The sequence below is a fragment of the Paramisgurnus dabryanus genome, chromosome 19 (genome assembly GCF_030506205.2).
Source record: "Paramisgurnus dabryanus chromosome 19, PD_genome_1.1, whole genome shotgun sequence".
Lineage (NCBI taxonomy): Eukaryota > Metazoa > Chordata > Actinopteri > Cypriniformes > Cobitidae > Paramisgurnus > Paramisgurnus dabryanus.
The window spans coordinates 35,142,666-35,286,844 of record NC_133355.1 but is presented as its reverse complement, the minus strand read 5'-3'; the positions used below and the strand labels follow the sequence as shown (position 1 = coordinate 35,286,844).

The window sequence follows — 144,179 nt, the reverse complement described above, 5'->3', positions numbered from 1 at the left end:
CCTTCTTGTCCTTTGTTTAATCTAGTCTTGTGGCAGAATCATGACAGACCCATGTTTTGTGTGGGTTCACGTGGTCTCAGTATTGGTTTACTAGACCACGTGTTCCCTGTGTCTCGTCTCTTTTACCCCGCTCCCTTGTGATCCTCGTTTGTGTTTATTGTTTTCACCTGTTGTCCTCATCATTTGCTCCCCTATTTAAGTCCTTGTGCCCATTGTCCTGTCTACGTGCGTACTGTTTGTCCCTGCTGTGTTACTGTCTGATTCAAACCAGTTAAGCCAAGTTTATTTGTACTGTTTAACTAGTCCAGTTTAGTGTCTTGTTGTACATAGTGTAGTCTTATCCTGTCAGTGTTTTGTAACTTAGTATCTTGTATATCCTGTTTGTTTTGCCCCCTCGTGGGTTTTCTTTTCCCTTTTGTTAATAAATTCCTGTATTGTGTGTACTCTCGTCTGCGCTTGGGTTCATCTGTCCCCAAACCCTCACACAAGCATTCCAACGAGCCGTGTAATAAAGTGATATAAAGGTCATGAAGCAATAAGATGTAAAAAGCTTTATGCTGCTGGGTGTTGTTTAGAGTGGAGAGCCTAACAGTGTCATAAAATCATTGTAATTCAACTGCAATATGATAATCACCCATGTTTCATACTCTTAATACATTTATTGACAGCCATTTTGGGGGAAACTGTGATGTGTTCTGTGTTATAGCCAAATTGTTGCTACAGTATGTAGTCATTTAGACATTGTGTTGTTGAAATGGTGTTTCTACTGTAGCTGGTTTTCTGATTTGCTTACTGCCAAACTGCTCACTGAAGAAAAAATAAGAAAATAAGAAAAAATACTGCTAAACAAATATAAGAAAATATTTTTATTATAATATGAGCCTGTAAGCTGTTTATTTCATCAACATAAATTTTTTTGGGTGTATAAGTGGTGTGTGTTTATTGGCTTGAAATGTTGCTTCAAATCAGAATTTAAGCAGGAACTTGTTTTCTTTTATAATAAAGGTTATGACAATATAGCGTTATCTATTGGTTAAAAGAGTAAAGATTTTAATCTTCCAGAATCTTTACAAATAAATTGTTTTATTTAGTTCTGTGTGTTTGAATTAGATGTAACAATTACATTTACAAAGATGCATATGGCAGACATGTTTATTCAAAGTGACATACAGTGCATAGAGGGTTTTCACGACGCGTCATCAGAGCGGTAGTCGCCATATTGGAGGCACTCCGCATCACAACAGAGTACAGGCACTGATGTATATCCCGAACGTCGTCAAGGAAAATGGTTTATTATTGCCGTGTTTAAGGTTGTACCATCTGGAAAGTTTGAGAAAAACATTTGGAATATTATCGACTTCCAAAAGTTATTAAAAACAAGGGAAATGAATGCAAGAAATAATCAGAGGAGGCGCTTGTGGTTGGCAAAGCTCAAGAAAAAGATTAGTATTGTGTTAGAAATATGATTGAAGTAAATAAAGTACAACCCCAAATCAGAAAAAGTTGGGACACTGTAGAAATTGTGAGTAAAAAAGGAATGGAATAATTTACAAATCTCATAAACTTATATTTTATTTACAATAGAATATAAGATAACATATCAAGTGTAGAAAGTGAGACATTTTGAAATGTCATGCCAAATATTGGCTCATTTTGGATTTCATGAGAGCTACACATTCCAAAAAAAGTTGGGACAGGTAGCAATAAGAGGCCAGAAAAGTTAAATGTACATATAAGGAACAGCTGGAGGAGGACCAATGTTTAGGAATAGGAATGTTGTCCTTTTCTTGTCTAAAACAGGCTTCTAGTTGCTCAACTGTCTTAGGTCTTCTTTGTCGCATCTTCCTCTTTATGATGCACCAAATGTTTTCTATGGGTGACAGATCTGGACTGCAGGCTGGTCATTTCAGTACTCAGATCCTTATTCTACGCAGCCATGATGTTGTAATTGATGCAGTATGTGGTCTGGCATTGTCATGTTGGAAAATGAAAGGTCTTCCCTGAAAGAGATGACGTCTGAATGGGATCATATGTATCTAGAACTTGGATAAACCTTTCAGCATTGATGGTGCCTTTCCAGATGTGTAAGCTGCCCGTGCCACACGCACTCATGCAACCCCAAACCATCAGAGATGCAGGTTTCTGAAGTGAGCGCTAATAACAACTTGGGTTGTCATTGTCCTCTTTAGTCCGGATGAAATGGCGTCCCAGTTTTTCAAAAAGAACTTGAAATTTTGATTCGTCTGACCACAGAACAGTTTTCCACTTTGTCAAAGTCCATTTTAAATGAGCCTTGGCCCAGAGAAACGCCTGCGCTTCTGTTTAGATATGGCTTCTTTTTTGACCTATAGAGTTTTAGCTGGCAACGGCGAATGACACTTTGTGTTCACTGACAATGTTTTCTGGAAGTATTGCAAAGCCCATGTTATGATCTCCATTACAGTAGCATTCCTGTATGTGATGCAGTGCTGTCTAAGGGCCCGAAGATCACTGGCATCAAGTATGGTTTTCCAGCCTTGACCCTTACGCACAAAGATTGTTCCAGATTCTCTGAATCTTTGAATGATATTATGCACTGTAGATGATGATAACTTCAAACTCTTTGCAATTTTTCTCTGAGAAACTCAGAAAACTATTTTTCGCTGCAGCATTGGGGGAATTGGTGATTCTCTGCCCATCTTGACCTCTGAGAGACACTGCCACTCTGACAGGCTTTTTTATACCCAGTCATGTTGCCAATTGACCTAATGAGTTGCAAATTGGTCTTTCAACTGTTCCTTATATGTACATTTAAATTTTCTGGCCTCTTATTGCTACCTGTCCCAACTTTTTGTGGAATGTGTAGCTCTCGTGAAATCCAAAATGAGCCAATATTTGGCATGACATTTCAAAATTTCTTACTTTCAACATTTGATATGTTATCTATATTCTATTGTGAATAAAATATAAGTTTAGGAGATTTGTAAATTATTCCATTCCTTTTTTACTCACAATTTCTATAGTGTCCCAACTTTTTCTGATTTGGGGTTGTATAAAACAAGTATGCTTCTACTTTAAAATGTACTTTTTAAAAGAATCTGTCACACCCCGAGGGCGGACCCAACTATGCTAAGGGTCACACCCCTCTCAACTCTTCCACCTCGAGGAGTTTCCCAAGACCACCCCAATGACCAGACAGACGAGTATACTATAATTAAAATAAACTTTATTAAATATTTAAAAGGAAAGGGGGGAAAGGGGGAAGGGCAATTTAAAACTAATGTGTCTCTTCTTCGCCTCCAGGGCCACTTGAGGGAAAGACTGGGGACAGGGGCTCCGTAGGGGCTCTGGCCCAACAATCCGTGGCGCGCTCCGCTTCTCCTGGAGGCAGAATCAAACAAAAGTCAAACAAGGTAAAGTACTTCGATGTCAAACGCTGTTCGTCCACCCGGGACCTTCGGCAGAACAGGTAAGTAAGGGTTTATACACAGGTCAAGTTTACTCCACAGGTTACGTTATTCACAGCACTGGGGATCTTCGTACACACACAGAGCTTCACTTGTACAGGTAGGTATTGGCTATAAGCACAGAACAGGTTTACTTTACAGGTCACGTTACTCACAGCACTGGGGATCTTCGTACACACACAGAGCTTCACTTGTACAGGTAGGTATTTGCTATAAGCACAGAACAGGTTTACTTTACAGGTCACGTTACTCACAGCACTGGGGATCTTCGTTCACACACAGAGCTTCACTTGTACAGGTAGGTATTTGCTATAAACACAGAACAGGTTTACTTCACCGGTCACGTTACTCACAGCACTGGGGATCTTCGTACACACACAGAGCTTCACTTGTACAGGCAGGTATTTGCTATAAGCACAGAACAGGTTTACTTCACAGGTCACGTTACTCACAGTACTGGGGATCTTCGTACACAGAGCTTCCCTTACAAACAGTGGGCTTTCGCTACAGTGCTGGTACACCGTATTCCTTCGCCCATCCACTCAAACTGTCCGGGCGTCGTAGGGACTAGTGGGGCTGATGACACGGAGCCGAACGCTTCCCGAACTCCCCCTCCTTCTTCACCAACCGGGGTCACGAGTTGGGGCGAACTTTCGTCGGGGCTCCGCTCACCACGAGCTTCTGGTGGAAAGGTCAGTACATACACTGCTACAACCCACAGTCCGCACAGTACACTCTTGGTAATACTCACTGGGCTTCACCACTGTCTGCTCTAGGGATAAACGAAGCTCTCGTGGACACACCCCGGGCACAGGGCTAAATATTCTCGCTCTCCTTAGGACCCAGGCCACAACGGATGTCGTCGTCTCGCGACTCGTCTGAGGCTAGGCAGTTTGAACGCTACAAGCACAGCATACACACAGCAAGTAAAGCGTAAACACCATCAATCAGTGAAACTCACCCACAGCACTCTTATAAACTTCACGTGGTTTTTAAATCGCCCTTGCCACCTGGCTACGACGACCTCGAGAGGATGGTTGGGCAGTAACTGGACCGCCAATGAGAGTAAGATGTGTGTATTCACAGGCCCGGCGTGTTGATTTCTCTCCCCTGGCTCACCTGTGTTTCTGTTTCCCCACAGGGCCACTGCTCTACTAGCGAACGGTGCTTCCCATCAGGTCCTTCGTCCGTACTTCCGGTCAACCCGCGGCTCACCCACGCTGTCCTCTCCAGTGGGGCCAGGGACCTCAAAAACACAAAGGAACACACCAAAACAACTCTTCGTACAAGTATGGCTCAGATAAGTACCGCATCGGTTACTCACGCGTAGTTGTCCACAACTGTTATTCGCTACACTCTTGATGGCTCTGTGTTCACTCCTTCTCTGATGAAACTCCTCAATATTCCTTCGTCAACTGACTGTCCCTTTTCTTCTCTCTTCCCCAATAGCACGATCCAACCAGCCTGGTCCGTCTGCAAAGCAGCAACACAGCGTAGACAAGTACACCACAAGCACCCGGTGTGGTGTCCCTTTAATTTCATCACAGCCCCGTCCTTTTCGCCTCTTCTGGCGGCCGCACTCTTTCCTTCCACCATAGGTGACTCACGGATCAACGGCGCCCTTTGGCTCCTCCAGGGACGGGGCATGTGGTTCGGTTTGCCCAAGGCATAAAGGGACTCACGCCCGAAAACAGCTCTCCTGCCTTTGTGCTTCTTGGACCTTTTTATATCTTGTCTTTACTCTCTCCTCCAATCATGTGCTGCTTCACTGAGTCGCCACACCTGTTGCTCGTTTCCTCATCATTTTTGTCGTCAGGGAGACCAGGAAGTAAACTGGTGCAGTCAAAAATCGGGCCCGGGCGGAAACCATCTTCGCGGAACCTTTCTCCGCCACTTTTGGTTCCCGCCCTCCCATAGTCACCTGGTGACATATACTTTAAGTTTATGCACAAAATTTATTTAAACACAACTAAAATTTGCGCTGCAATGCCTTAATGCCAGTGTGCTTGATTGCTCATAACAAATTTTCTATTGTAATGATAATAATATTTTTAATAGTAAATGGTTAAAACAATTATTGCTTTTATTGTTTAACTGTGTGTGTCACGGCTAGACCGTGTCGTGTTTTGTGTTTGTCTCTGATTATGTCACCTGGACTATTCACGGACTGATTGCTCATCTCACCTGTTCCTTGTTTAGTCTTTGTGTATTTATACTGCTGTCTGTGTCGCCGGAAGATTGTCATTACAACCCTGTCTGTTCTCTGTGTCACATATGGGATGTTCCTGTGTTTGCTCACCTGTTACTCCTTGTGTTTTGATTTCCAGTTTTATCTTTAAATGCTATTTATTTTTCTCTGCGTTTGTGTCTTCACTCCACTCCCGTGTCATAACAGAATCTTCCGGCCCTCATTGGACGCAGCGAGTTCGGGGAGGGCTGCTTCCCCAAATATTTCGTTGAGGGGGAGTAGTGACTTCGGGGCGTGCACGCTGCCAGCCCCGATGTCTCTTGGGGATCAGCTGGAGAGATCGCTCGCTCCTGCAGGAAGGGGATCGGCCCAGGCGGTCTTCGCACGGTTGAGTCGCCGTCTCTGGTCCCTCGGAGATACACCGCCGTGCCCGACTTGGGAGCCCGGAACGGAGACCACGCCCAATCATTTTCCCGGGATGGTCGCCACCGTGAGGGAGCCCGTTTCCCACGTTGGTGGGATGCGACTTCCGGGGGCATCGGATCCCCGGCGATTCCCAGATGGAGGTAATTTGTCTGCCTCGGTTCTAATGAGGGTCGCTCCGGTTCGGCCGGCTCACCGCCCATTGGCTTCGTCCCGACGGCGGCCGTTTTCGTCAGGGTCTCCAAGCCCTCCATCCCTCCCCTGGACCCACCCTACCAGACTTAGATTTTTTTATGTGTAATGAGTGTCTGGTAGCTACTCCTAGAGGGAGGGGTAATGTCACGGCTAGTTTGTGTCGTGTTTTGTGTTTGTCTCCGATTACGTCACCTGGACCATTCACAGACTGATTGCTCATCTCACCTGTTCCTTGTTTAGTCTTTGTGTATTTATACTGCTGTCTGTGTCACACTTGTCGCCGGAAGATTGTCATTACAACCCTGTCTGTTCTCTGTTTCACATATTGGATGTTCCTGTGTTTGCTTACCTTTTACTCCTCGTGTTTTGATTTCCAGATTTATCATTAAATGTTATTTATTTTTCCGAACTCTGCGTTTGTGTCCTCACTCCACCCCAGTGTCATGACAGTGTTGTTATTTTACTGTAAAGCACTTTGGTAGGACACTGGCTATTTTAAATTTGCTATATAAATAAAGCTGACATTGACATATGTGCTCAGTATGAAAACCAGGTAGTTGACTATATCGGGATATGCAACTGAAGAAAGAATCGCCGGGTTGTCACGGATCCAATGAAGAGGGAGCTAACTCGTAGGCATCTGCACCGCCTATAAATTGTAATTTCTCGAAATATCGTGCCTTTTCTTGTGATCCAAGTCCTTCCCTATATGCCTTTGTATCTTGGATGTGGTTTCTGTTGTTTAGACATGTCTACATTCACTTAAAGCATCCAAAGCGCACAATAATCCATTGTACTCCGTTCAGTCCTTTACACCGAGTGCCTCCTCAATGGCCGCGCATTCGGGTTAACACTTACAACGTGATGTCGGTGAAAACCCTCTATTAAATCTGAAAGTTGGAAGCAAAGAAAATGTAGTTGGGTTTAAAATATTTACTGGAGTAGATGCCATTTTCCTTGTATTCTAGTGCATTTTAATAAAAGTTGAATGTAAAACTGTATTTCTCTAGGCATAGATAAATATTAAGAGTTCTGACATATCATGAGCCTTAAACACGATTGTTTCCTCATTCTTATGTAAACTTTGTGCATGCAAAAGACCTCTGGAAGACAGATCAATCTCAACATAGCACCAACTGTGACATTACAGTCGACATGTACTCCCCAATATTAAATTACACATTAAATTAATTACAGTGTTGTTACAATGTTAAAAACAAAGTGTGACTGCTAAGTTTACTAGTTAATGCTCTATGCTAACAGTTAGGCTGAAGCTCTACTATTGACATTACAGTTACGTTTTGCAGGTCCATACTGAAAAAAACACAAACTTACCACTCAGAAATGTCTATTAACATCTTCAAACAATTGATTATTCCTTAAAATCTGTATTTTCGTCTGATACAGACTTAAACATAAGCTTTGTTTACACACACAGAGCTACTGAAATGAGCAGCTCTAAGAAACAGCCAATCAGAGCAGAGCTCAACAGCATTATTCATGACCCTGTGACACCGTCACATTAATTTAAGAGTTACTTTAAAAAACAAGGTTAAAAGGGTTTTTGTTGCACAGAAAATTACATTATTATATACATGGTTGATGTATAATAAATTTTGTAAGCCTGTGTAATATATTTAAGTTCCACTGTGTTTGGGTGAAATTGGGGTTGGTTCCTTTAAGGCATCTGTTGCCCTCCTCTCCTATCACCACGCATCCAAGTTTATTTAGACAGGTGCGCTGGGTGGGTTAAAAAAAGAGAGGGAGATTTGGCAGGCGGTGTTTGGGTTGCATACGTGGCGCCAGTATTGTTTGCTGCAGCTACAATTATTAAGTATCTGTTATTTAGTCTCCTTATTGATTACTGTTCAAAAAACAATAGTGTCGGCTTTGATGGGGGAGACCAGATCGCAAAAGTATTAAAAAGGAAACCCCATACACTGTTTGCTGGAGCGTGCGTCTCCCGCAAGAGGACGTACGGGTCTCAAACTTTCCGACTTTGTGGATTACGTGAACTCCAAAGGCTACGGATCCGGTGAGATCTATTTCGTTTTTTTGTATTTTTCGTCGTGGTATACCACAGTATTTGGCGATCGCCGGTTTTTCCGTTTATCCTTTTTTTCGGGCTGTTCGTGGAATTATATTTTTTGCTGGTATTCCGGACTGTGGATTATTCGCGTTATTTTGCTTTCCGATTTGGAAGGTAAAAATAACTGTATTTCTATCCTGGAAAGGACTTGGAGGTTTCTTTAGTTTGGACTTTTAGGTCAATTATTCGGACTGGGGACACAAGGGAAAAATTAAGGGAAATGAAATGTCTGTGTGTATTTGGTGTTGTCAAAGTAATTGTGTGTTGCATTTATAAAACAAGACGCTAAATGCGTCAGCCTACTGACACCTACGCTAGTTATTTTTTTTTGTTTGTTTTTTTGTTTTTTTTGGGCGCAGCGCTGTCTGCATATTTGAATGGTGTTCTGTTGTTTTACTCTGTTTTCCCTGCAACTAGGCATAAAAGGTAGTTGATCCATGACTTATTATTGATGATCAGTGTTTTTTTTTACCTCTGCTACTTATCTCCTTCTTCAAAAGAACCCCTTGTGCGTTTTACGTAACGCAGCTGGGCAAAAGTTGTTATAAAAAGCTGTTTGTTACAGATGGTGGCCCGTACGGGGAGTAAAGCAAAGGTTAATTTTTTTTTTATTACGTGCCTTATTGTTGTCATCATCAGTAATATTTTTTGCTGTGGTCTCTCATAGTTATTGTCCTTCTGAAAACATTTAATACTATAACGGTATTTACATTGTATTGGTTGCATTTAAAAAGGGTTTATTACATGCAAGGGAAATATGGAGGAAATAAGTGTTCCAGCACTAATTGAACTTGAGGCATTTCAGGACGAAATATCTGAGCCAGGTACCAGGGCTTCTACGCCTGCAACAGGGCATGATCATAACGAACAGTGCCAAGAACCAAGTAGAGGTGCATGGGTGACTAGAAGAAATCCTGTAGGGGAAATCACTTCTCTGATAAGTTACCTTTACATATCAGACTCAGAAGAAAATGAACAAAGTAATGGAGATGAGGAAAACACCTCTTACCTCCCACTTCCTGCTCTAACGGCCATTACCACCGATTTGGATTCAGTTATGGACAGATTGAATACACTTGAGACTGACTTCAAAGATTCTGTTAATAGTGCATTGAACAGAGAAGCAGGTATAAGGAGTTATGTGGACAGGACCGTTGAGGGGCTTGAGCAATGCATGATAACTACACTGAAGCAGTTTGAGGAAAAATTAGTTGAGTGCCTACAGCGGCGTGATGAAAAATGGAAAGCAGAAATTGAACGGCTGAAGCGCGCCAGCTTTGCTGCTCTCCCAAGGCCTTTGATACCCACAGGAGCTACTATACGTCCACCTCATAGCCGCTCCACCCCTGCACAAGTTTCATATGGGGCTCCATTGGCACCTGCGTCCACCAGGGCTTTCACACAAAACCAGCCTTCTATTAGCACAGATGTGCACGTTATGAGTCCGTCTATCAGTAGCATCACTCCTTCTCTGCCCCTCAATATGTCCGCAACTGACATGCCAGCCAGTTCTGTCAGGGTTCTTCAGACAGCAATGTCCCAGGGCCAGGCGCTCATTCCAACCCAACCATCTACTAATGTGGGAGGAGCCCGTCATCAGACAACACTCACTGGAGGACTTTCTCAGCCACCTACACAACCGTTTACCCCAATCACTGATTTTTCATCTTCTCTGAATGTTCCAAGTAACCCTCACACTGCCAGACCCCCGGTGGTTTATTCCAGGCCAGCTATACAGATGGAGTTTCCTTCTTTTAGTGGGTCCAGGGAAGTGGCTGATGTTCTTAACTTTGTGGATTGCTGCGAAACTTTTTTTGCAGTGCGGCCATTATCCGATGCAGAGCTAATAGGTGCCCTGTCCAATACACTTAAAGGGCCCGCGCATAGCTGGTGGATGGTGGCGAAAAACAAGGTGCATAACTGGCCTGAGTTTAAGGATGCTTTTCGAGATGCCTTTCTCCCTCCTGATTACCTCGCAGAGGTAGAAGAAAAGCTACGTGACATGGTGCAGTTGCCAGATCAGTGTCTGAGGGATTTTGCTTATGATTACCGTGCTCTTTGTCTGAGGTGGAAGCCGGACATCACGGAGGCTGAGTTGGTGCGCAAGATCCTAAATAATTGCAACCCACGAATCGCTGGATGTCTCCGAGGCACTGTCACCTGCGTGGACCAGCTGGTGCAGACCGGTACTCTGGTGGAGAAGGACTGCACCTCATCTAAAGAATATTGGGGCAAAGTAGACCAGCAGAAAGCCAAAGAGAAGGGCTTGAAGAAAACCCAGGATAGAGGGTTTACTAAGGAGACCAAGAAGCCTGCGGATGTGGTGACAGTAGTGCAGCTAGGACAGAAGCCTCCAGTGGTGCTCCTCCATGTCCCCATCAATGTGAGGGGAAAGCAGTGCCATGCTGTGTTCGACACTGGATGCACCTACTCACTTATGCAGCAGAGCCTGTGGCTGGAAATAGCTCGCGACGGTGAGCGGCTGAAAACGAGTGACAACCAGAGCTTTGCCCTGGCTGATGGGAAAACCTACAGTGCTGTGGGGAAGACACAGATTATCTACACTTGGCATGAGGTGGTATGGTCTCTGGAGACATTTATCATGGCGGACAAACACCTGGCTTTCCCTATCATCCTTGGTTTGGATTTCCTTAGTAAAACCTCTACCATTATCAATATGGGAGACCAGACCTATGGGGTGAAGCGGCCTAATGGATATACTTTCTATCCCTTTGTGTCACGACCATTGGATGGAACATTGATGCACGGACCCGGAGCGTATTCCAATGCCAGCCTGTATGTTGCTGTTCCGTGGTCAGGATATATGGGTCAAAGTTCATCATTGGGAGTGGTTCCTTCTGATTTATTGGATCACCCCCCCGAGGTCAGAACACTGTTCCAAACCTGGCCAATGGTGTGCTCTGGGACATTGGGCAAGACCGCAGTTGAAGAACATCGGATTTTCACCACTGATGAGGTACCTGTCCGTTGCCGGGCCTACCGGGTGTCGCCCTTCAAACGGCAAATTATTGGTGAACATGTGGAGCAGATGCTTAAGGAGGGAATTATTGAACCATCACAATCGGCTTGGGGTGCTCCAGTGGTTTTAGTCAAGAAGGCTGATGGCTCCATTCGATTTTGTGTGGATTTTCGACGTCTCAATGCTAAAACTCATCCAGACGCTTACCCCATGCCTCTGATCCATGAGTTACTGGAATCTATGCATGGTGCAGCGGTTTTCAGCACCCTTGACCTGAAAAGCGGATATTGGCAAGTCGCCATGGCCACGGACAGTAAAGCCAAGACCGCCGTGATAACACCCATGGGACTCTATCAGTTCAGGTGTATGTCATTTGGGCTCAGGAATGCCGGAGCCACGTTTCAGCGGCTGATGGAGAAGGTTCTGGGAAAGCTTAGAGGGAAGATCTGCTGTGTGTACATCGATGATGTCATAGTCTTTTCGCCCACGCCCGAACGACACCTCCAGGATCTGCATGACGTTCTAGGGAAGCTTCATAAGGCTGGGCTGACACTTAATCTCAAGAAGTGCGCCTTCTTTAAGAGGGAGCTGAAATTCTTGGGCCATATAGTCTCAGACAAAGGCGTGCAGGTGGATCCAGAAAAGACTCTCGCAGTGACTACGTATCCACCGCCCACTAACATCAAGACCCTCCAGCGTTTCTTAGGACTGGTGGGATGGTACCACAAATTCATTGATCACTTTGCAGACCTGGCTGCTCCTTTGAATCGTCTGAAAAGAAAGGATGTAGAGTGGGTCTGGACAGAGGAGTGTCAGCAGAGTTTTGATCATCTGAAGATGGCACTGGGGAACGCACCTATCCTCATGCAGCCTGACATCTCTCTGCCATTTGAAGTCCACACGGATGCCAGTGATGTGGGATTGGGGGCTGTATTGGTGCAGAGAAGAGAAGAAGGAGAGAAAGTAATCGCTTATGCATCCAGGGGACTGAGGGGTGCAGAGTGCAATTACTCCACCTCCGAAAAGGAATGTCTTGCAGTTGTCTGGGCTGTTGAGAAGTGGAGGCACTACCTTGAGGGGGCAGATTTCACCATATACACAGATCATGCTGCTCTGACATGGGCCTTCAATTGTCCGAAAACCTCCTCTCGCCTGACTCGCTGGATCCTGCGACTCCAACAGTTTCAGTTCAAGGTCCAGTACAGGAAAGGTCTCCATAACATTGTGCCAGATGCTCTGTCCCGAGCGGTTACCTCTTCTTTATCAGCCGCAGTCTGTGTTGCAGCAAGTGCATCAGATTCTTCGGATTTGCCCACTTCCCTCACCGAAATAGGGAAGGCACAGGAAGAAGATCCAGAGGTCATGAACTTGGCCAAAGAGGCGGACCCCCTTAGCAGGCCGGGGAGGATTGGCTTCACAAAGCTGCAAGGGCTCCTGTACAGATGGTCCCCGGTGAAGGAAGGGGGAGATAAATATCAGCTGGTTGTCCCCAAGGCCCTGGTACATGTCTTTCTGGACTACTTTCACAATCATCCTTTGAGTGGGCATCTAGGTAGGCTGAAAACACTCCTGAGGATCCTTGAGGTAGCCTGGTGGCCATCCATTCGTAAAGACGTTTGGAGTCATGTCAAGGTTTGTTCCATCTGTCAAGTTTACAAGGCTGAAAATAAGAAACCGGCTGGTCTCATGCAACCCACTCCAGTGGAGGAACCTTGGGAAAAGTTGGGGATGGACCTCATGGGGCCTTTTCCCCGCAGCAAAAAGGGTAACACCTTCCTTCTCGTCCTGGTGGATTATTTCACGAAATGGGTGGAGATGTTTCCTTTAAAAGATGGCAAGGCACACCGCATGGTGTCCATCTTGAGAGATGAAATCTTCACCCGATTTGGTGTCCCACGGGAGTTGGTCTCGGACCGAGGGCCGCAGTTTACAGGCCATGAAATGGCCAGCTTTTGCAAGTCCTGGGGTGTGACGCAGAAATTTACCACCAGTTATCACCCTCAGGCCAACCTGACTGAGCGGTCCAACAGGACCATCAAGACAATGATTGCGTCGTATGTAGGAAACCAACATAAGAACTGGGACCAGTGGATCAGGGAGTTTCGCTTCGCCATCAATGCGGCCTATCAGGAAACCACAGGCCGAACACCTGCAGAGCTGGCGCTCGGAAGAATCCTGAAGGGCCCACTGGAGAGACTAATTAGTCCGCCTCCTACACCGCAACAGTCCCCGTACACCCTACTGGAAAGACAGAAACAAATGATTGATCAAGTCAAAAAGAGAGTGGAGGTGTGTCAGTCCAGACAAGCCAGGTATTGTAATATCCACAGGAGAGGTGCACAACTCCTGCCGGGAGACCTGGTCTGGGTCCGTACTCACCCGATCTCTAAAGCATCCGAAAACTTCTCATCGAAGCTTGCGCCCAAGTGGTCAGGTCCAGCCACTGTGATGAGAAAATTAGGCCCCATCAATTACCGTATACAGTGGAATGACCAAGGGAAAAAAAATAGAAACAGTTAATGTGGTCAACCTGAAGCCCTACTTCGGGATTCAGCCCCTGGTACCTCCGGCTGGGGGGGGGATCTGTGACACCGTCACATTAATTTAAGAGTTACTTTAAAAAACAAGGTTAAAAGGGTTTTTGTTGCACAGAAAATTACATTATTATATACATAATAAATTGATGTATAATAAATTTTGTAAGCCTGTGTAATATATTTAAGTTCCACTGTGTTTGGGTGAAATTGGGGTTGGTTCCTTTAAGGCATCTGTTGCCCTCCTCTCCTATCACCACGCATCCAAGTTTATTTAGACAGGTGCGCTGGGTGGGTTAAAAAAAGAGAGGGAGATTTGGCAGGCGGTGTTTGGGTTGCATACGTGGCGCCAGTATTGTTTGCTGCAGCTACAATTATTAAGTATCTGTTATTTAGTCTCCTTATTGATTACTGTTCAAAAAACAATAGTGTCGGCTTTGATGGGGGAGACCAGATCGCAAAAGTATTAAAAAGGAAACCCCATACACTGTTTGCTGGAGCGTGCGTCTCCCGCAAGAGGACGTACGGGTCTCAAACTTTCCGACTTTGTGGATTACGTGAACTCCAAAGGCTACGGATCCGGTGAGATCTATTTCGTTTTTTTGTATTTTTCGTCGTGGTATACCACAGTATTTGGCGATCGCCGTTTTTTCCGTTTATCCTTTTTTTCGGGCTGTTCGTGGAATTATATTTTTTGCTGGTATTCCGGACTGTGGATTATTCGCGTTATTTTGCTTTCCGATTTGGAAGGTAAAAATAACTGTATTTCTATCCTGGAAAGGACTTGGAGGTTTCTTTAGTTTGGACTTTTAGGTCAATTATTCGGACTGGGGACACAAGGGAAAAATTAAGGGAAATGAAATGTCTGTGTGTATTTGGTGTTGTCAGAGTAATTGTGTGTTGCATTTATAAAACAAGACGCTAAATGTGTCAGCCTACTGACACCTACGCTAGTTATTTTTTTTGTTTGTTTTTTTGTTTTTTTTGGGCGCAGCGCTGTCTGCATATTTGAATGGTGTTCTGTTGTTTTACTCTGTTTTCCCTGCAACTAGGCATAAAAGGTAGTTGATCCATGACTTATTATTGATGATCAGTGTTTTTTTTTTACCTCTGCTACTTATCTCCTTCTTCAAAAGAACCCCTTGTGCGTTTTACGTAACGCAGCTGGGCAAAAGTTGTTATAAAAAGCTGTTTGTTACAACCCTTTCAAATAAGGTAATAATAGACCATTTCATTCTAAAGGCAAATCCAAGGGTTGTAAATGGACATGTAAAAAAACGTTTCTGGATAAGTTTTGCACTTAATAAAGCCATATACCTTCTATGTAAGTATTGGAACAATCTGCATTTTTGGCACCTTAAAACAATTGGTCCTAAAAAGTGGATGGGTCTTGTACCACTCACATATAATGGTTTTGACACCCATGATTAAATCTATCAATTCTGTTTAATCTGTTCCTTAGGATCGAACCTATGACCTTTGTGTTACTAATATAACTAAAATACTATCTACAATATAAATAATATTACAATATTGTGCTGTATGTGGGTGCACAGCTAATATTTTTTAATACAGCTACAGGAATTGTGCCATTACTAAACCTCAACTATAAGACATCATAACATTTTCATAGACTGAAACCCTGGAGAATAATTATGGACTTCCTTTTTAACAATGCATAGTAAGCACTTAAAAGCTCTAAAAAGAAAAGCTCGATAAAAGTATCTGTATATCTTTATATTTATATTTTAAGTTATTTAGGGCTTTAGGTTTAAGATCTCATTTGCATACAGGTTTAAATAACAAAGCAAAAGCGCTGTGCGAGGTTTGGTTTCATTGATGGGAAAAAGTGTGTCACAAAGATTTGTGTTATTAGATTGTGTTAGTCATTCTTGTCTTCCTTCAAGACTCAGCTGAAAACGTATCTCTTTAACTTGCATTTTGGACAATCTTTGTAATATTTATATTATTCGAGCTGTATGAGATGTATTTTCACCTTGGAAATGGTTAATTTTGATATATTGCTATGTAAAGTGACTTTGAGCTATGGAAAGGCACTATATAAATAAAACTTCTTTGTCTGTCGTCTTCTATTATATAAAATATTTTGCCTGCAGATTCTTCATAAATTTACCTTTTGTGCTGCATAGAAAGTTTTTGGAACAGACAAATAAAAATACTGAAGTTTTGTGTTAAAGCTCAGTAACCTACCTCATATTTTTTTCTTTTATTTTTGTAGTCTGAAGAGTTATACCTATAAATAATTCAATATTCATATTTTATAATATAAGTGACTAAATATTTAGCAGCTTTGGGTGCCAACTTATACTGTGCTCTAAGCCGTGCTAAACAAGATCCTCTATGTCTTGATATTACAAAACGCACCAATTTCACTCATGGATTTATGAGAAAGCACCTGGACTCATGTATTTGCCAGCGTGTGTGTTGTCACAGAGATGTAGAGCAGTACACTGAGCTCTTGAATGGACCTGTCAACAAACCATGAGTAGCTTATTACTGGCTGTTGAATTGCCCCTGTCGTCTGGTAGGACCCAGGAGCCAAATGAGGCCCCAAAACAGCATAAATCATACCGCACCCATAACATTTAGTTATGCATTCATTTTAAAGAAGGACGGTCATAAAAGAAAGTTACAGCATCTATTTCCATCAAGAATAGAATAATTGTAAAGGAAATACATTTTAAAAACCTGAAAAATGAAAATCTCTGAAAAATGACAACTCTCTACATTTATTGATTTCATTTTAGTTTTCAGACACAATTAAGAAAAAACAGCATCTGTTCAAATAGAGATGTCTGGAGGTTTATGATTTATCTCTCTGTCTAAAACTAAAGAGCATTTCTATATTTATCTCTTAAAGAAAACAATGGATTTCAGAAGGTTGTTTTGTTTTGATAAATGTTTCTATTGATGTACAGTTACGTCATACACAAAAGTCTCTTTAATGATATTAATAGTTTACTTTATTTATTAATTTATTAATAGTTTACTTTATCATTTACTTAATTCTCAAACAGTTTCATGGTCCTATGAACGTCTTCAGATACTGTTTCTAGGCAAAGAATCCATTTTCTTACAAAAGTGACATTAGAAAACTCTTTCAGTTTTTAAAATTGTTTTAGGTTAGGGCCACGGCAATTTTTTTAATCTTATCAGATTTTCAAAATTTGAGAGACCCAGTGGCGTAGCGTCTGGGCATGCAGGGTATGCACGTGCAAATGGGCCCGGGCCAATAGAGGGCCCAGCCCTGGGCCCGCCCCAGCTTTTAATAAAAAAAAGTTTTTCAATTAAAGGGGACATATTATGAGATTTTTTTTAAGATGTAAACTAAGTCTTTATCTAGGTCTGAGCAAAAGTGTGCCGTTTTGGGTGTGTCATTTAAAATGCGAATGAGCGGCTGAAGTGCAAACACTGATCACAATCATGGTGGTTTGTTGTAATTGAAACTCAATTGTGCTGTCAAGTCCTTCTTTTCTCTCTCTCTTTCTCTGAACTAAATGGCAGTGCTGTGTTTGGATAGTGCACATAAAGGGGGCGGTATTACCTTATTCTGACATCACAATAGGAGCCAAATTACAATGACCTATTTTTTCACATGCTTGCAGAGAATGGTTTACCAAAACTAAGTTACTGGGTTGATCTTTTTCACATTTTCTAGGTTGATAGAAGCACTGGGGACACAATTATAGCAGTTAAACATGGAAAAAGTCAGATTTTCATAATATGTCCCCTTTAAATTTTTATTTGTGACCGCAATAAATATATTTTGTATGCATATTATGTGTAGTGATTTCTTATTTCTCCATAATGTCTAATTTCTTAATCATTTCTTGTTTGCTTTTATTAAAGCAATAAACCCCAAGAAGCAGTGGGTTACCAGTGCATTTTATAACAGCTAAGGGGCGTTGTTAGGCACGACGCGAAGCGGAGTGCCTAAAACCCCCTTAGCTCTTATAAAATGCACTGGTAACCCAACGCTTCAAGGGGTTTATTGCGTTTATAAAACGGTTACTTCATATGCATAACGTTAGCGGGATTTTATAAAATAAAACACAAATAAGTTGTAATTATATTAGTACAAATATTACTCTTCCGCCAAACAAAGTAGTTCCTCAGAATCAAGTGTGACTGAAACAGAGCGCAGTTCACAATCAACAGAGATGCAGCAAAGACACAATGAAAATATGATTTAAGACTGTGGTGTTTATTTTATAAATCACCATTTATCTAATTTATACATTAACATTGATATTGTGCAACTGTTGAAGTGATGATCAAATATGCTTGGAAGCATGCTGAACTCTTTCCCCGTCAGCGTTTTTTTTTTTAAGTTGCCACCCAGTTTTAGTTTAATGCCTTGCAGAAAAATGATCTTCTTTAAATAAACATAAAATATCAAATGAAAGAACAGACCATCCGCTTTCAAACAAAAAAAAAAACAAACAAAAAAAACGTTTCATTCATCCTACCTTCATTATCACCTCTCAAATTTTTTAGCTAAAAGCGTAGATAATTCCATATTTGTGAAGAACTTATGTAAGAGATCAGATTGAGCCATCAAAACTTACACGCTGTGTTTTAAGTGTTGAGTGAATGCATCAGTGTTTAAATTGGGTAAGATCGCCACCCAGTGGATAATAGCGGACATATGAACTTGAGTTATAAACTCTTCAGACAACGTTTTCTCTTTATCGACGAGATGACTCAACAATATTTATTGACATTTATCTGGATATCGCCATTAATTGTGCAATTGTAGACAAATTAAAAATATGATTAAAGACTGTGGTGTTTATTTTCATAAATCAGTACGCAGCAACAGTGGCGCAGTGATACTTATGTAATGTGGTCTGAACCGTGAGGTTACCGGTGTATTTTATCACGGCTTAGAACGCGTTTCAACCAATCAGAATGAAGAACCAGAACTGCCCGTTTTATAATATTTTTTTTGCACTCCATGGCTGCCGTAAACTACTACGCCATCATTTTTTACGCATCGCCGCGCCAAAAAAAACAAAAAAAAAACAGTGTGAAGGTTACTATAGCGGCTATCTACATGAACATTAAGGATGGACAAATATAAACATAAAAGTGGGGCCTTAAAGAGAAAAGAGAAGGGGGAGAAGTTAGTCACGAGTCAAAAACTACCCAAAACATTTAATTTTTCTTTATTTAAATCTACCCTTTAAAGTAAAAAAGTAAAGTAAAAATATTTGACAACCTTATTAAAAGTATATGTTGTTTACAGACCTGCGCGCCACAGTTAACAGTGCCAACGGGCAAGGTTGGGGGGGAATTTGGCTTAAGGGGGCCCGTAATTTTTTTTGCATATGGGCCCAGGACTGACTTGCTACGTGACTGGAGAGACCACAAACATGATGCAAAAAGTCAATGATTAAACACGTTTGTTTGTCATGACAGCACCAAGCATCATCAGATTAACTTCACAAACAACGCGAGTCTTAGCTGAGAACACAGGAAATCTTGCGGAGATATTGCAATGTTTCTCGTAGCCAAACGTGACTTCACAGTAAACAAACATGGCAAACAACAGGTATAAAGAAATGGCATTAATACAATAGACTGTTTTTTTACATCTCTGGTGTTCATCTCACTTTGGACTGTGCATGCTGCTCCATGCAGTTGTTGTGGTTTCATCAGCTCGCTTTCTAATTGGGTATTGTTTCATTTCATGTGACAATCTACACCGTGTATGTGCTTTTGTCCTCAGGGTTTACCCCCCCCCCCCCACAACAAGATTTCTGATCATAAATATTCAAGATGCTCCATAGGAGCAGCCCGATGTGCTTCCGGGCAGATTCAGATGCTTTTAACACACCACAGGAAAATCTGATAAGGTAATCGGTGTAACCACAAAGACGATCGGGACTTTACATAGGATTGTCGTAAGGGGGATATCGGCCCAAATTCAGCCCGATTATCTTGTGGTGTGTACCTGGCTTTAGATAAACAATCTGTGAAAGTCAGACAAACTTTGGCTATTGTTACGAAATACCAGTTTAATGAATCCAACATACGCTGTGTTTACATTACCTGTAATACACCCAATGGAAACAACTTTTTTTTTTTTGATGTGTTTTTTTAGGCAAATTGAATGTTTACAAATGTGTAATGCTGTAAAAAATTTTTATTTTGTTCTATTCATGGACACTGCATGGACAATCATTCTTTAAAATGGTGCAGTATGTTTGGTTGAAGGACAATAGAGAAGAGATGTGTTCAATTTCATGTGGGGTCACAAGTAAAGCGCATGACATATCAGTTGACTGCTCTGTATTCTTTCTAGTCACTTTTGCTGTATTTTATATACCATACATCACAGTCACGTCTTCAGCGCCAGCTCAAGTCGGACAAAATTTCAGCCATCGATCGGTCTGTGCAGCGCTCCATGAAGTCAAACACACTTATAATAAAAAGTTGCGTTCGAGTTGAACTATACTAGCCTGCCATCGACTGGGGAAATCTGCTGTTTGCAGGTGGGAGAGGAGTAAAAACACAGCTGTCAAGTCAAACATGTGCTGCTTGCTGTGTTGGCTTTTTATCACAGTTTTACTGGATAAGATGTAATATTTGTAAGATATGCAAACGTTTTAGCACCAAAAACACTTTGTAGTACTGAATCTTTTGTGTGCTGGTTTATGTTGTATAAAAAAATGAAAATTAATAATTTATAGATAATTATTAAATACCAATAAATTAAGGACTATATATATTTTTATAAATGTCACTATATAACATATTAAAGTTATATGAATAGATTTTTTACTGTTATAGAAACATGAATTAATGAGCATTAATGAAACTAAAGTGAGTCACCATGAAGCCTTTTGCAGCCGATATGAAGGCAACTGCAGCGGCAGACCGAGGCGACTGGTCTCATCAGGCGGCTGCAGCGCCGAGGAAACTCTGACAAATTGTCTAACCAAAATTCATTGCATTGTTCTCTATACAATAGATATATTTATATACAATAAATTTAAAGATGCTGTGGAAAAAAATTCACCAAGTGCACAATTGGAAAACAGTCAAGTGTCTATAAGGGATCTTTATGGGATGTGTGTGAACGCACAAACAGATTCCTATAAAGCAATAGCAATGTAAATGAACCAAAATCAAACAATCCCCAGACAGATCCCAGAGGTATTTTTCGTAATCCATTAAGGGTGTATGTAATACACATGGGCCACTGTAAAAAATGTCTGTAGAAACTACAGTATTACTGGGTATAACTCGCAACTAGCTGCCAGTAACTTACTGTAGATTTTACATGTATATAATTTACTAGCAACAGTTTGTTCAAAGTTACATGAAACATTTTCAGTTACTGGCAACCAGCTGCATAATTACAGCAAATTGTTTACAATGTACCGTCACCTTATAGAATGAATCTAACTGTAGCACACATTGTTTTTTTAATGTTTAGCCTAATGATCCTCATCTGATGTGCATGTGGTAATATTGTTTAACTAATTATATATTTGAATAATTTGTGCAGTGTGAAATAACCTTTTCCACATTTGATCCTTTGAATGAATTGAAAATAATGCACACCCAAGGTTTTATAAAAACAGAGTCAATTATTCTGCTTATACCAAGGTTACCACAGACATTGGTGGTAAGACATTGCTCTAGTGGTTATTTAAAAAAGTAAGCATTCAATAGCCCATGGTATAATGTATATTATTAGTTTAGGTTATTATTTTTATTACATATTGTTCTATGTACAAAATCTACTTGCTTTACCAACACTATATACTTTTTTATCCTGTACATATTTGCTCATCATGAACCTTACAATCAGAAAATAAATTAAGGGAAGAGCCTATCAAAATATTCAGTTTCAAGTATTGCCTTCGTAATTTAATGGAATAGATGAAAGACACTGGGTAAACATTACAGCCTGAAAACCTTTAATGACAAGATTTCTTAATCATGACAGTTTAGTTGTTCCTGAAATGTAGCAGCAGCACTCATAGAGCTACAACTACTTTCAATAAACACTTAAGTTATGATGGTTATGGGAACACCCTTAAGTTTAAGATTATTCGTATGATAATTTTAACAGTCTACTTAGGCTTGCATTGCGTTTAAAAATGCAGCCCTAGACTATAAGATGATCAGAGTTTCGTCCTTCACCCTGATCTTCCTGGAAGTAATGTCAAGAGCCATTTGTGTGGTTGAGAGGATTGGTTTGGGGGCATGCTCTGACTATACAAGCAGATACTCAAAAGAGATTGCACTGTTCTCTTTTTTGCACTTCCTCATCATGGCCCAGTACTGACAGTGACTTAATTTGACAGCGATTGCAAGTTTGACAGTTTACTGCATAGTTTGCTCTCCTTTAGTTCAGGAATCTGTCCTACTTACTCATTATTACCTTATAGTACTAGATGCCAAGATCTTGAGAACTGAAAGGCGCTGCTGATGTGTAAATGTGCAAAGTAATTTCGATATATTGTACCGAAAACCAACTTTCATAGTTTTCAAAACATTATCATCACTATAATGCCTTTAACCATCCATTTTAATGGCACATTGTTTTGGTTAATTTCAGTGGGAGAAATAAAGATTGTACAATTTTACATTTAATTTCAGTTTAACTGTTGGTTGTTTGCATGGAGACATATAGCATATATTCCAAAATTAAACAAAATATCCAACGAGACTAAAAAGCAGGATTCAATTTCATTTTTTATTTTCCTTTCTCAATGGATTGGGTCATAAAAATGTCCGTTACACAGCATAAGAGGTCTACATCTCAGTTTGCAAAGGATTGTGGACAATTACCCCACCCCCTCCTGAAACAGTTATGTTACATGTTTGGGGGAAAGCTTATCTCAATGCAAATGAAGTCAGTGTAGAATAATGAAACACCCCAACTGTTTGGTAGAAATAAACACAAAATATTGGTTGTTGTTATTAACTGCCCCTAGGGACTGCAAAATACTAAAATGTTGCTGTCTAGGTGTGCCCATTAAAGGGTTAAAGAGGCTCAGGCTGTCTTAAGGTAAAAATGAGACCCAAAAACACTAGCAAACATTAGAAAAAAAGTGTATGGCCATCTTATATGTCACCTTCCAGCCTATGGGAACACAAAATAAACAAAAGATACATTATTTTTATTCCACTCAAGAATCATTTGATATCACAGATGGGCAGTTCCACATATGGCGAACCAGCTGCTGTTAATATATAATAATGATTTTGCCAAGTACACTCATGAATATGAATTTTTAAAGCATGTGCTAGCCTGACAGGCCACTTCATGGCTCACACTTAAAGTTACATTCCCTCGAATTACATTATTAAATCTGTCCAGTTGACGTCACTCGTACGGGGCAACACATTGATAAAATTTAACCCAAAAAAAGAGTATTAAAAATGCTTTTATAAATTTTTTATATAAACAAATGTGAACCCAGACAGGTCAACTTATATTTATGTACCCCCCTTTCTCAGAGGTTGAAGGCAGGGCCCTCTCTTCGTAAGCAAAACTTTGACAACTCTTAGCGATAATCGATGATTCGAATGCACATCGTGGTTCCTTCTGGGATCATGCCTGTCCAATGGTCCCTTTCCCTTCGATCGGGCCCGCACCTCCTCCCGCGAGAGAGGTTTGCGGGTCCTGTAAGGCTCACAACTTATAACTTTATCATTTGTCCAAACAAGTTTTATTGAAACCAAGCTGCCAAAATGCTTCATGTCAGATTTTGACTCAGTATGATGTCATAGTGTGCTGAAAATCCACCTCTGGAGAAGATCAGCGCCTACTTTATTGTGTCTATAGGTCCACCCTTGATTCATGTCAACACAGTGATGCAAACAAATAGAAAAGTTAGTGATGTCTCTGAGAATTACAAGACAGTGGGACTTACTTTGGTTGCATTAACCTCTTTGTTTACAGTTTGCAGCTTTATATTTATATGAGACTCGAACCGGCAAATCTCGGGTTATATGCCCGACTCTCTAACAACTAGGTCACAACTGCCCCCAATTGGTAACACACACAAAAAATATATAGTTGATCCAACTTTTTACAAAGTACAGTATGTTGTGATTTTACATTGCAATGTCATAGCCCTCTAGTGTGTCACCCACCATATGCTTCTGCTTCAGATCCCATATATTCCTATATTCCATGCATATATGACCTCACACATAATTCATTGCCAGTGGGCATCATGGAGGGCAAGTAAATGAGCTTCAGCTGGTTCAAAACAAAGCAGCTGGAGTGATGATAGATCAAAGAAATATGATCAGTTGTACTGTCACTGCACTGGCTGCCTAGCAAGTATCGTATTCATTTAATAATTTGCTAATATCCTCTTAAGCGTCGTCCTATCCTTTAGAGTGGGGGGGGGTGAAAAATTGAAGTGCATCTTCAAATGAATATAACTCTGGCATTTTGGCAAGCCTAATCTTTATCTTGTTTTAAAGAAGACAATTCAAGGTTTTTGACTGAAGTGTAAGCAGGTGAAAATATTTAACAGAAAAACTGTTATAGCAGTTTAAATTTATTTTAATAAATAAAAATAATCCAATAAAATATTAATTTTATAAAAAAAATATAAAAAGGTAAATTTCTCAAAAAAGTAATAATGTAAACATGAAGCCATATGTCTCAAGCAGTTGTGATCCAAAAGTTAAAATCACAAAAAATGAGGTTTGTGTCACAGTTTTAGTTGTTTTACCAACAACGCCCAGTAGGTGTCAACGGTTTGCTGCATACTCTTGTCACAAATTAATAAATTACTGTCACTGCATTATTATTACTGCTAAAACATTTTGAAATATGAAAACTACATTCTAAGAGCTCTCCAATGATATATAGTTTTTCAACATTTTTGAGGATTTATACTAGGATATAGTGTTATGAATATAGAAAATTAATATGCATTCCTATGGGGGGTAGCATGTAAAAAAAAACTGTCACTAAATTATTTCTATCATCACATGACTTTGACATATGAAAACTAAATTCTGAGAGCTTTCCAGTGATATATAGTTTATCAAGATTTTTGGGGTTTAGGGTGGGGGTTTAGTGTTAGAAAAATGTAAAAACATATTGGGCCTACATGTGGGCCCGTGACCTTTTTGAAACTGACTCTCACTACGTCATTTTTTTTTCTCAAAATGGTAAAGATATATGATAACTACACTCTTAGAGCTTTCCAATGATATATAGTTTGTCAAAATTGTTTAGGTTTGGAATAGGGTATTAGTGCTATACATATGTAAAAACAAACTAGGTTCACCTTTGGCCCGGTGACATTTTGGAAACTGACTCTCACTCTCTCATAATTTCTCCAAAATGGTGATAAAATATGAAAACTACACTCTCAGAGATTTCCAATGATATATAGTTCGTCAGGAAATTTTAGGTTTAGATAGGGTATTCGTGTTACCAATATACAACAACATGGGCCCACCTGTGGACCTGTGGCATTTTAGAAAATGGCTCTCACTATGTAATTTCTTTCCCAAAATTCTGATGATAAATCGAAACTACACCCTTAGAGCTTTCAAATGATATATAGTTTGTCAGGATTGGATAAGAATTCACATGGAAAACACTGAAGTAAACGTAGGCGCCCCGCTGGCGAGACAGTGACATAAATGCAGGATATAAATGTTTTGAGGCGCACTCTCTTCATAAATGAATCAATTACTCTCCCTACATAATTTATTTTATAAAACACTGTTAAAATGTCTATTGTAGAGGCTTAGACCTTTCCAAAAATATATAGTTTGTAGTGATAGATTTACATTTTTCCTGAACAATATTGAAGTAAACTTAGGTGTCCCGTATACGGGACGGTGACGCTTAACAGAATATATTAATGTATTCAATGTACCATGGGCAAAACAGCAAACTTCATGACATACAATAACTTTAAAACAAAAAGCTTAACATGTCCCATATCTTTGAAAAGATGAGATTTTTGTTGATTCGAATAATGCAAACCCTTTAAAGATACAATCAACACAACAAGTACAATAAGTGTCCTTTTCAGGTGTCTATTTGATTAAAGCTAAACTAAAGACTTACAGTATTTCTTTACCAAAGCCCTCACGTAATTAATCGCCTTTACATGTTCATGCAATATTTAGCTTGTTGGACCAGAACCAAAAACACATACATGTATCTTACTGTATATATTTAACATTACATGAAAGCAGCCTCTTGCTAATATTAGCTTATTTTGTATCCATGTCTCATCCTCAGGATCCTGAGGACAACTGCGTCTGACAGACCCAGCTTCAATTCTGCCTGATGTTCATCTCAGCTCCGGAATAAGAAACGCTCATCCTAATGCCAGCTAATGATGACTAAAACAATAGCCTTGTGTCACGTAAGTGAAGGGATAATATGAAATGGACTTCTTTAATAATCTTTTCATTATTTATCTGCCCGCTTGTCTGCTAAGTTGCCTGTTTTCTGTATAATCTCGCAGCTCAGTTAGCTTCTATAAGCTGTATTCATCCTCTGTCAAGTTGCAGCAGCGTTATGTTAATGTGTCAGAGGAGATCATGCACTCCCGGTTGAGTCTGGTTTCTTCCAAGGCTTTTTCTCCTCTTGTAAACCATTGTGGTTTTGGTTCCTTTCCATTGTCACTTTTGACTTGCTCACTGGGAGACTGTTGACATTAGGTTTAGGGACTTGCCAATACGCCTTTTAATATTTAAAAGAAATGCGTTTTATGACACTTTTATAATATCTAATGTTTTGGTCCAGTGGTTGCTTTCAATAGTAGCTGCTAATTTGCATAAAGTTAAACCTTTCTCAAGTTTTTCCATCTTAGTCATCTTAGGTGGCATGTTATTTTCGATGGACTGACAGAACAACAACCAAATATTTAGATCTGTATATTCAGCCTGATCTTAAAAAAAATATGTGAAATAGTCACGCATTATTTTGCTCAGTTTTGCGTGACATTGTCATGTATTTCCACTATTTTATGTGTCCCTTCCATGACTTTCTTTCCGTGACAGTTTCACGTTTTTCAGGTTACTCAACTGTTTTTCCTATTTTCTTACAATTGCTTCGGTTTGGGGTTAGAACAACTTTCTGTTAATAAAATGTCATCCTTAACCAAACCCAACTCTAACCCTAACGTCAGGCGACAATGGTTTAAAAAGCATACGAAAAAATTGTATAAACCAATACTTAAAGTGACATCCTAACACAAACAGCAAATCTAACCCCAAACCGAAGCGACAATTGTTTAAAAATAGGTAATCAGTAACAGTTGAGTAACCAATATGTGAAACTGTCAATAATGGGTGACTATTTCACAGAAATTTGTGAGATCAGGTTGCTATATTTGTTTCTGGCCTTTAGACTGAAAGACTGCAATGAAGTGATTGTGGAAAAAAAACAAAGTTAGATTTCTTTTTACCATCTCTTACATTTCAGCTATAAATTCAACATAATATTTAGCCTGAGATATTGCCTGTCACCAACCACTAACTGACCTGATTAACTGCTGGGGGCCCGTTGAAGCATTTAATCCATCCTGCACTTACGTTCATGAGTAATACAGCCTCAGATCCTATTGGCTGGTTACATGGATCATGCTACACTGGTTGTGGCTCAGCCCTTGTCTTGACCTTTAGTTAGATGCTAATTGGCGGTCTGAGATTAAACATTCAGAGTATTCGGAGTATTCACATAAATAACTGCTCCAGGAAAAAAAATGAATTTCCTGGATTATTCTGACTGCGGCTCACTAGTCATGATACATGGTGGAGTCTTTCCGAAGGTGTTAAATAATCCTCCCTGATCCCTTCTGAAAAACTGAAGAGAAATTTACCATAGCACTCAAATTGACAGGATCAGAACAGATCATGTGTGCTCTGCATACATTAACAGCATACACTTAAAGAATTTAAAAGTATAATAAAGAATAAAAATCGGATTTTTTTCACACTTAAATTGTTCCCTCAGGGTTATTTATATAGTTTGACTGCTTAAGCATACTGTAGACTAATTATTAGTTCAATAACATAAATCTGGCAAATAATGTTATTAATTGCATCCTTGCATTGACAAATGTAGCTCATGTTAGACACACAACCTGACCATCTGTAGAAATGGCAGCACGTAAATCCAAAACGTTCCCAGATTGATTGCACTGCTTGAATGACATTTTAATTATTAATCTATTCAGTGCGCAGAAAACTTATTAAATCTTTCTGTATTAAATGAAATGAGTCATAAACTGCATTTCCTAGCAATTTCCATAATATTCCTAGCAAGCATCATGAAATAGAAGTCCTAGTCGATGGAAGGCTGTTTTCTATCCTGTTCTTGATCCTCTCTTTGGAACAATGGGTATGTTAACATGCAATTGCATGTTGAGTCAATTGGGTAGCTGTTTTGTGTATTTACATGATTTCAAGTTCACCAAACACCAGTAACACTTTAGTCTGTGTTGTAACGAATCATTTTACATTACGCATTTTTGCAGACACTTTTTTTCTAAAGCATTACAAGGTACAGTATACATTTTCTTTTATTCCCTGGGTTTGAACCCATGACCTTTTGCGCTGCTAACACAATGCTCTATCACTGAGCTAAGGATACTTCTAATCATCTATGTATTTTGTTGGTATTTGCCAGACAGTTCAGTACATTATATAAGTGTTTATATTACATGCAACAGAAAGATGTATGCCTATTACTTTACATAATGAAAATATAAGACAATGACCTCATATATGTCCAAAGATCAAGGAAATAGATCTTTCAATTCATAACCCCTTTAACACTTTACGTCATCTTAACCCTAACAATATTATTATTGTTATTAAAGTGTAACAAATTTTAAACGTATAAAAATGAAGTTAAAATTGATTGGTATGCTAATCAATGCAGAGTGGTTAAAATGAGAAATCTCACACTGGCATTTCTCTTAAGTCTCTGAGACTACAAAGCACAGGAATTTGTCATGAGGGAAATGCTGAGGCAATTTATGATTGGTTGTCTGTTGTTAAACCATTGGCTGTTTTACATACTAACACTGCAACTTTTCACCCAGCATCCCTGGGTACAAAATTACAATCCTGTATAATATGCAAAATGATATAGTAAGTAATATGTCAGAAATCCATGTCCCATATATTAGGTGTGTTCAACCACTGTGTGCTTGGATAAGATCAAATGTGCTTTTTTTGCACATCTTGTCATGACTGCTGGGTGATCGATGGCTGTGTGATCTGTTTGTGTGTGTGTTGTTTACCTGTGGTGCCGGTTCCTCGTGTATTCACCAACTCCGCCCCCTTGTTTCGGTAATTGTTCACCGGTGGTGTCTCGTTTACCTTTCCCTTTATATTGCACGTAGTCCTGTCCTTCGTTGCGCGCTCATTGTTTTATCACAGTCCTGCTGCCCTGCCTTGTCTTGTCAGTCGTTCTCTGTTTTCTCCTCTATTACCCCAGGTTTGGTTTCGGCGTTCGGAGACGCGTCTTCACCCGGACCGCTCGCTTGTGGAGTACTGGATTTAGTGACTTTGTTTGTCTCTCGCTACAGCTGGTTCGCTTCGTCTTTAGGCGGTATACCAGCTGTCTCCCTTTCTCTCCGGTTTGCATCATCACCCGTGAGTGAGTTCACCTCATTACCATTGTGGATTATTGACTCTACGACTGTTGTTTCTCGGAACCACTGGTTCGCTTCGTTTTTAGGCGGTGACCAGTGGTTTTCGAGTGGCCCTACTACATCAGGATTTCACAGTGGATTACCCGTCTGAGAACTTGGAGTGTCCATCTTCCTTCTCCGCTCGTCATCCACCTGCAGGAGGGCGTGTATCATCCTTCTGTTGTGTGTGGTGATTGTGCTGGCGTTCTCGACGGAGTGCGTGGGTGGCTCTCTCTCTCCCTTCGGATCTGTACTGGACTATTGTGTGCCGTGTGTGGATCTACCAGTGACTTTGCTCTCCAGTTCTATATATATACCTTTTTCTAAATAAATCATTAACTTGCACTTGACTCCTGAGTTCATTTCCTGACAGATGAGCGCGCCAAAGATGGAGTCAGCAAGTTTTGAAAGCCTGGAGGTGCAGACCGCCCTTCACCAGCAGGGGGAGGCCATCGACCAACATTCGTCGTTATTGTCTGCTGCTGCCAGAGATTTCAGCATCCTGTCTGAGCAACTGAAAGAGCTCAGCAATCGTTTGGATAAAGTGACTCCTCACCATGAAGCCCCAACCTCATCCGGGGAAGCCGCTTAATTTGAACGGGAGCCACACACGGCAACACCCTCCACCTACGATGGTGATCCTAACACCTGCAGATCTTTTCTTCAGCAGTGCTCTCTCGTTTTTGCTCTCCAACCCCGTCGATTTTCTTCATCCACTTCCAGAGTGGCCTATGTCCTGACGTTACTCACTGGAAGGGCGAGAGACTGGGGTATGGCCGCCTGGGGGGCTAAAGCTCCTTTTACATTTTCGTTCGAGGCTCTGGAGGAAGAAATGCTAAAGTTGTTTGACCGCTCACTCAAGGGAGACATGGCAGCGGCTGAGTTGGTGAGATTACGGCAACGTAATGACTCTGTTACTGATTTTGCTATACGTTTTAAGACGCTCGCTATTTGCTGCAACTGGAACGACGCGGCATTAAGAGCACAATTCCTCGAGGGTCTCACGCCAGGTATTCAAGACGAGATTGCACTGAGGGAGCCACCCACGTCACTGGAGGCTGCCATCGATCTGGCTCTGAGGGTCGAGTCTCGCCATCGGCAGAGAGATCTGCGTCGCTCATTCCGCCAGCTGACGTCAGAACCAGGGGAGATCGCTTCAGAGACGCCCTCCGAGGAGCCTATGCAGCTGGGCAAGTTCCGAATTTCTGCTGGAGAGAGAAGTCGTCGGCTGTCTAATGGCCTCTGTTTATATTGTGGCAAGCCGGGGCATCTGGCGGCCACCTGTCCGGTAAAAGCTCACGCCCGCCGATGAACCTGGGAGTCTCGGTGGGCGCATCGTCATTTAAATCTCCCGTAAGCAGCACCACACTACCTGTCATGATTAACTCTTTCTCGTCACAGGCGTTGCTGGATTCCGGTGCGGAGGCGTGTCTTTTGGATGCTGGGTTGGCCAAGTCCTGGGGTATTCCATTCATCCCTCTCTACTCTCCTTTGTCTGCCTGGACATTGAAGGGCCAGCATATGGCTGTGATCACGCACCGTACACCCCCTGTGAGTTTGTTTGTTTCTGGCAATCATCGTGAGGAGATTGAATTTTACATCTTAGAGGATTCACAATCGCCAGTCATTTTAGGTCATGACTGGTTATCCAAACATAATCCTCACGTTGATTGGCAGAACAATGTTGTGTTATCTTGGAAGTCTTCGTGTTATGTTTCTTGTCTTGGTCCTGCTCCCTCTCTTGTCTCTTGTTCTGTCTCGCAGGTTCCGGCTATCGATCTCTCAGGGGTCCCGGCGGAGTACTCGGATCTGTATCAGGTTTTCAGTAAGTCCCGGGCTACTTCTCTGCCTCCTCATCGGTCGTATGATTGCGAGATCAAACTACTTCCCAACACTTCTCCGCCTAAGGGTCGTATATTTTCCCTAGCTAAACCAGAAAGAGAGGCTATGGATAAATACATTAATGACGCTCTTAAAGCCGGTCTCATTCGCCGCTCCTCGTTTCCAGCTGGTGCTGGATTTTTCTTTGTAAAAAAGAAAGACGGGTCTCTTCGTCCGTGCATTGACTATCGAGGGCTGAATGACATTACTGTTAAGAATAAGTACCCCTTGCCATTAATGTCATCAGCATTCGAGTTATTACAGGGAGCGCGCGTATTTACCAAGTTAGATCTGCGCAACGCTTATCACTTGGTACGTATTAGAGAGGGCGATGAGTGGAAGACAGCCTTTAATACACCTTCTGGACACTGGGAATATTCCGTTCTGCCGTTCGGTCTTTGTAACGCTCCAGCTGTCTTCCAGACCATGGTCAATGAAGTGCTGGGTGACATGATTAACAGATTTGTCTTTGTGTATCTCGATGACATTCTCATCTTTTCTCCCTCCATGCAGATACACACTCAGCACGTTCGCATGGTTTTACAACGGCTATTAGAGAATCAGCTATTCGTTAAGGCGGAGAAGTGCGAGTTCCACAAGAAGTCGGTTTCGTTTCTGGGTTTTGTCATTGCCGAGGGAGAAATTCGTCCCGATCCCGCTAAGGTAAAGACGGTTGCCGATTGGCCAGTACCCGACACTCGGAAGGAGCTTCAGCGATTTCTGGGGTTCGCCAATTTTTATCGGCGTTTCATCAGAAATTTTGGTCAGATCGCTAAGCCTCTCACCGCTCTCACTTCACCTAATGTATGTTTCCGTTGGAGTAGAGAGGCTCAGGAGGCCTTTGATGTGTTAAAGTCCCGGTTCATCTCTGCGCCTGTCCTCTCTATTCCCGATCCGGCTAAACAATTTATAGTGGAAGTGGATGCATCTGATGTCGGGGTAGGCGCCGTTTTATCACAGCGATCGTCTATTGATGGGAAAGTACATCCGTGTGCTTTTTTCTCTCACCGGTTAAACCCAGCAGAACGTAATTACGACATAGGGAATCGGGAGCTGTTGGCGGTTAGACTCGCTTTGGGTGAATGGCGTCACTGGTTGGAGGGAACCTCGGAGCCCTTTCTGGTCTGGACGGATCATAAGAATCTTGAATATATCCGTTCGGCCAGAAGACTAACATCTAGGCAGGCTCGTTGGGCACTCTTCTTTGATCGTTTCAACTTCACCCTCTCGTACCGGCCTGGCTCGAAAAATACCAAACCTGATGCTCTCTCCCGTCTGTTCGAAAAGTCCGATTCGGAGAGGACGGAGACCATTCTCCCGGAGGGGAGGGTGGTCGGCGCCCTCGTATGGGGAATCGAACAGCGGGTGAGAGAGGCCGGCCGGGAGGGGGAAGTTCCGGAGGGGTGTCCAGCGGGTCGCCTATGGGTTCCTGAGCGGTTACGTTCCGATGTCATCCGGTGGGGTCACGAGTCCAAATTTGTCGGCCATCCAGGTATTCGGAGAACGTTGGCTGCCGTCCGTCAGCGTTTTTGGTGGCCTTCTATGTCCACTGACGTCAGACAGTTTGTATTAGCCTGTTCGGTTTGTGCTCGTAATAAAGCATCTAATTTACCACCCGCTGGTCTGCTTAAGTCTTTGCCCGTGCCCTCCCGCCCCTGGTCTCATATAGCCCTTGATTTTGTCACCGGTTTACCGGCATCTAATGGTAACACTGTTGTTCTAACTGTGGTGGATAGTTTTTCGAAGGCGGTTCATTTCATTCCCCTGCCCAAGCTACCTTCTGCAAAAGAGATGGCTCAGGTTTTGATTAATCAAGTTTTTCGGTTACATGGTATTCCGACTGACGTAGTGTCAGATAGGGGTCCTCAGTTCATCTCTCGTTTTTGGCAGGAGTTTTGTAGACAAATTGGCGCCACGGCCAGTCTGTCTTCTGGTTATCACCCGCAGACCAATGGGCAATGCGAACGGGCTAATCAGGATCTCGGTAGAACGCTCCGCTGTCTGTCGTCACAATATCCGAATTCCTGGTGCGATCAGCTCCCGTGGGTTGAGTATTCTCATAATTCTCTTCCCGTTACGTCTACCAATTTGTCCCCGTTTGAACTTTCCATCGGTTATCAACCCCCCCTGTTTCCATCACAGGAGCCCGAGGCAGCGGTTCCGTCTGTGTTAGCTTTCGTACGCAGGTGCAGACGCACCTGGAGGAGAGCTAAGACCCTGTTATTATCTAATTCCAGACGAACCAAAGCTGCAGCTGATCGTCATCGGCGACCTCCACCCCGTTACGTTTGTGGTCAAAAGGTATGGCTTTCTACCAAGGATCTGTCTCTCCGTGAGCCTTCTCGTAAGCTGGCTCCGAGATTCATTGGGCCATACAGTATTTCTAAGGTCATTAATCCGGTGACGATAAAGCTTAAGTTACCTCTTTCTCTTGGTCGGGTTCACCCTGTTTTTCATGTATCCAAGGTTAAACCTGTGATGTTTGCTCGCTATAATCCTCCTGTCTCTGCCCCTAATCCCCCCGCCCCTCGTCTAGTGGATGGTGCCCCTGTCTATACTGTTAAGAGGTTACTAGACTCCCGCCGCAGGGGCAGAGGATTTCAGTATTTAGTGGATTGGGAAGGATACGGTCCTGATGAGAGGAGCTGGGTTCCGGGTCGGGATTTGCTGGATCCTGGGCTGATCGAGGACCTCCGTCGGCGACAGGGTGAGTCTCCCGGTCCATCTGGTGCCGGTCGTGGAGGGGGGGCTACTGTCATGACTGCTGGGTGATCGATGGCTGTGTGATCTGTTTGTGTGTGTGTTGTTTACCTGTGGTGCCGGTTCCTCGTGTATTCACCAACTCCGCCCCCTTGTTTCGGTAATTGTTCACCGGTGGTGTCTCGTTTACCTTTCCCTTTATATTGCACGTAGTCCTGTCCTTCGTTGCGCGCTCATTGTTTTATCACAGTCCTGCTGCCCTGCCTTGTCTTGTCAGTCGTTCTCTGTTTTCTCCTCTATTACCCCAGGTTTGGTTTCGGCGTTCGGAGACACGTCTTCACCCGGACCGCTCGCTTGTGGAGTACTGGATTTAGTGACTTTGTTTGTCTCTCGCTACAGCTGGTTCGCTTCGTCTTTAGGCGGTATACCAGCTGTCTCCCTTTCTCTCCGGTTTGCATCATCACCCGTGAGTGAGTTCACCTCATTACCATTGTGGATTATTGACTCTACGACTGTTGTTTCTCGGAACCACTGGTTCGCTTCGTTTTTAGGCGGTGACCAGTGGTTTTCGAGTGGCCCTACTACATCAGGATTTCACAGTGGATTACCCGTCTGAGAACTTGGAGTGTCCATCTTCCTTCTCCGCTCGTCATCCACCTGCAGGAGGGCGTGTATCATCCTTCTGTTGTGTGTGGTGATTGTGCTGGCGTTCTCGACGGAGTGCGTGGGTGGCTCTCTCTCTCCCTTCGGATCTGTACTGGACTATTGTGTGCCGTGTGTGGATCTACCAGTGACTTTGCTCTCCAGTTCTATATATATACCTTTTTCTAAATAAATCATTAACTTGCACTTGACTCCTGAGTTCATTTCCTGACACATCTGTGTTGTTGAATTGTATTTATATTTAAAACAACTGTCTGTAATTCTCATGACCCATTCCTAAATATCTAGTTTTACTGAAAATAAAACAAAATACAACTGAATATCTCTCAAACAGAAAATCCATTTCTCATAAGTCTTGTCAAAGTATTTCAAGACTCTGTAGTATTGCTCTGTATCCCCATCTGAGCCAAGCCTGCTGGCAGGGTTATGAGGGAATCCACTGCAATTAAAGTCATTAACTGCAGCCTGCTTTTATTAAGAAATATAACAGCACCTGTGAGAAAAATCCAGTACTTTCAAAGAGATGGAGGCTGTTTCAGACATCTTGTGCACACATTTTGAATGCTGTACCCTCTTAATATGAGTGCCAAAATAAAAACTAAACATGGCAAGCACAAAATTAAACAGGCCTTAAATGCTTAAGAGTTTAAATGTTAAAGTTAAAATGGTCTAAAAAAAGATTGATTTCTTTCATCAAAAATAAAGAAAATTGGATTGCTCAAATGTTGCTCTTTCATAGCTCAGATAATTTCCCACTCAGAAGAGTTCCCGTTGTGTTGCGTTTCATTTAAATCCCAACTTGGACATTTCTTCCTAAAATGTGACCCTGCCTGTGAAAACAATGTGATTCACTGTTTTCTACATATAAGTCAAGAACATTTTGTGAATAACCTTGGTATCTTTAACAATGACTGAGCAAGGTCATGTCAAAGATTGAACGCAACTATTATGCTCCTATCCTTATTAGATTGAGACTTTAGCATGGATTTCACAGGGTGACATAATATTTAAAATGACATGAATGACTACACATTTGTGTGTTTATTAGGAGCTATTGATGAAAAATAAGACAAATGTGCATTTTATGTTGCCTTCAAGGTAAGTAGTTACACAAGATAAGACATAAAGAGCACATACAGAGTGATTGTGTCTATGTTGGAGTTTATTCAGTGCATGATGATATATTTTACATTTGCCTTTTTTATGCTGATGGCAAAGAAAGAGGGATGAAAAGGAAAAAGAACGTTTGAGACTAAATGTACGATTTCCGTCTTCACCTCAAACTAGAATATGAAAGAGCGCCACACAACACTGAACAAACTACATTTCAGTCTCTGTACAGGGTACGATCTGAACTATTATAAAAGTGTAACATTTTAAAATAGACGTTTAAAAACTGGACGTTGGGCAGTATGTTTTACCACAAGAGAACTTGCATCGCAGTCGTTGTTGATGCACAATATAAAATCCACAAAATTGAGATTATTCAGAACTGAAATACCCAACCAGAATCTTCACTCCTGAATTTCATGTAAATGAAAGTGTCTTTAATGACTCTGTGAATGCCTAAATCACACTTTAAGGTGCCGTAAAATCTGTCTGATCGCTTTAAAATCAATGCTCAGCACATTTAATTACTGTAATCGTTAATTAAATCCATTTCAGCCAAATCAATTCCAATTGATCAAAAATCACTTCAGGTTGTATGTAGATAGTTTTCCTTTTTAAAGGCTTTGAAGATCTGCAGTATACCTCATGGGTAAGAACATACTGCCCCCTCTAGTAGAAAAGTAGAAATATACTGAAAATGAACAAAGTTTTCCTGCAGATCCCATTTATAAATTGGCAGGAGCTGGTGTTTGGGATGCTGGATCTAATACAAAACCTCAAAGCTGCATTAAGAGAGCAGGGCATCTAAAATGCAAAGTACACACACAAACAGAAAATAAAAACTGAAGAAAATAAATAAAAATATCATAAAGTGTAGCTTCACTACAACAACCCCACTCCACCTTCACTGGACCCCAATTCATGATGACAAAGGACAACATACAAAAGAAATATGGATGCATACCTTCAAAAAATTAAATGAAATCAGTAACACTTTACAATAAGGTTGTATTTGCTAGTTAATGCATAATGAACATGAACTGTTTTACAGGGTTACCACTACAAGTCAAATGTCACATTCCCTGGCTTTCACTAACTAAAAAGCTGAATTTTCATGCTTTGAGCCTGGATAATGTAGATGTGAATAAACAGTGCCAATAAACAGCTTTTTAAATTGTAGTCAGCGAAGGTTTGGACCCAGAAATGGTATTCTTTACGTCACAAGTTAACAAGCCGATTACATTTTGATAAATGGAAACAAATATTTAAAGCAACAAACAAAAATCCCTGATATTCCATGACTTGGACAAAAAATATAAAATTCCCTGACTTTCAATGTCTGGAAAAGACCTTTTAAAATTACATGATATTCCAGAAATTCCATGACCCGTGGGAACCCTGATTGTATTGACATTAACTAACATTGACAAAGATTATTTAAATGCTGGAAAACTTTATTGCTCATTGTTAGTTTTTGTGATTTTCACAGAAGTTTAATGCCTTCTAGAACATTTTCTTCTATAAATGTATAAACATACAATATATCAAATGAAAGACAGACCCCCTGCTTTCGCACAAACAAACAGAAAAAGTTTCATCCTATGTTCATTTGTTCTTTAAAGATACCAAAGTTTGAGCAAAAAGCTGACATAATTGCAATTTTGTAAAGGTCTTTTGTTAGAGATCAGATTCAGAACGATGATCAAATCATTGGATGCTTCAGTGTTTTATAAGTTGAGTTAAAGTGGCACCTAGTGGATAAAAGCAATAATATGGATTGCCGTAAAAACTCGTCATTGGCAGGAAAGCGTTTGTCTTATTTGACAAGATAACTCGTCAATGGAGGGGACAGAGTTAATTAATCCATTTGTTAACAAGTACAACCATATTGTAAAGTGTTACCATTAAAACACACTCAAAACCCATCTCAAATTGTTCCAGCGTTTTCAATAAAAATAACACTTTAGTTTTACACTCAGAACAAAAGGATAATATCACATTTAGGAGGAACATAAAACAAAGCTTTGCAACAGAATGACACAAATCACCCCAAAAATGAAGGTACATTATTCTCACCCTCATGTTGTTCAGAGCATGTATCTTTCAGTTTACAATTAAGAAACACAGAAAAAGATGTTTTGAAGCTTGAACAGGACAAAGCTATTAAGCATGAGTATTATGACAGTTCTAACTATTACATTTAAGGTGAACTTCACCTTTAACACGTTTTGGATTTTCCTTAACCCTGTAAAAACACACACTTTAAACATAGTTGTCAAATTAACCAACAGCTAAAATTAAGTTAAATTAAATAAACTCACATTGTAGAAACCTGATGTTTAAATTCCCACCACCACCCAGTAAATGTTTGAACCATCGCTTTGGAATCCACCTTATAAATATCCCATGAATTTAAGATACAAACGTAATCTTTTGCCACAGTTTTACAAAACACTTTTAAACTTGGTTTACTCTGAAACAGAATGTCTTGAATGAGGTGGAGCTCAAAAAGGGTTTTACGAAAAGTCCATCTGAGGTGCTAAAGTGAATTTAAATCGGTCTTTGTTGCTTAGACACAGGACAGGAGCAGATAGTTTAGAGGCTCAGTCTGCAGTATCGATTCTTGAGGTCTGACAGACATTTAGGGTTCGGTTGGTGGGTGGGTCATAGATGGCTACAGGAAGTGTCGTGTGGGTGGACATGGATGGCTGGTGGCTTTATTCGCATTCGTAAACCCGACTTGTTCCATTTCTTCACCCTGTTAAAAAGTAAGATCAATCACGTGAAAAAGAACAAACAAGAAAACATTTCTGGTCAGGCAAAGAGTAAACATATCCAGAAACAGGTTGTGGAGACCAAAACAGATCAGAGAGACATGAAAGGAAAATGGTCAATAAGAAAAGTGTAGCTCTTTCTAGCAGAGAGAAAGTCAAGTAAACACTGGTGGGGTAAACGGAGGCAACCGGGTCTCTGCACGCAAAAAAGATGGCACCGTGGGAACGTGCGCATAGGGCAGCCTTACCCAAGAGCCTCTGGGAGTTCTGCGTGTGTATACATACCACCCTGACAGCTGGTTAAACAGCACCAGATGCCCAGTGCCTCACATAAACAGACCAAAAGCCCCACATTTACAGATCTAATGCTGCGCGCTGGGAAGTTTTCTCAGAGGAGGTAAGACGGACACTGACTCATCCAAATACTTCAAAGGAGTAACACAAAATAAATGCTACAAAAATGTTGATGCATTGATTTCTCATAACACTGTCTCCGTTATTGGACACACACAGTTCGGTTCTTCACTATTGAGCTAATTCATGTGATGAATGTTAGATAAAGGAGAAGGGTCCGGGACACGGTTGAGAAGCACTGGTCTAATGTTAATTATCTCATAGTGACAACAGTGGATTATGTTTCTAGGGAGGACTTGAAGCATAGAGTGAACACACGAGGGAAACAGCAGTCAAATACAGGTGAAGGAGTATGTGCTGTAAGAGAAGGCAGAGCCTCAATGTCTGTTGTTTATATTTAGGTTAAATGAAACGTGCACATCTATGGTCCGTATTACACCTGCAGTCTGTATTGAGGAGTTGACTAATGGTCTGAAAAATAGGTGACTATCAATAATAAACTGTTTGACATCTCATTTAAAAAACCACTATTGGCAACTGCATGAGACTTATTTTTGGACTTTCGTGTTGTTCCTTTTAAATTTCATACCATAAATATAGCACAGATTTGCAAAATGTTATCAGAATAAAGAATACAAACACAGATAAGCATCATAAAAACAGTATTGCTGCAAATGGACTGGTTGCAGAACAGAGCGTTTTACGAAGGCATAGTTGAATTTCTCTGATGTTAATGGTTACTCTAAATCATGCAGTTTATTACGGTGTTTAAAGAGTTCTCACTGTCCTCTATATAAGCTCCTCTATAAATACTTTTTGTATTCATAAAGACATCTTGGATTATTTATTAGTGATGAGCCTTATTTTTGTGGGCAAAGAATATAGGAGTTCACTCTCTTTACATCTGAATCTGAATTCAAGTGGTCAAACACACATCACAAGAATATTATACTGGAATTTAAATTGGAAATGGCATTAATGCAAAACATGTTCGTAACATGTTTAAAATTTATGAATAACTATGCATTTTTTGACCATATACATATATTTTTGATAGATTAGACATCTGGGTCAGTGTCTTGACGTGCATATATTTGTGTCGTGGGCATTATTTACTTAAAAATAAATTGATAGATTTATGATATGTGTCACTATAGCCCTTTTCACACAGACATTCCGTAAAATACACGGGACAGGCATCCTGGATTTTTCCGGAATAGTTAAGAGTTTTTGTTCATTCACACTGCCAAGATTACACAGCATCTGATGGTCCCGGAAAGACAAGTGACCTGTTGAAAGTCCCGCCCTCTCTTCTACACAGCGTCTGAAGTTTGCAAAGTATTTATTATTCCTCTCTCCAGAAACAACTCGCGTGCATTTTTGTTTATAATAAGACTACAAAGGAGCGCGTGAACGCACAGTTCTATTCTGGTGAATGATTTCAGCTTCAGAGTGGATATTTGACGAGCTCCCTGATCTCTGCTTTAATACAGTTTCAGACATTTCTCATTGTGATTGTTTATATGCATTTCAAACCCGCATTTTGAGGAGCTGAACCATATATCTTGTTGGGATGACGCACGGGTATTTTCGTTTATTATAGCTCAAATGAGCATGTGACGCGATATTCTTTTATGCTGCTGAATGATCTCTGTTTCAACGCAGTAAGTAACGAGCTATTAACTTACCTGATTCTGCTTCAGTCCAGTTTGCTAACATTTCTCGTCGTGAATGTTGTTAATTCCTTATTTTAAAGAGTTGAACCAACTTCATGTTGCCATGACACGCGCGTCCTCACTACGGCCATGCGTCATTGTTTATGCGTCTAATATATCATTTCCTGATAACTGCTTCAATCTCGTTTGCAACATTTCTCGTGGTGAATGTTTATATGCATGTTATCTCTCGCTGTAAGGAGCTGAACCATAACTTGTGTTACGACACGCCCATTACGGCATTCTTGCGGCTTCTTGTTCACACAGAGGGTTATCCGTGTATCTGACTAGGTCCTCTTTCCGGCAACGATCCCAGAAGATTAACGGGACGAGTTTGTGTTCACACAGACGTTTGTCTGGCAATTTTACGGGTATTTTCTGGGACCAAAGGTCTGCGTGAATGGGGTTTATATAAAACCTATTTAGTTTAAATACATTTTCAGTATTTTTTATAAGAAAACCACATTTGTTTTGTTTTTTAAAACTTGTATAATAGCAGGTGTGGCAGCAGTCCATACAAATTAGCAGTTTAAGGCAACTGTTAAAATTGTGTTTAAATAAAAAATACTTTGATTTTATTTTATGTTAGAAACTTTCCTTAAAACAAATTTCACAAATATCAGTAGTAGGATGTTAGGATAAAAGAAAAACTTTTGTACAACAATTTGGTTGTTCTCAAATGTCAATGTAGTACAACCACAATCATGGGCCCTTTATAAGAAGTATAAACAGTAAACAGGATATCACCTCGGTGAACCCCTGGTGGTCTTTATAGCTGAATTTGTAGGGTTTGTAGATTTCGCTCAAATAATGAAAATGCTTTGGGTAGACTGGTACACTATGTTTTAGTTGGTACTATCAATGTAAAACTAGAAAAAAAATGCCATTTTATCAAACACATTTACTGTAATTGTATTTATCGAATTTGATATCACAGGCAAAAGCTTATACCAACATCCAGTTAGAGGTCTGTTAAATGTAAATTCAATGCAGAGGTCATGAGGTGCAACTAGAAAGTCAAAGAGTGCAGCTGCTATGAATGCCTCTAAGGTAGCGTGCACACCGAAGCTTTTACGGTGACGTATGTTTTCAATTGTTTCCAATGGAAGCACTGTACTTTTTAAAAAAAAACAACAGCAGCTGGCGGGTTTTGTCCGTGCTGAGGGCCGGCTCAGCGTTTTTTAGATAATAGATAACGGTTTTAATAAAAGTAAAAGTTTTAATCTAAGATTTGTTAATATGCTTTTAAATTTAAGTGGTGCAACAACTCGAATTAGAATTAAACTGAGATCAACAAACCCTAGATTAGCTCGAAACTCTGCTTAATTTAATCCTTGTTGGTGCAACCCACCAGTAGTGTACTGTATAAATGTTTTTATTTACATGAAATTATTATCTACCTCCAGTAACAAAAATGCCATTAACACTTTAAGTGGTTTTCTGGACAGGGTTTAGAGTAATCCAGGACTAGACCTTAGTTATATTAGGACATTTAAGTAGTTTTTACAAAAAACCTTAGCAAAAACAATACTGGTTTGTATCTTGAGACAAAACATATGTGACCAGTCACGGAAAGTAGGGACACAAGTCGGATCTGGGGCATTTTGAGTTATTCATAGATTCTGAAAGTGCTAAGCTTTCTAACGATGTGTAACACATGGAAATCTGATAAGATTTGGAGAAGTTGTGGCCATTTGAATGTAACACATTCAAGAAAGAGAAGACTGATAAATTTGAGAAAGAAAAAAGTTAACACTTTCCCTTTTCCCTGGCTGGAGAGACAATAGGGCTCATTTACATCTCATTTAGCTAAGCCATACCCCCTCTAAAGACGTTTTGAGATACAGATGTTCTAGCATCATATGTAGTATTTTATTACAGAAGTCCGAATGAACAACATGCATAAATAAATAGGACTTTTACCCTTGTGGGGATCACAAGTCGGATCCAGTCTGTTTCAGATGTGTGAATCATCCAATGATTTTTGTCCACAAATGCGTATAATCCGTGAAATATAGATATATAGTCTATTGTTTACATCAGATTTCGCATGAACTTCTGGTAATACAATATAATATACAATCTGAGGACAATTTACATCGTAACATGTAAGGGTATATGCTATTACACTCCAGTATTTACGTTCCGTTAAACACATTAACCCGCCTTCAAATTTTGTACTTAACACTCTGGGGTCGGCTGCGGCGCGGGCGCCGCAAACTCTTTAATTTTCAATCACTCCCCAAAGAGACTTAGATAACTCTGCTGATTTTGGACATACAGATATGATTTATACATCATTTAAAACGTTAAATTGTCTAGTTTTTTTCTGTCCACTCCCAATAAAAACAGCATGTTGGTCTTTTCGCAAAATTAAGAAAATAAACATGATGCGCGTTTTGTTCTCTCTCCCTCAGTGAAGTCCTTTCAGAAACACGTCAGAAAAATTAACTGTAACTTAACGAATACTTGTCATATAAACAAAAGATAAATGTCTACATAATGCTTGGAATGTCTGCTTTTGGAAGATGTAAGTGAAATCAAAAACAAATATTGTAATTCGCTGTTAACTGTATTAGAAGAGAGAGATGTACAGTCTTTCTTCTGTTGCTTCATTATCTATAATGAGCCACGCCCCGCTCCATTGAAGAGAAGAGCAGAGATCATCCATATTCATTAGTCAACCCCACAGTCAATGGACATTCCGTCTCTGCAGCCATTCACTGCTGTGTTGAGTTTTAAGCCGAGTGCTGGAAACATGACATCTATTTGTTTACTCGTGACTGTAACTAAAGTTGTCTCCAGACGCGAGTGTGACTCGATCGACGTCCAAACGCACACACAAACACACAATGCCTCATATTTGAAGCGCTTTGTGGCATCTTTATAAAAGATGCGATTGCACACATCACATAACTGTTTACTCGCGCCTAAATCTCCAGACAGACGCGAGTGTATGCTTCGTCAGTGTGATGGGATCGATGTCCAAACTCACACACAAACACACTATGGCTTATATTTGACGCGCTTTGTGGTATTCTTATAAAAGATGCAAGTGTGTGTGCTTCGTCTGTGTGACGCAATGTCCAAATGCACACACAAAGACACGATGCCTCATTTGACACGCTTTTTGGTATTCTTACAAACATCACATCTACTTGGTTACTCTCGCCTAGTAAATAAAAGTTATCTCCATGCGCTTATGTTTTCTTTGTGCTTCCGTCAGACGCGATCAACGGCCAAACGCACACACAAACACAAACACACAATGCCTCATATTTGACCCACTTTGTATTAAGACGCATCTAAACACATCTAAAACCCAGTTTATTCGCGTATATCTCTGCACAGTAAGTTTATTTAACGCAGGATCATGCATGTGAAGGCATTTCTTTTGTGTTGCTTTCACAAACAAACACGTAATAATAATGGCGTCTTCACATTCCTGCCTAAAGGCTCATTATGCAGCTCATTATGCAATTGTTTTGTTCTTTAGCTGTCAATCACAGATTATTCAAGAGCTTCCAGCCTCCTTGCATATTGCCTTCCTAACCAAAAAGTGACTTTAAAAAATTGTAAATCAATATATTGTGTTATGTGAAGGAGTAAGCAGAATGATTTTCACATCATTTTAAAGAAAAAACTCTAGACTAATAGATCCTGTTTTAAAAAGTCTTGGGAAAACATGTTTAGAATGGGTTTTGTGGACTTATATCAGTCACTTAAATTTTTTTCTTTTTCAAAAACCACGCATAAACATTTTTCTCTCAAAAATACAAACATGTACATAGTAGCCCAGTTTGTGCTGAATGCAGTGTTATAGACCATTTCAAAAGATGTAAACAACACTGGTCCAGAAGCACTTCCTGTTTCTGTTTTTTAACACTAGATAAACGTTGGGATAAAATACAACCAACAGAACACATAGAACTGAGTCAAAAAGTTAAACAAACATCTTAAAGATAATGATATATGTGTGAAACAAAAAAAAAAAACAGTAACAAACTGAAACAGGAAGTGCTTCTGGACCAGTGTTGTTTACGTCTTTTGAAATGGTCTATAAGACTTTTGCCATTATTATGTTTTTAAGCAACTGAAAAAAGCACAAATGTCAGGGCAGGTCAAAACTTCTCCAGGGCCCTAAAAACCCCTTAGACCCCAGAGGGTTAAAATAGGGATGTAGTATAATAGAAAATCCAAAAACAGCACCGTCGATAATGGAAGTCCTTAAGGGATGTTACCAATCGCTCGTTCGTTGCTCCATCAGCCAATGACTTCATGCAAAATATTGATAGACAAAACATGTAGCCAAATAAATAATTCAACAATCTCTGTGTAACTTATGAGTTTGACTTCATGCTGCGCTGCAAGACGTTAAAGTACCGCGAGAGCGAGTCGAAATTAAACTACTCTGTAAGATTTCTTGAAGAGGTACTTTGACGTCATCCGACTGCGGCGCCCCATAAAGTCAGTGACGCGGCTGAAGTACGATGCGGCTGACTGTTATTTGTTCCGCCCCAGCTTCTTTTATTTTTCTTTTGTTTTGTGGGCCCGAGCTTCAGTGTCGGCACCACGAGTGGGCCCTAGGGGGCATGGCCCGGCCACTTGAGTCACTGTGCCCCCTTACTTCTCAAAATAATAATGAACTTAATAATAAAAAAAAATGTGCTGCAAATAAATTTGGTTATACAATGGATACTGATTAAAATTAGGAGTATAATTAATAAAAAAAATAATAATTAAAATACTAACCCACAATGCAATGCTAACATAGTCAGCCAGTTACAAACACGCAGCCACTACATTTGAACAACACAAATTCTTAAAGCTATCCCCAGTGTTTTGTCTGCACTGAAAGTTAATGTCACGTTCGGGGTCTCAATCGCCATGCGTGAGAACTCATTCTCTATCTAAATAATGTACACTTGTAGGCTAAGTCTCGGCATTTGAGCAAGACGAAGAAATTTTGAAAGGACCCTCTTAAAAAAATTTTAAAAGTCCTCTCGTCGCCTGCAGCTCTTCTAAAGGTAAAATGCATAGTTAATTCTGGTGTTAGATATGTCAGTGACAGTTTTCTTTAGCTGTTATTTGGTTATGTACTGGTCTTTATGATTTGCGTGAGTTTTTCAGTATTGCACTTTAGCGTCATGATAAGTTATGGTTTTACTATAGTGAGGGATTTTTTGCGACAACAAATTGGCCGGCTGTAATGATCCCGCTTATTTCACATTATATTCAAATATATAGACATAACATTTAGATTTTATTAGCTTATTTTTAAGAAATACAAACCTTCTGGGAACACGTACGTTTCATAATGGGTGAAAGCCAGACGCATTAAAACAAGTTAAAAATCAAAAGACGAACATTCTGTTTAATCAATACAATCTCATATACGTTATTAATTATGAATATTTATTCTGTATAATTTGAAGGTGTTAAACTCCCTGTTTACGTGACTCGCACGCAGCACCTGGGTGAGGCTGTGTTTCAGGTGGTTGTTCAAGGAATAAAATACCTTTGGATGTTGCGACTGGCCAATCAGTACCAAGCATTTTACAGTGCCATGTAGTAATAATAATAATAATAATAATAATAATAATAATAATAAACTACTACTAATAATAAAATAATTAGATGAACGAGGTGCCCCCCAGTCAAACAGGAGGCCCCCTCATTCTGTATTATCTGGCGCCGAACCCTGCCGAGCTTCATTTACAGTCTGGGGAGACGCACGCTACACGCTGTATAAGTTTGAAAAAAAACTAAGCAAACATGTCTGAGGAACAGGGCAGCCGCGTCACTACAGTCACGTGACTTCACGCTCGAGCCGGAAGAGAAGACAATGCTGAATAAAGTCGTAATTCTTGCTATTTTTGGACCATACTGTATTTTCGATTCTTCAACACAATCTTACTGACCCACTGATGTCACATGGTCTACTTTGATGATGTTTTTATTACCTTTCTGGACATGGAAACCGTACATAGATTTTCAATAGAAGGAGAAAGAAAGCTCTCGGATTAAATCTAAAGTTAAAACATCTTAAACTGTTTTCCGAAGATGAACGGAGGTCTTCCGAGTTTAGAATGACACAAGGGTAAGTCATTAATTACATTTTTTCAGTTTTGGGCGAACTATCCTTATTCAGTAGTCACGCTGTTCCCTTTGGGGGCAGAAGCGAAAACACAAGCTTATACAGTATGTAAATATACACACAGACAATGACGCCCCCGCTGCACGCTAGAATCTCCGGAAAAACAAGCCTATTTCAACCGCAAAATGTACGCTTTTAAATATACATAAACTGCTATCTCAAACATGGGGAGGCTTTTTCGTGATCTCAACTAACATATTCTGCAATAAAACGAAAATCAAAAATTTTGAAAAAAAACCCTTTGATTCTCATTTTCTCGAAACTTGTGCTGCCGACTTGTGTCCCTGTTTTCCGTGACGGGTCACATATATTAAAATCTGTCAGAATAAAGTGTTTTTATGTTATGGCAGCTCAAACACGCATTTAAGTCTGGGACTAGAATAAGCCCTGTCCGGGAAACCGCCCCTAAATGTATGTTCACTTTTTTTAAATATAATTTTGTTTTATTATTTTCCTTCCTTTATTCTGAATTCAAAGTTGTGTATTGTTTGGCTTTCCTTGCTCTTTCTGTTTGTTGAATTGTTATGCTTCACCCATGTATTCTTTAAGCATATTCTTCTTTATAATAAACAAATAAATGTGCTGTATAAATGCATGTTTTTTAATATACTTTTTTATAGATGGCACTGCAAACAGGCATCATTTCCTCTGTTACTGGCAATATTTCTATGATGTACGTCTATTGTTAATTCATAATAACATTTATTGTTAAAACTATGCATACATCAGTACTGCCTCACATTGCTTACCTTCAATTTAAATTACAGTCATTTTTTAACTCAGCAAGTGAATTATTTATTTCTGAATGGTCCCTAGATCTGGTAAATAAGCTGCCTTCTGTGATTTTCTTGCAGTTTAAAGACGATCCAACTCTCTGCAGCAATGGGTTTTAGTAATAGGTTTAATGTAGCTTTGGAGATTGCACTGCTCTAAGCAGTGGCTCTCCGGGGAGGATGAGAGTTAGATGTCATTAACTTAAAGAGTAACTAAACCCCTGGTCAAAGCCTGACTCCACACACTGCAATATTTGAAAAATGCAAGAAAAGTGGGCAGATCCCAACGGAGATAGAGGGGACGAACTAAGTGTGTGGTGAGATCGTAACAAGGGCGTGGTGAGCTTGAACCTGCTTACGTCACGAGTTATTTCTTGGACCCAACATCCAATAGGAAAATTCAACTGCAGTAGCCACTGTTCAACCTGAAGAGGGCAGCACTAAGACGTTTTTACACCATATATTGTAGTATTGAAACACTTTATATCCAAATGTCAAAAAACTTACTAAAATCAATGAACAGCACTAATAAAGCATCATTCTTACAGATCATTAACTAAAAAAAGTTGGTTTAGGGTTTAGTTACTCTTTAAGAGTCTCCAATGCTTTAACCTGACACTACTGTAAAAAATATGTTTGAAACAGACGATTTCATTGAACATCAATATATTTGTGCTGCAGTAATGATCGGTATATGAATCATGCATGTAACATTGAAAGGAAAAGATGAAATGAGAAACTCATTGTCAGATCATGCAGTTGGAAACTAACCTGCGTCTCATGTAGATGTTACTCTGGGTTGATCTCAGTTTCCTGATGAACCACCACTTTAGTGACAGACATGTCAGGATGCTGTTCTTTAGCCTCTTTTATAGCCTGAGCAAGAGCCTGAACATCAGACATCACAGCCTTAAAGCAATGACACATCACTGTGCTTTAAAAATTAGCAGTTACTCTAGAGACCCCATAAAATCAAATCAAATTTTAGTTTGCTGGTTGTCCATGTTAGTTTAATATAATTGTACAAGGCCAAAAAATATTTTATTAGCATATAGATAAAAATTCGACAGTGTTTTTCTTGGAGCTGCAGCACAAAGGTCATTGGTTTGATTGTTAGGTAATACACATACTGATAAAAAGTATCTTAAATGCACTGCACGTAGCAAAAAGTAGATAACTGTGTCTGGGAAACTAATTTATCAAATCGGGTTACTGACCAGTCAAAAACAAGTGAAGTAAAGCTTATATACACAGCTCATTTTAAAACTTAAAATATGTGATAAATGTAGCCATGTGGTTCCTCTGGGCTTTGATATAAAACAAAGGCTATGTCACACATATGGATGGGAAATACATAAACACAGGTATGAACATTATATTTATTAGATCATTTTATTCATGCAGCTAGTATGGTGTGTAAATACATTTTACCTTATCATGATCAATCTCAGTGTCTCCAGTAATCACGATTCTCTTCTCAATGCGAGTCTCTGAGATTCCTCCCTTCACCGTCTGAATGAGATACAAGGAGGAAATGCAAACAAGGCAATGAGACCATAAGTGCTCAGAAGCTCATGTAGAGTGACCTAATGTAAGTAAATGACAGATACCTTGGTGATCTGGGTTGTGGTGGTGGTGCTCACGGTCTCGGATGTGATCGTCTGGGCACTCAACAGCATTCCAGATTCCTTCTCACTCATTGCATTTTGCTATTAGAGGACCAAAACACATTGATTAGAACATTACTTCATCACAATTACCATCACGTATGCTTGTTCTCATAACAGAAGTTTGCTTTACAAGGGCAACACAATCATAAATAGTAGAAATATGCTGAAATAAAAAGAATAAAAAGTTTCATAACATGACTATTAGTTAATATGATAGCTGGTTTGATACAATAAACATCTCACATCATATGATAAACTACTGTTACAGAATATCCACAACATGGCATACACAAATGAGAACCGACAAATTACAAGGGCATGCAGTGTTAATAAAGAGTCCAGATAACAGTACAGGGAAAGACAACAATCAATGATGGTGAATGAAGGGGGCTCAAAGGATTATGGGAAATGAAATCCGGTGAGTGAGGGCAGATGATGGGCGATTGTTACAGTGCTACCCCCTCCCAGAAAGGCGCGACCACGTGCCACAGAGGGAGATGAAGCACTGGAGGGGGCTCTGGGGGAGGACTGAAGACCACAGGAGGAAGACCGAAGACTTCCAGGCTGGGGCTTCGAGCAGGGAAAGGACCAAGACCACAGCCAGACTGATGTTCCACGACAAAGTTGATGGAGGGAGTGGCCATGCAGGAGGTGAAAGTGGGGACAACAGGGCGACAACTGACTGAGAGGAAGCCGGTGTGGGAGGAGCCCAGGATGGAGATGAGCAGACGGAGAGCCAGGTAGACACAAAGGACCCGGAGGGCCAAAGTGAAACAGCCCAGGCAACAAAGGTGGTGACTGGGATCTTTAAAAGGGCACCAATGGTCCAATTCACGATTTTACATTTCCTTTGGTGTGTAAGTGTGTATTAGTACATGTTAACGATATGCAAAAGGTACATACCCCAAAGTAAACAATGAAAGAGTTATATAATGTGTTTTTAACCATAAACCATTTAAACACATTGTATTATACCAAATACACAAAATAACGTTGTTTTAGCAATGAAATGTGTGCTCATTAAGGCCGCAGCATAGTAGGAGCGACAAAGGAGCAAGGAGGAAGGGAGGAGCCCAGTGGAGTCAGAGGGATGAGGTGTAGGAGTGAAGTCCAGAAATGTAAACAGAGAAGACTGACCAAGGCGGAGTTGGAGGGACGAGAGAGCCTGGCGAAGCTGGTGGACTGACAAGGCAGTGGAGAAGAGGTAGGTAGGAGACAAGGTGGAGCCGATGGGCCGAAAGGCCAATGTGGACTCCGGGTCTCAGAGGATGGAGACAGAGATGAGGGATACCCAAACCCAGAGGTAGCTGGCAGCTGGAGGTCCCGAAGCTCATTCAACCCACTGCCTATGGTGTGCTGAGGTGTCTTTCGGAAGTCAGCTGACCCAGCACTGATGGACAGACTGGCAGATACTGCAGAGGAGGGAGTGGGAGATTAATAAAGGATAACTGGGAGGAACCAGCGGAGAGGAAGAATAGCTGGGCAGGACTCGCAAAGACAAGTGTGGGCTGCGCAGGACCATTTCAGAGACTGTCAAAGGATTGCTGGCTGAGATTAGGAAGCTGGACGCAACCAACAGAGATCAAGGAGAGCTGGACATAACCAGCAAAGTCGAAGGAGAGCAGGGCGGGACAAGCAGGGACAAAGGGGAGCCTATAAATCCAGTAACCCTATATCCGTTATAAGTCCCTATATAAGTATATAGCCACCCGCTCAATCTCCATGAGGCCCCACACGACAATGCACATAGCTGTCAGCTCACGCACCTGGTCAGACATTATTTGGGGCTTAGGCTCTACGTCTGCAGTGGGCTAAGGCTCTATGCACTGGGGTGATGGCTGGCTGGGTTGGCGATGTCCTCAAGGCAGTGTTGCCAACTTGGCGACTTTGTCCTAAGAGTTAGTGACTTTTCAGACCCCTTTAGAGACTTATTTTCAAAAAAGTGACTAGCGACAAACCTAACAACTTTTTCTGGCGTCATTGGAGACTTTGAGGTGAAAGCACGTTTCATTCACTCTTCTCAATGGGCTCCACCCCCATCCCAAAGCACTCACAGGTGGGCCAGTATGTTGTTTATCTCTCTGCGTCCAGACGGCGTAATTGTGCATGCGGGAATGATATACCAACAAAACAATGTTTCCCATCACTGTGTATAAAATTTTATTTGTGATCGTTTATAGAGAAAGTGAAATGTGAAAAAGCCAATGTAGTAAGAATGCAAATGTGACGTGATGACGTCAATGTTCCACCGACATTTAGCGACTTTCCAAACAAGCTTTAGCTACTTTCCATTGAAAATAGTTGGCAACACTGCTCAAGGGTGAAGGAAACCAGCACCCACTCCACAAATGCGGCAAAGCTCCCTCAAGGACCCTCCCTGGACAGATGGGCTCATGTGACAGGGTTGAGGCCAACACACAGGAAGGTAAAGAGGCAGCTGTCCAGGAAGGTGGTAAAAGGTGTCAAGTGCAAAAAGTCACTAATGTGTTCCTCAAGAGAGCAATCTCCCTGCTCAAGGCAAGAGGCATACAGTAGGACAGTAGAAAGCATGAATACTAAACACTAACAAAGGACGCCGCTCATGTTTAAAGGTTGGTTCTTCTGTCACGTAATATCCACATAAGAGATTAGGAGTGAAATACAAGTTCTTTAATGAATTAAAGCAGTCAGGAAACAGGAACAACACAGAACAATGTGGCACACACAAACCAGAACAAAAAAAATGACAAGGGGAATGCAGTGTTAATAAAGAGTCCAGATTATAGTGCACAGGTGAAAACAACAATCAAAGATGGTGGATGGCAAGGTGCAAAGGATTATGGGAAATGGAGTCCGTCAGTGATTGAAGTGAGTGAAGGCAGTGATAAAGGATTGTGACAATGACGCGACATTACAATATTTTTATCTTCTTTATGATAATAATAGATTTTAAAGACATTCTATAAAAAGATATTAGGTGCACACTTATAGGATTACAATAGATAACATCAGTGTTTTTACTTCTCTACAATAATAGTATAAAAAACTACAAAATCTACACGATCATATCTAACATCAACCAATTGTTTTAAAAATTACTAGTATAAGCCAATGTGGATACTGATACTGTTTGTCCCGAAACAGATCTACGTGCCCATACTAGTACAGATACTGATACACGTACAGTTCTCATACTACAATACAAATACATATTACTTTACAAATATTAAATATCCAATATTGACAAATGTTGATTGTTTAAAAATCACTAACAGCGTCTGAGGTACTGTAGATAACAATGTATATACACTCTAAAAACAAACGGTGCTATATAGCACCAAAAGTGGTTCTTTGCTCGTAATCATAGAAGAACCATTTTTAGTGCCATATAGCACCGGTGAAGCACCAGTGAAGCACCTGTGTAGAACCATATAGTGCTTTGTAGAACCATATGTGGTGCTATAGTGGTGCTATATGGCCCCTATACGGTACTTATATAAGTATTGATACCGATACAATGTGCAATTCTTCCAACATTAGTTCTGTTCATTGCCATTTTCAAAACAAGACCTGGTACAAAAACAGACAACAAACAGCCGACCAAACACCAACCAAAATTCACAACAAAAACACAAATGTGTTTTCAGCGTCACTCAGCAATGTTCACATCTGAAGAAAGGTCAAGACAAAATGCACAAAACAAAGGCCGCATGTCCTAGACTCCCTCTCACCTGTGCAGACTCATAGGTGATGGTCTTGGTCTCTGTGTGCACAATTGGTGTGTCCTTGGTGGCGATTTCGCCGCGAAGGGAGTTGGTGACATCAGAAATGGTGATAGTTTTTGTCTTCATCACAGGAGACTGTGTGAAAGGGGTCGAGATGAAAGTAGGTGAGATTGCTTTTCTCACTTCATTAACTTTAGTTGAACACATCGACAATTACTAAACACCATCTGGAACCTTTGTTCGAGTCTCTGTACCGCAAGGCCGATTTTCTGTGCTGACCACGTCATAAAAAACAGCTACCAAACCGGAAAAAATGCTTAGTTACACGAAAAGCCCTTTGGATGTATTTTATGACTCTCCTTAAAATAGTTTTTGCTCAGCAGAGAGGTAAATCTTTCTGAAAAGTGTTCAAAAGGAATATATAGCACACTGATTTGATTCCTTGAACACAAGTGAACGAAAATGCTACCACAGCTATGCTAAACTATACAACCCACAAGAAGAAAAACATTTCAAATGATATTCGTATACCACAATCCATCAAAGAGTTCCATATACATACATATTCATACAAATGTTCATACATAAAGGGCGTGTACAGTGTTAAATGAAGGGTATGTATTATAAGATGAAGCATATGTATGTTATAAAATAAGGCTGTGTGTCTTATGAAACACTCTGTGAAAGGCCGGGCTGAAGTCTTCAGCATCTTACAAGACTCCAGCATTTCTATTACCCATAATGCACGTCTTAGATATGCAGGTTATGCACTTCATAGCCCTGACAAATTACATAAATTTTTCTTTTTAATCTTTTATCTCCAGGCACTCTGCCAAAAAAGCTTTTGATTTAGAAACATTTTACAAATGGCAAATCAGAAATTATTTTCAGTCAATACGTCAGGTTGACAGACATCATACAGTAGCTGCTGTAAGTCAGATTGGAGCAAAGCAATGTGACGCTTTAAAAAAAACAGCTTGCATTAAAAGATCTGTTTCCTTACACATTGTTACTGGCTAAAAAGGACAAACATGTACGGTGAAATCAAATGCTATACTGTTGAAGAAAACTGCAAAACTTGTTTTCTACGAGAAACAAAGGGGTCTATCTCAAAAGGGCCATAAAAGTCAAATCCTCCTGTGGCCCATATTCAAGTCTTTAAACATGAAAAATCAAATTGTGAATATGACTACGATGGATTTTTCAAACCCATCTTTATTAGTACTGAGAAAAATATGAATAAGCAACACACAACACTGTCAATTAGACATTATATTTAACAGGGGTCTGGATCAGAAAGTTGAATATGCATATTTTTTTCTGATTTAAATGCCATTTAATCTACTTGTTAGATTTCCACTGTTACATAACTGCTGACCTCAAAAAATTTAGACTCATTGTATAAAACCTCAATACACTGTAAAAAAAATTCATTTTATTTTTATAATTTATAGCAACTCCTCACTAGTCAAGAAAGTTAAAATGAATTGCAATTTAAAGTCAACTTAAAAATTTAAGTGCAATCTGTTTTATCTAAAAAGAAAGACAATTTCTGTGTTTGTTTATCTAACTTATATTTTATTGTTGCAATTGATTGTAAAGCAGATAAACTGACAAACAGAAAACTGGTCATGACCTCAAGGTGTTGACTGGGAATTGGCTATTCTTCTAAATGTTTTAAAAATGACTTTACAGCATTGCATCTTGGATTGTCATCATCAGGGAATGGGTCTAAGTCAAAAGTTTATGCAATATTTAAACTGACAAAAATGCAAACAAGTTCATGGGGTGTGAAAATAATTGGTATGGAGGAACAAAAACATGGGTTGTGATCTAAAAGTGCAACATAAAACTGTTTTATACCAGTGTTCTTCAATGTCATTTGCCATTATTTTAAAATGGCATTTAGCCTGATAAAGGTCCTTGGAAGTGCAAAGGTTTTCTCTCAGAGGTGGTTCCTAAACTAAATTCAATTCAAACCTCAAAACTTGCATTGCAATTTCTGCATTATTTGTATGTGGAACAAGAGGTCCTGATTTCATTAATTTAAAGCTAGAGTGACATCTAATTTCCTATCAACATTAGTTTACAAAAATGACCAAAAATACAGTATCCTCAGTCCCAAGGAAGGAAAAACAGGATAAATCATATTCAAGGGGATTGTGAGTAAAGTATAATCCAATTGGCTGATCTAAAAAATATATACATGTAAACTTCCTGTAGCTGTAGACTAAAGTAAGTAATAAAGAAACCATTTTAATTCATTGTTTTAATAACAAGCAGGAAATTTCAGAATGCTCTATACATTATAAAGTCCAGAGAAAAACAACAGCCATAATTCTCCATAGCAACAAAATAAGAAGTTTAAATTACCTAAAAGAAATGCCAGTGCTTGCAAGGCACAAAATAGGGTTAGTTTTAAGTGTAAGTAGTGTAAGTAAGCTTAGGTTATTAGCTTTGCTCAAATGCCTGCCAAGAATCAATATATACTGTGATACAGTAAATGCCACTATAGGAGATGAAAAGATGCAAGAAACGACCAATCACAATTCCATAGGCAGACACTATAAAACATCATCACTGACAGTTAGCATAATGTCTGTAACTGAACAAACACCGAAAAACGCTGATTTAACATATACATTTAAAAAGAAAAATTGAAAAATGTGAACATTGAATCCATTCTGGAAATACAGCGCTCTTGTATCCTGGGGTTTTGTGTCACACGTACATAAATAGTCAATCTAAACTATCAATCGAGCAAGAAATCATCAACAGGTCAATGAGAATCAAAGGCTGTGTCTCAATCAGCTCCCTTGTTCAGCAGTCAGGGCACTAATCAAGGAGTCGGCCATATTAATGGCTGTCTCAATCGCAAAATCCTTCCCATACACAGGAACATTCGTTCCTTAAAAAATTACCAGTGATCATCGATGGTCCCTATGTTCCTTTACTGGAAATCACGTGACATTTTTAAAGCACTCCAACTGAAAAATCACATGAACCAACTCTTCTATAAATACAAAAGTTTGAAATGAACACACATCGCTAGACATAAAGGGACCACTTTTAATTTATTTAAAATTGTAAAATATTTTTTATTTTAATTTAAAATGTTATTATATGCCTCCAATTTTATGCATGGATATGTAAGATAATAATGACAGCGTTTTTTTTTTTTAACAATTTACTGTTTAAAAATGAAGTTAGAGAGATGTTGGTTTTGCCGGTTGTTGGCGAGTAAGAGCTGTGAATTATCACAATACGCTTAAGCAGCAACGTCACAGGAAAATAAGTGAACAGTGTCCCAATGTCAAGTGAGCTAGAGTCCTTACCAGTGCCCGAACCTGCATACACGATATACTAATTCATGACCTCGGGAGCTAGGGAACGAATTGAGACACAAGGAAAGAGTAAATTTAAGGTCCACACTTTCTCTTTTTCCTCCATATAGTCTCAAAATCCACACTCGGATTAGTCTGAAAAGTCTCCCCGATGTCTGTTTCTTCTTAGCTGTCTCTCAAAGGAAGACCAGCCACCACAATATCAGTGCTGCCACCAGCAGGCCACTCAGCAGAACCGAGATATGGGTGTGATGCAGAACCACCAGGTACAGCTGGCAGACTCTGGTGGCACTCCACTTATCTTCTGTGGACACAGCTATTGAGATTTGGTCCCGAGCCTCAATGATTCTGTCTTCGATACTAACATCATCCTCACCCTCCTCCATAAACTGCAGGAGTGTAGGCGCCTCCAACACGGATGCCCACTTGACTCTTACCTGTTCTCTCCTCGGCGTGTCTGTCGCATGCTTCCACCTCTGCGCGGAGCAACGGGACATCAAGAGAGACAGAGAACAATGAACAGGCGAGTGGAGGGGGATTGGGGGGAGGAGAGATGAGAAAAGATTGACTAATAGGGAAAGAGATGCGAATGAGTGGTTGTGTAGAATTCTGGGTAGGTTTGAAGTATTAGGCTCATGATGTGAGCAGAGAGGACACCAAACTGGGTGTGGCAAAGGCCTGTAAATCTTTTATGGTGTTGACGGTATGTTCACCTGACAGCAATCCAAGTACATTAAGGCAGTGTAAATATAGCAGTCACGAACAAAGTAACATTATAAAATGGTTTGGCAACTACTTAGTGCCCTATCAGATAGAAGAGTATGTCATGTTATTCATGGGCTAGATAGATGTGTACCACACCCCAACAGAAACAGAACAGTGTTCCTGTAGCTCAGTTGGTAGAGTACTGAGTTCAAAAGTTTGTAGGTTCCATCCCCGAGAACACAGTAATAAAATGTATAGCTTGAATGCACCTGCAAGTCGCTTTGGGTAAAAGCATCTGCCAGACACGTAAATGTAAAACCCAATGTGCCAAGTAGGACAGGAATTCAACTCATCCTGATTTGTTTCAGAAAGGTTTTTGAAAGATTGAATCGACTACTGAATCTGCTTCGTAAGCAGTGCAGAGAGTACAGTGGAAGTCCTTATATGGGCACTTCACCCAGAACAGCGCACGCACACACAAACCAAGAGCTGACATGAAATTAACGTCATTAAAGAAGTGTGTTGTTGTTAAAGGGGACAGAGAATGAAAAACCATTTTTACCTGGTCTTTGTTGAATAATGGTAGTCTACCCTCATTCACAAACATACAAAAAGTGCTAAACATGTTAAACATCTCAGTCTCATAGAAATTCCTCTTTTAGAAATGTCAGCCAGAAAACCCAATCTGCCCAATCTGAAAAACTGATGCTTATGACATCACAGGCATCTAACTGCCCCTCCACTTTAAAATAATTGGCTACATTTTTTGAGTGGCAGCAAAGTCAGCCAATCAGTAATGAGATTGCAAGTTAAGCCAGTAGGGGGAGCCAAATAGGTGCAAAACCACTTGTTTAAAATCCCACACCCTAATAGAGGTATCTGAGAGAGGTTTTTAGGAAGCTTCTAAGGCATTACAGACCCAAACAAAAACATTTTTGTCTACATGTCACATCACAGAACAAGGATAAATACCCCGTTCAATCATTCTATGTCACCTTTAATGAGAGAAATTTAAGCTTGTTCAGTTTCCCAAATAACCGGGCATTATAGCAACAATAGATATAGTTTGTTTATCCGGGGGATAGAAGCAGAGTTTTGCAAGTGTGTTTATTTTATGCTGTATTTGTTGAAATGGGGTAGTCCCAGTAATAAAACAACCAGATCATAAGTCGCAGGCGGTAAGTAAAACTGCATCAAAGGTCTGTTTTATTGGCAATCGGCACATACGTGTATATAATGTAAACAACATGAACATGTAGTTATAGTAAGTTATCCAGAGATAGTGATATCATGTTTTGTATGTGTTGCCTGCTCGTGGTACACATCCTGGAGCTCGGCTCTTAACGGAAAGTAGCAGTACAGCTGATCTGTCTTTTATAAATCTAATAAAACCAAAGACTCATAACATGAGATTAGCAGAAACAGTGTGTGTTATGTGACCTTTATTTCTAAATAAGGGTAGTTGCCAAATGGTTGCTCACACACCAATTTGTATTTAAAGATACACATTCAACCATGACTGTTAAAATTGTAAGCAGAATTATTAAAATTCTCTTATGTTTAATTCAGTTTAATGTACATACTGTAGTGCATGTGTTTTTGGAAATGATCTATAAAATGCATTGAACTGCTTAAAAAGTGTGTTATCTTCTAGATTTACATAGCGTGAGGCTTTCAGTTAGAGAATGTCAGTAATGTGGTGTTGAAGAGTGTTTAGGTTTGGGACTGATACATGATGTAATAGGCCTCTGCAGAGGAAGGGCGTGGGGCTGGCTGGCGAGTCGCTTTTGGGGCTTTACTGGACACTCCTGCTTGTGGGGAGTAGGACTGGGGTGGAAATATAGATGTGGGGGAAAGAAGTGGAGGAAAGGACTGGGATCCAGGACAAGACTTTGTGGAGAGAGATGGAAGAGAATGACCAAATGGAAAAAAACAGATGGACAATCAGTGAAGGACACAAGGATAAAAATGGGGGGAAAACAATGACATGAGGAGGAAGCGTCAGTTTGTAATCGCTGGCTTTTTCTTTTGTTTGCTTTTTATCTACATTTCTTGTCAGATTCATGCACTTTGGTTATGCAGTGAAATCCAGTCATGCGGTTGGCAGATCAAAGCAGAATAAAGCCGGCGGAAGCCATTCAGCAGCAGCAGTAGAGGGGCAGGCTGTTCAAAGAGGGCGTGGCCAGAGATCTATAAAAGCTGCGGACAGGAAGCATATTTCATAGAGACAGAGGACTTCTCCATAGCCATGACCAAAGCATTCAGCTGCCATTAAAGCTTTCATTGTTGTTTATCTACATAAAGAAGCATGTTTACCTCACAGGCCATCTAAAAAAGATCAAATTAAAGTAATTTTACCTCTGATATACCCCCTACTACTCTGTGTATGGGTAAGAGAGGGGGCGTCTTCACCTACACAACATACACGCAAACAAAAACAGTGTTTGTAAATGCACTGTGATGTAAAATTAGCTTGTATTGATGTCAAGTGTTTCAGTCGTTAGTTCAATTAAAAACTACAATCTACAAACTAGACGCTCAATGCACAGCAAACTTGCAGATGAGAACACGGAAATGCTGAAACCTTCATTAAAACTAGTAATAAATGCTAATGTACTTTTTCAAGCAATGCGCTCACAAGGGATGATTCACATGTTTTGTATTAGATTTTTTATCCTAACCAGTAGCAACTGTAAACAGAGTCACATAATAACACATTGTGATGGTTTAAACTTGGTATAGCTCCAGCAACAATGGAATCTCATTGGTTTAAAAAAAAACTGTATATTAAACATAAAATTTGACTGATTTAATGTGACTATAAAGTTAAATGGAGCTAGATGATTTTTTTCACCTTATGCAGTATTATAAAGTGAGAATTGAAAAATGACTTGATGATTAAATCTTGTTGTATCATGACTTGTTAGTATATCAATTTATGAAGTTTATGCTGGCCAACGTGCATCCACTTAGACAAGTAGAGTCCATCTGATTGATAAATATCTAGATTTGTGTAAATCTGCATTAAAGGGGAGACAAATAAGAAACAAATACCACAGTCAAAGACTGGGACGAAACAGCTGGGCACTGTTAACAAAACAACCATTAAAAATCGTGTACAGACTAGTAATCAAAAGTTTTGTGCAGGGCTATCATTCGATAACAATAATTTCATGCTACAATTTCCATGGTAAAACAATAATGAAAGGACGATAAGTGATCGATAATGTTTACGTACTATGCGTAAGGCATTTCGCACTTCCAGATGTCACACGCGGTCTTGGTTTACAATCAAAGTGTCAGTTAGACTTGGAGGAGTGGATTAAAAAAAATGAGCGACAGTGGCTGGTTTTCCATCCAAACGTAAAGCAAATCTTCAAAATTTCACAAGGTGCGTTTCCATCAAGTTGTCAGAGCGAATAAAAGTGGTATTGGTAACCTAATAAACCAACAGTAAACAAAACAAGGCACGCTTGGAAAATGGACACAGGACAGCATGTAGTCACAATGGGGCAAGTTATTCATTTATTAATAGTGCAGTTTGTAACTGCCAAACTAAATGGTGTGCACAGAAGAATGAATACAGCATTTTGATGCAGGCACTAGCAGCAAGGGCATTAAGAAGACATTGTGATATTGTGAATGTTCTACTTCAATTAATCACTTGTTTGAAAAGTATTTGTCATGTTCTGTAGTTTAAAACCATAATTGACTGTCTGGTTTTTACAACTTTCATTTAAGCATTTAAATTTGACATAAATAAAGAGTAGTCATTTATCGTTAATTATCAACAGTGACTGATACAGAATTTTTTTTTTTTGCCCATATCGCCCAGCCCTATTTTTCAGATAAAAACAATGTTTTGCTTGTGGACATCTAGTTTATTCGGGTTTTATCCCTCAAACAAACCTATGGATTGTGACACAATGTGAAATAATAGATTGTGCTAAGCTTTTCTAAAAGTGGTAGCGCCAGACCCGAAGATTGGCTGAATTTCAAAAAAATCTAATGTTTAACTCTAGGGGAGCTGAAAAATGAGCATATTTTCCAAAAAAGTGGAGTGTCCCTTTAAACCATGAATAATCTTAAAAAGGGCTCACACACTGTAATAACCTGCTGCCTTATAAGTACATCTTTCCCAGCAGACCTATGTATAAATGTGTGTTCACCCCAACTTCTGGAATTTATTGCAGAGTGCTTTTAATTTTTCCGAAAACGTTTTGTGTGTGGACTGGTGAAATGAGTAGTACCAAATGGCATCACTGACAAACATGGATGACCAAAGTCACCTTCCAATCAGCAAACCTTTTTATGTAATTATCTTACACGATTGACGAATGAAGCGTAACCTTTAATATTTGACCAGTACAGAAAGCCCAGCACTCACGTAAGGCTGCATCTGTCCATTGATGCTGGCGGTGCGGAATGGTGAGTTAGTTGACAAACGTTTGTCCCACTCGCTGGGCCGTGGTTCCGGAACCGACTCCATGAAACTCCTCTTGAGCTCACTGATACTGGTGTGATGGCGCATGATCTCCATCTGTGTCTTATCCACATCCTGAGAGAGAAAGATAGAGAGCGAAGGGGAAAAGGAAGACAGGGAGAGACATTCAAGCAGAGAAAATATAACAAATACCAGAAAAGCAAAATTAGGATAAAAGAAGAGATAGAAGAAAAGAAAAAATAGACGAAAAGACAGAAATAGTCAGATTGTGAGATTAGGGAGAAATGAAGTGAAGAGATGTCATTAGCTTGATGATCTAACACATCAATTATCAAAGTTACTCTGGGGCGTCACATCTAGGGTTGGGAATCGCAAAACAGTTGTTTATCTTTTTTATTTTTGAAACAACACTGGAGCCAAATGATCTTAATGACATCTAATTTTTTTAATCATTCTTGATTATTAGAACAATGACACCATGTCTCTTATTAGACTACAGAGCCATCGAATAACACATTTTGCGTTATGTGTAGTGTAAACTGATTCACTGCTCGGGGTGGTTATTATAAGAATCAGTTATTGTTTTAATGGAATCATTAAAGAGTTCAATGAGAATAGTGTCATTATTCTTCACCCTCATGTCGTTCCACACCCGTAAGACCTTTGTTCATCAGAACACAAATGAAGATATTTTGGGTGAAATCCAATAGCATTCTGACCACCCATAGGCAGCAATGCAACTCACAACTTTCAAGGCCCAGAAAGGCAGTAAAGACATCTTTCAAATAATCTTCATTTGTGTTCTGATGAAGGAAGGTGTAGAATGACATAAGGGTTAGGAATTAATAATAGAATTGTGATTCTGGGGTGAATTAACCCTTTAATGAACCAAATTAATCAACATTCCCACGACTCCCAACGCCAGTCATACCAGTTTAAAGACAAACATATATCAGGAGAAACACACAGTCATTGTACAGATGAGCCATGGAAACCTAAGACACAAATCTTTTCATTTTTTAATGTCTTTTAGCTGTATCTGCCCGTCTTTACCCTTGGCCTAATTCATCATCTCTCTACAGTGTAGGGTAATGAGCTCCACTCAGACCCCATGATGCTATGAATATTTATCTCTGGCTGAGTTTGTGATTGGCCAAAACATACAGTTGATGTGTGTACTGACAGGTTGTGATTAATGAAAAACAGCGAAAGGGAGACAGAATCCGCCATCTCAACCAATCTTTTTTTAACATCAGATTAAACCTGGAGCACACTGCAGATGGTTGAGACTTTAGGAGTTAAACAGAGAGAGATGATTTGTGTCTTATAGTGGCCCACAGAACATCTGCAAAGCTTGTAGACCAAATGAAACACTCTCATGAGAAACCATCACCTTCTTTAACTCAGTTCAGAACAGCTGTCTCATAAAATTAAACAGAGCCAAGCTGCTCATCTCTATTAATGCTGAATGAAGTGTAAATCATAGGCAAATTCTGTCAAGCAATATTCAAGCCATATAACCAGCTGCATTATATCACATTTATAGTCAGAGTTCAGTAGAGTGAAAGTGCTAGGTGGCGCATTGATAGCACTTAGCAAATTAAATGAATTGTAGTTTTGTTAAAGTAGAGCTCTGTTTCAAATCCTAGTGAGCTGCCTACCTAGATGCATACTAACACAAAGTCTGTCCGTAATTAGATCTACTGTGACAAAATATTAGAGATGGATATAACGGCCCATCATCGGTATCGACAGGCAATTTTTTTTGCTATAGTTATCGTTAAAGAATATTGTTAGTTATAGTTTTATAAATCTTTTTATTTTAAAGAAAAAAGCAGAGTTCACACCACAACCATAACAATAAAGATACAATGAACAGTATTGTTGCGATCACTATATATATATATGATATGATAAAAAATTAACCAATGACAGCCTATCAAATCTTGAATCTAAACTGCACGCGCATTTGAAATGTCTGCTATGGAGAAGCTGAGGTCCGTTACATAAAATAACTTCAGTAATGTTTTTGTTCTTTTACACTGACTATACCAAAAGTTAAGATATTAGATTACACAAACTAGACTGTTTAGAGCAGTGTGTTAAGGACATCTGCTGGTTGTAACCACTGTAAATGGAACAAGAACAGCATAACTATACATGTAATGACATGTGAACAAGCGTTTTTATTAAAGGAAATATGCTATATTAGTTAATGTCACTGAAGGTTAATGATTTGCGCGAGTACTAGGCCTCGCAAGCAAATTGGCATAAAGTTATTGTCTGGTGGTGTGGATGCTAATATAGTTATCATTAACGTTATAGTTATAATGTGAACGGCCCTTGAGTAATGGAATATTGTTATCGGTGCATCTTTGAAAATAATAAAAACCAAAATTGTAAGTAAATCATGGCAAATATGGGTTATAAGAGTTGCTTATTATTAATGAATGTAAAAAACTGTATTAGTTCTAGTTAAAATGGACTATTTTACCCAATATTTGTGTAATAGCTTTGTTGCTCATAAGATGTAGCTGATGTAGACTCTGACACAGCTCACTAGAGTTTTGAAGCATTATGGATCATGAAAACCTTTCTAAATGGTGATGAATCTGTAATAAGAGCAGGTTAGATGATGGTAGTTATCATGAGTGTTCAACTTAGTATCACGAAATAATGTATCTATAGTCACGTAAATTTGTTAGTCTTTTCTGTGACACTGTCATGTTTTTCCGCCTTTTTACGTGAACGAATCAGGTATTTCTGTTTACGTTTCATTGTCACGTATTTGTTACTTAACTGTTTTGTCTTTTTTTCTAACCACTGTCGCTTCAATTTAGGGTTAGATTTACATAAAGTGACATCCTAACCAAACACCAAATCTAACCCTAAACCAAAGGGACAATGGTTAGAAAATAGGAGAAAACAGTTGAGTAACTAATACGTGACAATGACACGTAAACAGAAATACGTGATACGTTACGTAAAAAGATGGAAAAAACATGTCAGTGTCACAGAAAAGACTCACAAATTTACGTGACTAGAGGTACATAATTTTGTGATACAGGGTTGGAGTGTTTCACCAGGTTTAGAATTAATTGTTTAAGTACTGTTATGCACAGATCTTGGGGTCAGACATGGGTCAAACAAGCGTGTTCTAAATGTATGATCTCTTGGTTTATATCAACCTAACACTTATGAACATTTTGCACAAACAGGTTAATGTGAAATAATGTACTGTAAAGTTATTTGACACATGTCTGTTCATCTAATGATGTAAAAAATTAGCAATGACCAACAGCATGAGTCTTAGGGTGTTTTCAGACCTGTAGATCGATTGCTTTGTTCCGAAACAAAGGTTAATGCAATACAGTGAGTGCGTTTACATGCACAGTCTTACGCCGATTATGCTTAATAAACTGATAACGTGTGGGGTCATGTAAACGCGTAAAACGGTTTTCCTTTATCGGGGAAAGCCCATAAACGGCGTAAGCAAAAACCGATCGGCATAGGTAGTTTTTTGCTCATTACGCCGTTTTCGCGTGGCATGTAAACACCTTAACCGGCTTTCTCACGGTTTTGTCCATGTGCGCAAGTCTCCGCGTATGAAAGATAAACCTCATACGCGGAAGTAAGCACAAAGTAACGCATAAAAGTCTCTGCTGGACTAATGCAGTTGGCAGAGAAACTGTGAAAATAGAAGCTCATGTTACATTTGCAGGTGCTGTAGACACAAGAAGAGATAAAACAGTACAGCTTAAGACAGATATGCCGTTGGCTTTTTGATCGACTATTATGTACTATAGGCGGTGACGTCACTGCCTGCGAGAAAACTGATAATTCTCCAAGTCCCATGTAAATGCAGTTGACTGCATAGCCAGTTTATTGATTTGCATGTAAACGCATGAAAACAGTTTTCTATAATAAGCAGATTTTTGATAGTTATCCGCTTATTCTGTGCATGTAAACGTACTCACTGTTGCAATTTCATGTTGGTTCGGTTCGCATTCACAAGGCAATATTTCCAACTGAACCAGACTTTGTTAATACAAGTCACATACGAGTAAACTCCCCTTTAATTGGTCAGAGTGCATCTGTTTATGTTCCTTGATTCCGCTCAAAGTTGTCTGTCAGGATAGACAGACAGCAACTTTGCTGGATTATTGTGTGGCTTTTTTGGTTATATTACTTCATTATTGTGGCCAGGACTCAAAATTTAGGTGGGACAACCTTCTTACCATGTACCCATTGTGGAGAAGAGCAATTAGAAACATTTTATAAGGAACAGATGCGCTTTGGTTTTGACTGATGTTGACGTGCTCACCAGAACTTGTCACAAAAGAGCTATCAGGTATGTTCATGGCAAAAACAATCAGTAAGATAGCCTGTTTGTTGGTCGTTGGGTTGGATTGCTTCCACACGTATACCAAACTGCTCCAGAGTTCATTTGCAATCGGGCCAAGACCACCTCGTTCAGGCAGTCTCAGATTGGTTTGTATGGTGCCGATCCGAGCCTGATTGCTGTGTTCACATATGCTTAAACAAACCGAAGCAGGGGATTAAACACACCAGTTCCGGAACAAAGGTTCAGGTCTGAAAACACCCTTACTAAACATTTAACATAACAACAATGAATGACATGGACATGCAGTATTATAGATATGCTCGGTTAAATACAGGGGTCATGGGGTTAGAGAAGGTCTAATTGTCATTGCAGGACTTCATATACATATGACCCATAACGATGACCTTATGTGAACAATGGTGACAACATTCTGACTCTTTTGTGACTAAGGAAACATTTGACTAGGACAGACTGTACAATCTGTATGATATGTAAATCTATTACATATGAATATCATAGTAAGCAATAAAGTCATGCATTAGCAACTAAATGAATAGCAAATGAATATATGAGGTTGATTTCAGAATATTCTTAATTTCTAACAGCATACTGTCTACTATAAGTATTATTATCATTAAAAAATTTCATGCAAAGAGGCTTTAAAGTCAACATGAAACCTAAACACACCCTATTTACTCTCTTAAAACCTTTAATTCCAGATAAAATCAAGCCCCGCCCAAAACCGTTATCATTACTTATTACACAGCACTCTAAAATGCTTGATTCTGATTGGCTAGTCACGACATTCAAAGGTATGTTATTCCGAGATAATAACCGCCGGAAACTAATAATGCACGGCTGCAAATCAGTTTGACAGGTACAGTTTAATATTACACAAAAATGAAATATAAATGTGTCTTTTACTTGTGTCTTAACATATATGACATTCTAGCTGTGTCCAAATTCAAGGGCTGCGACCTTCTAAGCATGCGACCTTAAAAGGTGAGCACTCAGTCTTTCAACGTGGCAGCCTTAGAAGTGGGCGAAGAGAAGTGAAATAAGACGGTCTAACCTTCAGAGCACCCATAATTTGCGTCACCTGCTGCACGCTCCCACTGCGCCTGTCAGCAGGACACAGCGAAGATGTTTCTGACTTTTTAAAATAAATGCGGAATCAGAAAAATATTAATTTATTTTAGGAAATATGACACACTGATGTAGATTAAACTATTCAACAGTATATCAAATTAATCAACCTTAGAAATATATGCCTCATATAAAGAATAATATTAACACAAAACATAACTTATAATACTATACAGTGACAAGAACAATGTTTTCTGATAAATAGACACTTTTATTTAATAAAGGTTTTAATTGTTTATTTTAGAATATCCAGCGGTTATATGCAGCCATTGCAGGCTTGCAGTGATTCTTGGGATAGCCTCGGCTGTTAAGGATCCATTCGCTCTATCCTTAACAGCAAGGAGAAATGAGGACGCATTTTGAGGCTTTATTTTAAGCACCCTTTAAATTGTTAACAACCTGCTGCCTATACATTATCCTACATAATGTACAGTATATGCCTACACTATCCCTTACATATCCAGTTTCATTCTGATATAAGTCATAATATGAAAGTATCTCATGTTGACTTCAAGGTATCATTTGCATTATTATTTTTCCAGTTGTTCATGCAAGTGCGTACAGTAAGTTTTTTTGAGAATATAAAAGAAAATTCAATCTTATAAATGAGAAGCCAACAAAACAAATCCCGATAACATAGAGTATTTAACCAAATAGTGCTAAAAAATAACAAAAAAGTACTTGCATTAGAGTTAGTGAGGAAAATAGTACATGCCAAGCCTTTAGGGTAAAGCTTCAAAACAAAACACAGAAAAGACAGAGAGCTTGTGGGAATGAAGAAAGAAGCTACATTAGATGAGCTACAGTTTCTCATGCAGTGACGACATGCAGCAGCAAAAATGAGACATTTCCAGAGTTTCCATACAAACCTCCAACATTAAATTGCTATGTCTGATATAAAGAGTTTCACCCTCAATTTTCTTAGGTCTTTTCTGTAAAGAACAGGGAAAAAATAAAGTTGGCAGTGTTTAAACGTAGAGAAAGTGGTGAAATGATTCTTGGGTCATTTGTACAATTTGATTTCCAGTTGCATTTAGTGTGTGAGGACGTGATGGAATCAAATCAAATATGAATGAACAGGCTGCAGTCAGGCAGAGAGAAGAGGTCAAAGGTCAGTAAAAATTCAATAAAATATAATTAAATGTGAAATATACTGCTCTTTTTTGCCACTATTTGTGAGACACCAGGCATTTAAAGGTGAAGTGTGTGCCTTTGCATATTAATAAATAACATAGAAGAAAGCATTAATACACTGAACAGAGACAACTATTAGCTATTCTTACATTAAGATTCACCCCTAAAAAGCGTAAAAGCTGTGGCTTTGTGTTAAGATCAAAACATTTTCCATTTAAAAATCCAAAACCAATGGCGACAATGGCATTTTTGCTGTTGGAAAACATTTTAGTAAGCCAGTCAATCCCACCTGCACATCAATGAACCATCACCCCATTACAATGCACTGGAAAAACCCACCACATCGCATGGAACGCATGGTATACCTGCTGCTTAAAACAAAACCTAAAACCCAAACTGCTTAGACTTTACTATCATTCTAAAAGTGAAATAATAATAATGACTAACAATGAAGTAGTGTCCAAACATTTGACTGGCAGTTCACACAGCCCATCATTGTGAATTGTCTCTAAGACAAAACTGAACTGAGCTCCACCTCCCTTATTGTAAACGAACGGTCAGGCTTCAATAAAAACTACATCATCAACAGCACCTGAAACATTCTGCAAATTACCACAGAAAACAATTTGTGATTCCTATCATTAGCAGAACAGCTTATCCATATTAAAGATGTGACATCTCTACCTTACAATATAGCTTGCTGTAAAAATAGCAGTAAAACTGCCATAAAGTTCATCTGTTGTCCATGTTTGCTGGATAGCACAATGGACATTGTCCTTGTTCATTAAGCATCATGTGGTATTGACCAACTCTCACCGCCTGAAAGGAGATGCAGCCGACAACCGCAGCGACATCTTGTATAGCCGAACTTATACAAGCGCATTAAAGCAAATGGGCATAGCAGATGATATAAAGAATGAAATGATCTTTTGTGCTGTAAAACATAGTAGCGAGGAGATGATGAGGACAATGACGTCGTCTTCCTCATGCAGTAATAAACTCTGACCTTCCTCATGCGCACCACTTCTGTGCCCGTCCGTGGTGACTGTTCAGATGTCCAAAGGGAAGAAAGAGGGAAGCGTGTGAGTGTCTGTAATAAAGATGACAGTACCACTTCCCAATTCCCATACACAACAACTACTGGAAGACAATCCAATTCTCATTACCAGTCTGACTCCTTTAAATCTCACTAGCTACGTTTACATGCAACCAAATAATCTGTTTGTAATCATATTGATGGCTTGATCGGATTTAAAATCATTTAATGTAAACACGCTAATAAATACAACTGAGGTCAATCGGATGCAAATTTCGATCGTATTAAAAGGTGTGGGGAAATGCGTTTAAATCATCATCAAGTATGCATGTAAACGCGTGAATCATTATCTCAATCAGATGCAAAAATACCTTGTGCACATGTGCAGAAAAATTGTGCTTAAGTTCATGTCTTACTTACGCATCACATGATTCTTATCACAGAAACATGAAAGAGCAAGGCAATGGCAACACACATTAAATAAAGTAATAGGGTCACGCGCTGTGCATTCTGCAGCGTTCATGTCTTATAACATTACATAAAGCAGTAAAATAGCAAAGTGCCTTTTTTTACATTGCCTATATCTGAAAACTTCTTAACTTTCTCCAATTCAGCTTTGACTTTGTACATTTATCCAGAGATAAAGTGTTAACTCGATGAAAGATGCTGTGCACTGCGTTGCCAAGTCCTCTGCTTTTTGGCGGGGTTCAGATTTGATACTTTTAAACTGTGAGTTGATTTTTTTTCTGGAGGTTAAAGATGAAAGGATTTAGTTGATTAGTTATTGGTATTTGGGCTCTTAATATTCTTTTGGAATGCTTTTGGGCTAGTTTTGACTGTCCATTGGGGTGGTCTTTCGTTATAGGAATCCAGCAACCCTAGCGTTTGGTTCGGATTATATAAAATGTACATGAAAACTTAATCAGATTGCAATGTTTAGGGAACATGTAAACTGCAATTGGATTAAGTTCAGTCAGATTGACAAAACTTTGTGCATGTAAACAAAGCCAGTGTGTGGTTCTATGATATTTTCAGCATGCACTATGGAGATAATTATATTAAAGGTTTCAAACTAATATTTTATGTACATTTCTATTTTAGATTTATGCATTTGGCAGACTCTTTGCTCTAACAACTGAGCTAGCTGCCTCGCTCTGCAAATTCTGCTTTTACAATGACATAAAATATTCTTGCATATACAGGAACTGTAAGTTTATACACTTAAGACACACTAAAAATGTCTGAATGTTATTACATTAGAAAACAATATATCAAAAAAAGTGTCAAAAAAGCAGAATCACTCTTTAAAAGTAAAATAAAACATCCCTCCATTCATCCAACCTTCAAACCTCCTTGTCCTCTGCAGGGATTAAAAACAGATTAAAAAGAAAAGTCCTTGGACGTTGTGGAACATGTGGTTACTTTGTTGGGACACATTTGTAAGACTGTTTTGACAACATCTGCTTGAAAAATACACTTGATTTGATATTTTGTTTTCTAATGCACCAACCAGTGTGACTTAAGTGTTTAAATACAGAAAGCACCCATTAGGATTATGGATAAATGATGTGCATGCTGTTGCCTGATTGGCTGAAATCCTGAGCACAAACCTGGCTCTTTCTCTCCCCATTGGTGGCCGTCACCACTGGGGCATCACGGTGGCGCCGCTCTCGCCGAGCTACCTTCTGCAGCGGCACAGAGACAGTATACTATACACAAACTGCCATCTCAAACACACCTCAGCATTGTGACTGTTTGCATGTAAGGTCACAAGAAAGGTTTCTTATAGCGTATTTGTACTCGGAAATGTAGGGTTATGCCTGTATGAAAAGTCATTCTTATCATTAAGAAGGTAAATGACCCCTTCACTAATCCTAACCCTATCCCTAACTGGCTTGGCAACTGGTGCAATATTGTCTCACACACTTTTGCTTCTTTAAGTCCAACAGCTTCCTTAAATCTAAAGTCAAATGACATAATAAAATAATATATACAAACTATGGTGAAACATTGCTGGAGCACTTGAATCCAGAATTGAATCCTAAAATTATCATTGAGAAGTCTATACTGTGCTCTATACTGAAGTCTATACTGACTTAAAGAAGTCTAAAATATTTCATGGCGTATGAAATTTTTTTTTTCTTAAACACTCAATTCAAGAAAAAATGAGGGGAAAATTGCTAATTTTGCTAATAAAAAAGGTATCTTAAATAAAAAAATTGTACACTATAAAAAGTATTTTTGTCGCATTAACATATATTTTATGTTACTTTAACTTAAAGTTTTGGCTTAAAAAGTTTACATAACTTATAAATTTAAGTTGAAATTGTTTCATTTAATTATTTAAGTTATGTAAACTTTTTAACCAAAACTTAAAATAGTAGGTTGAATGGACTTTTACAAAGTTGTTTTAACTTCCTGCTGCATTATTTTTCACAGTGTAATGAATAAAAAAGACAAAAATAGTAATGCAGTAGCAGTAGCTGTGTTTCCATTGCAGATTTGTGCTAAATGTTAACAACAACAAACAAAACAACTATTGCGAAATTACAGCGTTTCCATTGATAGATCATATGCAACTGAAATGTAAATTGTCCTCTCGCGCCAAGTCATTCCAAACATCACGTTGAGAAAAACGAATATCTTATTTCCACCCGTACTACGGGTAATTTTTTTCAACCAAAGGAGACGTAAGAGTATCCAAATATTATTGTCAAGGAAAGCCCCTCATACTTAGGGGCAGCAATGTATAGCTGTTTCCATTGCAGTTTAGCGAAATACACCTTTTCTAAATTGCCTGAAAAACCACCTCATGCGAGCGTAAAAACTTGACGTGTTTCCATTGGGCATATTTTCAATTCGTAATGCGAATTTAAAGGGTAACAGAAATGCAGCTACTGACTGTTATTAGAAATAGGGTTCATCCACCATCTGTGTATCAGGGGTAATAAACTTTCATTTGTTTATCAGCGTCTTCACTCTCTTAAGATTTGCTATGATTTTAAAGGTGGTCAATTTCACATTTTGGATGTGCATTTTATAACTACACAGTACGTAAAGACACCTAATATAAGCTTGAGATGTATATTTTATGTTTTTTGCACATTATCTCCGACAATAATGATTCATAAATACAGTAGGACCCAGTAATGCTGTTTCCAGTAAATCTCTTTACCTTTACTTCAGGTGTGCCCTCCACTTTGGTGCTGTGTGTTTTGGAGCTGTCAGTCACATGAGTCTCCGTCTTCATCTCACTTTTTCTCTCAGTGGACCGTGGACGACCTGTGGGCGTGGACGTCTCTTTGTGGTCTGTGCGGGTTGCTGATGGCACCACGGGACAGGGAGCCGCATCGCCCAGGGAGATGGGAGACATGATGGGAGCGCTGACAGGACGAGCGTTCTTATCCGGGGTCGAAACCATGGCTGTCAGAATGATGGATGAAAAAATATGTTACACTACATGAATGTTCATGAAGCGGAAAGCTGGTAGTCTTCAGGATTGTAAGTCAAATGAGTGCAAAAACTGTCTGCTCAACCATCTGACATTAAAATCAGACAATAAATTGAAAAGCATGTCTCATCCTTGGCTGTTAGGACTCCTACACATTCTCTTGAATTGTGATTGTGTGTAGTTGTGCAGACAGCTTTGCAAAAGATTATTTAACACAGTTTTTCCTCCAAATCAAATGGTCAGATATCTAATTCTTCATACTCTGCCATAAAACAAGTTTATGTTTTGCACTTTAACTCTAATGCTGATAAATGCAGCTAATAAAAAACATCCACGGACTAAAACAACAAGAGACAAAGTACACGAAGCATATAAACAGGTTTAACTTTATCTGTGTCTATAGGATATACTGTATGCTTTTGTATGAAGAACTCCATAGTACATATCTTTCAGTGTTCTTCAAAACAATTGCATCTTTAATGACGTAAGTGTACTTGGGTATGGATCAGAAAATGTGGTGTGAGTGAAGACGAGCGGGAGAGTGGGGACAATCGTACTCGGGTACGGTTCAGTTGGGTTAAGGATGATGTGAGTGCACCCTTAATGTATTCTGAGGTCATAACAGCATGCTGCAAAAATATCAAAAATAACTTTTTAACCTTAAGGGTTTTTTTTCAAGATACACCACAGATTTGAATGAATGTTTTGGCCTAGGGAAGGGGTCTCCAACCCTGCTCCTGGTAAGCTACCGTCCTATAGACTTCAGCTCCTACCCACCTGTCTGTATGTTGGTAAGCAAAACGTTTGTGGACACTGTTTACTTTCATAGTATATTTTTTTCCTACTATGGAAGTGAATGGTCTCCAAGAATGGTTTGGTTACAAACATTTTCAAAATATCTTCCTTTGTGTTCATCAGAACAAAGAAATGTATGTGGGTTCGTAAACACATGAGGGTGAGTAAATTTTGGCAGAATTTAATTTTTGGGTGAACTATCCCTTTAAGGACCACCCCTTTTCTCAAGACAGATGACTTCTGCTGACAGTACAAATAACAACAGATGTTTGCAGTGTTACAAGACAAGTTTCAAAACAAGACTGAACCGCCCCAAGGGAACTACATTATAAACTAGAGAGAGGTCTAAAAAAACTACAGTAGATATGAACTGAGATACATAGCAACACAGACTTTTGAGGTCAAACACACCAGAGGGCAATAGATAGATAGATAGAAACTTATAGGAAAGGGGACACACTCATCTGCTTTTTTGACACTTTGCATTTGTTTATCATGAGGATTAAATCTTATCTTAAACTGTGTTAATAAGTAAGAATGCATGAAATACCGTAACCCCCCCCCCCCCCCCCCCCTTAATAATGAAGACTGAGGCAGCTTTGAAATGACATAGGGGCATGATGAGAGTATTTTGAGTTTCAGGTCATCTATCCTTATTCTTATCCACCACATACATCATTAACATCACACTTTCACACACCTCCATCTAAGCTGCGTGATGCCCGCTTACTGGACGAGCGCTGGAAACGGGGGGCAGGTCTGTCAATCATGGAGCTGGCCTGACGGGTTTGGGCCTGAGTTCGGCCGCTGTAACGGAACTTTGATCCCAGAGCCAAAAACTTCCTGGGAGTGGTGGCTGCCTCTGTAGATGTTAACCTGACCAAATGATCAAGTAAATATTTATCATTACTATTTACACACGCACTTTTACAAACCAGTGCTTATTTGGCAACTTACAGATGAACCACAGTGTTGGTATAGGTATATATTGGATCGTAACAGAAGTCATTTACATATAGCAAAACATTATAACGGAAAAATGCTTAGGGTCAAAAATGAGGTTGTAAAATATCAAGAAATGTTGCAAGAAACTAATTAAAAAATAAAATGTTACAAAATTGTAAATAGGATGGGAACACATTTAAAGAGTTTGATCTTTATGCACACTAGCATATGACATTGTAATAGTGTAGTGTTCATACCTGAAGAATGTGTGATGCTCCACACAAACTTTCCAGAGTTTCTTGGCAGCCTTGTAGTTTGGCAGCTTAAAGCCAATGGCACTTTCATAATGCTCCAACTACAGTTATAAAAAAAATACAACACAAGTATATTGAATGAACTGCATATTTGTGGATGATCTTAATGAAATATAAGTTTATTTCTTATTACCACAATGTGCACAACTAAGAAACACATTACAAAGACAATGTTTATTTTAAAAGGGAAATTATATTGTTGAATTAGAAGAATTTTAAAGCTATTATTAATAATAATAATGTTAACAATCATTTTCTCTTTTTACGTTTCAAAACCAAAGAAACAAAATCATGAACTTAAAATTGTGTGACATGATAATTTTCACAAGAATAGCACACAGTGCACACATACGTCAGACGGGCGTATTTTGATGAAGAAACTGCTCCGTTTGTAGGAGACTTTGAGAACTTTTGGCCATGGGAAACGATTAATCCTCAACTTGTCTTTATACACCATCAGGCCACTGGAGCAGACGCCCAACATGATATCCACTCCATCCAGATCCTAAGTGAAATAACAGAAATGAAAAATGCTGATCACATGAGTCAACTTTTGTAATGAATACTCAAGAGAATTACACTTTGTGCATTCACAATACTCTACCACTAGGAGGCGTTCCAGGCTTCTGTTTTAAAATGAAGAATTTCAAAATGCATTTAAATCCATGGCCTGATGCATCCAGATTGACCTGGTTACAGCTACTAAATCTGAACAGTGACAGAGCATGCAATGCTTTATATCAGGACTCATACAACCACTCACATCATATACAGTGCACCCCACTAAAATTGGCACACTTCATAAGTATAAGTAAAGAAGATTACGCTTTTAATTAATCTTTTATTCCAATTATTAACAGAAACACTTTCATGGATATCAAACAATATTACATTTAAAGACTTGGGCATATACTAGACAGCAATCTGTCATTTGAAAATCATATCGCTCAAAACACCCTTTTCTTTCACCTTAGAAACATCGGCAAGCTGCGGAGGCGTATTATCTGTCTACAACGAGAGGCTTGTTAGAGTTTTTACCCGGTCATGTAAGTTTAACCATATAGTAGATTACCTTAGTTCAAATCATAGCTAAAGTGTATCAATGAGCGACACTGAGCTAACGTTACTGTGTAAATGTGTACTAGATATGTATACAATGTTCACTACAGATCGGCTGTAAAACCTCTCTTCACATAGTGCTGAACTCCCCTCATCTTTAGGAAACCAAAACTTTAGTAATTTTCAACAAGATATTTGTTCCAGAGTTCAGCTGAGCGGCTAGCCGGACCATTAAACAAACCCGAGACCAGAAGTTAAGTTATGTCCAGACGCGTAACCACGACAACGTGCATGTGTCCAATGAAACCTTCTATAACCCCGATTAAAGCATCGTTATTGCTACTCAATTATAAAGCATTAAACGGTTGTGTTCGTGTGAATTTAACAGATTTTCTTTCACACTACAATCCATCGCGCTCTTTAAAATCACAAATCTTTGGACTTATAGTTGTTTCTAGGATAGCAAAATCCAAAAGGAGGTACAGCTTTTTTGCACCTGGCACCTACAGTACACTAATAAAGACGTCAGTAACGTCACAGTGTTACTGTGGTAACATGATGCCAGCACATGCAAGGACTTTGAACAACACCAGCTCTGAATTTATTTTGAATATTTGATTTGTCTGTGTTTTGTGCTTGTTCTACATTGTGTCTTCTGTAAAACATTGTCATCCGTGAAAAGCACAATACAAATAAACTTGAACTGAACCCTTATGAATTCATGCAAGTAAAATATATTTGAAGTATATTTCCATTGATATTTTCATTTTTGACATTACACCTAGGTGAATGTCAACAAAAAATTGTTCAGGGTTGCGGCAGGTTTCACAAGTCAAATTTAAGACTTTTTAAGACCATTATGAGTGAAATACGTAGTTTCCCGTAGTTTGCGGCATTTACGTCAAGTAAGATGTAATCTACATAAAAAGTGAATTATAGTGTTTTGAATGTCCGTGTATGAGCATGAGTGGAACTGAAGAGGCTTACAGCATCTGTTTTTACAAGAATAAAGTTCAACATAAGCATATTATTTAAATACCAATGTAGTGTGGGGTCTACGTTTTTTATCCATTTTATTTTGATGAAGATGACACAATATAACATTGCGACTACATGAAAAGAGCTTTAACTGTTATAAACATACAGATTTGTGAGCATTTGTGGAGCTGAGGGCGTGAAAATACACACGAAACACACGTGATTGTTGTCATGTGGTGAATCCGACCAATCGTGAAACAGCTGTGTCGTCATTACAGCCCGTGCAGATCCTCTTCGCGAACTGCGATGGCTAACTCAGGCGGCTGATCTCGAATCGCTCTCGCGGTACTTAAAAACCATATGACACAGTCACGTGCCTGCAGCGCCAGCTTAAGTCGGACAGTGTTGCTAACCGGAATGCACTGCTTCAAGTCAGCAGCCGATCAGTCTGCGCAGCGCCGCATGAAGTCAAACACACCTAACAACTGAGCTTAATGACGTAGATGTCACGTGAGCAACCTGTCTGACAATCGTAAGTCTTCTAATAGGTGTGCCACGAGAAATCTGATTCACCCACCGAATCTTGCAGAGACGGCGAGTGTGAACAGGAGCAAATTTTGGTATAAGTATTCTGATTAATAATCTCCCTTGACTTTATGCCTCCAGGTCCACCCGATTTCCTCATAGACAGTAAAAGATTGCATCCAAGCTCCTCTTCCTGTCCATACGGTAATTTCTCTACTGTGCGACAGAGAGTCGCAGGTTATGACGCAATCGTTAGCATATTTTTACAAAAACTGCTTCTACTGGGCCATAACGTAAGATACATGGTAATGGAGCCTTTTATACATTTTCGTGTAGATTTAGAAATAACTAATGGATAAATGTCTTTAAACACCTCAGATGTAAAGTTATTCGCTGTCAAAATGACGCCAAAATGAATGGGAGTCAATGGGATGCTAACAGCAGGTGGGGGTTCACTAAGCAATGGCGGCGCCCAGGGAAGCTTCAATAAAATATGAAACCCTGCCCCCCTGCTAGAAACGCTATTCCAGGAAATGTCTATAGGAATATTTATATAGCTGTTCTTCAGATTGTTTCAGGTATTTTCATGATGATAAAGAATATTTGAATGATTTTGTTTAATGAGTGTTGCTTTTTTAAATGCACGTTATAAACGACTCCGACTCATAATGATTTTAGATTGATAAGGACTTCCTACTGACCAAACGCCGTAGTACACACATGAACTGTGCATGAAACACAGAATCGGAGCCTTGCGATTCAGAATTTATTTTAGACAGGACTTTTTAATGGGACACGCAATTAATCGTCACAGCCCTAATAAATATGCACTATACCGCCATCGCATTTATTTGCCTTTCTAATTACACAATAATTAAATGAAAATAAAAATTTACTATTAAAAGGCTGTTTGTGGTTTCTTGTGTGTTGCTAACAAGGCCGTTTCTAAATCCGAAGGCTGTAGCCTCCAGAGGTCGCATTTGTAGGCTGCATATGTCATCAAGATTAGCAGATTAAAGTCAAGGGAGTAAACGTGCATGGAGCAGTGGAGTAAACAAAAGCTTTCTAAGTGAAAACTGTGTAACACTAAAGTTGACTAGTTGTTGGTGGCTCGGGACTTGATCGCCTGACTGTTTAAGTTGATTTTCAATAAAGCAGTGTTGATTTTTTTTTCGCTTCTGGGTCCTCTGTTTCAGAACCTGGCAAATGCTCAGGTAAGCCATGGGCTAGTTGGTAAAATTACCAAGGAAAAGATTTTTGCATATACAAAACTGCATTTAAAGTTTGTTTCTCGCCAAACCTACAGTATACAATCAGATTAAAACACATGAAATATAAATTTTGGCATGAATTGCGTGGATTATATTAGCCTACATTTGGATCCTCTTTAAAAAAGAATGATTAAAAACTGGATTGAAGTGAGATTCAGTGACGCGCGAAGTGCAGAACTTTTCTTTTTAGAGGCCCGCCCATCAAACAGTTTCTTCCTCCGCCACTGATTAGTTCTACAGCATTTTAAATTACAATTTTATTTTTTGCTGACAATGCTTTTTGGGAATAAACGGAGGTAAGAAATTTAAGACTTGCGTTAATTAAATTTAAGACCTACACTCTAAAAACAAACGGTGCTATATAGCACCAAAAGTGGTTCTTTGCTCGTAATCATAGAAGAACCGTTTTTAGTGCCATATAGCACCGGTGAAGCACCAGTGAAGCACCTGTGTAGAACCATATAGTGCTATGTAGAACCATATGTGGTGCTATATGACCCCTATTTGGTTCTACACAGGTGCTTCACTGGTGCTTCACCGATGCTATATGGCACTAAAAACGGTTCTTCTATAATTACGAGCAAAGAACCACTTTTGGTGCTATATAGCACCGTTTGTTTTTAGAGTGTAGGATGAAAATCTGGCAGTTTTTAAGACTTTTTATGGCCTTAAATTTAACTTTCTGAATTTTAGACTTTTTAAGACCCCGCAGGAACCCTGTTGATCAACCATGACCTTCTGTTTCACAGGGGTATAAATGTGAGGTAACATCCTGTATAGGGCAAATTTCCTTAGTCATACTTCATAATGGATAAGACCAAGGAATATAGGGAACATAATCACAAAATAACTAAAATTCCCATTTTACCATAGGGGCAAAAACTGTAACAGTTCTAGACAACTAAAGATGTTACCAGGAAACAGATGTGTCTGTATTGTCTTGAAGCACTATTAGGAGGGTGACCTGAGGGTCTCTAAGGAATCTCCAATGATCATAACAGGAGGTTTGGACAAGTTAGTTGGGTTTGAAGTCAGGAAGTCTCCGAACTACAATCTGAGGTCTACAAGTTGTTTGGAAGGGTTTTAAGAGAAAAGCCTCTACTCTCATCCTAAAAAAGTCAAATGTTTCAGTTTGACAGACAACTTCAACTTCATATGGGATGGGGTTCTCTCTTATCAAATGTCATATAATTTTTAACACCTGACTGCCTCTGCCAGACAGCTTAACATTTCGTCTTCCAGTGAGACAATGATCCAAAACATACGTGTTGACTAACTGACCACAAAATCAAGGTCCTGTCGTGGCCATTTCAGTCCCCTAACTTAAACCCTATAGAAAACTTGCAGTATGATTTTACTGACCAGTTGCTGAAAAAACTATTTGACTTAACATGTTCAAACCACTGTGTCTCCTCCAGATCTACTGTACCTTTGCCTGATGCAGGTCAACCCCATACATTGCAAGTTTTTTGGCGTTCTCCAGGAACATCATATCAGCCTGAGCTGGGCTCATAGACCTACAGAAATAAGAATTAAGGCATTTATAAATAAGATCATACATTTATAAGCAACATTTTAAGAAAGTGCATCTTCTCTACTCCGTCTCTAATACTCACTTTGACATTCTTTTATTTAGGATCGTAACACCTTTAGCACACTCACATGGGAAATGTAACTGGCAGGAAACATTATTTAAGTGTTAATAATTAAAGCAGGAAGAATAATGATTACCTGTATGTGCGGTGCAGCTCCATTACTTTCTCCTCAAGTTCTCTGGTCTGACCTGGAATCAATTGAAGCTCCTTGGCATAGTCAGTGCCGTGGACCTCTGGGTCATACTCGCCCAGCTCAGATTGCAGGGCGTAAGAGCCCAACAAGGCCAGAGTCACAAAAGAGCATGGTAGACACCCACTCTTAATGTCCTTCCGCAACTGCAGACATAGGTAGTACCTGAGCAGCACAAATAACATATATATATTTACTCTGGGTGCTTACCATCATTTATAAAAATCTTTATCAATATCTTTGTTTGTGTTAAACAAAGTAAAGAAACTCATGCGTGCCATGGACAACATGAGGGTTTTAATTTTTGGGTAAGCCATCCCTTTATATAAGAACTGGTTCGACAGAGCAATTGATCCGCAATGGTGATGGACTGATAATAGATGACCGTTACAGACTGTTAAAGGTAAAGGGATGAGAACACAGATGGATGAATATGAATGCCAGGACAGAAAAACAAAAGTAATATTTGCCTGGTGATGTCCTCTGATAGCTGAGCCGGATCAGGTGGGTAGAACTTTACATTAAATGTAAAATCATAGTTGGTGCCTAGACAAAGACAAACACAAGGACTTAAAGTAAGAAAAGCAGGAAAGACAATTAAACGTTACAGTTTATAAAGTGACGTTTACATATTTCACGCAAGTCCCCACTATGATTTTAGGTTGTGTGTGTTTGCCAGAATATTGCTATGTGATTACTAAGTGTTGTTATGGAGTTGCACGGGTAGATGCCAGTTAGTTTTTAGGGTGATCCTGATGATATTAAGTGCATTGCTAGGGAGTTGCTAGAATTGCTGCTAAAGTGTTCCTTATGGATACTATAGCATTTTATAGACTGTTGACAGGATGTTGTAATGTGGTCATTAAAACAGGCTTTGTGGTTGCTAGGGCCTTACTAGATGTTCAAATCAAATGAAACTTGAAATTCTAGTCTATAGCTAAGGTCCCTTTATCAGTTTAAGGCAAATTATACCAATTTAATATCTGTCAGATGAAAACTATGAAATTGGACTGCTTGGAAAATAAAACACTTCATATAGCCAACAAGTCCATAACATATGGTGTGGGAGGAGATAAAGTCTTTGTTCAGTCCTCTAACACTATACACAAGTAATAGTGATATGCCCCGTCCGAAATCGCACACTGTGACAGTAGATACTGAATTAGATAAAGTAACTATTTATCGACTGTTTGAAACAGGTACTATATAGTATGAATATGGATAATATTATCAATGAATTCGGATATACTACATGTTGATACATCACTTGACATACTGTACGTGATCATAACAACAAGTTTGTCGTTAACTGGAATGACGTTAAACAAGCGCAATTTAACCACAAGGGACAGTTGTTTAATATGTTTTTGCATGTGAATAGAGCCCCGTTACCGCTTTTGGGCATATTAAAAAAACAACGCTCCTCCTTCTTCTTCGTTGGATAATTCCTTTCCTGGATGATCACAGGATAGCAAAGTGTCCATCAAATAAACACCTAGGAATCTTGCCAAAAGTAGTAGGTCATCCGGGTACTTCTCCCCTACTGTTTTTCGAATACTATGAAGTCGGACATACTACTCGCCTCGCCTACTGCTTTTCGCCTACTATATAGTAAGGAAGTAGGTGGATTCTAGACGCAGCCCACTGTGATGCTTGACTTGGATGACATCACAAATAAGGCTATGTTTAAATGACAATGTAGTAAAAAAATGAAATGTTTTTACACGTACACAAGACAAAATTGTCAAAACAATCCACATTTACAAGGGCCAGGCTAGTAGTTGGCGATGTTATTTTGTAATAAAACATCAACTTTTACAAGCCGTTTACATGGAAATGATAACACCATCATTTTCGAATATTTGCATCTTGAAAAAGTTTTTCACAAGTCTGCATTTTCAGTTGTTGTGTAAACAAACAGCCAAAACTCAAAAAAAAGTTTCCTGTTTTTGGTTGAAAACACTGACTTGTAAACGGACCCTAACTTTCTACAAGTTACTAGGTATAAACAGCATAAGACTACTTACCTTGTACTTGCCGTCTAATCTCCTTGGCAAAGTCTAGCCATGTCTGAAAGACACAGCAAGTTTAATTAACCGTTTCAATAGTCAATCACAACACCTGACAGTAAAGCAAATATAGATATAAAACTGACAATCCTTCTTGACACAGCTTCTTTTTCTTGGGCTAAGATTAAGTTTTGAAGTTTGTATACCTTAATTACTATTAAAAGAGTGAGAGCAGGAGCTCACCTTTACAGACGGTGTTTCCCATATGGCCAGCCCATAATAGTCCTTTTCCAACAGGTTAAGGTGATCGCACACCTTCGCGAACAGTTCCTGTCCTTTGGCATGTTTCTATAAATACAAATAACCCCAGTTAAACATAGATAATTGAAAGTTTTGAGGACGGTTTCATGGAAAGGGTTTAGATTAGGCCAGCGGCCGGTTGCATAAACTATACTAGTCAACATTTGAAGTGGATCAAAAAAGTTTATTAAAGTTGTCCTAAGACAAGAACGGGTATTAGGGATTGGTTTTATGTAAACTTTTATGAATAGGTTTGATCCACTTCGAATGTTGACTAGTGTATTTAAACTAGTCAAGTTAGTCATACATTTCTGTCTTAAAAACTGATCATATCTAGTTTATGTCAGTTGCATAAAATTGTAGATTTATCTAATTTTTATTTGAAAATTAAAACTGATTAGCCCTAACTTACCTGCTAGTTGGTCAGAGTAGTTCTTAAGACACAGGTTTAACTTACCGGATATGTTTACGCAGCATGCCCCTGGACTAGGCCCTAGTTATATAAGGATAGTTAAGTGTTTTTTAAAAACATGCACATACTGGTGTGCATCTTGAGAATAAACTTTGGCACTGATATATTTAAAGACATGTCAGTGCAAGCTGTTTTTAGTTAAGACTAGGCTTAAGCCCTGTCCAGGAAACTGCCCCTTGAAGTTTAGTATTATGCATTATGCAAGTCTGTTTCTGATTTATGGAATTGCAAATATGTTTAATGGAATGTATGTTCTTGAACATTCTGTGCGGTTTTCATGACATCACATCCTAAGCATACATTCAGTAAATTACAACCCCAAAACAGAAAAAGTTGGGACACTGTAGAAATTGTGAGTAAAAAAGGAATGGAATAATTTACAAATCTCATAAGCTTATATTTTATTCACAGTAGAATATAGATAACATATCAAATGTTGAAAGTAAGATATTTTGAAATGTCATGCCAAATATTGGCACATTTTGGATCTCATGAGAGCTACACATTCCAAAAAAAGTTGGGACAGGTAGCAATAAGAGGCCAGAAAATTTTAATGTACATATAAGGAACAGTTGAAAGACCAATTTGCAACTTATAAGGTCAATTGGCAACATGATTAGGTATAAAAAGAGCCTCTCAGAATGGCAGTGTCTCTCAGAGGTCAAGATGGGCAGAGAATCACCAATTCCCCCAATGCTGCAGCGAAAAATAGTTTTCTGAGCTTCTCAGAGAAAAAATGCAATGAGATTGAAGTTATCATCATCTACAGTGCATAATATCATTCAAAGATTCAGAGAATCTGGAACAATCTCTGTGCGTAAGGGTCAAGACCGGAAAACCATACCGGATGCCTGTGATCTTCAGGCTCTTAGATGGCACTGCATCACATACAGGAATGCTACTGTAATGGAAATCACAACATGGGGTCAGGAATACTTCCAGAACACATTGTCAGTGAACACAATCCACCGTGTCATTCGCTGTTGCCAGCTAAAACTCTGTAGGTCAAAAAAGAAGCCATATCTAAACATGGTCCAGAAGCACAGGCGTTTTCCCTGGGCGAGGCTCATTTAAAATGGACTTTGGCAAAGTGGAAAACTGTTCTGTGGTCCAACGAATCAAAATTTGAAGTTCTTTTTGAAAAACTGGGATGCCATTTCATCCGGACTAAAGAGGACAATGACAACCCAAGTTGTTATTAGCGCTCTTTTCAGAAGCCTGCATCTCTGATGGTTTGGGGTTGCATGAGTGCGTGTGGCATGGTCAGCTTACACATCTGGAAAGGCACCATCAATGCTGAAAGGTTTATCCAAGTTCTAGATACATATGATCCCATTCAGACGTCGTCTCTTTCAGGGAAGACCTTGCATTTTCCAACATGACAATGCCAGACCACATAGTGCATCAATTACAACATCAAGACTGCATAGAAGAAGGATCTGAGTACTGAAATGGCCAGCCTGCAGTCCAGATCTTTCACCCAAAGAAAAGATTTGGTCCATCATAAAGCGAAAGATGCGACAAAGAAGACCTAAGACAGTTGAGCAACTAGAAGTCTGTATTAGACAAGAATAGGACAACATTCCCATTCCTAAACATTGGTCCTCCTCCAGCTGTTCCTTTATATGCACATTTAACTTTTCTGGCCTCTTATTGCTACCTGTCCCAACTTTTTTTGGAATGTGTAGCTCTCATGAAATCCAAAATGAGCCAATATTTGGCATGACATTTCAAAATATCTTACTTTCAACATTTGATATGTTATCTATATTCTACTGTGAATAAAATATAAGTTTATGAGATTTGTAAATTATTCCATTCCTTTTTTACTCACAATTTCTACAGTGTCCCAACTTTTTCTGTTTTGGGGTTGTACAACAACTATGCAGAAACCAATCACATTTATATTGAAACATCTATGTTTATCTATGCAGAAACCCCATTAACACAGCACTATGATCCAGGAAAATTTCTGTAAAATTGACAGAGAGCCTTCTGTGTGAACACAAACATGTCCCGTAAATGTTCTGGGATTGCTCCCATAAAGGAGATCTAGTAACATTGCCGTAACATTTACAGAAAGTTTACCTGTTTGAACAAAACAGAAACAATGCCATAAGGGGCGTGCCAGGGTGAGGATGCGTGTGTCATAGTAACAAGAAGTTATGGTTAGCTCTTTGACACAAAGGTTTGTAACAACATAAGGATGAGTAAATAACAGAGATGCTTACATGTCTCTGAGCTCGAGTCCAAGTCAAGCCTCAAGTCTTGTTGTAATACCCATGTCATACACATTAGTGTCCTCATAAATCATATAAGAACACACACACACAATAACAGCAGGCCCTGACAGGATGAGGACAGAGTAAAGGTATAAAGGACCTAAAATTTTCACATTTTAAAAACTTTTCCCCCCACTTTTGAAAACACCATACAAGGATTAAACAAACACTCATTTATATTTCATAAAGAAGATGATTTTACTAACCTCCCATAACGTTAGCGTGTAGCTAAACCAAGAAGCAAGCTAACGGTAACATTAGATGGTCAGTGCTGCCCTAACGTTAAACATGTTTACTTAGCTGTCAGGATGCGTTTTCAGATGCCTGATAAAATTAGATGTGGTTGAGCCAGAATCTTTTATCTTGAAGTCGTATATTTTGCATTGAGGCTTCTTTTGTTAGTGCCGTCATTTTGGAAGATTTTAAATCCAAAGCTAGGGCTTTGACGGATCACAAAACCCATGGTTCAGATCACATTAAGGTTTTTGAGGCACGGATCATATCATTTTTCGTATCAGCAAAAAAAGGGTGGGAAAACTCTAATAACAAATAAAGAAATTACAAACATTTATGAAAAAGAACAAAGTTGCACATTAATTTAGGTCTAAAATTAACATTAGGTGCAGAAATCAAATTAAATGAATAATAACACTGTCTTTATTGTACAAATTAAATATTATTATTATTTTTTAGAGCAACAGAAGTAATTTTCTCTTTGGGTTGTTTGATAAGCATTAATGACACACCTTGTGTCTTAATTCATTTCCTAGCTCTCAAGGTCGTGATTCAGTATATCGTGTACACAGGTTCGGGCACTGGTAAGGACTCTAGCTCATTTGACATTGGGACACTGTTAACTTATTTTTCTGTCACGCGGCTGCTTAAGCGTGTTGTGATCACTGACAGCTGTTACTCATCAAAACCAACATCTCTCTGACTTAATTTTAAACAGTACATTGTGAAAAATGCTTTCCTTATTTTTAAATAAATATTATTATTTTAAATATCGAGTAGATCAGTGGTTTTCAAACTGGGGGCCGCGAGATGGTGCCAGGGGGGCCCCAGTTTTATGACATTTTATGAAATAAATTAATTTATCATGAATTCTGTGTAATTAAACCTAAAAAAATAAGGCTACTAACCAAAAGCACTACTTTTTTGTATAATTAATGTTTTATTTATTAAAATGTTGAGTTTTAGAACAGTGTTTTGTCACAAATTTTTTTGGGGGGCCGCGAAGGAATGCACCGTACACAAGGGAGGCCACACGCTGAAAAAGTTTGGGAACCACTGGAGTAGATTGGTCCCTTACTGTCTAGCGATGTGTGTCATATTTAAAACTAAAACAAACGTTTGTCTTTATAAAAGTCCTGTCACATTTCATAAAGAAAAAATACAACCTACCTACACAACCTCTGCTGTGCTCCTACAAGTCTCATCTTGAAATGCTTTCTAAGATAAGACGTTCCCAGCTTCCGGCTTTCAACGACAAAACTTTATGCAACTCCTGCAACGCGAGCTCCAACTAGGCTACGAGAAGCATCAACACTGTTGCAGTGGTGTTGACGTGATAGGTCAAATGTCTTATGTTGCGCGTGTAATGATAATTTATACATACAAATATTGCACATATTTTCATTCGCGCTACTACCTGCCAAATGCATCGTCAGAATCCACCCGTTTTAGGGACTTTTATGCGGGTATCCACGGGTTCCCGACACGTTGCAGGACTCTGACATAGGGACCATCGATGCTCACTGGCTTTTGCGTTGCATTCTGGGAATGTTTAGGGAACAAACGTTTCAGTGCACTGGAAGGATTTTGCGATTACGACAGCCCTTAAAATGGCCGACTCCCTGATCAGTGCCCTGACTACTGAACAAGGGATCTGATTGAGACTTAAGTAGGTCAAAATTGAGGTTACTGTCTCGTAGCCTCTTATGGAACAGCTGAAATTCCACAAGGGGGCGCATTTGTTCCTCAGACGTTGCACAATAAACATGACATCCGAATATATTCATTATAAATCATGAATGAAAAGTGAGATTCGAACGAATGTCTGTTAGTGAACTTATTGTATACACTATTTATATCGTAATTCGGTCAGAAACGTCAAGATTGTGAGATGAACAAATAGTTTTGGATTAAAAGGCTTGGATATTCCATTTCCTTGGACTTTTGGGGATTTATGAACAATTTGTTTTGGACAATTTCACCGAAGCGGATAAAGGAAAGATTTTGAAGGTAAGTAAATATCCTAAATCGGCGCCGCCCGGTTCAGGTAACTAACAACTAGATTACAGTTTTATGACTGCTAAAAATCATATTATGCTTTCTGTGTGCGCTTAATGGAATCCCGAAAGTCTAAGCTTTACAACGATGTGCCGCATGACCGTATATTTTGAAGATTTAATGCTTCAAAGTTACAATGTCGTAATGCAGCCTCACGTGCAAGGGAGGGGGTGTGCCGTGTACGGCACAGTGTTCCTTATCAGGTTAAAGAACAAATAAGCACAGACTGGTTTCTGACTCTATAATTCACTTAAGACATAAAATAAAATTTGATTAGAAATACTGTGCGATCATTTTGTGTGTATGTGCCCTGTTAAAGGGACACTTCACCCATTTGCATTAAGCTTTGTATCGTTAGAACTAGGCTTGTTGCAATAGTCTGTGAAACGGTGATTAACGGTGCTTCAGCCTCTCACCGGTTAGATCACTTGCCCACCGCGACACCGTCTTTCACCGTCGTTTTGATATTTTCTTGTAATTAAATAATATAGTTTCGTTAGAGAGAGCAAACACTTACAACTGAATGTGTCTGCAGCCTGAATCCAGCGGAATTGAACGCGGGTCATGTCACAGAGCAGCAGGTGTCAGGTTTCATTTATTCCTGTAAGACTGCGGCGAGCAGACGATGGCAGAAGCCGCGTGCTTACTCGTTTTTGTTATAATATACATATATGATGTTTAATATAAGCGAGATCGTTTTGTTGTTGTGTTTTTCATTAAGAATAATAATGAACCCATCATTCAAGCAGCGCTTTATGGAGGAATAGCCGATTGCTCTGCTTGGGACTGGCGAGTTTCTGTCAGAAGTACCTGCGCACATTGACTCAAGCACGTAAACCAGCTGTTGCACTCGCATTTGCACACAAAATCATATGCGATTTAACGCAGCGTACGCAAGCGCTGGATTTAAACAACAGTTGCATCTAATTCAAAAGTGAAAGTAAAATGTGCACATCTGTATGTGTATTTATAAGCCCCTCCCACCCAGTGAAACCGGTATCACCGGGTTTGTCACGCGCTGATTAACCGGTGGGAAAATTCTGTCACCCTAGTTAGAACCCCAGTCATGTTTTTGAATGGTCATGCATCATTTCCTCAGTTGCCGCTGAGACAGGAGAAATATAGATTTCAGTGTCGCACTTCCTTCTTTCAATGATGTAAAAACAAAGAAGGAAGTCCAATTGTTGAGGGGGTGAGACTACAAACACCCCTTTTCTCGGTCAAATAGGCACCAAATTCTAAATGTATGTTACATTTCAACTACAAATATGACGCACTTTCAATAAAGATGAATGTTTCTACAGGTGAAATGCTCCTTTAAGAACAGAAAGATTTTATGTTGGCTTTCTTTTTGAAACTCATCTCTCCGTATATGCACTACTGAGAGCACTTAAACGTGTTCACAAACACAGGTGAAGGGCGAGTTCCAAACGGCGCTTCAGGAAAAACATGCAGCAGAAACAGTCGCTTCACAAAAAACGTTACGGTGTTTTTCATTGCTCTATTCAGCAAATGTATGTTAATGGACTACAGTATGAGACACAGTAGTGCAACTCTGTACTGGACACATTTAAATCTGCTCACTTTAGCGCATTTTTGTGGTTAAATTGTTTTAAATCACTTCAATGTTAAAATTTGCAAGCCTTAGAAACATGTGCAAATGATAAACTTTCCCTATTTAAATTAGCATATTAATCCGTGAATCGCATGGGAGCCAAACTGCGGGTCAGTCACAGCACTACCCAAAGCTTACGATGAGCAGTGGCCAGTGCAGTGGACATGTATGTTTGCTAATTTGTGGCCACGTCCACGCGTGTTATGTCGTGGAGGGAGGGGAATAACAGTGAGCTCATCAGATGTTTCCTAAAAAAACATTATTCACGAGACCCGCAGCTCGAGTCCGTGTCGAGTCTGAAGTCACTGTGTGTGCGACTTAAGTCGCACTCCAATCCGAGTCTCAAACTTGAGTCTTCATCTCTGGTAAATGATGACAGAATTTGGGTGAACTATCCCTTTAAGATGCCAACAGAGATCAAGAAAGCAATATAGACCAACGTGTACAGTAGATAGCTAAACTAACAAGTCAATCAAAAGTCCTCTAAGGACGCACACTCCCTCGCTTTGCTTTAATGGCATTTATAAGCATGTGGCAAAAACAAACAAATTGTTCTAGCATCCTGACAAAATCAGAGAAAAACATCATATAAGCAAAAAGAGTCTTACAATTGTCTGAGGTGTGTGTGTGTGTGTGCGGGCGTATGTTTGTGTGTGTGTGTGTGCGCCTACTGTTTGTATGTGTTTGCGTGTGAGGGTGCGTGTCACTTACGTCAAGCTCACACTCGAAGAGAGTGTCATCTAGCAGTTTGACTTTGCAGTGCATGATCCTGGGACGGCGAGATGCTTTCTGCTTCTTCTCCTCCTCCTCAGCTGTGTTCTCCTCCTCCTCTTTCTCTCCTTCTTTTTCCTCTTCCTCCTTTCCTTTAGCTTCTGCTGTCCCCGCTTCTTCTGCTTTGGGCTCTTCCTCTGCTTGCTCTTTTACTGTCTCTTGCTCTTCTTTCTCTACCTCTGCTGCTTTGGCCTTTTTCTCATTCTTTTTCTCCTTTCTTTCCTTCTTCTCCTTTTTGTCCTTCTCCTTCTTCTCTGCTTTCTCTTTTTTCTCCTTCTCAGTCTTCTCTTTATCTCCCTTTTCTTTTTTCTCTTTCTTCTCCGTCTTCTCTTTATCTGCCTTCTCCTTTTTCGCTTTCTTCTCCTTCTCTTTCTTGTCTTTCTTCTCCTTCTTCTCCCCCTTCTCCCCCTTTTCACCCTTTCCTGACTCCAGCTCTGCGTCTTCCTTTTGATCTGCTATGATTTGCTGGAAGAAAGCAAAGTTCAATCCGTTATAAAAGCGTTGATCATTAAACATAATCAATAATGTGTAGTGTTTTTGTAGAAGTGAATTTTTTTGAATCTATTACTAAGTGAAAACTGTATTTGTTTCAACAATACTAAGCTGAAACCTATATTTTTAAAACCTCTGTTTTTGTTTCTGTTTTGCACTTTCTGTTTCCTAATCTTTGTAAGTCACTTAAGCGTCTGCTAAATGCCTAAATGTAAATGTAGTCTAGAGCCCTGCATCAATACGATTACAAACTGATTATTTGGTGTTGTTTTAAATCAGTTATAGGAATGCTCAGATCGATCGGCCTTAGATGGCATTTAATGACTTGATCGGTACTCACTAAATTTGCAGATCTCATGAACTGATCTTTCTGTTTACTTTTGTGATCAAAAGGCTTCTGAATGCAGCCACACTTGAAGATGATTTTTACTTGACATAAGCCTTTTTTAAAGGCATATTAAATTGCTCTTGGTAGAAGAAATATTTGTTGTGCTTATTTATTTGATTCTCTATTAAAACAATAATATAGGCTACCTAATTAATACAAGCAATATAACAAAGAACTGGTACAAAGCATACATACTGATTTACAGTGTGTATTATGATAATTAGTGCATATGGCATTACAGAATTCCACCACAGTTGCAAAAAAACAACAATCACTTCACAAAACACATTAAAAAAATAATGAGATATCAAATAATGAATTTTTTAGTTCCCCTACAGTTGTCTCCTAATGTCTCGCAGTTAAAGCAACACTATGTAGTTTCCATGTAAAAATGACTTACAGCTCCCCCATGTGGTTGAAAAGCGCAACAGTGCCTGGTATCAGACACTCTTTTGCAGGCCGGGGGAGGGGGCGGGGCTGTGTTTCCTACCCTCCACCGCCACTTTCAGAGTGTGCTTGTAGCAGCTAGGAGGTTGCTCAGGTTGCAGCAACAGGACAATTTGTCCAGTTAAGAGTTGTTCTATCACTGAAATAATTTTAGAGACATTATTTAAAGGTCGAAAAACTACATAGTGTTGCTTTAAAGCCCAGGTTGTTTGGGTGTGAGCTGAACATGTTTCTCACCTGGTTTTCAGCACTACTGATCGAGTGCTGGTCTAGTGCAACATCACCCTCTAAGCGTAGTTCCGGCTCAGGGTCTGCAATGGGAGCTTTGGGTTCGTTGTGGCCTTCCTTCTCCCAGGTCCTCTCGGTCTCCTCTCCCTCACCCTCCGAGCACTGTGAGCGGCGCTTCAGGAAGGAGGAGAAGAGGCGAGAGAGACCGCGGCCAGCGGATGTGCGCTGCCGAGGCTTCAGCTGCTGTTCTTCCTCTGAGCTTACGCGGGGAAGCGAGGTGCCCGAGGGGCTCTCCTGAACTGTGTCAGTGGGGCCTTGCTCCTGAGCAGCAGGGTCCTCCTCTTCCTGCTGCTGCTCGCACACCTGTTGTTTATGCACGCTCTCAGCCTCGTCTGTCGTCATGGCAGTCACTAAAAGGAAAAAAGAAGAGCAGGTAAAGTTTACGGTAAGAATCATTAACCGTATTTGGGGAGCCAAAAATGGTTCTTCAGTTGTTCAATTGTCAAAACTTTAAAACATTTACACATGAGATTAAGCGAGTATCTGGCAAATGCGAGCGTTTCTTTTATCAAAAACCCTTTAGACGCATCTGCAGCAGGCACTTATTTTGTTTAAGACACGTGATGCACACACAGGATCTCTTGATGCGCAGAACACATATTTTGAAAAAAGGAACCACACACATGGCTACATATGGGCTACATACATGTTGTGACAAACTTCGCATTGAGCGCCCTTGAAAAAACAAGTCACCCGCCGCCACTGGAAGATAGGAAACTTTTTTTTGACTGCAATTCACACCCAGCGGTAATTCAGCAAAAATATTCTCTGAATGCACCACGTAATTTTGATGCGAAAGCAAAGACAGAACTGAAGATGGAGAATGCCCGCGCGGGATGGGGCGCTGTGCTCGTTCTTTCCATCACTCGGACAGTAGCTTTCTTCACACAAAAAACCCAATTACAGATCAGGAAACAAGAAGTCATCAACATTACAGTCCAGAAGGAACCAGACCTGACAAAGGGCACAAGGATCTGGAGGGCTCAAAGGTCTAATTCAAGTAATAGACCGATGAGAAAAACAGTAAGATGAGACAGGAACCAAATTGCACTACAAAAACCAGCAGATTTATATAGATTTCACTGATATGCAACTGCAATGCACCCCCAAAAATATCAAGGATATGTAAGCTTGACATCATTTGTAGCTTGCCATTTTAAATGTAGAGGCAAATACTATGGATTGCAGCTTTAAGTACGTCGCATTAGTTTTAGTACATACACTGTCAGAAATAAAGGTACAAAACTGTACCTTTTCTGTCACTGGGGCTGTACCCTTTCAAAAAATACAGCTTTGCACCTAAGGATTTCATTTTAGTACATCAGAGGTACATACTGGGACCAAAGACAGCTTATTAGTACCTCAAAAATACATATTAGTATCTCAAAGGTACATATTGGTTAGGGATGCACCGATACTGGTATCGGGTATCGGCCTCGATACCACATTTTCTAAAGTACTCGTACTCGTTAAAAGTCACCCCGATACCAGGGATCGATACCACGGTCTGAGAAATGTCTATGTTTGAGTGGCGTGTAAGGGGTTAATGCCTCTTGTGTTGTCCAAAGAGGCAGAGTTTACAACAAACTGGAAAACTAGTCCCTTGTTTTTTTGTTAAATTATATGACTAAAGCTGTTACCTGTAAATTTGAATCATGTTTTTTATTAAGTACTCGGTATCGGTATCGGCAAGTACTGAAATGCAAGTACTCGTACTCGTACTCGTATTCCAAAAAAGTGGTATCGGCGCATCCCTAATATTGGTACTAAATGTTTACATATCTGTACCTAATGGTCCATACAATTACCTTTTTAAAGGGTGCTGCCCAACTGACAGCTAGGGTAATTTTTTTTTACTTTTTTCTAACAATGTACGTCCTAGAAGTACGGTAATCTACCCAAAATTGTATTCTGTTTTGTATTCCTGTAAAGGTACCAAACTGATACTTATGGTGCTTTTCCATTGCTTAGTACCCCACAGTTTAGTTTAGTTTGGGTCGGGTCAGCTCACCTCACTTTGGCGTGGTTAGCTTTTCAATCGAGTTTGGTATCACTTCGCAGTGGGAGGGATTATAGGCGTGTCGTTATATTTACGCTGCATACTGCGTGACATCATACAAGTGAGAGCGTCCTTGTACGTGTAAAATTCATTTATTTATTTATCAGTCTGCCACAAAATTAAAATTGGCCACCACAAATAGATGTTTGCACATCGCGTTTATCACTAAGGTTATCTCTATGGGCCCTATTTTAACGATCTGAAACGCAAGTGCGAAGCGCAAAGCGCATGTGACTTTGTGGGCGGATCTAGGGCGCTGTTTCTATTTTCCCGGCGGGAGAAATAACTCTTGCGCCAGGCGCAAATCAATAAGGGGTTGGTCTGAAGTAGGTTCATTATTCATAGGTGTGGTTTGGGCATAACGTCAAATAAACCAATCAGAACGCTATCCAACATTCCCTTTAAACGCAAGGGCGCAAGTTCCATGGCGGGATTATGACGGATTTGCATCTGCAGCACATTTGTGCATGGTGAAAACATAATAAAATGAATAGGCCTACACAAAATGTGCACTTAAATAATTAACAGATTATGAAAACGAATGAAAAAGTATATGAAGAGTCTTGGTTCTTCTTGTGACACGCTCCATAAACAAGACTGAAACCAAGACAGCAGAAAGCGCATCATGTTTGTTTTCTTTATTGTTCAAAAGCAGGGTATATGTTCAGTGTTTCCCACAGATCTGAAATTTACTTGTGGTGGTAGCTGGTGAAAAGGGCAATCATTATTATCCACCGACAAAAAATGGTCTACTATATATGTAACAAAGAACTAATAATGTGTGACACAACACAATACTTTGATTTATAAAACATTCATATTAATTTCACATTATAGTTCATTAGTCTAACCACCCCAAACTTTTTTTTGCCATAAACAAAGCTGACACTGTTTGTCAAAGCACCACAAAAACACTTTATGTTTTTGCACTGATATATGAAGCAATTTGATGACCCCTTTTATCAAACTCAATTATATACAATACTATGTATACTATAGCCTATATAGACAGTGCAGGTCTATAGATTATAAATGTGACTGATGTTATAATGTTAATAACTTCTATAAGATAGGCACTTTTACTGCTTCTGCTTTCTATTACTCTTTTTCCGATTAAAAAAAGCTTAATCCACTCATTATTTCAGATTTAAAAGTCTACTTGCTGTCCCGATGACAGACTTTACATTGCAGCCAGTTGCTATCGCCATAGAAACAGGAGGCACGCTAAAACAGCACTCGAGCTTTAGCGCGGTAGCGCTCACGGCCGTTCTCCGATCGACTCGGGTTTTACACACAATATTAATCAGACTTGGGACCCGAAGTAATGAACTAGGACCGACCCGGACCCATCTGACCATTTAAAATATAAACCCGGAACCGTACGGGTCCCGCGTCCTCAGTGAAGAAAGACCTCTAATGGTAAAATTCTGCTCAAGTTCAGAAACATGAAAGGATACAATGTGACACTGAGGTTGCTTCGCGTCGCGCCCAATTCATTGAGAAACAGAGAGCACGTGAACGGACACTCAACCGGAGAGACACAACGTGCTTGCACGCAAAATGAAGCCAACTTAGATGCTATAAACACATAAGGACATAAGCATATGCGACCATTTTGGTCGCAGTGTGTTCCCTGGCTGCTCCGTATGTGCTGCTGCAGTTGATCCAGTTTGCCGCGCTGGATGATGAGTTTATGACGCGTGCATCATCTTCACGGTCACCCGACCCCCACCTCTCTCTTTCGCTCTCTCTCTCTCGCGCTCTCTCTCTCGCGCTCTCTCTTTCGCGCTCTCTCTCTCTCTCTCTCTCTCCAAAACACGGGTCATCCAGTCGAGTTCAGAAAATACGGAAATTCGTAAAGTGATTTTTTTTTACCTGGGCGGGTCGCAATTTACCTGGGCGCAGCGCCCAAGTAGAGCCTATGTATGGGAAACACTGATGTTATTATTGTGAGTGTACACAAATAAAAGTACACCCTTTACAGTTTTAGATGATGCCTTACTTTTATCTGTATGACTCACCACATACGCATATATCAGTTCCCTTTCAATACGGTTCACTTCGCATTGCGTCAATTTGCTGACGCTATGGGGGAAACTCCTGTTTACTCCACGATTGAAGCCTATTGGTTAACATCTGTAGAAAATACAGACCAATGACGTTTGAGCCCGCGCACGGCGTGGCACACGTCCTTATATAAGTCCGGGATCAAGCGTCAAGAGCTCATTAATTTTCTCCTTCAGCGCGAACCTCTCGCTGCTCCAAAGAAGAAGAAGCCTTACTCGTCGTCGACACAAGCCCTACAGTCCAGAAGGAACCAGACCTGACAAAGGGCACAAGGACCTAAAGGGTTCAAAGGTCTAATTCAAGTAATAAGACAGATGAGAAAAAACAGGAAGATGAGACAGAAACCAAACTGCACTACAAAAACAAGTTTTTGGTTGCTAAAACTTACAGATCAAACCAGATTTTGGTCAAACACAGGCAAAAGTTAGCCACAAAGTGTTTTGGGCATGAATGTTCAAAATGAAAATGTTTGTGTAAATTTTAAATACTGCCAAATGTCTATTCTCTACTAAATGATGCAATGCACTAATAATCCATCATTTTGGTTTTATTTACCATTTTTTTTTTACAAACAATAAATGTAGTTTTTAGAAAAAGAAATGGAAATGCAATTCTTTGGGTGATTATGAGAGTACTTGTAATCTATTATAAAATTTTAAAACAATTAATGCTTTGGCAAGAGTGCAATATATTTACTGATACACTGTCAGAAATAAAGGTACAAAACTGTTTCTTTTCTGTCACTAGGGCTGTACCCTAATGGCGCTTTTCCATTGCATAGTACCCCACGGTTTGGTTTAGTTTGGGGTCGGGTCATCTTACTTTTGGGAGCATTTCCTTTGAGTGCAGAAATCCAGGCATAGCGTCTTCCCCTGCCGTTTTCCGGCTGAGAACCGAAGATAGCAGAATCCAGGTCTAGCGTCTCCCCCTGCCGCTTTCCGGCTGAGAACCGAAGATAGCCTTCGCTTTCCGTGGTACGAGCCCTGTGCAGCAGACACATGCCTGACAAGGTCTCCCCTGCAGCCACCCAGTAAGATCAATATTTTTAATATAAAGCTATAAGCTAAAAGAGCAGGCGCTGTTGTAATAGCGTCCAGCACAGCGACTCGAGTGAGCCTCTCTGCTATGAATTTCCTCCAAGCGCGTCGCCGGTCTGGGACCTCCCACGCCAAGACCGCTCTCATAAGTTGTTCTATCTATGTTTCGTGCTCCCCCTGCTGTTCCTCTCTTGCTGAGACGAGCAAGCGGTGAGCCGTGAGACTAAGATGGATGCATAGACAAGCACACACGGGCTATACCCCCTTGTGTTCTGTCACAACGCAACCGTTACACTCACAGAGTACCTCGCTCCTCACACAGTCAGCCGCGAGATCTCTGGATCTCCTATGAATTCCCTCCGAGTGCATCGCCGGGTGAAGACCGCTCATACGATGCATGGCTGTTCTATCTGTGTTACATGCTCCCCTCTGCTGTTCCTCTCTTGTTGAGATGAACAAATGGCGGAGCCGTAGAACTAAGATAGATGCATAGGACAAGCAAACACGGGCGGGTCCGGCCCCTGTTCTCTGTCATAACACAGCCACTTGAGTCCCTTGCTCCTCCCTCCGCAGTGGCGAGGTCTCTTAGCGGCTTCTTAGAGTTAGCGCGCGGTCTTACAGCTCCTTGCCTCTAAAGTGCAGCTGTCTAGTGTTCAACGATTACAGAGCTTCATGCCCCTCCCCTCCTGGAACGGCGCGATCTCATTCGTCTGCTCGGTAGGGCGAACACGCTGCTATTGGAGCACTAAGAACACTTATTATAAGAGCCTAACCGGCCTGAGTCTGTCTCATTTCGGTAGAGCTCACTATGTTTGTCTGCCCTGTCATTTCTCTCTGGCTTAGACGGAATCAGAGGCAGAACGAATTTGTTTGATAATATGCTGAGGCCCGAACACCTCCCCTTATTCAGTCCCGCCCTGTATCAGTGCGCTGAATATTGGTACATTTCTTATATATCCCGGTTTTTCTGCCCTTTTAATAAATGGCAAAACCACAGGCCTCACGGCAGACTTCCTCTCTGCGTATGGGTTCAGTCTGACATCAAACCACCTAAACATACTGCTCTGCTGTGAGCCGCCCTGGTCACCGTCACTACAGAGGCTCGTGCACCTGAACGGCCAAGCTCTGGTCTTACTCGCAGCATAGCTGCGTCGACAGAGAACAGACTGTCTGGAAGATGAAGGGTTAAGTCGCGCCTTGGCTGGACTGCCCTGAAATGTTTTTTGTGTGCTCTGTTTATCCAGAAACATTCACATGTAATACTGTCGGTTATGCGACCTCACTGTAGTGGCGAACAGTATTGAATTCCTCTCTAAGAGCAATTTCCGTGTTTACACCCAGCCATATCACCCTGTAGCCCAAGACAGCTTGCCCACTGAAGCTAAGCAGGGCTGAGCCTGGTCAGTACTTGGATGGGAGACAACCTTGGAAAACCAGGTTGCTGCTGGTAGTGGTGTTAGTGAGACCAGCAGGGGGTGCTCACCCTGTGGTCTGTGTGGGTCCTAACACCCCAGTATAGTGATAGGGACACTATACTGTCAAAAAAGCACTGCCCTTCGGATGAGACGTTAAATCAAGGTCCTGACTCTTTGTGGTCATTAAAAATCCCAGGATGTCCTTTGAAAAAGAGTAGGGGTGTGCCCCGGCATCCTGGCCAAACTTGCCCATTGGCCTGCTAATCATCCCCATATCTACTAAACATCTCCTCTCCACTAATAAGCTGGTGTGTGGTGGGCGTTCTGGCGCAATATGGCTGCCGTCGCATCATCCAGGTGGATGCTGCACATTGGTGGTGGTTGAGGAGATTCCCCGTTCATATGTAAAGTGCTTTGAGTACTGAGAAAAGCGCTATATAAATCAGGAATTATTACTATTACTATACTGTGTATTGACACCCCACGGCTGTACGGTGTCTCTAAACACATTTTTGCTTTCCTACAAGTAAGCGAGCACGGTCTTACGGCTGTTATTTTCTCTTCCTAGAGAGAATGCAGCCTCAGACCTTTTAATTGCTCCAAGCGTTTGAATCGCGCCCTCTCTGGACGGCCACTCAAAAGCTTACAGCCAAGCGGTTTATGACGGTTTTTTTTGACGTTATATGGCTGGTTTATATCAGTGGATCTGAAGACGCTCACACCTCCGCTCCGCTCCAATACTCTGAGAAATTAAGGGTAATATCAACCTCAAGTGAGCTTGCTACCCGCCACAATGAGTTTTGTTTATGACGCTCGGAAAGCGAGCTCAACACCAGAGCGCGATCACAGTCAGACACTCTTGACCGTGTTATTGTGATAATGCGGTCGAGCAAACTATGGTGGTTTTCATTATTCACCGAGCCAGGCTGAGATCTCGCCCCCTGTACAAGCTGACGAGTAATCTCCTTTATAAGCTCATTGCATCGCTTTATAAGCTATGTTCAATCAGAGTGATATGCATTTCGTGCTTAAACCACCAAGGGTAGACATATTCCCCCGTTACGATGGGCGTGTGGAGATTGCATCCGTGTGACACGAACTACATGCCTTATGACATGATGACACGAGCTGCTAAGACCCCTTTCGTGAGGCGTCCTTATGCAAAGTCTGATCTATCCTTGTCTGTTGACGGCGAAAAGTCTAAACCCCTGCGAATTGTGGTGTGGAACACTTTTCTCCTCACTACAGAGACTCGTGCACGGCGGATCTCTCCCCCTACACTAATATCTATGTGGCGGCGATAACAGCGAACCACGCTTTTACGACCGACCATTCATTTAATTCACAAGCCTGTCATTTCTCAGATTCGGACGGCGGCGATAACAGTGAACCACGCTTTTACAGCCGGGCATTCATTTAATTTACAAGCCTGTCATTTCTCAGATGCAGACGGTGCCCGAGGCGCAGCGCTCTGGAACTGTCCAAGGTCCTGAATGACAGATGCATCTGACATGCATCAGACGATCAGCTGTTCGTCTGCTTCACAGATCACTCACTAGCGCACCTGTCAACACAGGTTATTTATGGATCGTTGAAGTTATCACCTACTTTAACAAATGATGCTCACTCGTAGTTAAACCTACTCCATGTGTGGATTAGCTTTATCTCGGGCATAGTCTTAGAGGTTTCTCATTTTGACATTTGTGACACAGCTGGCTGGTCCTCGCCGTCCACTTTGTCAATTTTACAGCTTCCACATCCCTGCCTTGCGCGCTACTGGGGTTTGTTGCATTAAAAGGTGCGCCCGTAAGCTCACCTGTATGCACAATATGGTTTTAATTATATGCGTCCACCCTGCGCTTAGAGAAGCTCACCTATGCACGCTATAAGATTTCGGTATACACTAAAGATGCGCTTGGAGAAGCTCACCTGTATACACGGCTGTGTTATCCATTTGTGACACATACACACTGTTGTTGTTCATCTGTGTACGTTCACGGTGCGTTGGGTCCATCAATCATATCTGTACACATTCACGGCGCATTCTGTGCACTGATTTATCTATACGCATTCACGGTGCACTGATGGGTTCACCTGTGTGTGCACAGTTTATTATCAGGACACATGACGGCGTGCTCGAGAATCTTGCCGGCCTGTGCAGTATAACACTCTGATTCATCTATATGCATTCACGATGTACTCAAGTGTTCACCTGTGCCTGTGCAATTTATTGTCAGTACACATTTACAGCATGCTTGGGAAGCTCACTGACCTGTGCACTATAATATTACCTACTGTATATGCATCCCGATGCGCTCAAGGGCTCACCTAGGTTCACACTATTGTGGTATCTGTATAATCCCACGCTACAAACCGTTCTGCCGCATATTATAGTCAGATCATCGGCCGTTCGTGAGCTTCGCAGATCACTGACTAAATATGCTGGTTACTAACAGTGGCTATTTAAAGTGTAACTAAACCCCTGGTCAGAGCCTGACTCCACACCCACTGCAATATTTGAAAAATGCAAGAAAAGTGGGCAGACCCCAACGGAGATAGAGGGGACAAACTAGCTTGTACCAAGTGTGTGGTGAGATCGTAACAAGGGTGTGGTGAGCTTAAACCTGCTTACGTCACGAGTTATTTTTTGGACCCAACATCCAATAGGAAAATTCAACTGCAGTCCCCACCGTTTAACCTGAAGAGGGCAGCACTCAGACGTTTTTACACCATATATTGTAGTATTGAAACACTTTATATCCAAATATCAAAAAACTTACTAAAATCAATGAACAGCACCAATTAAGCATCATTCGTACAGATCATTAACTAAAAAAAGTTTGTTTAGGGTTTAGTTACTCTTTAAATGGATCGTTGAAGCCATCGCACCGGCTCACGATCCCCTCAATGAGCTATGTCCTATATGTTAGAGCCCACTCTGCGCAAAGTTGGCTTCATCATGGGCTTGGTTAACAGGAGTATCTATTCTTGATATCTGCAATGCGGCCGGCTGGTCTTCACCGTCTACGTTTGTCAGATTTTACAGCTTAGACGTCCCTGCCCTAGGAGCGCAGGTTCTCTCGGCTTAACCATGCAAACTCATTTATGCGTTTTATGTGTACACCGCGGTGCGCTCAGCGAGCTCACCAATGTGACTCTGAACTTCCTTAATTCTCGCACACCCGCGGCGAGCTCTGTAATCTCGCCGTCTTGTGCTATGTTATGTGCTTCCCGGTGCGTTTAAAACCCCACCGTATGCGCGTTAACATTTTATATGGTGCTTACACTTTGCTTTAAAGCTGTGAATATGCTGGATATAGGGCCACATACAGTGTCTCTCGGGTAAGGCACTTCAGTCCATTTTGTACGCACGGCGGAATGGGATAACGTTCCCCCATAGCGTCAGCAAACTGACGCAATGCGAAGTGAACCGTATTGAAAGGGAACGCTTAGGTTACTCACGTAACCCCGGTTCCTTGAAATAACGGGAACGAGCAGTGCGTAGCTGGCCGTGCTACAAACGAGTGTTATTCGGCTGCGTGCTTCAGTCGAATAATAATGAGCTCTTGACGCTTGATCCTGGACTTATATAAGGACGTGTGCCACGCCGCACGCGGGCTCAAACGTCATTGATCTGTATTTTCTACATACGTTAACCAATAGGCTTCAATCGCGGAGTAAACAGGAGTTTCCCCCATAGCGTCAGCAAACTGACGCAATGCTCGTTCCCGTTATTTCAGGGAACCGGGGTTACGTGAGTAACCTAAGCGTTCTAGCATTGCTAATTTGACACCGCAGCCTGTTCATCATCAAAATAAAATGCATTCACAAGAACACAAAAGAAGTTACAGTAGTGTGTGATTTTAATAGTATGTTGAATGAATGATAGAAGTGAATTAAAAGTGATGTATTTATAGTAACACATATTTGGAATGTGACCTCTGCATTTAACCAATCCAGTAATGGCGCTTTTCCATTGCATAGTACCCCAGAGTTTGGGTCGGGTCAGTTTACTTTTGGGGGCTTTTCCACTGGGTGCAGTACGTAGTACTCAATACTTTTTTAGTACCACCTCGGTTGGGGTTCCAAGCGACCCGAGCTGATACCAAAAAGTGAAGCGAAAACACTGTAGATCACTGATTGGTCTGAGAGAATCGTCACTAGCGCCATCAGTATAATGCAAAAGATTAGCTTTACCTTTATGCTAGCCTGCGCTGTCTAGAGCAAACAGGTTGCCATCTGTGCCTGCTGTAAGTTCGCAAACTCCCTTTTAGCGATGAAAAACATCCACAGGTTGAGAATTAGGTTTAGCATAAAAAATTTTTTCCAGACTTGCAGTTTGTGGCAGCACATTCGCGAAATGGAACGTCCGCATATATGCTTAAATGCAACTTAAATGAAGTTCTGCGGAGCGCGTTGACTGACACTACAGGGGTTTGTTCAGAACCTGTCATGTGAGACAGAGATAGTGATAAACGTGATGTGTAAACATCTATTTGTGGTGGCCAATTTTAATTCTGTGGTGAACTGAGAAATAACGTTAATGTATGGTGATGTATTCCAACAACGCTCTTACTTGTATGATGTCACAGCAGTAGGCAGCACAAATATAACGGCACGCTTATAATCCCTCCCACTGCCAAGTGTTACTAAACGTGATTGAAAAGCTAACCAAGCCAAAGTGAGCTGTAGTGCTGCCACGAATAGTCGACGTAGTCGACGTAATCGACGATGAAAATTTGTCGACGGCAATTTTTTTAGTCGAGGAGTCGCATATTTATTTTTTTCCGTCTCAAACCGCCCACTGTAATTCTGTCTCATGTCTCAAATGGCTCAATGTAATTCACCTCCACACCAGTCTGTGCGCTGTGCGCGCCCTGCTGGTTAATCTGCTACGCTATCATCTTTCTTCCCTCTCCCCCTGCCTTCACTGCTTTAATTTTGAAAAATTGGCGGTGGCAGGTGAGTCTATGGAATTATGAGTCGGAAAGCTTCCGAAGTATGAAAGTATTTTAAGCCAAGTTGTGATAAAAGAATGGTCTGTTACACCGTGCCAAACGTCGCTGGCTTATCACGGGAGCACAACGACAATGCACGAGCATCTCAAACGAAAACACTCGGGAGTTATTGACGATACACCCACAGAGAATAGGACAACGTAAGTAACTGTTATATGATTATTAATGAAATGGCGAGCTAGTCAGTACTGTTTTATTAACTCTTTTGAGAAGTACAATGACTCTGTCTTTGGATGTTAAAGGCTATGTTTGCTCGTGATTCCGCCACGGAATCAACACTGGACGCAACAAATAGATTTTTCATGATTCCCATTTACATTTTTATTTTACTATTTTAAACAGCTCAATTCATTGTTGCGAGTGTTCAGCGCGTCTCTCTCTCTCTCTCTCTCTCTCTCTCTCTCTCTCTCTCTCTCTCTCTCTCTCTCTCATGTTGCTTGCAGCGCCTCGACCGCGCGCGCCTCTCTCTTACGTGACAGTGAAAAGGTGGCAGTGTTTTTAATGTACTTTCTTTTTTGCGTAAACGTCAACATTCACAGATGTCTCTGACAAAGACGACTGATCAAGTTAACATGACTTGAAGAAAGATTAGCAGTAGTGTGAGTCTGTGTGCGAGCTTTCTCCCTCCCTATGATGCTGTATGCCGTGTTCTGTAGTCTATGTAACAACAACAGTGTATTCTCTTATATTTCTGAATTTGCACCGAATTGTCTGCGCTATATCACTCGCATTTAAAATCAAGAAATGGCTCAAAACACAACAACAATTATAAGAAGAGCAACAGCAGTAAAGCTACAATGTAAATGTATGGTGATTTTTGCATATCTAAATCAGGATTTTAGCAGCAGTTAAAGAAACAGCTGGTTGGATAAAAACGAGGTGATGGGTCATGTTTAGTCACTATTTTATAGGCTACAACAGAACAGATAATATGTAAAATAGCATTCAGTTGTGTTAAAATGCAATATAAGATCAAAGAGTAGAAGTGAAACATTTCATATTTCTGTTAAGCATCTACTTTGCACTGGAAGTTTTTATTATTATTTATATTGTTTACATTGTAATTTTTTATTTGGTAACATTTAAGTTATTCATATTGTTTATGACACCGGTGGGTTCAAAATAAAATGGACACAATGAAATAACAAACACTTGAGTTTTTTTTTAATTAGTCGTTTAGAATAGTCGATTATTCGAAAAATTAGTCGAAAGATTAGTCGTTAGAAAAATAGTCGTTAGTGGCAGCACTAGTGAGCTGACCCGACCTGACCCAAACCAAACCGTGGGGTACTATGCAATGGAAAAGCGCCATAAGTAGTGAACACATGCACACACCTTGGGCTGGTTGCACCAGCTAGACGTAAATAAGTTAGTTGTAAGCACTATGTCCATCTATGTGAAAAAAAAGTTAAAACTAAGTTTCTTGTCTGCTCTAAGGCCTTGTCCACACGGACACGGGTATTTTTATAACCGTGACTTTTTTACGCGGTTTCGTCCAAACGGAAATGCATTATGACGTCACTGAAACCAAACATTTTTGAAAACCCCTGCCAGGGTGAGTATTTTAAGAAAGGCAGGTTGCGGTGTTGTCGTGTACACAGTAAAACCGGAGTTTTTGCCTTGGGATGTCACTTTTGTTAGGCTTCTGATTGGCCAAGGTGGCTTGACGATTTGAGTTATATTACCGCCTGCTGGTGTGGCATGCTCGTGACAGCGCGTGATCACGTGTTTTTGCGTGGTCATGTAGTCAGAGATTTCTTTTTAACCAAGCATGTGTGTGGAGGAGATTTTTTTAAACCGCATCAGGAAAAACTCTGGTTATAAAAATACTTGTGTCCGTGTGGACTAGGCCTGAGAACATATACAGCAATCCAACTAGTTTAGTTTTTTAGTTATTCAGGCATATATACAGTATGAGTTTTCTTTTCCTGCTCTTCAGTCCCAACAGTTTATAAATGACATGACTGGGTTTACATGCAGTCCATCCACAGAAAGATTAAAACTTTCAGCATCTGTTTAATCTTTGACTACATTCAAGTTATTTGTGGCTGTATTGAAGTATTATCGCTAATAGTTTACAGAGATAGGCTGATCTCTTCTGAGAGTATTTGTGTAGTACTGTATGTCAGGTTGTGTGGATGTAACATCATTAATTACAGCAAACAAACACAAGAGTCTGTCTACCTCAGTCCATCCAATTTATCTCCCAAATCAAAGCTATCCCCTCTACAGGCCTTGTCATCCTAATAAAATCTTGTTCTCTTGCAATATGAGGCTTGTCCAGCTAAATCTGTGTTGCGCTGCTTTTATATGTCACTATTAATAGTATGGGAAGCAGCAGGGAGGGTTGGGGGAGTGACAGATTTACTGAGAAAACAATGGCTGATACAGACACACTGAATGGGTGGGGTGCATGCTTAGTTTGTGGTGGGGGTGGCATTAGATATGCAGGTGTCCTATCAGACAACAAACCAAACCCTACAGTGTATCTGAATGAAATCTAATCAAAGTTGACTGAAATCAAAGTTGACTGAAGTTTACTGAAAACTTAAAACCTCTGTTTTTAATGTCTGAATTTGTCCCTTTACTAACACCAATGACGCTAATCCATAGTACAGTGTCCCCTAACCCACACTGAAAAGTTTCTGCATTTTTTACAATAAATTAAATAAACAACATTTAGTTTGTTAAATAATCAAAATGAGTCATGGCGACAAGCCAGTGGTCCCCACAATGTATAAAAAACCTGTACACACACACTACTCACACATTCGTATTCATGACTTCATCTGTCATCCATCAGTGCACATCTCTTATGCAAAATCACTACTTTAAAACGCACAAACCCAAGCACCCCAGGAAGCTAAACACAATTTTACACCATTATTGCTATTGCACACAAACTTTATCTAATTACAACTCTCCTAATTGTCCCTATACTCCCTATGGAAACACACGCACAAGTTAACCCACACACAACATCGTCCCCTCCCACCTCACTAAAACACACAATACCCATCGTATCCACTACACACACACAGACACACACCATCAAACCGTTATAGCTCGCTGCACAAACACAACTTGTACGGTTCACTGTGCTCCGATCACAACAGGAAGCATTTACAACGCTGTACAAACTTGTGCAAGCAGATATTTTTCTTATCCTCTACATACACACACACACACATCAGATGGTGCAGAGGTGACAGATGGTGTGTGTGCACACGGGTGGGTGTGGTGGCCCCTCAGAGACATTGAAAAGTGGACATCCAAGACCCACTGCCTCTGACCTGACCGAGACCGCCAATAGATGGATGGATACAAACACACACACTTAACGACTGAAAGCAATTCACATTACCAGTCGCTCTTTAAAGAGTCCAGGATCAGGTGTCACCCACACATCAAATCTGTTTATCTTCATGCAGTTATCTTCAATCTGTTCATCATGGAAACTACCAGATCTGCAATCTGAGTTTTGTCATAGTAGTCTGTCGCTACTCAAAATAATATAATTAACGATTGACAGAATGTATTGTTTTCACTTTGCTAAATGACAAAATTTGATATTTTAGGATGCCAGCAGTCACAAACGTTTACATTAACTGCAACCTCTACCTCATGGAAATGCTGCATTGAACAAAGATTTGTCTCTAGAAACAAACATGTGATGTACTTTAAACAAACATCACACATCTAGATCCATGCACATCAAAGATCAGTAACATATTGTAAGAAAAAACACCCAAAGAAAGACACTGAACCAAAAACTACTAATAAAAATAGACACACGATTGCTTGACAAGTGCCTGCTCATTTATTTATCCCTGGCTTAGTTGGACACGATGTTTACAAACCAACAGAACTTTGGCAGAGAAAACAGTGTCTTTGCACTTTCCAAGGTATCCTGAGCTGTGAAGTGAGTCAGTATGTTATTGAGTAAATATGAGCTTGTGAAGATGAGTATGAGTTTAGAGAACGAATAAGAGTAAAAGTAAAAGAGCAAGGCTTGTGGACTGAAGAAAACCCCTGTGAGATGCAGCAACTATGCAAATATGTCAGTCCGAATCTGCGCAGGTGTTTTTATCACATCTTAAGCAAGAATCAAATATTCATTTCAGCCTTTTCCATGCTTGGAAATCCATTACCATGAAAACTCAGTAAAGAGCAAATACAAGAATGAGAGAAAGAAAAAGGGAGGAAAAGAGAATATGATGAGCATTGGGAATCTCAAGTTAAATCGGCAGGAATAACAGCTCCAGCTCTGTAATTGGCTGGCAGGTGCAGGAGCTGCTGATTGGGCATAAAAACAGGAAGCGGGAACCCCACAGATGCAAGTGTGCAAATGCACAAAATAAGAAGTTCTGGATGCTGACTGTTACAGTAAACAGATCTATACAAACACGAAAATGTATTCACACCTACAGCCACAGAAACCATTTTAACTACAGTATATATGAAGAGTTTGCTTCCAAAACGAGATAACACTATTTTTAATTTTCAAAAAAGTTTTTATAAAGATGATGGAAAGGAACATTAAGCTCTGTTACAAATGGCAACAAATGTGCAAAAGTAGATCAGATCATGCTGTAGGGATTTGTAATAAATATGTCACAAATAATTCAAAATTGTACTGTTGACCACCCATTCTTCTTTCCCATGTTCACATATGTATGTGTCCTAATACCCTAGGCCCAGCACACCTCCAGATATAAATGATGGGAAGACAGTAAGTAAACAGAGTAGTACAGAGGCGGAGTGCTGTGTGCATGTGACTGGATGCAGAAAGTGAGCTTAAGACTGGAAAGCAGCTTTAATATTAATCGGGGTCCTATGCAGGATTAGAGTGTATTTCTCTCTCTCTCTCTCTCTCTCTCTCTCTCTCTCTCTCTCATATATATGTATGTATGTTGTGAAGTGGGGGGAACAAGAACAGCTGGATCTGTCTTTCAATGTCCTGTCCATTTACCACACCCTGATATGGTGATTCTGTTTGCCCCTGCGCTTTGTGGCAAAAAACTGATGTGATTGACCCAGAAAACATCTTCCAGTGAGTCTGGTTAAGCCAATGACATAAATTCAGAGCTACCATGTCTAATGGGGCGTACACACCAAACACAAATAGACTACATACAAAGTCAATGCAAAGACACAAATAGACGTGAACTGGGGCAGGGCGATGTGAATAGCGCAAAAAAATGCGCTATTGGCCTCAAAGACATCTTTGTGCAATCTGAAAATATTCAACTCAAGCGCAAAATTCTCATGACACAAAGTTAGGTGGCAGGAGTAATCTAGATGCTACACATTTGGTGTGTATGCATCATAAGGCTATGTCAATATTAGTGCATTGTCATTTTATGATACACGGCAGCCACATACCGTGTGTGTGAAACACCCATTACTTCGATACGGTTATGCTGTTACAAAGTTTTCAATCCTCAAAAACGAAGACCGGAGTTTGAAATCTCTGGGGTTGTGCTGCACTGTAGACGGACCAAAACGGAGACTTGTGTTAACCAAAGCATGCCTGCCCACATTCATTGTGTAGGCATGACTGCCCACATTTATTGTGACATATTCATATATTTTATTATACCACGGGCCTGTTAAATTCATTATTCTGATTGGTTGAGAAATGTTCCATGGGTGTTGATTACTTTTAATACACCTAACCTTTAAAATGTCTTAAAAATAGGCACCAGAGCAATATTTTTGGTAACCGGTTTGTTCGTGCCGCATTACCACCTTGGGTGTGCATTATTATCCCGTTGTCAATTATTCTTTACTTATCCAGCAGACAGTTCTGATCCAAAACGTACAATTTCAGCTAAGCATTGATAGACAGATGAAATTTCATCAAATTAATGAGAGGGTTCCTCTTGGGACCACACTAGGGGCAAGTGCACTACCAAAGCACTAAACACACACACACACACATACACACACACACACACACACACACACACACACACACACACACACACACACACAGACACACACCAGGGCTCAGGAGGATGAACTCAGAACAATCAAACCGATCAATGGCCACATGGTCATGTGGGCTGCTACAGTGCACCTGATCTCCATGAACAAGAAACAGATAGCAGAGGTTGCTCCAGAGAGACCGGGAACAAAAGTAAATGTTTAAAAGAAGAAAGCTAGTGTACAATGGAAGAGCAGCCAGCCAGATTCAATATATCTTGTGTTCGTTAGTTCACATTTCATCAAAGTACTAGAGATATAGCTTTGTTTAATTAACTAATATGTAACACTTTACAATAAGGTTCATTAGTTAACATAAGTTAACTACATTGGTTAACATGAACTAATAATGAACTGCACTTATACATCATTTATTCATCTTTGTTAATGTTAATTTCAACAATTACTAATAATTTATTAAAATCTTGTTAACGTTAGTTAATACACTGTGAACTAACATGAACAAACAATAAAAAGCTTTATTTATATAACTAACATTAACAAAGATTAATAAATACTGTAACAAATGTATTGCTCATAGTTAGTTATTATATTAATTAATGTTAACTAATGAACCTTATTGTAAAGTGTTTAACTCCAATAGTAAGTTGAATCCTTAAAAAAATCATTACTGATAAGTAAATATTCAACTTTACATATATAGTATAGACAGTTGTGTCCAAATGTGGTGTACAGTGGAAGTTTAGCCTATATATCTTTAAAATGTTAAAAAAAGAAAATTTGAGTAATTAGGAGAAGGTTGTAAATACCAGGAATGAAACATTTATAAACAAAAGAAGTTAATAGTTGAACTATTAACATTTGCTCTTGCCATGTTAAACTGCAGTTTTTTTTTCAAATATTAGTAATGTATTAATAATGTTATTAAAAGTTCTAACTGCACTGTATCCGTGTGATATCCATGCAGAACAAATAAATTTAAATAATAATATTAATAATAATATATGTAAAATATATTATACATAATATATGTAAAAAAATATATATATGTGAGATAAAATGTAAAAATAGGGGTAAAAGTTTGACCCGCATCATATTTACAATTTTAAAATCTGTCCCTCAAGGAAGATTAGTTGAAGACCCCTGCTATAATGCATATAACTGATTCAGTGTAAAACATCATGAGTACAGATACTACAGATAACAACTGTTTATAAAAACTGTATGAATTTTCAAGACATATGTTGTATAATACTGTGTCCTTAAAAAATAATACTTTCCAGGAACTATTAACATTTGAGGTGTGTGATTGGCTGATGAGCTGTAAAAAGCGTAATGGGAAAACAAAGAACTACTCATTTGTAATAACGAGAACTAGTATTGAGTAGACAAATAAATTATGCAATAAATCTTGGTAAATCTTGAAACTTCCATCGGTTCTGATATGATCTAAGCTATATCATGTGCAGAGGTAACTAGTCCAGTCTAACATGAAATAAACCTTTAGTAACTCAAGTTCGTTCCTAACAGGCCTCACAAACACACATAGATTTGTGCTATACAACACATATTTCTCAGTGGATTACTGCAGAACAATACCAAAGACTGCATGGGCACTCAGAAAATCACATCAGGCAGAACATTTGTCAATTTCAGAGAAAATGTGCTTTTTATTAAACGTCTCTGTATATTTTTATAAAATGACATGGAAAGGCTTAAAGCACTTCATTTATAAATGGGGTTTGATTGCGTAACACTTTTGAATGGGTGATGGCTAAGAGGAAAAAATGAAATTATCAACTTAAAAAGACCTATTATATTAACATGACTTCTGTGTTTAAAACTAGTAGGAGTCAATGAACTCTGCATGTCACTTGGTACCTTCTACTTGTTTATGGGAGATTTACTGTTATAGTAATGTTACCATAAGACCTACCTAACATCATATCAGCTGAACTGTCCCACACACATGTGACTAACTTTCATTCATTCAAAGGAACACAGTTACGTATGTGCACCTATTTGAAACATATCTTTGTTAATGTAACCTAAGTAATATTTGAACTTAAATGGCAACCAATTTAGATGTACGAAAGAAAGACTAGGAACAAAGGTAACTTGAGCGCTGTTTCATACGAGGTTAAACAAAGGATTAAAGCTGTATAAAAAGTGTTCAAACCTTATACACGTCTGTAATAAACACACGGATAGAAAACAAATCATTGTTTTAAGCAATCAATGTATCCAAAGTAAACACGCTTTGTGATACACCCTCTCTCAGGACAATTTTTTCCACGACACGTCATACGGACAATAAAACTGATCTGAAATCATCGCGCTTTTAGCATAAATTACACGGGAAAACTGCTTTCTTTCATTTAAACCGCTCTTTCGTGTGAAAGTGGAAACATTTTTCTTTTAGTCTAAAATATTCAAATCTGCAAGATATAACGTTACTGACTATATCCCTGCAGCACACCAAAACGCAAGAATAAATCTCAACACTGTTGTAACTTTAATGCCTCGGAGATGTTTTGACAGCTGTCTATCAAAAACGATTTGAGCTCGTGAGTCATAATGGATGAGCAGGTGCGCGTGAATGGAATGTCTGAAAATGGCGCCGAATGTGAAAAAAATGTCAACAGATTCCCGTTCTGCGCGAGCATCACACAAAACATAATCTAGGAGCAAGATTCCCCTCTTACCTTTCCCTCTAATTCATCAATTTGTATGAATAATCCACTGCAAAATATCCTGAAACCGCTTTCCTTCAGATATCAGACAAGCAAATCCATGTACAAAATTATCCAACCTTTTAAAAACAGTGTTTAGATTCTAGTAAAAAGGGAGGGCTATGTATGCAATGAGGCGTGCGTATTTATAAAAGTGACCAATAGGGAACGAAGAGAGGGGGAAATGAGCCAATCAGATGCGAGATCACTGAGCTTCGGTTCCTAGGCGCTAAGGCTGCAGCAGCCGCAGCATCGTAACCAAGGAGACTCCGAAACGAGATCAACTGGATTTGTTTTGTTATTTCTCAGCTGCTACTTTGTTTCCAGAAAATGATGCTTTAAAGAGACAGAAAGATGAAATGCATCGCCCTTAAAACTAAAAAGATGTGGTTGACCTAATTTGGACAGTTTAATCTCAGCTGCTGTTACAGAAATAGGATTAATTTCTTTGTTTTGTGATGGCGGTCATCTACCTAAAAAACGAACAACTAACGTTAACGTTCAAATGTTTTCATTACCTGTTAGTAATTATCATCTTTATAATCCATTTATTATTTGATCAAAAAAGGACATCTAATTTTAAATAAATTTCAGTTATATGAATTGTCTCGTACTGTTAGAGGTTTAATGATTTTATCATAGGATTGTTGTAAATCTCAGTATTTTGTTCACAATAATCATGACCTGAGGGTTGGGTGTGTTTCATCTTCGAAACATACACCATCATCCATCACTACTACTTAATAATGGATGATGGTGCTGCCCTCAAATCTGCACTGACATAAAATACAATGTTCACTTTTATTTCCTCTTGTGTGAGGAATAAAATCTCAAAAGTCATACATAATAAGTAATGTAACAACACAAAGAATAAATATTAATTCAATAAATATGACTTAATACAATGTAAAAGGGACCAAGTGAGAGGCAATAAATCTTTATCTTTTATTAGACCTTAAAACAGAATTGATCATTCATCAAAGGCTATAATAAACTATGCAGTTAAATAATTTATATGCTTTTATCTTTTTCTGTCTCTCTTCCTATAGTTTCATCCTGTGGTCTTGTAGTTTGGTCATTCCTTCTGCTAATGTAAAGTGCAGGTGCTTTGCCATACGTCTGGTAAAACAAAATGACACCACCAACCAGACAGTCAATGTCCCTAGAGATGGAAGCAACAGAGGGATACACACCCGCCCCACCAATCCTTCCAGAACCTTCTGGTTCTCCACTCCACCCCCACATCATCTTCATTAACATCTGTGGTAGTGGGCACCAGCTGGGCACAGAACTCCTAATTACTGCACTGTCAACCACCACATCATTAGTCAAATACCTTTAACCTGACAGACGTTTGGAGACCTCCTATCAGACAATGAATGATGTCATGATTTGAGATGGTCTTGTCATTATGTGGCGGAAGCTTTGAGGATCATTAGTCCAGCTCTGAACTGCCAACACACTGACTGTGTACCTAGACACCCTTTTTAGGCATCATGTACATTATGATTAGTTCTGTAATTGTTCCTATAAGGTATCAAGACTTCAGACATAAAGTTTAAATACATAGTCAATAAATCACAATGGCAATATTAGGAAACAAAGTTTAAGGCGAAAAAAAAGGCCACTATATAATAAATGCACACGGAAAACATATTTTTATAATTACTACTTTTATACAATCAGGAATCACTCATATTATACCAAAAAGTTTTTTTTTTTTACTAAATCCACTGGGCTCAAGAGAATTTCTAAATAATATTTAAAATGCTACGTAAAATGTGCCGTTTCAATTACACACATGACATTACTAAGTTCTTTTAGGGTTTTTATCAGTAAAAGCATTTAAATAATACTTTTCCAAAAATTCCATCAACCTCCAACACTTCCCATAAATAATACAATACAAGCAATATGAAGAATGGATGGATAATAAATAATAATAATAAAATATAAATTTATGTTTTAGTATCTCAAGCTTATTAAATGTCAGGCCGGGCAACTGTCCGTGCAAATTAACAGTTTATGACAACTATTAAAAATTATGTTAAATGATAAAAAAATCTAATGAAATGTTCTGTACAACAATTTGAATCTTTTCAAATGTTCAACCACAATCATGGGCCTTTATTTAGAAGTATAAACAGTAAACACAATGTTACATCACTCAGAGGACCCCAAGTGATCCTTATGGCTGAATAAAAAGACAAAACACTGAAAAATAGCTACTTTAATGTAATGGGTAGGCTGGTACACTTCCTGTGTCAGGTTGTACAAACAGTGTAAAACTAGGAAGATGCTACTTTATCAAATATCTTTAAAGGAAAAAGTTTTTCCTGGCATTCAAAACAGAAACCTTTTAATGTAAATTGAAACATAACGATCAAAACATTTTATGAGTTAATAATTTAGCTAATAACTTTAGTTTGTACATTTAAGCTAAGATTATCTTAAAGGTCACGTTCTTTCTGATCCCATTTTTTAAACCCTAGTTAGTGTGTAATGTTGCTATAATAGCATAAATAATACCTGTAAAATGATAAAGCTTAAAGTTCACTGCCAGGCGATATATTTTCTTTAACAGAATTCGCTTTTCAAAGCCTACAGCAAACGGCCGGTTTGGACTACAGCCCTCTACTTCCTGCTTTAATGACGTCAGTAAAACAGTTTTTTTGGCTAAACTCCGCACACAGGAATACGTCAGCCGCCAGCTAAGCAGCTAACCGCCAAGCTAAGCTCCTATCAAATCACAACACACTAAACAGACTACACAATCAGAACTCGATACATTTTCTAAAGGAGGGACTTCATAGAACAAGGAAGACATCAGTCCGTTGTGAGGACAGTGAAAACAGCTGTATACAGATATGTAAATTGTGTGAAAAATACTTTGTTTTTTACACGTGAAACATGAACACATGAACAAGACCTTTTAATTGTTATTATACAGTATAATTGTAAAAATGGCTGATGCAAAACATCCTTTGGACATGCTCTGTGTATTTCACCGTGTTTCCCCTAAGGATGATGTTATTCTGACTGGCTGTGCTGTTTGCATGTTATTAATCCAGAGCTCAAAGCTAGTGACCACCTGTTCCTTCATTTACACATGCAGCTGACTCACTGCTGCTATCTGCTGATTGTCAATAAAACTACACAAAGGGCCAACACTTGAATATCATTTTCTCTATTTTGAAGTTCAAATTAAGTGAAAAAAAAAAAATAATATATATATATATATATATAATGTTAAACATGGTGATGATATATTACATAAGAAAATGCAGTATGGAGCATTTATTAACATTTTAAATTAAAACTTTTGGGATGAAACAACAACAACATTTTAAAGGATTTTGGGATAAAACAACCCAGCATAGAAACCAATGGGCAGGGTTTTTGACCCAGCATTTTTGTGAGTCTGTTCTTTTAAACTGTTATATTCAAGTTAAATATCACTGGTTTATCTGTTACTCAATAAATGATTATGTGATATAGGTGTCCAAAATTGCAGCCTTAAAAATTTCTAATTTAGAATAACCACTACAGACACTGAGGGCGACCCCCCCCCCCCCCAATACCCCACTCAAAACTTTTATACCATCAGAGTTAGTAATTTAAAGTTATGTAAACAACCTTTTACTGTAACAGGTCATAACATATAAACACCTTAATCAGCTTTCCCACAGTTAGTTTACATGCGGCTTGACAGACTCAATTCAAAGATTTTTTTTCATGTTTAAAGGCTAACAGTGTAAGCAAATATTTTGGTACTTATCCAGATTTTGTTGTGAATTCAAAAACACTCAGCAAATTCTTAACCTAGTTGCTTTAATTTTCCCTCACCAGTCATGAATATACTACAATTTACAGTTTTATTGTTGGACTGTACACTCAGTACACGTCAACAATTTTACTTTCTAGACCCCTGTTTAATATGCACTTTCCTTTGGGTCTAATCAAAATTTAATTCTAACAGCTTGAAGTACGATTACATGAAAGAAAAAAGCAGACATTATCATATTTGTTTAACAAATATAAGGTTATTTGACTACAAATCTCAGCAAAGAATGAAAGTAATGTGACATACTCACCACAAATCACCAGACCATTTTCAAAGACATCGACAGTTATAAAAGATGTTTCAGTCCGGGATGTGACAGAGAAATAGAGAGAGAGAGAGAGGCAGAAGAGACTGGTCAGCAATGCATAGTCATATATCCCACACAAAGTATATTCTGAAATAAGCTGCTTGTGACAAATTAGGGTGCTGTGAAGTGTGAACTATTTTTCTTGAGCATATGCAAAAATAGGGATGAAGAGGCCTGGTTGAGCTGCTTTAGTAGCGTGTTGGTGCCCAGTGAATGAGATGTTGTTTATTCGTGTTAATTCAGGTTTTAGCTGTGGGTTCATGTATTGCACTTTTCAACACTTTTATATCTGGCAACACAGATTTGTCCCAAACACATTGTTACTTCCCGACTAAGGCCAAGTAAGTCTTTTGTGATTGGTCATTTAAATAAAGTAGAGGTCCCCAAACTTTTCATTATGCAACCCACTTACATTATGTAGGTATTATCTATACCGGGGCCAACTAACATGAAATGTAAACTTGAGCAAAACAAAGTTTTATTTTACTTGACATTTTATAAATTAAATGTACGTTTTATCCCGTATCAGAATAACTCATACTGATTTGCACCAATGCACAAGAGAGATCCTACTGACGTTGCACATATGAACAAGAGATCCTCTCACCACAGCAGCCATGCACAACAGATATACGGACATAAGAACAACTTAAGAGATATACTGACCACAGCACCCATACACTAAAGATCATCCTGACATTGCACATATGATCAAAAAAAGATCCTATTCACCACAGCACCCATGCACAAGAGATCCTGCTGATCTGCACCCATGCACAAGAGATCATACTGACGTTGCACCAATGCACAAGAGATCCTACTAATCACTGCACCCATGCATGGATAGGAGATCATACTGACCATGAATCAATGCACAGGAGATCCCATTGACCACTTCCCCATGGCATGGGGAATCCTATTGACTTGTGAATCCCTGCACAGAAGATTCCGTTGCACCTATGTACGTTTTAACCATGCACAGATTCCAAATCCAGCTGTTTCTAATAAAGATTATGGCTCTATAATTGCTTTTTCAAGACCATACATTTTACATGTGATACATATTCCATACAGTATTTACAAAAACAGACGATCAATAATAATAATATGAAATGTGCCTTAAATAAATATTTCTTGCCTGAAAGCTTTATTGCCAAATTATATAAAAATAACCTGATCCCAGTAAGAAAGGATCTCTAGCGCTGTTCCATCACTAAACCAACTGGATCTTATTTGATCTGTTTTATTTAGATATGTGTAATCCGCCCGCTGACAGCTCGAGCGGCTAGGATCGTTCACTGCTGTAACTATAGCAACATTATCTGTCAATCGACATCACACTTACATCACAAGTCGTGCCTTTACTGTAATGAAATGTCGAGGAATTGACATGATCGTTGTCATGAATTTACATGCTGTACGTTTACCTGAGGCGAGAGAAATGCGTTGTCCCCGATGCCGCTCCGGTCGGTGGGGTTTTCTGTGATAAATTCTCGCTGTGGAGCGTCACGTCACGGCTTTTTTGCTGGTGGTCATTCGAGCACAGTGTTCAAATCACGATTTCTCTTGGAGGTGTGGGTGGTGTGGATGGATTAGTGGTTAAAAATCTGGGTTGGTAAATAAAAGATTGAAGGATAAAATCCAAACAGGGTTTATTTATTCAGCGTGCTCTTGAACTGGATACACATGGACTAAAATAAAGCAAATCTTTAAAAGCTTGATAATTGCGGCTAAAATTGAGATATTTCGTGCACTGTGACACCCATGAGCTAAAGACACTTTGCCATAGTTTTAATATAGTAAAGCTGTTACCATTATTATCAGATACACTCTAAAAATGAGGGGTTATTTCCAACCTAGCGTTGGGACAAAAAGGGACAAACCCAGCTGGGTTAAATAAACCCAGAAAATGTTTATATTTGCCCCCCCAAAAAAAGATTAGTTGTGTCTAGAAGGGATAGAGCTACGGCCAAAATCTCGTGAAATCTCGCCGGATGAGCGCTGTTTTCATCCTAATACTACCCCAAACCTAACATCTCGCGAGACATATCCACTCTAGCCAGAACCAGAACAAGTGGGTGGGGCTTGTCCCACCATGGTTCCGAGTCCGACGCCCATAGTTGTAAAACAGCCTTCTACATTAGTACTGTTTTTCACTCCAGCTAATGAAATCATACACAGTGTGTCAAAGGCTGCGTCCGAAACCGCATACTGTATAGTAGGTACTGAATTAGATGAAGTACCTACTTACTTGGCGTTAAAACAGTACTGTATAGTATGAATCCGGGTAGTATGAATGAGATTCGAGCCGTTTCTCAATGTCAAGGATACTTCCTTGGCAGGACTAGTCCATAAAAGTCACTTCCTTCAGAGGCTAGGCGATCGGCTCATTTTAAGCATTCGGAGAACACGTTAAATCAGGGGTCTCAAACTCAAATTGGCTTGGGGCTATTTCTGAGATTGACATTTAATCGGAGGGCCGCAGAGCTATTTTAAGGTTAAAAGCAGTGTTTTTTATCTTTTAAATATACATTATTTTATATAAGTAAATAATTTCTTAACCTTCTCTTTAATAACTAAGGCCTATTAAAACCTTGCACTAAACTAACAAATAACATTTCTGTATACATTCATAAACTATTATAAAAAATTACCATCAGTAAGTGTTTGTGTTTTGATTTATTTTGGATTGTTTACAGTCATAGTATTGACTTTATTATGTTCCATTTTTGTTATTCCACAGTTTTAATGAATTTGCTATTATATGTGGAAAAATATGAATAAGTGAAAGTGATCCTAAAACTTCTGAATGGGTAGTCAATGTTACATAAGCTAGTTAAACAGAAAAAAATATAATACTGCTAGGTGTAATTGCATAGCAAGCTACATAATAATATATTATACTTTATTAATATATAGCAGTATACATACTTTTATCCTCTGTATGTTTCTCCTCATCTTTCCTCTTTTAACCTGGGCACTTTGATGGCAATTTTTCCTTATCTGTAGTTTATGTGTTGCATTACATCTACGGCTCTGCCTCATATTACGCGGTGTCTCCATTAGAAGCTGTGACTTGTTGATGTGAGCCCCACCGCAGCTCTTCTCTGAGTAACAGCAGGGCTGCGTTCAGCCCCGACAAAACGTTGCACAACGTTTATTAAACTGAAACGGTGATGCATTGAACACCCTGTTGTGATGACGCAAGAGTTGCAACTACGGTAGCTGAGAGGCCATGCTTTGTGTTCTTTTTTAAATGTTTCTGAAGCCTGATGAAATCGTTATAAATGTGTGTTTAATACTGTAAAATACCCTCTATGTTACAGTCACTGACCTTGCCGTCCAGAATGAAAGACAACATTCCAACTTGAACCCATTGAGAGAGCTGTCTCTTTACTATCGCATGGTTTTATACATCTTGCCGCTGATTGGGCTGACATTTCTGACACACCCACCAAACAAGAGAAAACGCTTCTCAAACCTGTTGGATTCCGTTGCACACCGTTTCAAGAAAACATGTCGTTCAACCCGGAAACCGTAGCAAAACGTTGCGCACCGGTGTGAGATTGAACGTGCCCCTGATATTCACCCGGAAGTAACAAGTCTTCTCTGGACAAACACTACAAAGTCCTGACCAGATTGATCGCATGGTGACAATGATATGAATGACGCGAGGTTCAGATGAGGAATTAAAGTCCGATCACGCATTCCGTTATCCTCGCAATAACGGAGTGCGCGAGGCTCATGGCTGCGTAGCAACGGGTGACGTGACCCACGCCACGGAACGCAACTTCCGCTCCCGAGCAGTAAGAAACGCCTTGACTCGTTTTAACGTGCGTTGTTAGACGCGACATGTGAACGAACCCTTAAACGTTTTATTAAAAATGAAATGTATATGAAACAAAGTGAATAAAAATCTTTCTGCGGGCCAGATTATGTTATATTGTTGAAAGGTGCCGCGGGCCGCAAAGAAGTTTGAGACCACTGCGTTAAATGGAACAGGCTAGCAAGTGCACGTCATTACCTCATTGCGTGATTGAAAGGTGTGCTTTCGGTGCTGCGCGCATAGGATTGTGGGTGATTTCAGCGCGTGAAGAGCGCGAAGGATACAAATTTGCATCCTTTCCTGTATATGGGATATTTCTCAAACGAAGGACTCAGTCCTTGGCTGAAATTTTGAGGAGCCTCATTGGAACAGTCCTTCGACGGACGTCGATGACGTAGCATCCTCGAAATTCTAGCTTCCGAGGATCCTTCCTTGACTATAGCTGTGTCCCAATCCAAGGGCTGCAACCTCATAAGCATACGACCTTAAAAGGTGAGCACTCAGTCTTTCAAGGTGGAAGCCTCAGAAGTTCGCGAAGAGAACTGAAATGAGACGGTCTAACCTTCGGAGGAGCCGGCAAGATGGCGGCTCGGGCAAGCACCGCGTTTTAAGCTCTTGCTCATTTGCCCCGAAATTTAACTAAAGTTTTAAAGTGATTGAGTGTACGGCTGTATATAAAGTATTTTGAACATTTTGTTAACCGACTGATACACTATAAGTTCCAAGTTTAAGGTATACGCGAAGTTATTTTGCCGAAATGCCGAACGGGAAGGCCGAATCTAAATCAGCCGCTAACGTTACACCAGCCCATGCCAACATGGATCATGATTACACGCCGATGGATGCTACAACTAGTAGCAGGACGAAAAGGAAAGTTTCCCCTGGTACACCAACTGAAAGTACAGCTCCTCCTTCTAAAGTTAAGTCGTCAAATGATTCATTTGATATTCCAAACGCGTCTCTTGTTGAAGCTATAGAAAAGCTAACCTTTAAAATTGACAGCTTTGGTGACCAGTTAAGAGAAAACTCAGTCATGGTTGCTAGCATCACCAAACTAGTGGAGCTGAATGCCACTGAGATCAAAGAATGCAAAGACAAGATACAAGCTGTGGAAAAAGAAGTGCCTCGTATTGTAAAGGAAAACAAGGAGCTGAAAGAAAGAGTCAATGAGTTGGAACGTTACAGGAGACGCTGGAACCTTAAAATTCATGGCCTGAAAGAAAAAGACGACGAAAATATCAGAGTCGTTGTCATGAGAATCCTGTCCAAATTAGCACCGCAATGGGAGACATCCATGGAATCGATTGTTGATTCTGTTCACCGCATAGGGAGAAAAGAAGAAGGGAGAGACAGACAAACAATCATCCAGTTCACCATGCGATTCCACCGGGATTCCTTCTGGAAGCTGTCCAAAAACTCTAGGATTTGCAAAGACTTGGGTATTCACTTCAAACAGGACTTTTCTAAAGCTGACAGAGAAGCTCGTGCAGCGGCATGGCCGAAAATGGAGCAAGCCAGGGCGGCTGGACAGAACGTGTTCTACAAGGGACATGTGGGCTATATCAACGGTAAAATGGTTACTCTGGATTAGACAGAGCTTTGTACCAGAGCATGTCTTTATCTTCTCACAGGTTTGAGATTTATACCTTTAAAAGATTTTGGTTAATATGTTTTAACCGTATCAACGTTCTAAATTGGTTGAAATTGGTTGCACTCTTGTAGTGTAAAGGGTTGTTATTACTTTACGGAGATCTCGTTTAAAGAGGTTAAATAGAAACTTTAAGTGATTTAAATATGATACGGTTAATTCAATGGAAGCACATTTAAGTTCTTACATAATTCCACTTTAATACTTTAAAGACATAAAGCTTAAGAGGGGAAAAAAGTGGAGAGAAGTTCGTTCATTAAAAGAAACGAATGTTTGTTATAAGCAATTAATTGCACTCTATTGTTTGAAAGGGGCTTTGCAATAGTCTTAATTCTAGGAAGCTAACTTTCCTATTCTATCTTATTGGTCTTATTGTTTTTGTTTTTTTTCTATATGTTTTCTTGTAGTCAAATGTTCTCTTATGTTTCACTTAACACTAGGGGTCTAAGAGATTTTGTTAAAAGGAAATCAATCTTCCTTTTTTGTAAAAATGAAAGAGCACAATGCTTTCTTCTCCAGGAAACTCATTCTGTTGATCTTGATGAAAAATTTTGGTCTAATCAGTGGGGGGATAAAATAATTTTTTCTCATAGTTCTAATAGGTCAGCAGGTGTCGCTATACTGTTAAATCATTTTCCTGGGAAAATTTTAGCAACCGTTAGGGATACATGTGGTCATTGGTTAATTTGTGTATTTGAAATAGATAATCATTTTCTTATTTTGGGTAATATATACGGATATAATACTCTTAACCAAAACAAAATCTTAATTGATGAGATTACAAATGTTGTAAAGGATTTATGTCAAAGATATCCAACTGAACACTTAATTTTTGGAGGAGACTTTAATATGGTGATGGACAATTGGCTTGATAGATGTCCTTCAAAATATTCAAGTCATCATTACAATCCCTTACTGCTTGGCTTTTGCAGTGTGTTTAAATTGACAGATATATGGCGCACAAAAAACCCTACTACCCAAATCTTTACCTGGTTTAAACCCGATAGGTCAGTCAAATCCAGAATAGATTTTTGGTTAGTATCAGAGTTTAGATCTTGTCTAGAGTTAAGTTCCATAGTTTCGGCTGCACCTCTTACTGACCACTGTATGGTTAAACTGGTTCTTAAACCTGTAAACACATACCAGCGGACAAAAGGATACTGGAAATTTAACTCAAATCTTTTAAATAATGAACCTTTTTGTCAAGATGTTATAGCTACAATTTCTAACGTAATTGAAGATTCAAGCTTTACAACCTATAGTAAGAAATGGGAGTATATAAAATATAAGGTTCGTCAAATATCCATATTTTATGGTAAGTTATTAAGCAGGAATAGGGGAAAAAAAGAATTGGAAATTATTAAAGAAATAAACAGTATTTGTGTGAAACCCCTTTTAAGTGAGGATGAAAAGCAAAAAATTATTCTCTTACAATCTTCGCTAGATAACATTTTTGTTGATAAAGCCAAAGGCGCATTTATTAGATCAAGGGCAAAGTGGATAGAGGAGGGGGAAAGGAGTTCAACATATTTTTGTAGATTGGAGAAAAAGAGGCAAGAGCGTATGAGTGTTAAAGCCCTACTCATTAATAATCAGGAATGTACGGATCCCAACAAGATTTCTAAAGAAATTTTTGAATTTTATAGTAAATTGTACTCTTCTTCTTATTCGGATACTGATACTGATGCTTTCTTTTATCATATTAAGGATTGGATCCCCAAAATAGATGAGCGTTTCAAAGATGTGTGTGATGCAGACATCAGTATGGATGAAGTTGAAAAAGCCATGAAATGTTTACCACTAGACAAATCACCTGGTTCAGATGGATTAACAAGTAACTTCTATAGACATTTCTGGGAGCATATAAAAGACCTAATTTTTCACATGTTAAAAGAAATTTCTGAATTACACATTTTACCAACAACTATGAAGCAAGGAATTATTACTCTCATCCCCAAACCTGGGAAAAATCCAAAATTAATAGATAATCTTAGACCCATAACATTGCTTAATAATGACTATAAAATTTTAACTCACATTTATGCTAACCGATTAAAAACTGGTATTTCACAGATCATTTCTGAAACACAGTCAGGTTTCTTAAAAGGGCGTTCTATTCATAATAATATACGTCTGGTGCTTGATTTACTGGATTATAGTCATTTCATTGAAGATGATGGCTTTATTTTATTTTTAGATTTTTTTAAAGCTTTTGACACAATTGAACACACATTTATGTTTCGCACTTTAGAACTATTCGGTTTAGGTGACAATTTTATTAATATGGTCAAATTAATTTATAAAGATACTAATAGTACAGTAATACTACCAATGGGAACATCACCAAGATTTTCAGTTAACAAAGGAATCAAACAAGGTTGTCCTATCTCTCCCCTGCTCTTTATTGCCGCTGCAGAAATGTTATCCATTCTTATTAAAAATTTAGATTTTGAAAAATTGATAGTATTAGGAAAACCCTTAGCCATTAGCCAACTGGCTGACGACACAACCATTTTTATGAAAAACATAAACCAAATTCCAAAAATTCTTCAAACTATAGAGCTTTTCTCTAAAGCATCTGGATTAAATCTAAATCTTAAAAAGTGTGAATTATTACCTATTCATAATTCCCCTCACTCATCCTTTTGCAATATTCCTATTAAAAACACTGTAAAATATTTGGGTATACACATTACAAAGGATTATAATTCACTTAGTACTCTTAATATCTGTAATAATTTAGTGAAGTGTAAATCTCTTTTGAATTTATGGTCTCAAAGGGATATTTCTATTATTGGTCGAATATTTCTAACAAAAATGGAATGTATCTCTAGACTTGTCTACCCTGCTTACTCACTTCCGTTTTCTAAGAATGAAATTAAAGCTATAAACCAAGCGATCTTTAACTTTATCTGGAAAGGTAAAACACACTACATTAGAAAAGGGAATTTGGTTAAAGAAGTTGAAGAAGGAGGGCTTAAAGCTATCGACATTGAATGCATCAATGCCACCATTAAGACCAATTGGTTAAGATCCTTTTTGAAAAATGAAAATAGTTTTTGGTTTTATATCCCTAGCCAAGTCTTTTTGAAATTAGGAGGTATTAATTTACTTCTTAGATGTGATTATGACCTTAAAAAACTCCCTGTTAAATTGTCAGTGTTCCATCAACAGGTTTTACTTTATTGGAAATTGATTTATAAGCATAATTTCAGTCCCCATAATGTCCCTCTGTGGAATTGTAGATATGTGGTATTTAGAAACAAGTCTATTTTCTATAAAAGTTGGTGGGAGAAAGGTATATGGTCGGTGATGCATATCCTCAATAATAGTGGTGTTATGTCTTTTGAAACTTTCTGTTCAAAGTATAATTTATATGATAAGAAACTATACGATAATATGATTAAAGCTATTCCACTATCTATATTTCAGATGTCTCAAACCCTTTCTCAAAGCGATGTAACCCCTGTCCTTCCTAAGCTTTTGGTAAATGGAGTTTCTCTCACTAACCTGATTTTACCAAACACTATTATTCGGGATGCTTTTGTCAAAGAATTATATCCTTTTTATTTGAGTAAACAGTTAATCTTTAAGTACTTTTCCAAAACTGAAATTAAAATTTTGAGAACGAAATACTTTAAATTTCCACTTGCACCGAAAGCTAAGGAGGTTCACTTTAAAATTATCAATGGAATATATCCCTCCAGAGAATTTTTGAGTTGTCGATTTGGGCTTGAGGTTAACAATTGTTCTTTTTGTACTGATCAAATTGAGACAACAGATCATATTTTCTTTGACTGTATTTATGCCTGCGCCTTTTGGGAGGACTTTCATTATTGGTTGTTTCCTAAATTTGAAGACTTACCTGTATTTAATAAAGAAAATGTATTATTTGGTATTTTTGTGAAAGATGGAACACATGACTTTGCAATCAATTCACTTATTATTCTTGGGAAATTTTTCATACATAAAAACAGATTTCAGAGAACAATTCCAAGGTTTCTAATATTTCATAAGGAATTGTGTAATTATTTCTCTTCATTAAAATTAATGAAGAAAAAATCTGCCATGAATCTGTGTTATCTGGTGGAAACCCTTAATCTTACAGAAAACCCCTAGTGTCTTATTTTTATTTATTTTTATTTATTATTTATTTTATTTTTTTTGTCGTGTGTCCTTTTATTTAATGTTTACATTTTTGTACCATGCTTGTCTGCTGTGTAGAAAATTGTTTGTTTTGTACCAAGCCTTTTTGGTTGTAAACTGACTTTGTTAAATAAAGATTTAAAAAAAAAAAAAAAAAAAAAAAAACCTTCGGAGGACCCATAATTAGCGTCACCTGTTGCACGCGCCCACCTGCACGTTTCTGACTTATTAAAATAAATATGACATCAGAAAAATCATTAATTTATTTTAGAAATATGACACGTTGATGTATATTTAACTATTCAACAGTATACCAAATGAATCAACCTTATAAATATACGCAACATAAAAAGAATATTATTAACACAAAACATAACTTATAATACTAAAACAGTGACAAGAATTTTTTTTTCTGATAAATACACTTTTATTTAATAAAGGTTTTAATTGTTTATTTTAGAATATCCACCCATTATATGCAGCCGTTGCAGACGCGCAATGACTCTTGGAATATCCTCGGCTGTTAAGGATCCATTCGTTCTATCGTTAACAGCGCGGAGAAATGAGGACGCATTTTGAGGCTTCATTCTAAGCATCCTTTGAAATGGGACGGCCTTACTGGCCTTTAGTCGCGCTGCTGTGACGCAATCGGTCTTAAAATACGTCCTTAGAAGGTCGCAGCCTTTGAATTGGGACACAGCTATTGAGAAACGGCTTCGGACCATAGACAGTAAAAGAAATGGACACAGCGACCCCATTGGATTCAACGGAGACAAGTGAAGTCAATTAGAAGCACGCACTTCCTGGGTGTCGAGCGTACTGCGCAGACTCAAACTGAGCTAAATGAAGTAGATGTCACGTGAGCAACCTGTCTGACAATTGTAAGTCTTCTAATAGCCGTGCCACGGGAAATCTGAATCACCTACTGAAACTTGCAGAGACGGCGAGCGTGAACAGGAGCACATTTTGGTTGGTATTCTGATTAATAATCTCCCTTGACTTTATGCCTTCACGTCCACCCGATTGCCTCATAGTCAGTAAAAGAATTGGCTCTGAGCTTCTCTCCCAGTCCATACGGTAATTTCTCTACTGTGCGACAGAAAGTCGCAGTTTATGACGCAATCCTTAGCATATTTTTACAAAAACTGCTTCTACTGGGCCATAATGTAAGATACATGGTAATGGAGCCTTTTATACATTTTCGTGTTTCTTTAGAAATAATTAATGGACAAATGGAGGCTTTAAACGCCTCAGATGTAAAGTTATTCGCTGTCAAAGTGACGCCAAAATGAATGGGAGTCAATGGAATGCTAACAGCAGATGGGTGTTCGCTAAGCAATGGCGGCGTCCAGGGAAGCTTCAATAAAAGATGAAACCCTGCCCCCCTGCTTCAGCGTACTACATCCGCCATTTTGCTATATCACGTGACATACGTCGTCATCACGTCATGTCATTTCAGCCATAGACAATTGGTGTGTTCGAGATCATCCGGCGCTGCGCAGACCGATCGGCGAGGTTTGCCGCTTGCAGTCGATCGGGCGGAACTGAAGACGGAGCCGTCAAGCCGGACACCTGCTGCTTGCCGTAGTGACGTGTGCGCCGTGTTTCCTTGTTTGTAATCGGAAATGAAGTGAATTAGAGGCTGAATTTGATAAAAACCAACATTTAAAAAAAAAGTTGCAACCAGAAACATTTTACATCAAATATTTTAATTGCTGATTATACTGTATACCCGAAAATAACGGGAAACAAGCCTATATTATTAAAATACCAATATAGTTTGTTATTTTCATTTTTATTTTATTACACGACACAATATAACATATTTAAGCATATTAAAGTGTTTTTTCCTGTTTTAAAACATGAATTTATAATGTTTATTAGTGGAACTAAAGATTGATTAAACTTGAAATGCACGTGATCGTTGTCATCAGTGAGGCAACCAATCACGTAAAGCTGTTACGTCATCACAACTCCGTGTTGCCGCTCTGGAGAAGCTGCACCGGCTGAGCTAGCCGGCTACTCTCGGAACGCTCTCGCGGTACTTAAAAACCATATGACACAGTCACGTGCCTGCAGCGCCAGCTGAAGTCGGACAAAATTACTAACCGGAATGCACTGCTTCAAGTCAGCCGCCGATCGGTCTGCGTAGCGCCGCATGAAGTCGAACACACCTAATAGGCTTGTTTGAGATGAGCAAATTCTGCGCAGAATCGATCACCGGTGATCAGCGCAAGATGCATTACGGTTAGAAAAGTGTCCGACTTACGTCCGACTTGCTCTGATGTCACGCTGACGTGTGCAAAATAACTCTTGCGATGGAGAGGCGGGCTCGTCGGATTCTACAGCCGAGCGCAGTTGCTCTCCACCGACTGCATTGACGAAAAGCACGATGGGAAAAGACTTGCTGACGACACAGCTTAATGCTCATTTGCCCGGGAATGTCAGATGATGACTTTTTAATTCTAAAAAGTCCACTTCCTGTAGTAGTTTTTATATTTTTTCAACTTGTTCTTGACTTATGACATTTATATTTTTAATGAATTCCTTTAAACTTTTGTATTAGTGTTGAATTATTTGTACTGTGTGCTGTTTATATTTCACACAGAAATGAATTTGTATTACGTCTAGACTTAGCTTACATCCCAAAATTTACTAAGAAGCCTTTTCCAGTAATGAACAGTTCACCTCTGTTTATTCTCCTTATAAACATCTTAATGCAAATGCATTTGTTGGTATTTCAGTTGCATCTATTTAATCCGCGATAAAATCCGCGAACGTGATCTCTTCCATTGCTGACGTTTGCAGTCCACAAAACAGTGAGATTAATGAAGCATCCAGCTTGCCTGCACTTTTTTCACTCCTCCCCTCACTGCAGCCGGCTACTCTCGCCTATATTTCAGGCGAGGCAAGCTGCATCTCAAACAAGCCTATTACATCGCCGTGATTTCACCAAGTAAGATGTGATAGTGGATCAACATTTTTTGATGATCCTGGATCAACGTTTTAAAAAAGATACCCCAACCTACCCTTAACTCATACCCTAACCATTTTTAAACCCTCAAATTAGTGTGAAATAATAGTTTGAGGAGTATTTCTTAAAAAGCCCCAACCCAATCCTAAACTTAAATCTAACATACACACTAATCCTAATCCTGCAATCTGATTGGTTAATGAAAATGTTGATCCAGGACCGACAATGGTGTTGATCCAGGATCACATCCTACTTGGTAAAATCACGTTACGTATATAATGTCTGTGGCTGAATCCGAAATTGCATACTTACTGTGTAGGTACTGAACTTCACTGAGTACCTACTTAACGTGCGCTAAGACAGTACGTTCGTTCACGTTAAGTATGGACAGCATCCGCCATGTTGACGTTATCATGCGACATATGACGTAGTAGACTTGTTAGAGTTCATCACAATACCGCGAGAGCGACTCGAAATCAGACTTCTCCGTATGATTTCTGGAATCGCTCTCACGGTACTGTGATGTCATCCACCTGTTGGTTCTTACAGTGGTGCATGAACTCGAACAAACCTAATAACAGACATGAAAACGTATGTGTATGAGGGACAGGTGCACTAACACCTGATTGCATCAGTAACTTGACAACTCTACTAAGGTCTCTGTCGGTGTTACAGATATATTACACATTATTTTGTAGTGGACAAAAATAAGTAAAACAAGCAGACTGTAATTTAATATCTATTGTCAGATGACAACTGTGCTTGAATACAAACTAGACAATGCAGGCCATGTGATTATAAACCTTTTAGTGAAGCAATCTCTTGTATTTACTTTAAACAACAGGAAACATGAATAAAAAAGAATGAATAAACCATCACAATAAATGAAAACGTATAGAAGTGAATCCCATATGAAACAAAACTTTATTCAAATGTATTTTTCTAACAAACCATCACATATTTACTGTCATCTCAACACAGCTGTGACAATTCTGCAGCTTTATTTTCATGAATCAGCTGAGCACTTTGTGGTATATCCTGGGTCTGTGCGTGAAGTCTGGGTGCTGAGGAACAGTCCTGTGTAACGTATCGAAATCACCCGATTGGCTGGTCTCCGGTCGATTGCTTTGCTTTCCCGTGGCATCATGGGAAAGCTGGGATAGAAGTGTCCATCCGATGCACGCTTCAGAATCTGGGCGGACTCAGTAGGGCATCCGGGGATTTGTCGTCGCCTACTGATTTTATGGATACTGAGGATTCGGACATACTACTCTGTTCTCGTACTGTTTCCCCTACTACATTTTCAGTAAGTAGGCGGTTTCGGACGACACTTAAGTACACGTGCCTCTGAATCTCGCGAGAAATAGTCCAAAATCCCGCTAATTCTCGCCTACCCTTTTACGTATACTGAGGTTTCGGACATACTATTCGTTCGCCTACTGCTTTTTGCCTACTATATAGTAGTATATAGCAGTATGCGGTTTCGGATTCAGCCTGTTATTTCAGCGCCAAAACAGTCGCGTGCCTCTTCTTCTTCGTTGGATAACTCCTAGTCCGGGGCATCATGGGATAGTGAAGCGTCCATCGTATGAACACTGCAAAATCTAACCGGAAGTAGTAGGTCATCCGGGTACTTTTCGCAAACTGTTTTTCAAATACTATGTATTCGGACATACTACTCGCCTCGCCTACTGCTTTTCGCGTACTATATAGTATGTAGTAGGCGGTTTCGGACGCAGCAAAACTCTCTGCTTTTAAAAATATTTTCAAAACCCTCCCACAAGTGTGTAACAATAGTTTAATAAAGGGTTAGTGGCCTTAACCAGGGGTTAACAAAGGGTTACACAGTTGGGAAAAACACCCAGGGACCAAAAACACACCCAGGGACCAAAAAATTATGACTTTTCAGATCAGACAGAAAGATCAGACTTTTACCAATGTTCCCAAGACAATTTTGTCAGATACAATAAGTCATCAGCTGCATTAAAACACCCACACTGCAGATAAGCTGAAACTGGCTGCCTGCCTGTAAAGCCAACCTCACACAACAAAATGCAGCAAAGAGCATTAGGTAGACAGATCGCTACGCTAAACGTAGATTTCCCCCTTTATCTACACATAGTGTACATGCTTGATTTCTGAAAAAAATCACTCTCAGTATGCAACCTTCTGTGTGTACTGCCTAACATTTTCTGTTTTTATTTTTTAAGTTTTTGCATTGTTGTTTCGCGTGTGAAGCACTTTGGTCAACCTTTGTGTTGTTTAAAGGTGCTATATAAATAAACCTTGACCTTGACCTTCAGGTCTGGCAAGATTCAATAAGATGGCTTATTGATTAATGATTTTATACCACAAAAATCCTGGTCCTAAAGGTTTTATTAAAGCAGTAATGCACGTATATGTAAAAAATATAATTTCTTTATTGGAAAAACAAATAAAAGTGCATCGGAAAAGAACTCACTGGTATCATTGCCATGTGAGTACAATGAACACAGAGTATTACAGTACAAATACAAAACTACACTTAAAAGTTAAACAACAGTTACATAAATTAGTACAAGCTGTACACAGTCTTCTTACAGTATTTACACAAGGTGTATTCGTCATTGTGAAATTCTCTTCCATTCATTTTTTATTTATTTATTAAATAAACAGTAAACAATATAATTGACTGTATCTCATTATATGAGCCTCATTTGTAGTGGAATTTGTATTTCCCAAAAAAACTTTGGGACTCATTTTATGCTTGGGTTCAGTTAAACTTTTTAAAGTGACCTCTGAAATCAGAGGGAGTCATTAAGGTCAGTTGTCAAACATGATGCCTCCTCGCAAAAAAAAAAAAAACATAATAATCCTAAATAGTGATGACCCAGTGACAATTTACAAATGAAGCATATAAAATGTACATATAAACTGTATAATTACATTACTGTCATTTCGTTCTGTTCCCGAAATAAAGTTCTTGGAACGACCTCATATTTTTGAACACCATGTCCAAAATGTCATAGTTTTCAGTGCTTTAGGTCTGCCATACCCTATGCATGACCAGTCAAACAGCAAGATGACTTCAGAGCATCACACAAAAAAAAGAGAAGATAAGGTTTGTGGAGCCAAAGTCAAGGTCCACATCATATCAAACATTCGAGTTATTTTATGCTCACAGGAAGTGAGAATTTTAGGGTCCAGTAAAAACAGGAAGCTGCCTCAGGTGCATGTTGTAAGATTGTCAGTCACTATGTTTGGAATAGAAAACAAGCTTACTACTTCAGAGTACTATGCAGTATGAACTGTATACTCTCTACTATTGTTTAAAATGTATTTAAGTAGTAAATATTATGCAACATTAAATGGTTTAAACAGTAGTACATTGTTGTCACATGACCTCATCATGTTGCATGTAGGAGTGTCGTCCAGTTATCTTGAAACCTAATAATGCATTGCACACAGTGCAATATACTGTGTTAGTAAATTGTCAATTTTGACAGATCATCTGTGTATTTCATGGATACAGAAAGTAGTATGTTGTGAAAAGTATACATACTATATACTGCAAAGGAAGTAATAATATGATGGTATGCTATTCCGAACATAGTCGTGTGTGTGTGTATGTGCGTGTGTTTGTGAGCATCTACTAAATAGTGTGTGTTACACTGAAAGCCTCCTCACATGTCATTATCATAGTCGCCCATCATTCTCCGAGAGTTTGATGCGAGGAAGATATCGTTCTCACGGGGACAGTCATGATGACAGGAGCAGGTCTTTATAAACATCATCTTTTTTCTGAAAGTGTCTCCCTCAGGACAGCGAAACTCCACTTCGCTTGTGATGGTGGCCTGAGGCGTGCAGCAGCGCCCATCTGTACACACCCCGCAAAACTTCGGCTTATACACCCTTACGCTCTGGCATCCAGACAACTCAAAACGCATCCCTTTCTGGCTCTTTGGGGTCCGTACACACTTCTTGCCTCTCTGTTAGGAGGACAAGATGAGATTTTAATATTTGAGAACACATTTTTCCACAGGGTTCAATGCAGAATAACATTAGTAGACTCACTCTACAGTACATATGGACACTAAAACTTTACGCAGACATGTCATCCAATTCAACTTATTCCATTTATTTACATTACTTTGGCTATACCTAATAAGCCCTCAAGAGGGCAACAGAGATATATTCATACATAAATGATCGATTACTGATACTATGACATGAAAGTATGTAGTGTTTTTGCTATGCAAAATTTATATACATTTTTGTGCGTAGTGAAAAGAGGGTGCAAATTCTGGGACATGCTAATACGTAACGTGAACGTTGTTGCATAGGCAACACTGTGATCGTTAAGGGGCCGATCACTCCAAACGCATTTTAAACGCTTGAAAACGTAAGCCTTTGGTTGAGAAGAGCAGGGCTGTGCGTTTTTTTTTCATATTGCTAGGTGACCAACGAGGCAGATGTCCTGGAAAAGACAATGGAAAAAACGTGAATGACGACGGGCGCATTTCCGCTAAGAGCACTTCTGCAAAAATGAATGGCATGTGAGGCGACCAAAATGCAAGGTGTTCAGCGCGGATAACCCTCATGCCAAAAGAAAACCATAGAAAACATTATGTGTTTACGCGTTCTGTGTCATTCGCCTCTAACAATAACACATATCAGAATACAAATTTTTCTTGCATTTCGGATTATCTTTATCCATTATTTCTTATTTATATTGTTTAATTTATTGAGTTCATGAAGCATCACTGATTTGATTTATTTATTCTGTGCAGTGTAACTAAACTCATCAGCCACCAGAGTGCAAATGGATCTGCACCATAGACTGTAAAAAAAAGATGGACAACGCGACGTCACCTCCCTCCATTGTAATGAATTGAAGCCAAAAATGTCCGACCATGGTCGCTGCCATGAGAGCCAGTGCCCTGCAGAGTTTAGCTCCAACCTAAACCAAAAACACACCTAAGCAAGCTAATCAATGGCTCTGTCCCAAATAGCACACTTTCGGTCTCGTGGCCTTAAATTGCGCATGCTCGCTTAGTGAGTCTGTAGGGTGTCCCATCTGTCATTTTTACGCTCCGAAGTGTGCTCATCAGCGCCCCCTTTGAACCCTTGATTCGGTCTTCAGCGAATGCTCCCACTGCAGCAGGCTTTGCGCATCTACCAACCCACCCAGAAGTCCTTGCTAAAGACCAATCAGACGACGGAAGGGAGGAGTTCACACTGATGGGCAACTGCCTTTTCCTATTACCGGTGTGACGCTCGAGTCTGTCGAAAATACAACTTCGGTGCACCCTCTTGGACTCGCGTCAAGGCAGTGGCGAACCGTGGGTACCTCAGCTGGGCCTTCAAAAAATGCAATGAAGTGCAAATGCCTCTCCATCCATCCACTAGGCTATTCGTATTTCGTTAAATCATACAGTGAACGTGTAAAAATTCTGAGCACGCAAAGTTAAATTACAGAATGGGCATTGTCTGCCTTTAAATGCAGTTTTAAAGTTTAAAATTACTTTAATCTAACTGATAAACACAAATACAGACTCTGCTGCTCTGTAATGACAGGGGCTCTGTAAATTTGCATTTAACAAGCTTAAATTATGTTCTTTAATTTATTTTTTATTTTTTTGGAAATATATATTTAGCTGTAGGATACCTTGTTAATCTTTTTCATAAGGGTAAATATAGCACCCTGCGTTCTCAGTGCACCTCCTTGTGGCTTATAACTGTTGTTATAATATATCCAGGGCTCGCAAAATCTCTAGCCCGAGCCCCGAGGTCCCGGGGCTTCTTGTCGGGCTACCAAAATGTATCTCCGCCCTGCCCATCGGGTATAGCGAGGTAAAAAATATTTGAATGTTTTCGCATTCTCTCAGATTTAGTTAGGAAATTATATTGTATGTAATTCGGCGTCGTCTGTCAGTCATTACTATCCTCACGTAACAAGTGAAACTGTCAGGAAGTAAAAGTATAATTAAACCCATTATTTTTCTCGTGTTCGCGTCATATGCACTAGTGATGCAAAGTCCGATTCATTTTCGCGAACCGGCTCTTTTCGGACAGTTCGGCTCATTGAACCGGTTCAACCGGTTCCTGACGTCATCAAGAAATGACATTACTACGCATTTATTGTATCAATGAAACATTCAAATTAAATCGTTTGTGTCAACACATTAAAACATTTAAAGAAATAGTTGTTTTTTGTGAAGGCATAGCTGATTTATTGCCCTGCATTCACAAGTTAGTAATGTTTGTGGTCACAGTTTAAATCGCGGATCATAAATAATAAATAAATAGTGAATGCCAGATAGCTATAACTGACCAGTTTTGACAAGCCTACAACTTGAATAAGATTCCTAAAAGACACTGATGCACAATTGCGGATGTGTGTAAGTATAAATAATAAACGTGTGTGTTAAACTCATTGGTCTTCCTTAAACAACTACAATATGATTTGCATGCAAAATAAATCGTATCAAAACTAAAGCTTTCTAATAAAACAAGCATATCAAGAAACTAATAAAACAAAAAACTTCGCGCATCAGGCTCGTTGAAATCCTCGGTGATTCACACGCAGTGTCAGCAACTCATCCGTCAGAATCGTCGGCAATCATCGACAAACTTCGTTCGGTTCTTTACGAGTCCGACGTGCTATTTCGGCTGTGCGTCCTGCGTCATCAACCCGGAACCTATGCCCAAAACTAAAGTTCGATTCAGTTCGATTTGCGAACCGGCTCGACCGGTTACTTCCTGAGAACCGGCTCAAAAGAACGATTCGTTCAAGAACCTAACATCACTAATGGTGCTTTTCCATTGCATAGTACCCCACGGTTTAGTTTAGTTTGGGTCGGGTCAGCTCACCTCACTTTGGCTTGGTTAGCTTTTCCATCGAGTTTAGTATCACTTCGGAGTGGGAGGGATTATAGGCGTGTCGTTATATTTACGCTGCCTACTGCTGTGACATCATACACGTGAGAGCGTTGTTGTACATTCCCATACATTCATTTATTTCTCAGTCTGCCACAAAATTAAAATTGGCCACCACAAATAGATGTTTGCACATCGCGTTTATCACTACCTCTGTCTCACATGACAGTTTCTGTTCAAACACCCGACCCGTGGCGTCAGTCGACGGCGCTCCGCTGAGGTTCATTCAAGTTGCATTTAAGCATATATAATTCGGATGTGCACGTCGCGAATGTGCCGCCCCAACTGCAAGTCTGGAAAAAACTGTTATGGTGTCCCGGATTCTCAACCTGCGGATGTTTTTCATCGCTAAGAGGGTGTTTGGAAACTTATAGCAGAACACAGATAAGCTAGCAGGAAGCAAGCTAATATTTACATTATAGCGATGACGTGACGCTTCTCTCAGACCAATCAGTGATCTACAGTGTTTTCGCGTCACGTTTGGTATCAGCTCGGGTCGCTTGGAACCCCAACCGAGGTGGTACGAAAAAAGTATCGGGTACTACGTACTGCACCCAATGGAAAAGCTCCCAAAAGTAAGCTGACCCGACCCAAACTAAACTAAACCTAGGGTTGCCACCCATGTCTGATAAAAAACCTGGACATATTGATGACCCGGCCAATTGGTTTGCTCACAAGCCCCCCCCCCTCCAATACATAATATTTCTATAGGCCTATGCAATTATTGGCACACTTTACAATTCTTTTTTTTCAATTCTTATTTGTTAACATTAGTTAATGTATTAACTAACATGAATTAACCGTGAGCAGTACATTTGTTACTGTATTTGTCAAACTTTGTTAACGTTCGTTAGCTGTTCATGGTTTATTCATGTTAGTTCACACACAGTGCATTAACTAATGTTAACAAGATTTAAATAAATGTATTATTAACATTAACAAAGATAAAAAAAATTGCTTTATGCTATAAGTGCAGTTTATTAGTAGTTCATGTGTTAACTAATGAATCTTATTGTAAAGTGTTACACAATTATTTGTTAATTATATTAAAATATGTAAATCACTTTTACAATTTATAAAAGCTGCTTATAATATTTATGTAAACTATTTTTTATTTATATTCCATTGCAGCTTTAAAGCGGTCAAAATAGCAACTAGTCGGCCTGAAAAAATATGCACATGAAATTAAACTTGTGGAACTCACCTCAACATCTATTTTACAGTCATTTAACCCCAATGGGTAAAGCTGAAGTCACTGTTACAAACTGTACACCATGCAAGATTTTAACCTCTTTTAAGACAGGGATACACTTTCGTGTAGTCTGGTGTAAAATTTGTCTTATATTTTCGCTTTTGGGGCACTCTCCCTCTGCCAGGGCGCTCCTGTTTCTAGATACACTGATCAATTCGGTTCGGGAGGAGATAAAGCCCGCCCACACTGACAATTGATTGGTTGATGTCCTGAAACAGGCCAATCAGGATGCTCTCTGTCTTACATGCGCTAAATGAGGCAAACACACACACAGACGCAACGTCTCCCTCTCTGCCGTGCGCGCGCTAAATTACACATTCACATAGCTTTTCGAAAACCGGGACATTCAGTGTCCCGGGAGAGTTGATAAATTTCCCGGGACAGGTTATTAAAAAGAAGGACAATCCCGGTAAAACCGGGACAGGTGGCAACCCTAACTAAACCGTGGGGTACTATGCAATGGAAAAGCGCCATAATATGCACAGGCTCCTCTGCGCGCGCTTCTCCCATCTGTGCTCTTCACGAGTACGCGCTTAAGTTATTTCGTTTTTACCTCAGCCCTATCAAGCTAGCCACAGCGTCAATCACGTTTTCCGCCATTTACCTCAACCACTCTCACCGCAGAAATTCGGGCCATTAGACTATATTAATATTAACGGTCTATGATCTTCGTCTTTGGTGTTTTACGGCAGCTCGCATCCAGTTTGTTGCATGATTAGGACTTCATGAAGGCTTACAATGTTTCGTTTTTTGCCCGCCCACTTGAAATCAAAACGTGATTGGTCGATTTGCCCGTCACTCTCCACACCAAAACACCTTGGCCTTCCCTGGGATTCATGAAGTCCTAACCAATGAATGAGCCAGATAACCGGGCCTTAATAGAGACAGACGATTCTGATTGGATTAGATGTTTTCATGACATGAACCTGACAGTAAGCTTAACGTTAGAACATAGATGAGAGAAAATATATTACATGTATTGTATTAAATTGAATTAAATAGAAATTTAAAAATGTAAAAACATATTTTTATTGAATATTATTTATTTGAATTATTATAATAAAAAATCTGTTTTATTAATTATTTTAGGCCTTCTCTGAAGGCGTAGAAGGCCCTGAAGGTTCCCCACTGCGTCAAGGGTTCCTAGGGTCTGTACTACATGATGTCATCAAAGTGTGGACTCTGAGGAGGTCCACAAATCCGAAATGTGCCATTTGGGACAGGGCCAATGTCTTCATGATCCCTAGAAAATCACAGGTAGGTGTGTTTGATTAAGGTTGGAGCTAACCTCTGCAGGGCACCGGTTTCCAGGGTTGGTTGTGAGGAACACTGCAGTAGACCATCCGAGTACTTCAAGGATAATCATTTTAACATACGACCATTTGGGAGGTACTTATTTTTATTTCGTATACTATTTACAAAAGTTAATTGGCCAAACTCGGACGCAGAATCGTTTGTTAATGTCACCGCCATATTGGGTTGGGCAAGTGAACTGGTAAGCTGATGTTTTTCTGGATAAACATTCACATTAATGTTTACATTTTTATATAAATGGTTTATGATTTACGTAAGGTACGAAAAGCATTGGAAACATTCAGATGAATAAAATATTTTTTGTCATGAGGAGCTGTGAAAGCTTAAGCTTGTCATTCATTGAAATCAGCTGAGAAACGTTATAAGTTATTGTGCCTTTAATCAAGAAAACACACAGCTTCCATGTTCATATTTATGCTTGCAGTCTTGCCCTCCCCAAAATGGCAACAGGTGAATGCAGCATCTATGTCTATGTCCGTAATAATTTACTGAGCTTGCGACTGCATCTAAATTAGCTAGGTAAGTGACAGCTGAAGATATTATGGCATTATTTTTGTGTCTTCATTATGATGTAGTGTCCACTATAGCATGCATGCTTGAATTGCACTATGAAATTGCGATCTGATACTATGACACATTAAAAACAAGAAAGGCTTGGGTCTATTGGTTCTTTTAACCCACACTGTAAAAATTTTCGTTGTAAATTCACAATAAATAAATGGATAAATTTTGCATGACTTTCACAGCAAGGATTACAGCAATATACTGTGAAATATACTCACAGCAATTTACTGTAACATTATATCTGTGATATTACAATGCATTGATGTAAAAGAACAACTGTATACTGTAACTTCACAGCTTCAATGGCAAAGCAATTACTGTGATATTACACAATACATTACTAGGGAATTACAATCTTTTGCTGTACATTGTTACAACAAGACCATGTACTTTTGCACAAGACCATGTACTTTTGCAGTGTGTACTGTGAAAGTAATGTACAAGTTGACAATAATTTACTGTGAATTTCCAATGTATACTGTGGAAGTCATGCAAAAATTGTCCAATAACTTACAATCTAGTGACTTTACAATCACACATCCTGCAACATGCTGATCCAGCCAGAGTCGGGCAGAGAGAACAACCGTTGAGTTCATGGTGAGTTGGTCACGAGACATACATTGCATGAATAACAATTAAAAGAATATCCCAATCAGTTCTCTTAACTCAAATAAGCATGTCAAAATTTGTGACTATCATGTTCAGTTTTGCTGCTGTTAAATAAGCCGAGAGTGAAGCGGAATTACCTAGTAATGTTACGTTGTTACAGTGTAGTTGACTGGTTGTCCGTTTAACTTTTGAAAAGTATTGCTTTAATAGCGTGACAGTTGAAGCAATGAGACATATCATCTCTCCTTAGCCTGTTATATTGATAATGTATGTTTTACAATTTGCAGTGTGACATTATCCTTTGCTAAATTATGTATCGTCATAGACTAATGCCACTATCAGTGGAAGACCGCTAACGTTAACGAGCTTGAAAACCACAACGAACTTATTCTGCCCAAATAAAGTAATGATTACTGTATTTATAACTAGCATACCTCTTGTTACAGTCCCTGCATTGTAAAATGAAAGTTAGACTTGAAATAAAATATTAAAACTAAAATAAACATTTAAAACCTTAAATAAAAGTGCGTATTTATCAGAAATTTTTTTCTTGTCACTGTTTTAGTATTATAAGTTTTGTTTTGTGTTCATATTATTCTGTTTATTGCGTATATTTCTAAGGTTGATTAATTTGATATACTGTTGAAAAGTTTAATCTACATCAACGTGACATATTTTCTAAAATAAATTTATATTTTTCTGATTCCATATTTATTTTAATAAGTCAGACACGTCTCCGCTGTGTCCTGCTGAGAGGTGCGGTGGGTGCGTGCAGCAGGTGACGCAAATTATGGGTCCTCCGAAGGTTAAACCGTCTCATTTCAGTTCTCTTCACGAACTTCTGAGGCTGCCACTTTGAAAGACCGAGTGCTCACCTTTTAAGGTCACATGCTTAGAAGGTCGCAGCCATTGAATTGGGAAACAGCTTTTGAGCTTCAAAACCACTCAAGGAGTCTATGGGTGACCTCACGGACACTACGTCTATGTTTTTATACAGTCTATGGTTCAAAACAGTTTGATTGTGTCATGTGACTTCTCAGGGCATATTTTAATACAATATTTCTCTGTAATCATACAGTTTAATGCTGTGAAATGCTTAATTTTTTTCACTGTGTTGCTGTGATATTACAGACCTTTTTGTGATATAACAGCAGGTTTTAGATTGCAAGATTTTACTGTAAAATAACAGTTAAATGCTGTAAAATCCAAGGATACTATACTTTTCACAGGTATTCATTGGGATATTACAGGGAAACTTAATTACAACAAGTTACGGTAAAATAATACTGTTAATTATTGTAAAATGCTGGTAATTTCTAACAGTGCATCCTACCTTGATGTCTTTCTCCAGTTCAGCGTTGCAGGGACGAATCATACAGATGCGGCTCTGCCGTTCCATCTGGCATTGCTCGTTGTCATTGGTTACGCGAGAGGACACGCCCATTCCACAGGTGGCAGAGCACTCGCTCCATTCAGTGGTCTGAACGATGCAGTTGTCCCTTGCGCTCTCAGGCTGGATTCCCTGAGAGGACACCTCTCTATATGCTATACGATAAATATGAGAAAGGGAATTTTAAATTCATGCCTCAGTCATGCATGTGGAGAGCATATTTATATATAAAGCAGCTAGACTAGTTTAATGAGTTTGGGATGGAAAATGATCAGAGGTACTAGGGAAGGAGACTTATAGCCTACTAGGATCTCCTCATGTAAATAAAGGGCCAACATAAAAAATGATCAGAGCTTAATGTGAAATATCTTAATTAGTCTATTAAACTCTTTTCAGCACTACAAAGCGACAAGGAAAAAAAAGTTGACTTGCCAATTGACCTACCAGCCATTGCTGACTGGAAGGAGTCTTCTTGTGGGATCTGGTCACACACCCATTCCTCACAGCACTTGCCAGGGATCTGAACACGTCGCGGGTAGGGGCAGTCTGGAGAAGGCAGTCGTATGTTGCTAGCACATGTCGGTACACAGCCAATCTCTCCATTCATGCACACACACTGATGCTTGCAGCTGGGTTGAAACATCTCTCCACTGCGGTAGATCACACCACCAAGGTCACAAGTCTGACCTTCTTGAGCTGCAACACACGCATCAGTCATTATACATGATGAGCATACAGTATGGCAACTCACAGGGGGTGGATTTCTCAACAATGAGAGACCCTCCCTCGTGGACAAAACATGCACAAGATCTACTTTTGGACAAGCAGTGTGTTGTTTATTATAATAACTCTTATCATCTCAAAAGGCAACAGAAGAATGATAAGCTCACCCATGCAGATGCCTGTCTCAGTGTCACTGAGCAGGCTGTAATCGCAATACAGGTCCTTATGGTGGTCGCACGGCTCCAGGAAGGAGCATGGCTCCCCTGCCTGTCGGGCACACACCTTACAGCAGCTGCAGCCATCCAGCACAAGACTGGTGCCTACAGGGCATAAAGGGGTCTTGGCTGGGCAGTTGCAGGGCTGGGAGCAATCTTGACCCACTGCCTGCATAAAATAATGACATGGTGTTGGTACAGGATGATTTCTAGAAGCTTAAAAAATTACTTATCACTTATCAACAGATAAGGGATTTTTATCAATTGGTGGATAAATGCATAGGTGTCATTTACACTGGGGACGCTGGGGACATGTCCCCACCACTTTTTGAAATGGCTGATTTTGTCCCCACCACTTTTTTAAAGCATTTGGTTAAAATGTTCTGAAAAATCAAGCAATACCTGTGCGACATACACTGCAAAAATGACTTTCCTACTTTTTCTACTTTTGTCTTGTTTTCAGTAGAAATATCTAAACATTCTTAAATTAAGATGCTTTCTCTTGATGTGCAAAATGACCTAAGAAAATAAGTCTAGTTTTTAGACCAAACATACAATTTAAGTGAATTTGTGATTAAAACAAGCAAAAATTTCTGCCAATGGGGTGAGAAAAAATTCTTAAAATAAGATTAGTTTTTTCTTAAAAACTTAATTTAAGCAAAATTTTCTCACCCCATTGGCAGATAATTTGGCTTGTTTTACACTTCAAAAAAAGGATTTTTAAGAAAAAAAATTCTTAGTATTCTTAGTATCTTAAATTAAGATGCTTTTTCTTGATGAGCAAAATGACCAAGAAAATAAGTCTAGTTTTAGACCAAAAATATGAAATTTAAGTGATTTTGTGCATAAAACAAGCCAAAAAAAAAAATCTGCCAATGGGTTAAGCAAAAAATCTTGAACCTTTTTCTAAAAAAACACTAAATTCAAGAAAAATTCAAACCCATTGGCAGATTTTATTTTGGCTTGTTTTATGCACAAAATCACTTAAATTTCAAATTCACTTAAATTGTATGTTTGGTCTAAAAACTAGACTTATTTTCTTAGGTCATTTTGCACATCAAGAGAAAGCATCTTAATTTAAGAATTTTTAGATATTTCTACTGAAAAAGTAGGAAAGTCATTTTTGCAGTGCACACTGCAAAAAATGATTTTCAAGAAAAAAAATTCTTAGTATTTTTGTCTTGCTTTCAGTAAAAATATCTAAAAAATTATTAAATTAAGATAAATTAAGTCTAGTTTTTAGACCAAAAATATCAAGTGATTTTGAGCATAAAACAAGCAAAAAAATCTGCTAATGGGGTAAGCAAATTTTTCCTGAATTTAGTGTTTAATAAAAATTGCAAGATTATTTTGCTTACTCCATTGGCAGATTTTTTTGCTTGTTTAATGCACAAAATCACTTAAATTTGATATTTTTGGTCTAAAAACTAGACTTATTTTCTTGGGTCGTTTTGCTCATTAAAAAACTACATCTTGATTTAAAATTTTTTAGATATTTTTACTGAAAACAAGACAAAAATACTAATTTTTTTTCTTGAAAATCATTTTCTGCAGTGTATGTCTGGTTTTGTGGTCCAGGGTCACATAAGTTGCGTTGTGTGCTTATAGTGTGTATTTGCCCATTTTTATGCGTCATTATTCAATATTTTTCCCGTCCTGCTGTAATGTTTTTTCATCTGATCTTTTGTCCGCACCACTTTTCAACACAAACTGACGCCCCTGGATAAATGACTTCTCTGTCAAAGACAATTTGCTGGTACAATGTAATTGTTCAATTGGGGTCCAATACAGATAATCAATTTATTTATTTATTTATTTGGGGGGAATAAGGATTTACATTTGGTTATCCATTTCTTGATCTGTCTTGCAATTTTTTTTATTTATAAATGTGGATGGTACAAGTCAAAGGCCAACTTTGTTCTCTTATATTGTATTTTTGTAATTTCCAATATCTGGTATGCTCACCCAAAAACTGATGGATACTTATATATTCATTGTGGTAATTATATGCCTTGATCGTTTGTAGTTGAGGTAATTAATAAAAAAAATCAATTGGAGTCCATGTGAAATTCTCACCATGGCCACAATGGGGAGACAATATTCACTATACACACAACATGAAACAAATGCAGTGATGTTTTGAAATTACACTACATATAATCCTAACTTCACATAAAGTACTTTTGAATAAAAAAATAAAAATTATTCAATTTGATGCCAGTGGGTAAGCTGTATGTAGAAGTAAATATTAAGTAGGTAATGAAATTGTATATTATGTAAAAAAAAAAGTAGACTAGAGATTTATAAAGATAAATATCTTTTCTAGCAGTCAAAACTCTATGCATGAAAATTCCTCTTCATGCTACAAACACGTCAGTACAGTGACTTACATTCCTAGACGTGCATCTAATTCAAACGAATTAAACCCGTAAATAAGACCAATAATCAGAATGTTAACTACACCCCCAAATAGACAACAGCTAAAACACATACACATGCAAGCTTC

At 39.3% G+C, this 144,179-nt stretch overlaps 3 protein-coding genes across 13 annotated transcripts in view; 1 reads left to right on the top strand and 2 right to left on the bottom strand.

The window, feature by feature from the left end:
- Window positions 1-35,812: 35,812 nt before the first annotated feature.
- epb41a (erythrocyte membrane protein band 4.1a) lies at window positions 35,813-112,056 on the bottom strand. Of its 10 annotated transcripts, none has more exons than XM_065268182.2 (21): window positions 111,917-112,056; window positions 91,616-92,016; window positions 89,992-90,516; window positions 82,563-82,667; window positions 82,338-82,380; window positions 80,781-80,856; window positions 80,257-80,475; window positions 79,955-80,042; window positions 75,045-75,197; window positions 74,636-74,733; window positions 74,134-74,309; window positions 72,363-72,610; window positions 70,798-70,872; window positions 69,158-69,196; window positions 67,887-67,949; window positions 61,470-61,640; window positions 53,040-53,168; window positions 49,270-49,368; window positions 49,091-49,171; window positions 48,431-48,568; window positions 35,813-38,644 (listed from the first exon to the last, which is right to left on the bottom strand). In XM_065268182.2, exons 2-20 carry the CDS (start codon window positions 92,006-92,008, stop codon window positions 48,449-48,451), a joined length of 2,901 nt encoding a protein of 966 aa, XP_065124254.2. In that variant the 5' UTR covers window positions 92,009-92,016; window positions 111,917-112,056; the 3' UTR covers window positions 35,813-38,644; window positions 48,431-48,448. The 10 variants fall into 10 exon arrangements, with proteins under 10 accessions (XP_065124254.2, XP_065124257.2, XP_065124262.2 ...); XM_065268185.2 differs by having other exon boundaries at window positions 48,431-48,535; XM_065268184.2 differs by having other exon boundaries at window positions 35,814-38,644; window positions 48,431-48,547.
- An 8,443-nt stretch (window positions 112,057-120,499) lies between these two features.
- Window positions 120,500-125,860, top strand: LOC135779908 (uncharacterized). The gene is made up of 2 exons (XM_065290808.2): window positions 120,500-121,488; window positions 123,276-125,860. Exons 1-2 carry the CDS (start codon window positions 120,678-120,680, stop codon window positions 123,296-123,298), a joined length of 834 nt encoding a protein of 277 aa, XP_065146880.1. The 5' UTR covers window positions 120,500-120,677; the 3' UTR covers window positions 123,299-125,860.
- Window positions 125,861-131,088: 5,228 nt separating this feature from the next.
- Window positions 131,089-144,179, bottom strand: part of ccn2b (cellular communication network factor 2b) — a 14,022-nt gene continuing 931 nt past the window's right edge. Inside the window, exons 2-5 of one of the 2 annotated variants that reach the window (XM_065268141.2) lie at window positions 141,626-141,842; window positions 141,180-141,431; window positions 140,679-140,890; window positions 131,089-132,656 (exon numbers count right to left, since the gene is read on the bottom strand). In XM_065268141.2, coding sequence (XP_065124213.1) covers window positions 132,351-132,656; window positions 140,679-140,890; window positions 141,180-141,431; window positions 141,626-141,842 — 987 coding nt within the window. In that variant the 3' untranslated portion in view covers window positions 131,089-132,350. Of the gene's footprint in view, window positions 132,657-140,678; window positions 140,891-141,167; window positions 141,432-141,625; window positions 141,843-144,179 lie in introns of both variants that reach the window. The other variant, XM_065268140.2, reaches the window with a different exon arrangement.

Bases quoted from the DNA above. Each gene is read 5' to 3' on its own strand.
- epb41a (XM_065268182.2), bottom strand. From the start codon at position 92,008: ATGACGACAGACGAGGCTGAGAGCGTGCATAAACAACAGGTGTGCGAG. The intron at 82,381-82,562 runs GTGAGCTCCTGC...TGTGTCTTTCAG, and splicing joins GGGAAACACCGTCTGTAAAG to ACATGGCTAGACTTTGCCAA. The intron at 74,310-74,635 runs GTATGAACACTA...TCATTTGGTCAG, and splicing joins GAGCATCACACATTCTTCAG to GTTAACATCTACAGAGGCAG.
- LOC135779908 (XM_065290808.2), top strand. From the start codon at position 120,678: ATGCCGAACGGGAAGGCCGAATCTAAATCAGCCGCTAACGTTACACCA. The intron at 121,489-123,275 runs GTAAAATGGTTA...TATCATATTAAG, and splicing joins ACATGTGGGCTATATCAACG to GATTGGATCCCCAAAATAGA.